The sequence below is a fragment of the Hypomesus transpacificus genome, unplaced genomic scaffold, assembly GCF_021917145.1.
Source record: "Hypomesus transpacificus isolate Combined female unplaced genomic scaffold, fHypTra1 scaffold_138, whole genome shotgun sequence".
Taxonomy (NCBI): Eukaryota; Metazoa; Chordata; class Actinopteri; order Osmeriformes; family Osmeridae; genus Hypomesus; species Hypomesus transpacificus.
In genome coordinates, this window is record NW_025813712.1 from 100,740 (window position 1) to 244,918 (window position 144,179).

Below are 144,179 nucleotides of genomic sequence, written 5' to 3' on the forward strand. Positions count from 1 at the left end.
AATATTGATTTAATGTGAAATTGTACCAAATGTAATATTTGCAGACGTTTATCGTTAATTTACATTGTCTATATTAAATTCAGTCATAGTCAAGTTTCCATCAATATTGTATTTATTGAATGTGTATAGCCAATTTACCAACTCTGTACTGGTACTGTAGCTAGCTAGTGCTAATGGCTAGAGCTATTTCTAGTCCCTCGTCAGAAATGTGGATATACAAAAAAAACGTGTACTTTAATAGGTAGATACATACCAAGCTCAAAACATTCCAGCTTAAAAATCCAATGGTTATGTCGGGAATCGTCATTTTTGGTAGAGCTAGCCTTGACTGTGTTAACGTATAGAGCTAGGCTAGTCTACCGGCGTGATCGACAGCCCAGTCACTTTCAATAGAGAAATGTCAAGTTTGACGCTGCACAATACAATTATGAAAAACTACACGTTGTTAGTTTGAAATAGTGGTTTAGATATATCAATGTAGGAGGCTACTTTTCTTAGTTGCTGTGGCAAATCTTTAACAAATGAACGTAAGAAACGGTCGTAACTGTAATGGGGTGGAACGTTGGAAAGTTTGACTGCAGACTTGATTACACAGAGAACATTCATCAGCATAAAAAATCACAACTGAAAGTTATAACTTTGTGTTTGTTTGTATGTTTTTTGTTTCAGATGCCCCAACTCAGCAAATGGGGACAGGAATCTCAGAATTTGCATTTGCCCAGGCCACACCAAAATGACTGCGCTATGCCCCAAACAGTGGGGCTGGACGCCAAACAGAGCAGGAGTGAAAGTTTTTTTTTTTTCTTTTACAAATAAATATTTTTACTAACAAAAATTGTCTTTTTTCATTAATATATCACATAAACCTAATGTGTAGGATAGCCTTTATAACATTTATCCTGGCTGTTAGCAGGACAGTTTCTCCAATTATACGCTTTCTGTGATATATCGATTGAAATACCATTGAAGTCATGTTGATCTATAGTTAGGTTATGATTACAACGTTGTTTCAATAGTAATACTGGTGGAAATACCATTGATACCGCGTTGATTCTGCGTTGTGATTTCAACGTTGTTTCAATATTAAATAAGGGTGCAAAATGATGTTGAATCAACATCAGAGTCTGACGTTGATTCAACGAAATTTGTGTTGACAGCGGAATGTTGATTCAACGTTGATCGCTTCTCGGCCTTTTGGCTCAGATCTAGTGAGTACCTGTCCTTGATTGGACAGGAATTGACCCACCCCTGTCGATACCGGATCGCCTGATAGGGATCCGGTGACGGGGGCGGGTCGGAGCGATCGCCTGCCTGGGGGCTTCGGCTCCAACGCCAGGCGGGGACTTGTCCCCATTTTCAGAGCGTTGGGAGCTTCGGCTCCCAACGTTGCTGGCAACCCAGAGACGGGCCAGGCCGTCGGAGGGCTAGACGGTCGGACGGACAGAGTGCCGGAAGACCCGAGGAATTGGAATCCTCTCGAGGATCGGAAACCCTCGCCAAAGGGCATCCTGGGAGCAGTGGCGAAGGGATGGTGCCTTCCCAGGAGCCGGGCATCCTGGGAGTAGTGGCGAAGGGATGGTGCCTTCCCAGGGGCCGTCGCGACGCAAGTCGCTTGACTCCACCGGCGAGGGCGACTAGGAGGAGAGCGCGACGGGGACGGCGAAAGCCGTGCACCCCCGCCGCACTTGGACTCCCGCTTGTAACCCCCTAGGGGGTAATTGAAATGTTCTTTCGTCCTGTACCCCCTTGTGGGGATTTTGTATGTCGTAACCTGTCTTGTTGGATGTGTCTTTTTAAGAAATGTCTTTTAAGAAATGTTTTAGACTTGAACAATGCTTCTTTTTCTTTTTTTTGAAGAAAAAAAAAAAAAAAAAAATTACTAAATCTCCTTGGTCAAGCTAGAAACCTTGGACAAGTAAGTTAACTAACGCTATATAATTTTGTTGCTTTACTGGATATGGTTACCTAGCTTGCTACCCTTAGAATGTGGCTGTAACATTAGCTCTGCAGCTAACAGCTGAGTTACTGTTGCTAATGTAAAGGTAGATGGCATCAAGTGTGTGTGTGTGTGAATACAAACGCTGTAACGCGAGTGTTGTACCCTTCTTTGTTATTTGGATAACCGTTTTGCTGTTGGTGTTATGGCTCGCGATATCCGCCTTTCTCCTCATTGAAATGACCGAGTGTGCATTTCTGCAAACCAGGGTGATCAGATGAGAATGGCTAAATTCGAGGCATCTTATAGCAACTGGGGCTACGAGTCATTGCGATACATCCGTTGTAAACATTAGCGCATGTTGCCGCCCCTCTCCTCTTCATTAGCATTAGCACAGAAACAGCGCGTTTCGAGGAAAGCTCATTGAGGGACTGCTCGTAGTGGCTGTAACTATGCACCAAGGCTGAATTTCGGGAAAGATACTTCAGATACAGTATTAGGGAACCACTAAGGCCTATATAAAAGCATCCAAAAACAGCATTTCATGTCTCCTTTAACATATTAATGCATTACATTATAAATCTCACTAGGTAAAAGCAGGTAAAATTGCTCTGTTGTCTAACTGTAGCTAATTTTTGCAGGTGTTGATTCCGGACGAACTGGTGGAGGACGAGGAGGAAGAAGAGGAGGAGGACGAGGGACGATGAAGTGGAGGAATAGGAGGAGGATGAGGGGGAAGAATAGGGGGAGAGGGAGGGGGAAGAATGGGAGAGGGAGGGGGAGGAGGAGGGGGAGAACGAGGGGTTGACAATCAAAATATAAGAATTAATTCAGGCCTTAAAAATACATTTTAATAAAGTGTTTATTTATACTTTAAATCGTGTTTTTTCTTCCATAACCATATACATAATAAGTTACAATATACAATATATAGCAGCAGCCTGTTACTGTAGATTTATTAGATTTATTTTACTGTAGATTTATTTTAAATAAAGAGGTTAAATTACATTGTTGAGTTTAAGTGTACACATTCAGTAGGGGACCCTACAAAAAAAACCGTAATGGGGACATTCCCTTGCGACGTCCTGATAACATTCGGGCACGTTGAGGGGACGTCCCGGGGACGTCATTTTGTTAGCTGGGTGTGTTGTCGATGCCTCAAGAGAAAAGTGGAAGTACCCAGAGCTTGCCGTCAAGCAGTAGCTCTGGTCGTACGATGTGTATGACGTCAATTACATTTTCAAAGGCTTTTTAGAACGGAAAGGCGACTTTAAAAAAATCTAAAACCCAGCTGTGTGTATTTCTTTGGCCTCCCCTTTCAAATTCAGAATTCAAATTACTAGACAAAAAATCATATCCTGAGAAAAGTGGATTTTGAGGGGTATAGCCCCATAGACCTCCATTCATTCTGCACTCGACCGTTAGCGCCCTCATATGGAACTTGAGTGGAACTGCAACCAGTTCAGAACCTGGAAGTTTCCCGAGAGTGGGAGTTCTCCATTTGTTAGACAATAGGTGCGTTCGACATGGACTGCGGCTGCATGAAACGACCGGCGAGAGTGGCCGCTTGCAGTCGGGGAGGACTTGAAAACGGCTCTGTGAAGTCGGACATTTCAGCTTCTCGTGGTTTGCTGCGTTGACGTCAGTCACGGCCGATTAAGTGCTGTTTGCTTACTTTACTCTATTTATAATTAAACATAGTCTTTCCGTTAGTGAAGAGGCACAGTAAAACCCTTTCTTCCATACATTTGTTATTCAAATTCAAATGTTTGGTCCGGATTTGAGCATTGGCGAAATTGAAGGTGTCCTAATATTACAAAACACGCGTCTGAAGCAGATTGACTAGACTAGCGAAGTGAATAGAGAATGGGATGCAGGGCTCTCAAGTGTCACGCATTGAGAGTGACAGTCACTCATTTCGGTCTTTAGTCACGCCCTCCCGCCACACATTGTATTTCTCACCCCGGAAAAAAATATTTATAATATATTTAATATGCCGCGCAGCACCCAACCAAAATTCCTCTGGCCGCCCCACTCTCACTATGGAACCGGCAGTCAAGCGCGTCTTCCCTGGAGTTCTTAGTCGAGCCTGCCACTTATCAGCCAATCAAAACAAAGAAAGGGTCTATACAATAGCCAATCAGAAAATAGCACCATTGTATCTGGGTAAGATTTAATGCAACAACCAATGGAAAAAAAGCATATCCTGTCATTTTTCCCGACTTCATGAGTCGCCGCAGCCGGCTGCAGGCGGCTGACTTGAAACAGTGAATTCTGGGTAGACTTTTTGTCCGACTTGAGACGGCGCCGAGGACACGTCACTGTGACGTCGCCATCAAAGTCCCGTGAGATCGATTCAAGAACTGCCAACTTTGTAACCGAGCGCATTTTCTCAAGAGCAACTGCACGGGTTCAAATGACGACACAGCTATTTCATGATTGGCCAGACTCACACACACAACTTTGACGCGTGTTTTGTAATATTCGGACACCTTCAGTTTAAAAAAAGTTTAATTGAATCAAAAATGTGTTGAAGAAAGGGTTGTAGTCCGCCTCTTCACTTCCGGAAAGACTAAGTTAAATTATAAATAAAGTAAAGTAAGCAAACGCTTACTTTACTTGATTTACGCTTGATCGGCCGATTTACGCTTGATCGGCCATGACTGACATCAACGCAGCAAACCACGAGAAGCTGGAATGTCCGACTTCACAGAGCCGTTTTCAACTCCTCCCCGCCTGCTAGCGGCTACTCTCGCCGGTCGTTTCATGCAGCCGCAGTCCATGTCGAATGCACCTATTCTCTGGTTCATCCATATGCCAATCACGTGGTCATGAGTTAGGCAGGAAGTGGTTTCCATTTATTTCAAACGTGAAGTTAAAACGATTAGATGCCTTTGACCAAAGCTGTAATTGTTCCAGGGAATGGGTCTGGAGATGTGGAACGGTGCAATTGGTATGGTTGGGCCAAAAAACAAATCAATAAGGTATGCTATACACCATATGACGAGTTGACTTGCATTTTGTGAGGGTTTGTTACTAGCCTGCAACTATTAATTTCGTTGATGTTTAGATTCCAGAGATGACTTGTCTGCTGGAAAACATGCCTGATCCAGGTTTGTAGGTTTTTAAACCCTTGTGTTATTTTCGGGTCATTGTGACCCACGTCGTATTGCGACAACTTTACCGCATACCAAAACAAAATTAAGCATTTTCTTTTGACCGCTGGGCTGTCTCAGATCCCCCACATTTCTAAAAGAAAATTATTAAAAGAAAATTATTTTTATTTGTTTTTGTATTGGGTAGAATTGGGTAAACACAACGATGGTTCGTTATGAACCTTTGGGTCATGTGACCTGAAGGCAACACACGGTTTAAAGGCTATCTGTGACAGTCAACGTGGCGGTTGCTAAAAGAGCCAACCGAATTATGTTCTTCATACAGTGACAGCTCGAGAGAGCATATGGTTGCCATACATGGAGTACGAGCTGCAATGTGATGAGGAGACAGTAATCATTGGTCACAGCTCAGGAGCAGCCGCAGCTATGAGGTAAGTGATAATCATCATATTGCTACTGTAGCCTATTACAGAAGCTTACAGAAGCATTACAGTGGGGTCAGGGACAGATTGAAGGAGTCGAAGAACAGGTTTAGCGAGGTGGTGAGGAAGGCTAAAAGACTGTACTCAGAGACACTAAAACACAAATTCTCTGCTAACGATTCTGCTTCTGTCTGGAGATGGCTCAGCCAGATTACCAACTTCAATCCCCGAGCCCCCCACTCCACTAACGACTCTCGTCTGGCCAACAACCTGAACGAGTTCTACTGTCGTTTTGAAAGACAATTGGACTGCCCTGAACTATCCCTCCCTCCCTCCCTCACTCCCCATGACCCAGTGACAACACTCCATTCAGGAGGGTGAAGTTGACAGACTTTTCAAGAGGCAGAACCCACGCAAAGCAGCTGGACCGGACGCTGTCTCCCCTGCCACCCTCAAGAACTGTGCTGACCAGCTGTCTCCGGTGTTCACCTACATTTTAACACCTCCCTGGAGTTATGCCATGTGCCAGCCTGTCTCAAGTCCTCCACCATCATCCCTGTGCCCAAAAGGCCAAGGCCAACAGGACATGACTACAGACCCGTCGCCATGACTTCTGTGGTAATGAAGTCTTTCGAGCGCCTGGTGCTGGCACACCTTCACAATCCATCACAGACCCTCTACTGGACCCCTGCAGTTTGCCTACAGAGCCAACAGGTCTGTGGACGATGCAGTTAACATGGCCCTCCACTTTACAGCACCTGGACTCCCCAGCATCCTACACCAGGATTCTGTTTGTGGACTTCAGCTCTGCATTCAAAACCATCATCCCTGCCCTGCTTGAGGACAAGCTCTCCCAGCTGAATGTGCCTGATTCCACCAGCAGGTGGATCACAGACTTCCTGTCTGACAGGAAGCAGTGTGTTAAGCTGGGTACACAAGTCTCTGACTCCCGTTCTATCAGCACTGGATCTCCTCAGGGCGGCATCCTTTCTCCTCTGCTCTTCTCCCTGTACACCAACAGCTGCACCTCCAGTCATCCGTCCGTCAAACTCCTCAAGTTTGCGGACGACACCACCCTCATTGGGCTCATCTCTGGTGGAGACGGGTCTGATTATAGGTGGGAAGCTGACAACCTGGTGACCTGGTGCAGCCAGAACAACCTATAGCTCAATGCTCTTAAGACAGTGGAGATGGTTGTGGACTTTAGAAAGAATACAGCCCCACTCACCCCCATCACCCTGTGTGACTCCCCAGTCAACACTGTGGAGTTCTTCCACTTCCTGGGCACTATCCTCTCCCAGGACCTCAAGTGGGAACTGAGCATCAGCTCCCTCACCAAGAATGCACAACAGAGGATGTACTTCCTATGGCAGCTGAAGAAATTCAACCTGCCAAAGACGATGATGGTGCACTTTTACAGCCATCATTGAGTCCATCCTCGCCTCCTCCATCACCATCTGGTACGCTGCTGCCAGTACCAAGGACAAGAGCAGGCTGCAGCGTATCATCTGCACTGCTGAGAAGGTGATTGGCTGCAATCTGCCTACCTTCGAGGACCTGAAAACCTCGAGGACCCCGAGGCGAGCGAAGGAAGATTGTGGCTGACTCCTCCCACCCTGGACACTCCGTTTTAGTCACTCCCCTCCGGCAGAGGGCTGCAGTCCATCGGGACCAATACCACACGCCACAAAAACAGTTTCCTCCCATCCACTGTTGGCCTCTTCAACAGGGCCAAGGGTTCACACACTGACATCAATGACTTTAATGTCTTAAACACACTGCATTCCACAATTGTATCTCTTGTACCATTTGTTTTTTTGAAATATTTGTATTTTTATATTGTAACTTATATTTTATATTAATTCTAAATCCACGTAGTATTGTTAGTTTATGTACCCTTAGTATAGTTAGTCCTCATATTAAATTTAAGATTACTATATGTTTAATGTATGCACCTTCCTGCCAAAGCAAATTCCTTGTCTGTGCAAACTTTCATGGTGATTAAAACCCATTCCGATTCTGCTCACAATATTTAGCCAGTTGTATTCCAGGCATTAGTTAGGACCTAGCAAATAGCATTATGTATGGAACATCTCTGTAACTTTGCTGTACAGGTATGCTGAAACTCACAAAGTGTTTGCCATTATCCTGGTGGGAGCATACACCTCTGATCTGGGAGATGCAAATGAGAGAGAAAGTGGTAAGTCTCCAGATGTTAATCATGAACTAAACCCTTCTCAATGTACCAGTCAAAATTATATGATTCACCTCCATCCAAAGTAGTTAACTTTCTGGTCAGAATTGTTCCTCATCCCTCATACAATATTTTCTGCACAGGATATTTCAACCGACCCTGGGAATGGGAAAAAATTAAGGGGAATGCTCGCCATATAGTTCAGTTTGGCTCAACAGATGACCCCTTCTTGCCTTGGGACGAGCAGGAGGCTGTTGCAAAAGGCTTGAAGGCTGACCTTCGCAAATACACGGTGAAAGGCCACTTCCAGAACACACAGTTTCCAGAGCTGATCAACGTAGTGCACAAACTGAGAGCCGGTACATAGAAGACAGCTGGAGGTATCACCTGCAATAAAGGATGACTGATCTTGTGAAACTGCTGAAAGTCAAGAATGACATTAAACACACCACCATTTATACACTGCATTCTTTGGTGTGGACACTTTTAGTATGACATTCTTTTTCATAGTGATACATTTGTGAAGACATACAATATTGACATTAATTTTTTACATTTTTCAAGAACACATTTAATTGTTAGCTGAGCAAACCAAGGCTAATCAATGTCAAGTGCAGTCATACAAACCTTGGTACATGACCAGCATTTTGCTTATAAGCAATATCACAATCAGTGCTAGTGGTCGTTGTGTCTGTACAGTAGCAACTGCCAACAGGTGGCAGCAATTCCAAAGAGAATGTCAAAGCTGGAGAATTCTGGAGGCTGCTAAAGTGAATCTCTCTCCATCACAGCTTTAAGCATGACCATATTTGCCATAAGACAGGTTTTCCAAACTGACTGCTGTGCACACCCTTTATTAGTATAAGTGAAAATATTCCTTTATTATTATAAGTGAAAAAGAATGACAGCAAACCTCAAAGGTCACCAGGCTATTTTCCTACAAAATAGAATCCATTGAATGGGCAGTTAACTTCTAGTTTGACCAAATTCATTAATATCTTTCAGTGCCCATCACATATTCAAAAATCTGAACAGAACATTTCAACGTATTATTTAATATGCCAGATAAATAAGGATATATTTGGATTTTGAGGGATTATTATATATAAATTTTTTAAGATAAGTGGAAATACTGCTGCAATCATCTGTTCTTTGGATGTGTAACCAAGCATCCTATAAACATTTAATAATGTTCGTAGCTGTAACAATATGCAGATTTACTTTCTCCACAGAGAAAAACAATACAAAAGAAATGACATGTCGCTTCTCAAAAGTTGAGCCATTCTGTCATGTAGATACAGTTGGAGGGTGAGATCTCTCCTCCTTCGTGACAGTCATCAAACACCTGTGGAAGATTGAGACAGCCATTACAATGAGCATTGACTTTGTACAAACATGAAATATTAATAATATAAAATAATACATTTTCATCAATGTTTCCATTGAAAATGTATTCTTTTACCAAAACCAAGCAGACGGTCTTGGGTCTTGTACTTACATTTTTCTTTTTCTTTTTTCTGCCCAGACATAACTAGTTTGAGAACAACTTAGTCAAGGGATACAGGGGATTATACATGTACTTTGGTTTCCTCAGCCTCATATAGGGATTATGCTTGTGTGCATTTCACAAGCAAGGATCCCTTAATTATTTAGATATACCATATCTTAACATACCATTGAAACTAACATACTTCATTTGTAAACCCCTCAAAAAAAGTTCTGAACCGTTATTTCAGTCGATTATTCCTCCCCTTCAATAATACCAATTGGTATTGTATTTTATATAATTGGAAAGTCTGATTAGTCACCTTTACAACGAGGTACAACTTGTAAGGATCGTGCTTTTGTGGAATGAGTAACACAGCTGACCGAATGGGTAGCGGCCCAAAAATATGTGCCAAAATCCTCTGCAATATTCTTCTGTTGGTATTCACTCTTGTTTTGAGTTGCTTGGTGGACTGGATAATTGCACTCTCCCACAGTAATAAGGAAAAAACAATACATGTTGGCCATTTTTACACTTTCAGGGACCTCAGTAGCGTGTGGAAGATCCATATGCAGCCACAACAGCTTGGAACCTCCTCTTCATGCTGGTCACCAGCCTGGTTACAGACTGCTGTGGGAGGGCATCCCATTCCTCAACCAGGATTTGTCACAAGTCAGCCAACATGTTTGCGTTGGTCACTCTGCCACATACAGCACACCCAAGCTGATCCCACTTGAAGCTCAAAACCAGAGTGAAGACCAACAGAAGAATATTGCAAAGGATTTTGGCAAATGTTTTATTTATTTTTTGGGCCGTTACCCACACGGTTAGCAGTGTTGCTCATTCCACCAATGCACAATCCTTACAAGTTGTACCTCGTTGTAAAGGTGACTAATCAGGCTTTCCAATTCTATAAAATACAATACCAATTGGTATCATCGCAGGGGAGGAATAATCGACCGAAATAACGTTTCCAAACGTTTTTTGAGGAGTTTATATTAGGCTATTGTATTGTATACTATTTTGTATATTTAGGAGGTTTATTTTAGCTTATCATATATGTCATGTTCTGAGTACTTATATGTTATGTTATGCCAGGTTGCTTTACGTTGTCTTAACCCAAGAATTTCAGTGCCCAGTCGGACCTTGTGTTGTTCTGTGCATCTGACAAAAGACTTGAACTTGATCTAGCCATCTCAGCCAAGGGACTTCCAAAAACAAGACGGTACTATTCAAATGAGCCAGCTGTCTGGTGAAGCCCAGAGGCAGGAAGGGGAGTGGGCTCACCGGACAGAGGCCACAGGGAGCCTTGACCAGGCCCGTGGGCTGGATGATGGGGTTGACTCCTCGGTACAGCTTCACCTGGCCGTCCACACTGCCCACCGTGCCCTCCTTGGCCGCTATGATGGTCATCTCAACCTTCCCGTCGTAAATCAGCGTGTTCAGGATGGTTTCAATGTCTTCCATCGACAGGTCAACCTGTGGTGAGCAGTACATTGTTGACGCATGAGTATGGAACTCTTAATTTCAAGCATTTCATGTGGTTGCAGGTCTTCATGTACGTTGGAACCGGAAGCACTTAAGTATGAAATAAAGGAATGTAAAGTGAAAGAAATAAGTGTCTAAAGTCCATTGCCTGAATTTGTCTCACCTTGCTAATCCCCAGTTCACAAATATACTTCCAAACTTCATGAGAGGTAGCAAAAGAGCTGTTCCTTTGCACCATGGGGCTTTGTTTGCTATCCCTTGCTGCGTCAGCCTAGGTAAGAAAGGCCAACATGACTGGAGTACAGAGTATACAAATTAAGAGTGGCTAAAATCCAATTCAACTATCCAGTTGTAATCACAGTTGCATTAGTAAATAGTATCCTTTTGTACCTGTAATGTTTTCATACAGAAAACTTGTATGCTTATTATAATCATTAAAATTTCAAGTGTTTGCCATTCCAGAGCTGTGTTCCAGTCAGCATACCTTGCTCTGGAGGAACTTGAAACACTGCTGATTGAGAACCTCAACAAATTCAGACTCAAAGTCTTGGTCACTGTACCAGGCTCCCCCAGTCACGGAGCGGTCAGGCTGCAGGTTGTACAACATGTAAACCTTCTTCTTTGAGGCCTGAATGACAAAACCAATTTGGACAGTGAAAAAGTGCACACTGGGATCTGATCAATGAAATCAACATTTAGGTGAGAGATTTAGATTTAGTAACAGGTTTGTTGTGCCCAAAAAACTTGAGCTGCGATTGTTACCCATTACCCTATATAATATGCTGTTTATTTAGCTGATGCATCGATATATTCTCCTTATTAACATTACATCATGAACATGAAAAGTACTTTGAAGAATTACTTATTATTATTTTGGAGGCAGGTGAACGCAGTGTTTGCAGTGTTTCCCCTATTCCCCCCCCCCCCCCGGCCAAAACAAAGTGCTAACCCTATATTTCAGAGCAGCTTAATGTAATAGTCTAATAGCTAATGTAATATTGCACATATTTCCGTCCTATTTCCCCTAAAGAAATAAAATGTGCATACTTAAAGACACATTACAGTATGTTCTAAATGGCATAAATGCTGCCAATTAATAATTGACTAACAACTTATTGTAAATGCAGTGGCCTAGCCTACAGATTAAGGTAGGCCACTCGGAAGTAGGGGTGGAACGGTACACTGAAGTCACGGTTCGGTACGAGGTCGGTACAATGGGGGGAATAGCAAAACAAAAAACCTGCTTCATTTGATCTTGATAGGCTAAGCATTCTGTAGCAAATAATAACAATATACCCACTATTTATACATTAAAACTAGGCTACTTAAGCATAATAATGCACCTAAAATACAAACGTGAGCAAGGGCAGCAATCGCTATCGAATCAACAGACGTGCAATTTCACTAGCAGGGGAAGAATACAAACAACGAAAATCACCAGTTAACTTAATTTAAATTTGCAAGAACTATAGACTAATACAATAACAGGCTTAAATGAACTGACAACATAAATTATCCGACTTTCAGTTCTCAAGGATGCACACGCGCAATCTCAACTGCGGGCCGCCACGGTAAAATCAACATAGGGGAAACACTGTACTGTACATGCAAGTCTTAGCTAAATGTATGATGCGCTTGTCGATCAGTCCTCCTACACCACGACACGATAGGCTACTAGCTGAGCAACAGCGCAAACACAGGCAGGGATACAGTAGCAGCAACGCCGGCCCTGGTCCCTTACATATACAACAAAACACGGACGTTGATGAAGCGCGAGTTGTCAGCTTCACCCTCCGTTTCACTAACGACTGATGGTTGGACTTCTCGTGCTACCGAAAGCTACCTCACGGTGACTGCTCGTTTTATTGACTGAGTGGGAAATGAAAGCGTCAGTTCTACAGACACGGCCCCTGTATGAGCAGCACACAAGCACTCACCTAGCTGAGAAGCTACAGAAGGTCGTGGCAGAGTAGAAACTAGAGAGGCCTGGAAATTTGGAATTTATTGGGTGTGTACAACATCAGCACACGTTAGCAATAACTCATAGATACTACGCTCTGGATAAAAGCGTCTGCTAGACTAAATGCACGTTCTAGTAAGACAGCAATATCAGCGAGCCCTCAGCAATGGTAGCGCAGCTAAAAGTCTAGGAAAGTTTAGGCTATTTTTCGCTATACTTTACTACGAACATTCATATTTAGCACTAGCGTTGCATAGGCTACGTCTTTAGTGTTGCTGCTGCTGCTAGCTATCTCTGACTCGCTCAGGCACAGCTCGGCTACACAGGTAGCGGCGCCAATCAGTTTCAGAGCTAAGGCGGGGCTACAGATTGTCCCTAAAGAACACGAATATCTTACAGTAGTTCCGCATTACATTACTTAATTTGCACGCGAGTTTTATTAATTTTTATACCGTGTATTCTCCGTGCAATTTCACGTACCGAACCATGACGCCCGTACGGTTCGGTACGAATACATGTACCGTTCCACCCCTACTCGGAAGCATGTACACTGTCTGCTTCATTTGATCTTGATAGGCTAAGCATTCTGTAGCAAACAATAACAATATACCCACTATTTATTCATTAAAACTAGGCTACTTAAGCATAATAATGCACCTAAAATACAAACGTGAGCAAGGGCAGCAATCACTATCGAATCAACAGACGTGCAATTTCGCTAGCAGGGGAAGAATACAAACAACGAAAATCACCAGTTAATTTAATTTGAATTTGCAAGAACTATAGACTAATACAATAACAGGCTTTAATGAACTGACAACATAAGTTAAATGACTTTCAGTTCTCAAGGACGAACACGCGCAATCTCAACTGCGCTGTGAAGCGCGTCTGTACTATTCTCCGACATGCGCTCTAACAATCACGGCTGATAGACGGCCTAACATTTTGAACAGCTCTAATTCTGATACCTTGGCGGCAGAAATGTAACCGTGGCGGGCCGCCACGGTAAAATCAACATAGGGGAAACACTGGAACGACTTCACTGTTAGGCGACAGCAAAGTATTCACCCATGTCAGATGTTTGGCATGAATGGTTTTGAAACAACTTAAATCAACTTCAAATACTTTAGTACTAATACAAAAACATTTTTTTATCCCTTTATTGATCCCAAAGGAAATTCCAAGAAGATTTTGAAGACATTAGGAGTTCTCACTCACAGCCACAGACTTGACAGCCTTGATGAGCTTCTTGCTCTCTAGATTCTTGAGGATTTTGTTTATCTCTGTTAGAGGAAGGTTGCTTTTGTATCTAATATCTCTGCTCCATATCCCTGTGTGAAGACAATGCATGAACAACAATGAAAAAAAGGGCCACTCATTAAATAGACAACAATGAAAACCAATGAATGGCATCATTATTAGTGTGTGGTTGGATGTGTGTGTGGAGGGGGGGGGGGGGGGGGGGGGGGGGCAGAGGCAGACATTTCAAAACCACATAGATTTTGTTGGAAATAGTAAGAATACCTTTGTTCCCCGCATCCTCTATAACCTGATACACCAGCTTCTCTTGATTGTCAGAGCCTTTCATTTTGCTTGAATGGTAAATAGGAAGTGAGTATCAAGCCTGTCAGTTATCATAACATGTGTAATGAAAGCATAATGACAAAGCAGACGAACCTGGCTGTTTGGGTATTTTTCATCCGGTACAGAAGTCCAGAGCTGTTTCGTAGCAAGTCCAGCTGACCCTGAATAGATTCATATTTGGTTAATTCAGCCTCATGGTTCAATGAATAAATATCTGACCAAACCATTAATCTAAACCTGCTGGTGTCCTCAATTCCAGCCCCTCAAATAACCTGACTGACAGAATGCTCATCTTTCCATCCACGTTGGACCAGGGCTCTACAGTGCGAGTATTTCACTTGCATTTGTGCCTAAAAATAGGTATGTGCAAACTAGAAAAAAATGTAAGAGCAAAATGCGCAAGTGACAGGCTGTTGTCAATACACGGAACAACAGCGCGATGAAGTGAAGCATACCATTGATTTCACATGAAAAGCAAGTGACGGAGTCGTGACTGCACGATGTGAACATAGCATAATGACGCGTGAGCGACGATTGGCAACCAATGGGCCAGAGCCATATAAAAAAAGAGAGCTGCGACACTCTTTGATCTCGCCAACACGTGATCACTTGGTTCAAGTAGCTCGCAAAAAAAACACTGCTGGCAACCTGTTTGAATGGTTTTCAACAGGACAGACAGCAGCAGCATCTCGATTTTCTGACATTTTCGGTATATTAACACATGATATCAATTGGTTACTGGTGTGTTGTATTATGTATATGTCTGATACTTTATTAACATTTATGTTTTACATTAACTTATAACAGCAATATTGTGAAGCAGAGCTAGAAATGGCTATGCTAGCTACCATACTGTAGCTCACACCAGCTCAATTTAAGACAAGAAAGGAGTTTGGTAAATATGACAGAATATACAAGGCAACCAATTGCATTCAATGAAACATTTTATTATGCTATATGTTCACTGAGAGGGTCAAGTTTGTTTTTAGTGAGTGGACCTGAAATTCCTGCCGAGCGTCGACAGCTTGCTGGACGATAGGGGACCCCTTAATCTGCAATTCATTGTTGCTAGCTCTAATCTATGGAGGACTAAAAGTGCCACAATTAATTAAATAAATACACCATTAAATAAATAAATACACCATTAAATAATTACTTAAATGTGTCATTATGTAATTAAATGTTTCATTAATTAATTAAAATAGGAATTAAATACATATGTGTTCTTAAATGTGTCATTAATTAATTGAAATACCAATTCATTTAATGTGAAATACATATATCATTATTTCACTTTTTAAGTATTTCATGGTACATTTCCCAATGCTAGATTTCCCAATGCTACATTTCAGCTACATTTCACAATGAGTTGTGTTGCAGTGCTTCATTAATTGTGTTATCTGTCAAACTCACCCATCAAAGTCAGTGGGTGGGGCTAGCGCAAATTTAGTCTGATGCTCTTGGTCAGCAGGTCCTGCTTCCACATCGTCAGCTAAGTCTAAAATGTCTCTCACCAACTCCCTAGAAAGTTCATGAAGATCCTCAATCGTCTCTATCCAGGAACTCTACTACAGACCAACGCAATGGATCAGACTAGATTCGCGCGCCCCACCCACTGACTTTGACGGGCGAGTTTGACAGATAACACAATTAATAAAGCACTGCAACACAACTCGTTCTGAAATGTAGCATGAAATGTAGCATTGGGAAATGTACCATGAAATACTAAAATAATTATATGTGTATTTTACATTAAATGAATTGGTATTTTAATTAATTCATGACACATTTAAGAACACATATGTATTTAATTCCTGTTTTAATTAATTAATGACACATTTAATTAATTAATGACACAAGTAATTATTTAATGGTGTATTTATTTATTTAATGGTGTATTTATTTAATTCATTGTGGCACTTTTAGTCCTCCATACTAATCAGATGTGCATTTAGAATCTAACAAGCTACATCTTAAGCAGCTTACACACTGCCCCAACAAACTCCAACAAATCCCAACATTCTAAAGTTCATTCAGTTACTTCTATATTCTATAGTTTCTATATTCTATAGTTATTCAATTACTGCTCAGACAGTAACAGACTTTTTTCAGCTAGCTAATTACTTTTTCTGTGTGTTGTAGTGTCATTTTAAGATCAACGTCATTTTGCGTTATTTATTGTGTGATAAAAAATTGACAAAAAATAAAATTACAACTATTGAAGTTATAATTATTGAAATTAACAGATTATTTTAGACACAGAGTAATCATTCTGTGATAGCCTACCCTATGACCCAATTTTCACGTCGCACGAAACGTTGACGTTACCGGACGGTTGAAGGAGAAAGCGAGCTAGTGCATGGCAGTTTCTAGTTTCAAGTTAAAATCAACAATGCATCGGTTTTTGCTACCTAAAAGTCCACGTTTGGAAGAACGATTAAGAAACAAGAGTGACGTAGAAGAAGAAGAAATGGCAGGGGTACTGGTGTGGATTTTTAAAGAGAGAGGAACGTTGTGGTCAAGGAGGTCAACCCTCCACCACTACGAGGGTGCTAACATGGTGCTAGCAGCATCACTGACATTAGCATGGACGCTCAGGATGGTCCGAGAAGACCAAAACTCCAGAAATATCCACCTCGCATGTTTGGAGTCCAACAAAGGAGTTTTTATAAAAGCTAATTGTAACAGTTTGCGTTGTAACAGTTAGCTGTGTCATTAATTATCATTTGAATGTTGTCTGATTTGCTGCATGCATTGATTGCAGTGTTGCTGAATACTAGTTTCTGTTGATAAGCAACGAAGAGGCCCTTTTTTGCTTTAACATTTTGCCTTATTCCTTTTTTGGAACAGCCTCTAAAAAAATCTGAGACTCTTTAGCCTAGGACAAGCAGTCTGTCTCTGTGCTATGTATAGGCCTACATAAGGTTCAATGTGATTATTGATGAATGTAAACTGGAATAATATACCCTTTTAACGCATTTCAGACTCTTTGTTTTAGTTAATTCTATCTGCTATTCCATGATTCATTTAACTCTGTCTGACATGGTAGGCTAGTGGTCACCTGCGGACTCTAACATGCTGTATGCATTTTGTCAGTGACCGTCGCAGACAGTGCGCGTCCGTTGGAAGTAGCCTAGATAATGACAATAATAATACAATCGGTTTGTCAAGCGCTTTCATGGACCCTAAAGACGCTTCAGAGAGCAAACATTAAAACAGATGATGCATATGGTGGGGAGGTGATGTAGTAGAGAACCATGTGACATAGGCTATCACCCTCGATCATTTCATAGCACCCTCGCTAAAACGCAGAGCTCCCCAGAAATACATGTCTCACGCTGCTACTGCAATACACTGATACTAGTAGCTACTATCAGGGAGCAATGACCATAGTCTAGGCTACTCTACCGTGTTAGCAACTAGTTAAGTCTAGATAGGTGATCTCTCCCTTGTACGTCGCTTTGGATAAAAGCGATGACTACATGTAAATAGGTTATCTTGTTAACAGATTAACATAGTAGAACTAGTTAGCTAGCTAGTCGCGACATTTCTCGGCACTTTTGCTGTCTCGGTTGGAGTAGCCTATGCCTGACTCCTAACGTCGTACAGATGAGTTCTCTCATCCCATCACTCCAGGAGTACATTCTCACGTTCTTGGGTCCAGAAACCAGCCATTGTTGAGCCTAGTTGTCAAGGTAACGAGCTGTCAGAATGTTGGGAGTTCGTTGGAAATCCCTCTACGTTGGTCAGACATTCAGCAACTTCACCCGATCCGACTGAACATGTTGAACTCTCCCGACAGTACCCGACAATGACCAACAAACACCAACTGCTGGCCCACCCTGACCCGACTGTTGGTGTTTGTTGGCGTTTGTTGTTGAATGTTGCCGTTTGTCGGGGCAGTGTTTAAGCTGCTTTAAATACACTAAGTAAACACTGTGGCTGGTGGATTTCAAAATCTACCGGCCACTCAATGTTTTTACCAGCCACTTTCTTGTTTTTAACCGAGAACGTGTAACTGCATGTGAAAATTATTACTACAAGATCTACAATACTTAGGCAGTTTATTTAATCTCAAGTGTCAGTGAAACACTGACACTTTCTCTTTCTCTCTTACGGTGCGTTCACTGCAGACTTTTTTTACTGCTCAGCACCGCCGGCCTTCCCACAGTGCACCACGCTCGGGGGCGTGTCAGACAGATTCATTCAGAGCTGTAGTTCTCTTAAATCACTGTTGTAGTTCGTATGTCATTTCAAATGTGCAGACAAAATACAACTTTTACACACATTAAGCAAAAATCCAACACACATTCTAGATCTGACATGATCTTATCTACAGCACACAATAGGTTATCTTTTTCCACACTTTTTTTAGGCCGAGTGAAAGATTAAATGCCACCCGCACTTTATGGAACGGCTCTTGTTCCGGCTGGAAAAAAAGATGCATCAGACATAAACGTTGACATGTGTAACCTTTTATTATATTACTCAAAATCTCTGCAAATCAATCGCTAGATTATGACTTGCCACTACACATTCACTGTATGGATAGCGAGTGGCTGCCAGCCAGCATTTCAGCGTTGAATGTCAATCGTGTGCCGGGTGAGCTAGCTAGACTATGCAGCTAGCACAGAAGAAAGTTACGTAATGTGAAGAAACTGAATTAAAGTACAAAATACAACACACCAGGGACGCCGACAACCTCAGCAACCCTGCACCAGGCATCCTTTTTTTTTGTTTATGTCTCTGTAATCGAACATAGACGTATCATACAATACTGGGTATGAATGACACACATACGATGAGTTGCTCTTCCATCTTGAAATTGTCAAACCTAGAAATGTTTACCATGACCAACAGTTGCTACGTTACAAGAAACAAGAAACCAACCCGATTGGCCATCGCTGGCGTTGTCACGCTCCTCATTTACATTAAGTTGAGAAAAATCCAACTTTCGCCGTCCCGCTCGCCTTCCCACAATACCCTACGCGAGCGTCGACGCCCCGCTCACCTTCCCACAATGCCCCACGCGGGCGTCAACGCCTGGTTACATTGAAAATGAATTGGAAGCCGACGCCCCGCTCTGCCCGCCCCGCTGCAGTCTGAACGCACCGTTATACATACACAAACCACAAACTGATATACATTTCTTTCAATGATTAGGGCCGATTAAACAAAAAACTAACATTCCTCCACCCATCCTCCCCACTCCCAGTACAAATTACTCCTGCTCATCAGAATCAGATTCTGAAGTTTTAGATGTGCTTTCCTGAGCGTTCTTCTTCCAAGACAGGGCGAACAGCACCCACGAAGCGGAGGGGTGTAGCTACGCTCTGAAGGGGCTTATTTTCCCGATAATGACAACGTTGTTCTATACATTATCCCGCTTATTACACGGCTACTTGCCAAAAAAATAACTTAACACAGTGTGTCTTTTTACAATTTATATGTTACCATTCGTAGTGTTGATCAGCAGAGAAATAGTTCGCCAAAGACGTTGAACTTTATTTGAACATTCTTTAGGCTTCAAATCAGCTGACGTCGCTAAGCAACGGAGTACGCTCGTGTTGAAAAGTTACCGGACTACTTGCGGAGTGCTACGACAGACGTGAATCCGAGGCAAAAAGGCCACTTCTCTTGACAGTGGTCAGTTATACATAGCAACGTTCTGTTATCGAAAAATAATTGACCGCAGAATGTTGGGAAGCCCCATTCAAGTGAATGGGGCATTCTACAGCATTAAGAACAGCCATGTAATAATTTACTTTACCCGCCACGGTGGCCCGTAGGTGAAGCGAGTTTACCCGCCACAACACAAAATCACCCGCATTTGGCTGGTGCTAATTTCCATCCCTGGACCAGACGTCCTCTTTTACCTAGACATGTCCTCTTTTCGAGACCTAAAAAATGCGTCCAGCAGGGATTCCAAAATTGCTGATTCGTGATTTTGCCTTGTCGGAAATTTGTGTTTTCTGGGTCTTTCACAAACTATTACGCCATTCATGTTTAGTGTAATGAAGCAAGTTGCTGGTAAATTGAATAAATTACTACATTACTTTTAAAACTATTTTCAAAACAGCTAACTTGATTCGTAACACTGAACATGAATGGGGTTGAACGTTGCAAAATACAATGTTTGGGACTATGGGTCGCAAATGACACACTTCTGCCTTTTTCGATTACAATGGAAGTCTATGGAAGTGTCGCAACTCTCTTTTTATATGGCCCTGGGTCTACCTAGCTTTGACTACCAAGCCTTTTAATCCGTGGCGTGCCTACATAGTATATATGAAAGTCGCTAGTTGTCAGCATTAACTGTTAAGGCAGTGGCGTTAGACATAAAACTGTACAGGGGCACAGGCCCCTATTCATATCCATTCTTCCAAGCGTGTTGCGCACAATGCACCATTAAGCTATAAAAACTCCCCTTGCTTAACCCACTATATAACAGTTCAGGGCCGCAAGTTTGACATCAGCTTTGGCAGGGACATCTATAGTTAATGCAAGGTTTGTGTTTTCGGTTAAACTGCTTTGATTTTACAAGCGTTGATTGGGATATTGCGTTCATTTCTTTCGGGATTATCAACCTTAATTAATGCACTGAGTAATAAAGTAAATTGTTAAACTCAAACTTTAGATTTTACCGGGGCACAGCAGATTTATAGTGGGCACGTGCCCCTGTAAAAAGGGTCTAACGACGCCCCTGTGTTAAGTTATGTTTAATAAACGAATACAATAAATAAATAAAAACACTGTGCACCTCAATTCATTGTGTGCTTCTACATTTTTTCATTTAGGAGCACATGTACTCCTTGGTGAAAACATTTGCGTAGATCCCTGTGGACACTGAGATGTTGTCCTGTTGAACTGGTCACCCAGCTAACAAGGGACGTCCTGGGGACGTTCGGTGACGTTCCTATTTGGTTCCCTATAGGTTATACCGTGACGTTATCCTTAGGACGTCCCTTAGTAAGTAAGTAAGTAAGACTTTATTTATATAGCACATTTCATACAAGAATTGTAGCTCAAGGTGCTTTACATAAAATCAATAAAAACAATAATACAAGTGATAAAAATTATAATTAAAATAGCAACAATAATATAACTAATAAAAGTAGTAAAACCCTTCCGAGATAAAATTACTTAAATGCTTTGGTAAAAAGGTAGGTTTTAAGCTGTCTTTAAAAAATGTCTAGCGTGTTTGCTTCCCTAATATTTATGGGTAATTTGTTCCATAGTTTTGGGGCATAATTAGCAAAGGCGGAATCACCAATCTTCTTATGACTGCTTCTGGTGACCTCTAATAGGCCTGCATTTGATGATCGCAGTGTTCTAGCTGGTGTGTAGTTTATAAGGGAGTTAGCAATGTAGCTAGGTCCTTTTCCGTGTAGAGCTTTGTATATGAGGAAAAGGACCTTAAAGTCAATTCTGAAGGTAACAGGGAGCCAGTGTAAAGTAGCTAGGACAGGACTAATGTGTTCTCTCCTTTTAGTTTTGGTTAATAATCTAGCTGCAGAATGCAGCTGCAGAACTAAGATCTCGCAGGATAAGGATAGAGACTTTATTTGCATCAGAGTTTAATCTGAGGTCGCTAATTATTTTGGTGAGAGCAGTTTCAGTACTGTGATATTTCCTGAAACCTGACTGCGAGACTTCCAGAATGTTATTTTCTTTGAGAAAATAATTTAATTGGACTAAAACTATCTTTTCCAGTACTTTACTAATAAATGGAAGGTTTGATATTGGTCTGTAATTTGCAAGTAGACTGTTATCCAATTTGGGTTTCTTTAATAGGGGCTTTACAACAGCTGTTTTGAATGCATCTGGGAAGACGCCAGTTCTAAGGGATGTGTTTATAATCTCTAGCACCGGACCTGAGACACTATCAAACACTCGCTTAAAGAATGTTGTGGGTATAGGATCAATATCTGAGGTTGTGGAGTTAGATTCGCTGACAATTTTGGAAAGTTCACTGAGTGTGATACAGGTAAATGTGCTCATGGTTATGTTGCAGAATCTACTGATGTCAGTTTCGACCCCACTATTAATTATACTAGCTCTGATCAGAGTTATTTTGTTCTTGAAGAACAAAGCAAGCTCTTCACATTTAACTGCTGAGGATGGGGGTGGGACAGGGACAGTGTTTAACAGCTGGTCAATGGTGGAGAAAAGAACTCTGGAATTTCTGGCATTTTCTGTTATAATGTTGGAGAAATATTCTCTCCTTGCTAGACGGGTGGTCTTGTTATAGGTGGTTAGTGTATCTTTGTAGATATTGTAGTGGATAGTGATCTTTGTTTTCCTCCATTTTCTCTCTGCTGCACGGCATTTTCTTTTCGTTTCACTAACATTTTTATTTCTCAGCCATGGGGAGGTTCTGCTTGTGCACTTCTTTTTGGTTTTTAGTGGTGCAACAGAGTCTAACACAGTTAATAGTGCATCATTGAGGTTCTCTACCATTTCATTCAGAGAGCAATCATGATTAGTTGGCTCATATAGAGCGAATTGTTTAGAAAATTTCATCATAGCTGAATCGTCTAAATTTCTTCTTTGGACTAAGAATTATTTTGTGTTTTTTGTTAGGATGATTTCCACATTAAAAAGTATATAATGATGGTCTGAGAGGGGTAGATCAGTTATCGAAATATTATTGATATTTAGTCCAGTTGTTATCACTAGATCTAGTGTGTTTCCGTGCTGGTGTGTTGGGTCTGTTATGTGTTGAGTTAGATCGAAGCTGTCGAGGAGATTTAAGAGCTCAATAGTTCTTGGGTCTGCTTTTTTATTTACTTGGATATTTAAGTCTCCGTTTAAACCTACTTTGTCATATCTAGTGACACATACTGATAATAGTTCAGAGAATTCTTGTATGAATATTGGCGAGTGCTTGGGTGGCTGATATATAATAACAAAAAGTATTGATTCGGTTTTGAGCTCTATAGCAAGATATTAATATGATGTGAATTCACCTAGCTCACTAATTTTGAACAACAGTTTAGAGGAGAAAATTGCTGCGACTCCTCCACCTTTTTTTGTTTTCCTAGAAACTTGGTGAAAGCTGTATTCGGGCGGACACGCTTCTATCAGAGTTGCTGTTGCCGTGTCATTGTTTAGCCAGGTTTCTGTTAGACAGATGCAGTCTAAGTTGTTTTCTTTGATCAGATCATTAACTAGAAATGTTTTATTATTTAGTGATCTAACATTGAGAAGGGCCAGTTTCATCTGTGGGGTATTAACAGATAAAACGGGTTGATAAATCTGTTGGAAGAATATGGATAATTCTGTGACTTCTAACACCAGTTTCAGGTTTGTAACCATGCATTTGACCATGCCATTTTCTGTTTGTGATGATGACCGGTATGTCTAATGAAATAGCATGGTGGCTGTCCTAGCGTAGCTTTTCTTTGGGAAAGTCTATGTCACTGAGCTGTTCCATCACAAGGGAATTGATCCGGGGGGTGCAGATCTGTGCAAGGCCCATGTCCTTGCAGGAGGCTGTTTGAATGTTCTGTTCTGTTCCATGGGAGGTTGTTTGGGATGAGTCAGTCAACTTAGACATAACAGGGATAGGGGGAGCAACTTGATTTGTGGTCAGGAGCACGTGACTGATGTTTGCTGTTAGTAGTCGAGATCCTCTACGGTTTGGGTGGAGTCCGTCAGCTTGAAAACGGTCTGCACAGTTCCAGAACACATTGAAATTATCGATAAATCTCAGTTTGTGTGCCAGACAGACAGATGCCAACCATGTGTTGAAAGATAGTAGTCGACTGAAGGCTTCTTTTCCTCTGCGAAAGCATGCAATCGGTCCACTGATGAATACATCTTGATATCTGTTGAGTGTGTTCAGTAGCTGGGTGAAATGTTTTTTAAGTATCTCAGTGCCAGTTTTCTTGTGTAGAATATCAAACGAGCCAGTGTGGATGATAATCTTATGGTTGTTTGGTTTATTGTTGAGGATTGTTTGTACCTCTGACGACAGTTCCTCGACAGATGTGTTGCTAAGACAAATATTTTCTGTCTTTGCCAGTTTAACATGTGCTGTCATGGCATCTCCAATCAAGATGGTGGCCATATGTGGTATTGTGTTTGCATTTCTAACGTTTGCCTTATCAGTAGCTGCGGAGCCAGTTCTTAGCTTATTTGGGTTAGAAATGATAGGACCTTTTGCTAGACCAAGGTCAGCCATTGTGTCAGTGCTAGCAGTAGATTCTAAAGTGCTAGCAGCGTTAGCTCCTCTAAGTGCTGATGGGTTGTGGGTAGTCTTAGCATACCTTGGAAGTTGATAATCCTGTGGTATTGTTGTCTGATTAGGCCTGATGGGGGGTCGAACAGCGCCCCGAATGGTCCGAGAGGGGCTTGGAGTGAAATGGGGGACTCCCGGTCGCAGCAGACGATGATGTGATGGATTTGCATGTGTGTAGTAGCTACCATCATGGTGTGTCGGTGATCTGGGCCCTTCATGTTTGTAAGCTGCGTGGCTAGCACTCCTGTGCCTCTTCGCCTTGGATTCCACACACAAGGAAGTTCCCAGTGTTTCGAATCTGTTTCTGAGTGGGACAGGAGGAGAGGTGATGTGGGAAGAGTTTCTGCCTTGCTTTTTATCCTTGGTGACAGTCCCATCTCCGATGAAAGTAGAAGCGGCGCTGGGCCTCTTTGGTTTAGCGCCGAGAGCAGGCCATGACTCATCCGGTCCACCGGCTGGTGGAAAGAAAGCTGGTTCCAAGGGTGGCTCATTAGCCGGTAGCTTAGCCTCCTGGCTAGGTAGCAAGGAATCTATAAAGTCTTCGGTCTCTCTGATATCTATGAGGGTTCTGACTCTTAACTCCAGTTCGACTATCCTCTGAGTAAGTTGTTTGCAGTCGTTGCAAGCCATAGTTCTACAGGGAACAAGCTTTAGCTTTGCTTGCCTGTGGTCAGTCTGGGAGAGTAGCCCAAAATACTTCTGCTCTCCTTGGGCTTCAGTCCCTCAGGTTGTTCCTTTTAGTGGTTGTAGTCAATCCACTTTGCTCCAATCAGAAGTATTTGATTTTGAGTAATATAATAAAAAACTATCCAAATGATTGAAACTTCAGAGCATTTCTCCGTGAATGACTAAACAATAGGATAGAAGCCAAGCAGGGAAGCAAGCAGGGAAGGTCAGGGGGAGGAGAGGGAAAGAAAATGCGACTGCCTTCGTTGAGAGACAAATGTGTCTCTTGTTATTAGGACGTTATTAAAGTTCCTAAAAGGTCACAATTTAGACATTTCTTTTTTTACTTTCAGGGGACGTTCCAGGAACGTCCCTGGTTGGTTATGATACAACATTATGTTACAACATTTCGGGGAACATTCGGGATGTTCCAGGAACGTCCCAGGAACGTCCCTGGTTGGTTATGATACGATGTTATGTAAAAAAAACATCTGGGACATTCGGGACGTTCCAGGAACGGCCCAGGAACGTCCCTGGTTGGTTATGATATGACATTATGTTTAAAACATTCTGGGGGTTCCAGAACGTCATTCGTTGGTGATAACGTCACCATCTAAATTCCGAACGGATATTGTCGTTTGTGTGTCATTCTGTGATGTGAATTGCTCGAGCTATAGCCTACTGTCACTCTGGAAACTGTACAGTATTAAATCAATTGTTTATGTATGGTACTAGGGCTGACCGAATGTCCATAGAGAATAATTAGGAACAGCAGTCCATTTAATTTCTGTGATGCAGCAGGAAGTTGCAGAGAAATGGTAGTCTACGTTCACTAAAATATACTGAGCACGTCGAATGGAGTAGCTAATGTTAACCGCGGAAAAATAGTCTTATTGCTGAAAACAGTGGCAGCGATAGCCATGGCGAGGGAGCAACTTCCAATGAAGAAATTGTTGATGAAAAGGGTTAGCCCTGTTCAGTTATTTGGAAGTTGTTTGGCTTTTTGAAATCCGACAAAGAACAGAGCAATGTTTGGTGCAAATTGGTGTAGCAAACAAACAGGTGGTTACCAAGTCTGGTAATACGACAAACTGCAAATGTGGACTTCTTGTTGACCTCGACCTACAGTCTCGGTTAACAAACGTTTTAACAAATCTCTGCTTACAAAGGTGTTGGTAGATCTGTCGAAAGTCCATATTCGTTTTTTTATATAATATAACAATATTGTCAACATCTCTAAGGCAACCGCTTGATAGGTCCGTAAAAATCTGGAGAGGTCCGCAAACGGTTTTGCGGATTTCTTATAACGTCTCTGGACGTATAAGAATAGCGTTTTGGTCCAATTATAATACTAATATATATGAAACCTTTTTTTACCACCTGAAGCAAAATCACTCGTTGGAACATGCAGAAAGTGTGAGTTTGCGCCAAGGTATTGATAAGTAGGCTATTGATAAAAAGCAAGGTCAAGTTACTTGACCCCAGGTACGTGCTCCCTGGCTGCAAACATTTCTCTCACACTGCTCTGCCTAAACCTTGTGCCGAGTGTAGGGAAAAAGTTGAGGAGGAGACTTATTTAGCTACTACAGATCTGTGGTCTATCGTTTAATTATAGTTATCTATATCGATAATTATTTTACCCATATCGCCCAGCCCTATATGGTACCAATAACTTGCATTTGAGCAAAGTAATACATTAGTGTCATAAATAATTTGGGGATGTACTGAAACAAAACATCTAAGCTGGATCCAGCCTATCCAAGCACCAGCTGTGTCTCTAGAAATGTTCCATTCTAGCCTATTACAGCACATCTCTCGCGGACGTCACCGCTCGTGACGTGAACCCTGTTGTTGAGTGAAGAAGTCGTTGAGACACAGCAAAACTTTTTGATCCCGCATCCTTCATTTATAGCTATAATACCGTTTGATAATCAATTTGTGTAAATATATCTTCAACTTAAGTTTTAGTGTTCATAGTTTAGTTCTTTGTTTTTGTGTTTTTAATAATTTTTTTGTGTAGTTGGCTAGTTTAGAGTAATTTAGCGCACTCCTGTGAAGGTGGGCCACACGAAGGACAGAATTTGAGGTAAATATGTTTTAATACAAACTTCAGCTCTACTATCTATGTATTTGTATGTTTATCCAACGTGAAATAGCCATATCGAAAATGTATGTATATTAATTTCTAGCCAATTTGAGTTGGCACTAGTTTTTTAAGTCGGCTAAATTGAGACGTCGTACAGTATCATCTTAATTTGTACAGTAGTTAACAATGTTCTCAATAGCACTAACTAGCTAGCTTTAACTCGGATGCCTACACACTACTGGTGTCGTCTCTTTAAGGATACAGAAAATACAAAACAGCTGAAGCTACTTTTGGACAGGTGAAGGCTACAGCTCTAGCTAGTCAAGTAGCGTTAGCTCTACTTTAGAGTAGCAAGCTACTTTTGGACAGTTAGACTAGAGCTACAATAAACCAAGACGTTTTGCAAGAAAAGCAGCATAATGATATGGTACGTCGGACAAATGTTCACGATGAGTAGATGAAGGAAAGTTGATTAGCACTAGCTAGATGGTTGTAAATATCTGGATACTGAAGGTCAGGGAAGCTTTCAGTTTCACTTGTTACGGTGCTAAAAATAACTCCAGGAGCATATGGATAAAATACATTTCCACTTAATGTTCTTTGCATTTGATCTGCTGTCTAACTGTAGCTAATTCATGTTGCAGGTGTTGATTTCAGACGAACTGGTGGAGGACGAGGAAGAGGAGTAGGGAGGGAATGACAATTAAAATATAAGAAAATTAATTCAGGCTTTTAGAATGGTTTTGAATAAAGTGTTTGTTTATACTGTAAATCGTGTTTTTTCTTCTACAAGCATACACATAATAGGTTAAAGAAGTTAAATTACCTTGTTGAGTTTAAGTGAACACATTCAGTTTAGTTTTGCACTATAGGCTAATATGCATTTTATACTTTGTATACAAAAATATCTATTAAATGCATAAATGTGACTATAAATTAAGGTTGAGAAATTGATTCTGCATTTGGTATGCGAAAGTTATCAGGACTAGGGAGGACAATAGAACGCGTCATTTTTGGCCAAGGCTAACCAACTGTCAAATACTGTGGAACGCCGGTAGAAGACGCATTGAATCGAATGCTAAGTTAGCCTGAATGTAGCTAAGAACGCCACTGAGAAATCTGGCACCGGAATTTTAAGGTCCACGTCCTTTTCTTAGCTCTATAACTAGCGACTACTATCGAGATATTAAAATCAAACATGCCAGTTAACATGTAGACACTTACCCCTTAATGCTATCAAATGTTGGTTGCAATACATATTGAGAAAGTGTATGAAAATAATGTTTCATACACTTTCTACCTTGCTTAATGCTACCTTTCATAGAAGGTCGGCACCACCGGGAGACATATCTTAAATGAAACAGTAGGTTGTTTTCTTCAAAATAAGGTATATTTAGTCAATTTTAAAACATATACATTTTGAGAAAAATCAAGTTGAAGACATGTTGCTGAAAATCCCATAGGAATGCATTGAAATCTGAACGTTCTATTGAGAAAAAGTTTGTTTTTTCCCTTGTAACTTTTTCCCGCATGTCGGCACCCCCCTGATACTTCCTGGATAGCAAGGTTACGTATAAAGACGTCATCAGTCAAATTTTAAAGAAAATCGAAAGACATACATTTTGGGTTTTGGCTCCCTGAATGAGATTGTGTGCAACCTGTGACGTCAGACATAGTGTGCCTCTGCAACTCCCGCGCTCAGTACATGTCAGGCTGCTTCCAATGCTCTCACCGATTGATTGTCATTATCCATTTACTTGCTAGCTGTTATATATATACCCGTATGTGGATGCAAGTATCAATCATGGTTACTGGTTTTAAAATATATATATTTTAGACACTTTACATGAATCTTTTCAGGGTGCAGAATAAAAAACAAACATTGATGATATAAAACCCACTCTCTTGGTGACTTAAAAAAAAAGTTTCTATCGAAATGATTCATGGTAATGATGTGCAAATGTTGTTGTCACGTAGCACCAATTGGAACCAATCATTACCTTTTTTGTCTGTCAGGAAGTGCAAATCTATTTTTAAAAAAGTGTGAATATTCTTTCTTTCTTTGCAGCAATCCATTTTGCAAGAAAAGAAATTCTATGGCAGATAAAAAGAAAAGAACTACTGAAATTGCATTCACAGGTGAGGGGGAGCAACACATGGCCACTTGCAAAAGTTTAGGTATCATTTTAGATCCAAATAGTCTTAGGGTTTGTGGAAAATTACCATTAGAAACATTAACAAATGGGATCATGATCGAGATTATTACGCGTAGTCACAAATTAGCATTTAAAATGCCGGCGCACCTTGTAACGTTTAATATAGTTACAAATAACTTTAAACTCCACGACTGTGACTTCGATGATAACATATGGAAGAGAGTACATACTGTTGTAAGTAAACTGATAAAACGATTTAATAATTTAGTCAGAGTTAGTGATAAAGACTCATGTCTAGGTGAGGTGTTTGAGCTACCGCCTCCATATGGGCGTGAAGTAGAAACTCCATCCTGCGCGTCTCATGATGCCGGTGAGACAACTCAAAATGACATTTTTGATGTTAGAGAAGCTAATGATTTAGTGATTGGTTTACATGAACAAGTTAGCATAGTTAACAAAACTAAAATAGAGTACCAAAAAGTAGAAGTAGATATAGATAAATTAACTAAGGAACGTAAAGATATGGGGCTTAAAATATACCAGGCTGAGAAAGAAATAAAATCGCTTAGAGCTAAATTAATCAAATTGACGGAAAGTCTGGTCAACGTACGTAACATAAATAGAAAAATTAAGAGGAAAGACGATCAAATAGATCACCTTAAAGCTCAATGTAAAGGGAATTTGCAAGTAGAGCATGAGTTCGAGCAGGTAAATGCAGAGCTCAAAACAGAGAGAGAGAGACTAGAGCAGAACATTAACAACTTGCAATTCCAAATGCAAGGTCTTAGGGTAAAAGATAAAAGCAAAAACCTCAAGAGGAAAGATGTAGCTTTACCGGACAAAATGACCGATTTAAATGACCAAATACTGTACTGGCAAGATCGGAGTGTTAAAGCTGAAGATCAGACCAGAAGCGCGTTAGTCTCAACGTTAGATGGTCGTGTATATAATGATAAAATTAGGCAGACCGTAATGGAGCTGACTTCGGTATTAGGGGTAAGTATGAATAAAGCACCGGAGGTAATAGATTGCGTTTTAAAAAACATGTCAGGATTAGAAACAGAGCGTTTACCTAGCGTGTCAACGTGTAAAAATGTCACACTAGAGGCCAGACATGTATCCTTGCAGCAGATTAAAAGTAGGTTGATAGAGGAAGACAACCTCACCCTTACAACAGATGGTACAAGTAAACTGGGCCACAAATTCGGAACCGCTGGGGTTTGTTTTTCTGATGGGACTAGGCTACATATAGGTCTTAGAGAGCAAGCATCCAGCTCTGCCCAATGCACTTTCGACACAATTGTTGAAATGGTGCATGATGTAATCAACACGGTGCATGTAGAGGACGATAGGGGTGGGCTCTCAGACAGGATCTTTACAAAAATTACTAATTTGGTAGGAGATAGAGCAAGTACTGAGAAGAAATTTAATGAAATACTCTCTCAGTACCGTATGCAAATATTGCCAGAAATAGTCGATGGTTATACTCAGTTACCTGACTCAGAAGAGTCTAAACTTGCTGTAGTCAATGAATTGTTTTGTGGGATGCATGTCATTGATGGACTGGCACATCAAACAGGTGTTACTTTAGATATGTGGGAGACACTAGTTTTTAAGGGAGATAAGGTAGGTTGCATAAAGTTAGATTCAACCCTTAAATCAGGTGGGGAGAGCGGTACCGTGAGGCTCATCCGTTCTGTTTGTAAGACCGTGCAGGAGCGCGGCTGTGAGAAGAGTGGCAAACCCGTCCAGTTCAAAACCTTCTCGTTTAATAAGTACGGTTCTGATCGTGTTCCATTGGTTCCATTCAAAGGTAACCGTATTAATGTAACGTTCCATAATGCAGCAGGAGTTTACTATCTTTACCCTGACTTGTTGGAATTTACACGGTTATCTCAAAATGAGAACAGGTTAGTTCAGGCTGTCCATGCTGACCTTAATATTAGTCAGTTTATAGCAGGTTGTAGGGCATTAGGGCTCATCTCCAAACAGGTTACAGAACCATTCTGGAGAGTTCTTTCCAAGAAAGAACATGTATTAGCAATGAATGATAGGTATAGAACGCTTGTTATAAAGCTTAGAGAGTGGCAGGCAGACAGCAGGCAGTTTATGAAGGGTGAGGACACTCTGAGGATGTAGACATCCACAGAGGACCCATCTTAGATAAGTTGTTGGAGTCAACGTCAGAAGAGTTTGATGCTATGACTCAACAAGTTCTAGAACTTAGTTAGAGAGGTTCAAGCAGTGCGCAGGAAACAACAGCTCACTCTTGAACTTGGTAAGTATGGTGGACTATGGACAAGCGAGTTAGAGGTTAATGAACAGGTAAGTAATTTAGGGAGAGATTCAATACTAGCAGTAGTTGCACAGTTAAAGTTCCGTCGTTTTGTGTTGGGGCAGAAAAATGATAGTGGGATTTTAAATATATCAAAATATGGCAAGAGGCTCCCTGTAGATCAGCTCATCAGTAATCTGAAGAGTGTTGTTGTTAATGCCATCGAGCCTGTAGACACTAGTTTAGATGAAGGGTGTGGAGCTGCACCGGCTGATCTTGTTGCTGATAGGAAGGTAGAGTTTTTGAGGGATGCTGCTGAACAGCACCTTAAGGCACAAGATATGGGGCGGAGGAGGGGAGGGTTGAGTATAGTCAGACTTCCAAGTATTGAAATGCCACAGCAGTTACTTGGTAAGAGAGTTAAACATTTGTATGTAGAGCGTTGGTTAGATAGGTGGTTTAATGGGACAGTTATAGATTGTAAAAGAACAAAAGATGACATTTTTTTCAAAATAAAATACGATGGCTATAGAAAAATGTACTGGTTGCCCTTATGGACCGAATACCAGGAAAATAAACTAGTATTAATACCGGTTAGTGCAGAGGATCTTGTAGGGAAAAGAATAGCGCACATGTTTATTAACAGTGAGGACGATAGTGTATGTTGGTGGCCAGGCAGAGTAGTTAGTTTTAATGGGAAAGATGGGTTCTTAATAGATTATGAAGAGGAGGAAGATGATAGAGTAGCCAGCTCAGTGGTAGAATACCCATTACTCACAGATTATTACGAGAATGAGGTTAGGATTTATAAATAGGTTTGTAGTCTTGCGATGGGTATGTAATATTCAGGCTGTATTGGGTAAGTAGTCATTTGTTTGGTTTTAGCATTGGGTTGTCTGATCAAGTGGGCTTGTGCGTCACTGACAGACTTAGCTTTGTAGTGCAGTGTTTCCCACAGATTAGAAATCTAATTGTGGCGGGGAGCGGTGGGGGCTGTCAGACTGGGGGGGGGGGGGGAAATTATTCCTTCGTTAATAATTCGTTACAGTTAATTTGTTAATAATTTGTTACATTAAATATTAATCCAAAATGATTCACACCTTCACAAATTAACAACAACTAACATATCATTTCTGCATTATGCATGTAGCAACGCTAGTGCTAAACAACTATTTAACTGGTCGGCTCCATGACGCCGAGTAAGTAGCTAGCTCTTGAGACTTCTCACCAAAAGAAAAAAAGGGGAAACTTCGAGTACTGTAAGTCGCTCTGGATAAGAGCGTCTGCTAAATGACTAAATGTAAATGTGAGTAAGGTACCTAGCGAAAAGTAGCCTCAACTTTCCTCGACTTTTAGCTACGGCACTAATGCTGAAGGCTCGCTGATATTGCTGTCGGTCTTACTAGAACGGCATATGTATGCATTGTTGCTAACGTGTGCTGACGTTGTGACTGTGTGCATATGTGGGAAAGACGCATGAGTGACAGAGAGACGGAGGGAGAGCAGGGGAAAGGAAATGCAGCTGAACGAATACGCTGCGTGTTTTAACCTAAATAGCGATAAAAAAAAATGTTTTACGAAACGCAATGTGTGGCGGCCGGTGTTGATTCTGTGGCGCACCGCCACAAATTAGTCTATGTGTGGGAAACACTGTAGTGTGTCATTTAGCTATCGGTATGTAATATTCAGGCTTTGTGGTAGCTTGAGGATATTAATGATGGACCATTTGGTGATATGAGACAGGGGGCCCCAGTAGGGGGTGACTCCCTGTTAAGCCAAATGGTCTGCCATAATATCTGATAGCTGCATTGGGTAAGTAGTAGTAGTATTTGTTTGGTTTTAGCATTGGGTTGTCTGATCAAGTGGGCCTGTGCGGCACTGACAGACTTAGCTTTGCAATATTAAAACGGACTACGTCTATAAAAATAGATACAGGTAGGATTAAAAGTAGTACAGTTTGGTGATATGAGACAGGGGGCCCTGTAATGGGGTGACTCCCTGTTAAGCCAAACTGTCTACATAAAAATAGATACAGGTAGGATTAAAAGTAGTACTGTTTGGTGATATGAGACAGGGGGCCCTGTAATGGGGTGACTCCCTGTTAAGCCAAACTGTCTACATAAAAATAGATACAGGTAGGATTAAAAGTAGTACAGTTTGGTGATATGAGACAGGGGGCCCTGTAATGGGGTGACTCCCTGTTAAGCCAAACTGTCTACATAAAAATAGATACAGGTAGGATTAAAAGTAGTACAGTTTGGTGATATGAGACAGGGGGCCCTGTAATGGGGTGACTCCCTGTTAAGCCAAACTGTCATAGCTAATATAGAAGTAATAGATAAAAGTTGCTCCCCTGAACCTTCACCATGGATGCAGAGGTGCCCAATTGTCCTCTGAGAGCTATCAACCTAGGGCTGGGCGGTATGACGGTATATACCATGCAACGGTAGAAATGTGTCTACCGGAAGAGATTTGGCTATACCGTTTCAACCGCGGTATACTTTATCCTATATTTTTGTATTACACGTGGCAATTAAATGTCTGGTTGTTGTATTGTATAGAAGCCATCATATAAATCGCATTGTTGCGATATTTAGAATTGTAGTTTAACTTCTATTTGATTAGCTATTTTCGTTTGACCTGAAGCACATTTGCGTTGGTCTGACGGAATTTTCGATGTGGAGTGTATTTTGTCTTAGCGGACCACATTCATGCCGATGCTAATTACTTCTATACTTGATGTCCCATTCTGCAGGTAACCAATTCGATTTGTTGTTCAAGTTGTATGTCCCGCGCTGTAAAATTCTTGTTGTAAAATTACACTGGTGGCGTTGCTTGCATTCTTGATCTAGGATGACTAGTGAAGGCTAACTACTTACTGAGAGTGAGGTCATGCCGGGAAATATCAAACTGAAACGTATCGACCGAGTTTTAACGAGGTACGCCGAAACCAAAGTTATATGGATAGTAAAAGTCAGACTGATCGCTTTCGCTCATTTTGAAATTTTCGTCGGAGGTCATTACAGATCCGTATTGAGCTGTGAATAGGTCACCACGCGGATGGCATGACTGCGCATCAGCCAATAGGAACGCTCGTACTCGTAACTCGTTTTTTGAGTCTTTTGTTTTTAACTCAAGTGTTGTCTCATGTGAGGCAGTTGTTTTTGTTTGTAATAAATAAATAATAGAGTGTGATGATGTACGGTATGGTTATTTTGTACAATTTCTTAATTGAATTTACAGAACAATTACTATACCGTGATATATACCATAACCGTGATATAAAATTACTCATACCGTGATAGAAGATTTCGGCCATATCGCCCACCCCTATATCAACCTGTAGGTTTCCAAACTAGATACCTACAAGATGGTAGCTCTAGAGGCCAATTGGGCATCCCTGCATTACAACAGTCACCATTCACACACACACCCCAACCCCCCCCCCCCCACCCCCCCCCCCCCCCCACCCCAAAAAAAAAAAAAAAAGTTTACTGTGTGTTTTGTGTTGTTAAATAGTTCATCAAATATATCAAGTCCCTTAACAGTTGCATGTAATTCCCCCCACAGGTCCAAATGTCACAGGAAAATCACATCCTTGTATCCTTGAGTCTCATTCAACCAAGTGAAGATCTTAATTGTTTATCTCTATTTAAGGCTATTTTGCTCATGTTTGGTTTAATTGCGAATTAGGCCATTTTGTCACTGCCTTTCAAGGCTGCAATTCGCTTTTCTATCAGTAGGTGTCGCAAGGTGTAATTGTTTGTTATGATTAGCCTCCAACATCTGCCTGTTATATAATAGGGTTTCCCGCTTCTTCTTTTTCAAACAATGCAAGGCAAACATCTGCCTGTTTATTTGCCGCCTGTTTCTGTGTTGTTTTTATTCAAAATATTGCCATAAAGGCCTCTCATTGGTTGGCCTTTTAGAATGAAATCTGTTCCCGCCTTTTTCTTTTTTATAAGGGAAACATCTGCCTGTTTATTTGCCGCCTGTTTCTGCATTGTTTTTATTCAAAATATTGCCAAACAAACTCTCATTGGTTGTTTTTTTCTAAATAAAATTATCATGAAATGCCCCTTATAGTAATTGGTTGTCCAAGATGTTAATCATTAATTTGATCCAATCGCGACAATATTTGCATACAGTAAAACCATTCACACCTCGTTTACTGGACCATTCTGACTTCATTTTACAATGACTTCAACTTCAACTACTTCAATGTACAGGCCGCATGTCCCTCGACCCTTAAGGGTATGCTGGCAGGATCGTGTCACCTCATTTGGCGCAGGTATGTTTTTTTTTTACTTCTATCTCTACATTGTACATGGGTATTTTGTCTTGGTAAAAACAATAAGACAAAATACCCATGTACAATGTAGAGATATTCTATCCTTTTTTTTCTGCCTTAAACGAAATCCAGGAGTCTGCAGCACATATGCTAACTAACTATTCATTTTAATGTAGCCTATTCCTAAATACATTTCATGCATTGAAAATATGTTTTTAATTATTCATCACATTAAAGCATATATTATAGCAGCACAACCTGAAAACGATAGTACTGTTAAACAATCTATTCTCTTTTGTTCAAGGTCGCACTGTTGCCATCTGGGGGGACAGCATAATGCGCGGGGTGGAGGTGGCAATCCCGGAGGCTTTGGCGTGGGTACACCCGGGAACCACACTCCAGAGGTCAGCTCACCAACAGCTGCACCACCTCACCACCGTTAGTGGCCCGCTGCAAATATTTATAAATATCGGAACTAACAACGTAGCGCAGGGGGATTCTCCTTATGATATCCTCAGGGGAATGCGGGAACTGATGGACAAAGTTAGGGAGCGGTACCGGTATGAAGTAAGCTTTGCCGTGTGCTCCATTCTCCCCCGGCCGGTGGATGATGCTACCACCAAACACATAGTTAGGGAAACAAATCTTCTCCTGGAGCATCTGTGTGAAAACGAGGGTGTCATTTATCTTAGGACAAATAGATTATTTCTGAGGCACTCGCGTCCTGTTTTGGAATTTTACAGCCCTGACCGGCTTCATTTGAGTAATGAGGGCAAGCGTAGGGTTTTTGATTATTTAAAAAACTTTTTGTTTCATTATGCTAGATAGGGTAGTTAGGGAAGGATTTAGCAGTTTTGATTATTATATTATTTTATTTATACTTTGATTTCAGAGTGACCTCAATATTTTCTTTTTTTCTTTTTCCTTACATTTTCTTTTAGGCCTTAGTATGATGTCCAGTGATCATGTTCCTTGTTGTTGACCAAAGATTAATTGGCACTAAGGCTCTTGAAGTTCGTGTGCATTCCATCACTAGAATATGAGAGCTTGTGCCAAAATACTGTACCATTTTTACATGTAGGTAAATCAGTCCGTTTGTTGTCTCGACGTTTGTTAAGTTATCATGTTGATTGGTTGACGGTCAAAATTAATAGGCTTACCTCGTTCTTGTGCATCCCGTCACTTGAACAAGAGGGCTTGTGTGTATGTGCATTCTCGGTTTAAACACATTACTAATCGTTTTCTATTTTTTCACAGGCAATGACTACATTTTGGACCATAAGTTTCATATCCCTATAAATAAAGTATATTATTTATAATACAATTAGTGTATACTTTTTGTCCATCATAAACAAACAAACGTGTTCAAATCAAGGTATTTGAAAATAATGGGCAATGTCACAACAAGCACACACAAACACCCTGTTCAACGTTAAATACACCCCCAAGTGGCCAAAAATTAACATTACTGCAAGTAACGCTAAACGTGACAAACATTTGCATATTTGTGGTACTGGACACCGCATTAGCTCGCAATGTACAAAGAATTTAAGTCATATTTCCCGCCCTGGCTAGAAGCAGAGCTCTGTGACGTAGAACAATGGCGTTCTTAAAGGGAGCTTGACAGCTTCTCGGTGCCACAAAACTCAAGTTCTAAAACTGGTTGTTCCAATCCTTGATTGTGATTGGCTATATCGCATTCCATGCCGTTGTAAAATCCAGCATAACCTCACAGGTTGTCCTCATTACAATCTTTAACATTCCATATTACTGCGCATCGAATATTTCAAATTGAAAAAGACAGCAAAGATGTCCATCTGGCTGTTGTGTGGCAACGATTTATGTAGGAACTATACTTTGTAGTATCGGAAGAATGACGGTTTATGATTAAACTATTTTGTTTCTAATTGTTTTTATTGATGACACGATATCAAATATTTGTAGTAACAGTTTTAGAAAAGCAATAAGCCCCGCGAGTCCGTGGTTTACGCTGATTTTAGAACAGGTAAGGAGGTTTTCAGCTTTTTTTGGTCTGTCCTCACTGTCAGGACGTCGCAAGGGAATGTCCTCATGACGTCGCAGACAAACGTCCCCTGAACGTCCCCTAAATGTTATGAGGACGTTACATGGACGTCCCGGGGACGTTTGTCTGCGACGTCCCCGGGACTTTCAGGGGACCCTACAAAAAAACGTCATGGGGACGTTCCCTTGCGACGTCCTTATAACATTCGGGGACGTTCAGGGGACGTCCTGGGGACGTCATTTTGTTAGTTGGGCGGATATCATTAAATCTATATGCCACGTTTTTAGGGTCCAAATGTTAGCCTAAATTGAAGCTCTTACCAACTAGTCGTCAAATATACACTTTAATTTAACCTCGTATCAGTGAATCAGTTAACCGGATTGATGACTACTGCAACTGTTACGTACCAGTGACAAAAGTCTGTTGATTGCCATGGCCCTGAGCTGTGCTTCCAAGTTCGGCATGTCATTCTGTATGACCTGGTCAGTTATCCCGTGAGGGAACTGTTGGCAGAGTTCTTTTATCCTGTGTAACAAGATGGATGTATGAAGACGACAATCAATCAATACAAAGCGTATTCTACATATCTACACAGCTACAATAATAGGTCTTAAGGAGTCGATTTTAGCTAACTGGCTAATTAACCAACCAAGCCATAGCAGGGTGAAGAAACGCCAAGCCAACCTGTTTTCGATGTCCGCAACATCTGTAGATTCTTGTTTTACTTTGACATCCGTCATTGTCGAGTCAATTTAAATCCACCTTCTACAAACCTCAAATATCATGTATACACAGAAGTCGTTGCATGCTCAAGTTGAACTATACATGTAAAACCGTCAACATTCGAACGTGCTATACTGCATTACTGGGTCCTCTGTCTCGTAGCGTGGTCTCATCTGAGTGTTTGGCAGTCCCGACATTGCCTGATAAAAAAATACAATAGAATTCTCGACAAGTGTACGCTTTATAATGATTTAAAACTGGAATATGTACCTAGTCTTTTATTAAACTAAATACATATAGAATAGTCATTCACAGATACTGTGTAAAGTTGATAAAGTCGGGGTAAATTAGAAAAAGATACACGTCTCTGATAAACCCATTCCAGTAAGTAAAATACAACTAGATATTCACTCAATTATTTAAGTTTAAAAACAATAATAAGCAATAAATAAGGACAATGATTTTATTTTGTTGAGAATATTGCTATTGGTTGTTAGCGTTGCTAAGGTGTATGATGTAGACCAATGGTGTTGGTGAATGCACAGTGCAGCGTCGCTAGATACATTGCCAACATCAGTAGGCTACAACATAATGACCCTAAACATTCTCTTTTCATAGACGTGGCAGCAAGGTGAGAGCTTACATCGAAACTATTTCATAATAATAATGTTTATTACTTAAATTATGCTGATTGTATTCCTACGAATTGTTCAATTAAAGACTTGCCCTCCCCAAATGCTTACCAGACGTAGCCAACAGGTTTAATTGTTTTTTTTTATGGTTAGCTACTGCTTGTAAGTTTTCTTTTTATAAATGTTAATAGGGGAAAAGTAATCCGTAATCTAATGAATTAACAGTTCAAATTGGTATTTGTAGTATTTGTGATCAAATTTCCATGGGTGTCGTTTCTTTTTAAACATAAAAATGCAAATATCAAACAAACCATAAAGATTGCCCAGTTGAGCATTGTGTAGGCCTATTTTGGGCATAAGCTACTAAGCTAATCACTTAAATGTCATAATTTTAGACGTTTAAATTTCTTGTCTAGCATCCAGAAACATGACTGCTGGTTCCATCGTGGTGCCTCACATCATACCCATTCGCATTCCTCAACCTGGGAAAGCAAAGCACGAGATCGATACCACAACTGTTGTTGAGATCAAATCAGGTTAGAAATTTGTCATGCTTTTTAAAAATTTTCTTCTTCTTAAAAATGTATAAATAAAACACACTTATAGTTTTTAACTTTCACACGTTTCACGTGTACATTTTAACCGAGTTATAGAATTTTAAGTATTGAAACAAGCCATATTGTCTATAGCATTAAATATTGTGTATAGGGTTAACTTGCCATGGATAATTTAAGTAAGCTACATTAACAGCAATGTTGATTAGTGTGCCCCATCAGTGTGTCCTAAAAAAATAACCCTAATAAAAAATAAAAAAATTGGGTCCAGACACACTGGATGTCACCATCTACTACACTCTGGATGGAAGTAAACCTGAGGTTGTCAAGAGACCTGGATTTGGGGAGAGCAGCACTCTAAAGTACAGTAAACCAATATGCTTACCTGACGGCAAAGTGTCTGTCAAAGCAGTGGCTGTCACCAGGTGGGAATGCTTCAGAATGATTATTGCAAATATTCCATAATATATAAGTAATAACTGAAGTTGTCTAAAAGTTGTCTAAAATTTATAACAAAACATGGCAGATTATGTAGGCCTACTTAGTGTCCCCTGCTCTTTTTCGCTTTTCCTATCCGTCTTTCTATCTGTGTCTGTCTTTCTTGGGCTGTTTCTCTCTCTCCACCCATGTCTTCATTCACTCACTTCCCCACCAGCTAACCAGTAACCCCAGTTTCTGTAAATGGGTTTGACTCTCAATCCGAAGTATACTGTGCACAAGGGACAATTTTCAGAACTGAAATGATCTGATGGTCAATTGTCTCTAGAGATGGCAGGGAGAGTGTGGTTGTTACCAAGCTCTTCCTGGTGGAATATGTGCCTCCAAGCGATGCACTATCCACGGACGACAAAGAGGAACATGTCTTGAAGGACCATGAACTAGGGATCAAACAGGTATATTTGCCTAACACTTCTGTTGAAAGTTCCCCTTTTAATCTATCATAATCACAAGGGCGTATCATAATTATACATTGGAGAGGTCCAAATGAATACCCTTCCCCTTAATTTTTTGGGGTTGTTAAGTGCATTGCCTACAGGTCTATAATTATATATGAAAATGTGCACATTAGAACATAGTTTCGAGGACTACATTTACCATTTCAATTTACATCTAAAGCAAGGGTGTAATTTCTCAGAGACAGTGACTGCCCTTTTGCTTACACATTTAGCTCGGAATGAAGTTACTTACTGTCTGGAAAAAAATGCGTATGCTTGGCTGCTGGTCCAGTTTTCTCCGCTTTTTAGGTAACCTCAAATCCTCCACTACTCTACCTCCTCACTGACAAGTTACCTAACGTTACTTTTTTTGCTCTTAACTGACTGATGAAAAAGTGTTAAGTAACCATGACAACGCAGAACAACGCAAGGTGGATTCAAACAATATCACACAAGTGTACAATTAGGAGGGGGGATTCACACTTATGTTTTTCTTAACAAACAGAAATAAATCGAAAATAAATAACACATAACAACAGACCGATCCATTGACAGGGTTCACAAAAGGAGAACATATATTTAACATATTTTCTGCTGTATATTGGGGGGAACAGATTGGTATTTTCTCAATATTGTGGGGACACGACCCCTCCAAAGAATGCGTTATGGTTACGCCCTTGCATAATCATAATTATACCTCTTGTAGATATCGTTTGAGGTGAAACATTCAAACCAAGAAAGTGGAGTCTATGCTTTTGTTACTTGTCCAATGTGTGGGTTCTCAAAGGAAACTAATGGCAGCATCGCTTGGACTACAAGGGCGGAACATGCTTCAGGAGAGTCTTCACTGAGGCCACAGGGTGTGTGGATGACATTATGGCATCATATCATAACTGTAATACAACTAACTCAGAAACAGAATCCGATGCATTGAAAAGATGAAATTACTATGTAACTATAAAGTGTGTACAATAGGACCTAAATAAATGAAGAGCCATACAGGATGTACAAAAAAATCACTGTATGAAGTAACTCAGACTACATATTGGACTTTGAATTTGAATTTGGACAAATTTGCCACTTAAACCACAAGTCACAAAACCCAAAATGTGTTGTTGACAGTTTCGAAATGTCATTTGACTGTTACTGTCTAAATCTATACTAAAAGTGTTTTTTATTTTGTTTTTAGGACCGAGGATGAAGGAAGGTAACAGTAAAAGAGCCCCCAAAGCTCCTTGCTTCCTCAGTAGTCGTCTGGGCCTCACATCTGAGCCTGAGCCTACGTCACCTCACACATTGGTATGCCTTATTTTACCCTGTTGTACACTAAATTCTTGAATTCCTATCCCCGCCAGTCTGGCCACTGTTAAATCAAAGGGTAATAGAGGTAAGGAGTGGAGAGGAAAATTATGTTAGAGACAGCAGAGGAGCAAACAGCGGTGCTGGTACAAGTGTTAGTAGGGGTGAAGTCCTCACTGGTTAAATGAGAGCTAGTGCAGTGATTCAGCCATAAGACTGACAAACAGCTAATGTTTCTCTGTCTTTGAACACCGAGACTCCACCCTGATAGATCCAGAGGAGAGTAGGTCTACATGAGATGCTGTTATCTTCTTGATTTTGGGAACCAAAAAATATCAGATTTTTGTAGAGACCAGAATGATTTAAAAAACAATCCCACTATTTATGTTATTTTAAATGGATGTCCAGTTTATTTAGATTAATCATTGATCATTCTTTATAGAATGCAAGCTTGGAAGAAAGCATCTTCAATAACCTGACCAACACACAAATATCCAGGATTCAAAGAGAGACAGATTTCTTCAGGTACGCATTCTAAAAAAGAGATTGATTTGAATCATGGTCAGGTTAGGTGTCATATGGTCAATTTGTTTAGTTAGGACTTGAGATATAGAGATATTTTTGGAGAAAGGAATGAAATGTCTTGAAGACGGACCATCATTGATCTCTCTGGTCTCCTGTCTGTGCAGGTGCACCAAGTGCTTGAGCCTTCGTCCGTCAGACCCGTTTGCCCGCTTCTGTTTGCAGTGTGGTACTGCTGTACCACTGGTGCCGGGGAAGAGGCTGTCGCCCACAGAGGGTGGACAGGTACGCTGCTCACATCGTGGACTATTACCATTTACACCAGTGGCGTAACTATAGGGAGTGCAAGGAGTGCAGCTGCACTAGGGCCCGTGGCGAAAGGGGGCCCGTCCTCGATCTCACCGTAAAAGTGAGACAACCTAACCGGGCAACTTAAGGCAATCTGACCGGGCCCCTTGCACCGCTGTGATACCGCAAATTGATGTTTACATATGATCCAGTCTTATCAATTCGCAAACATTTCTCAATTATGGTGTCAGTTATTCAGAATTATGAGCTATCACCTGCCCAATAAACATTTAAAAACAGTCAGTGTTAACAACAGCAAATAATTAATTTTTCCTCATTTGCCTTTTGCTGAATTAAACAAATGTCGTTTTTATTAAGTAATATTGCCCTCGAAAAATAGCAAGGATGTCTGGGTAATATTGTTGTCAAAGATTCCCGCCCACCCACACACGATTGTTCCCATCCAGTTGTTGGAATACCACAGACAGTTGTTGTTGGGATACTACAGTTGTGTTGCATTAGCGTTTTTAAGCGAATTAGGCTACCCCATGCCATGCCCTTTAACATAAAAGTGGCTCCAGAAAGCGGCAGGAACGAAAAGAGCAAGATGTAAGGGTGGCAAAGCTGTCAAAACTATCCTCATTTGGATTGTGGCGAAGCGTGTTGAAGAGGACGCTACGTCTGACCCCCAGCCCGGCAACAGCAATGAGTGTGAAACTCAGCCACCAGGGTAGGCTAATAATTACATAACGTTTACTGTCTGGTGTATGCAGTTGACATGGCTATTAAACGTCATAAAAATGCACATATAGGCCTAGGCTACCAGGCAGCGGCCAGGTTAGATATAGTAAACTATGTTCAGGATGTAGTCGGAAAATAGCTAAAGCTAGATAGACTAAATGTAAACTAGCATATCTAACGAACATAAAATCAAATATTCACCATCGAAGTGACAGTTTGTTTTTTAATAGTACCCAGATAGCACACATGACAGATCGAAACGTCATTCATAACGTCGGATAAGCGTTGGTAAATGATCAGATTTTCTTCTCATCTCTGTGCTCTATTTCAAACGTCGCAGATATGTCGGCTCATGACTGACTGTTCCATTATGCTCATTCCGTGTTGTAGCAAGCATTATCTAGAGCAGGGGTCACCAACACAGTGCCCGCGGGCACCAGTGCGCCCGCAAGGACCATTTGAGGCGCCCGCAGGCCTGTTCTAAAAATAGCACAACTCTCCAGTGAGCTGCGTCTAAAAAAAATCACACTTGCATTTATATGTAGGCTATATGAATATGACAAGATCTTTAAAATAAAAAATAAAAAAATATTTGTACAATTCATGGAAGTTTTGATAATTCAGTCGATTTCTGACCTATTCTAGTTCAAAGATGAGTGCGCATGACAAAGGAAGATTCAGTGTTCGCGGGGCTGAGCGTTTAGCGGGAACAGCGATGATGGGGAGCTGAATCCATGAGCTGAATGCACATTCTTACCCCAAAATCATGGCAGAAAAAAGGAAGAGAACCTATAATTTTCACAGTAAATGGGAGGAAGAATTCTTTTTTACAAGTGTGAAAGAACGCGGTTTACAACGCGGTGAAGGAGTTTTTCGTACAGAAAAAGGTGCCACTGGAAAAGCTAGTAGCGGTGACTACAGACGGGGCTCCTGCTATGATCGGCCGACATGCAGGTTTCATCGCGCACTGTAAAGGTGACCCAGACTTCCCAAAACTTCTGCATTACCACTGCATCATTCACCAGCAGGCGTTATGTGCAAAAGTGATCGGCTTTGAGCACGTGATGACTCCCGTTGTGAAAATCATCAACAGCATCCGCTCCAAAGCGAAACAGCACAGGATCTTCAAGGTGCTATTGCAGGAGATGTCAGCAGAATATGGCGACCTGCTGCTACACACAGAAATCCGATGGCTGAGCAGAGGACGAGTTTTGCTTTGTTTTTTGTCACTTTTGGGTGAAATCAAGGAGTTCATGCAGTCCAAAGGGGAAGATGTCTCGCTGCTAGAGGGCACAGAGTGGACACTTGACCTCGCATTTCTAACGGACATTACTGGGAAACTAAACCACTTGAACTGCGAGCTGCAAGGCAAAGGTAAGACTGTTGTTGACATGATAAGTGCTTTAAATGCATTTAAAGCCAAGATGAACATTTTCTCTGTGCATTTACAGAGAAGAAAAATGCTGCACTTTCCCTCTGTGCAGTCGGTGCTGAAAGACAATGCTTCTGCATCTCAGGCATTGGACAAAAATGCAGAAAAGTACTGTCAAGTCATAAACAGACTTGGACAAGAGTTTGAGGATAGGTTTTGTGACCTTGATCAGCTTGAGCCATGTGTTTCATTCATCTCCAATCCTTTCATGAACAAGGACATAACTGACATTGCTGAGCAACTAAGTGCAACGTTCAACTTGGATGCTGGACAGGTGGAGATTGAAATTGTAACATTGCAGAATGACCTGCACCTCAAAGCTCACCAAGCTGCACCAAACTTTTGGAGCCTTGTTGACACAGAAAAGTACAGTGGTGTAAGCACAGCAGCTATGAAGGTTGCCAGCCTGTTTGGTTCAACCTATCTCTGTGAATCAGCATTTTCTGACATGAACTTCATCAAGAACAAACACAGAACCCGCCTCACTGATGCACATCTGCACGACTCACTCAGAGTTGCAGTGTCAAGTTACACACCAGACTACAGCACACTGGTGAACACCATGCAATGCCAGTCTTCCCACTAACAAAGTGTCAGTTGCAAAGCTGAATCAAAAATAGGATACATTGTGTTCAATGTAATAGTGTTCATGAAATGTAACAGATATCATTTTGTAAAAATGCAGCACACTTGGTCATTAGTTCAAAATGTGATTAGATTTATTTGAAAATATGTAAGTTGATTTTTCTTAAACATTACATAATTGATTGATTTTTTCTTAAACATTACATAATTGATTACTTTTTCATACAAGGTGCAATACATAGTTAATGATTTATTAAAAGAGTTTGTCACTGGCTAGTGAACATTTGAGATTTTTCCTATGAAATGTTGTGAATTTAAAATAGGAAAAATTGTGTTCCATTCAAAAGAGTATTCATGAAATGTAAAAGATTATTTTGTAAAAATGCAGCAGACTTGGTCATTAGTCAAAATGTGATTCGATTTATTTGAAAATATGTAAATTGATTTTTCTTAAACATTACATAATTGATTTATTTTTCAAACAAGGTGCTACATAGTTAAGATTTGTCAAAAGGGTTTGTCACTGGCAAGATTTTTCCTATGAAATGTTATAGTGATCCTGTAAGCAAATGTAATCAATTGCTGAGTCATTGCTTTAAGTCATTGTTGATAATTATTGTGAGAAATCATTAACATGATCAGTGTCTTCACATAGATGAATATCATTAATAACAATACATAACTAAAGGCAAACTGAGCACATTTTTTATTTCAGAAGAGTGTATCAAACTGGGTGCCCTTCGTATGACTCAGTACCCATGAAGTAGCCCTCAGGTTCAAAAAGGTTGGTGACCCCTGATCTAGAGCCAGAGACTCGCGAGTCAGAGCCGTTCACTTTTGAAAACAGTCATCTATCTTCACATAGAAGGAGCAGTCGTTACCCTTAATTGTACATCATGAGTAGCCTAAATTTCCTTGCGCATCGCTAAACTGAAAACTCAATAATTTCGCCTGACGATAGGTCGGTAAGGGGCCCGTTGGTGAGATCTGCACTCGGGCCCGCCAAGTCCTTGTTACGCCGCTGATTTACACTGTTTATGAATACACGTTTCCACACATGTTGTCCATTTCCATAGTTTGGCTCCAAACTATTAGTTTAGTTCAAATGGGTTACGTTACTGTAGCTAAGGAGCCCAGGCTTGCCACTGTCAAATGGTATGTTGCTCGCCAATGCTTAGAGGCAAGGAGTGCTTTCCCTAGATACATCCACTCTGCCAAAGTCAAACCTATTTCCATGCCTATAAATGGTGAAGTCTATGCTAGTGTCGTGACTGAACTAATAATGTGTTGTTCACCCTTGACACACACTGTTCCAAAACCTCACGCCACAAGAACAGTTTCTTTCATCTGCAGCTGGCCTAATCAACAAGGCACAGAACTCCCAACCCGGGCCGGCCCAAGCCTGTATGGGGCCTTAAGCAGAAGTGATTTGGGGGCCCCTCTGACTGCCTTTTAATAAAATAAATAAATAAATAACACTAAACTGTAATTTAATGTGCTCTTGGGGGCCCTCTGGTAGCCACGGGGGCCCTAAGCAGCCGCTTAGTTCGCTAATGCCTTGGGCCGGCCCTGCTCCCAACTGTCACTAACACTGTTATAAAGTCCATCTGTCACTTTATTGCACATTGCACAATTCACCAATCACTTTGCACTCTTCTTCTTTATATCTTAAAAAATACATGATATAGTATTGGTTATGGATGGGGATCGATACCCGGTTCTTCAAGGACACGGTTCCAAATTTCTCAAAACCCGAAGATCAATAAGTTCCAAGCTTATCGATACCGCTATCGAGACTAGGTAGGCTAATATAATGTAACTTGTCTCGAGGGATAAGTCATGTCATTTAAATCAAATCACTGGTGCACAAACATACATTGATTGTCTAATAAAATTACTAAATTCAATTGAATGGCCTGCCAAACTCCTTTAAACTAAAAGAAGAAGAATTTAATTGGCTCACGCCCTACTTCGCTTTATTTCTAATTGTGTTGCTAGCTACGATGGCTGAACGTACTAAGCGGTCAAAGGCTTGGCTGCATTTTATTAAAGCCAAAGTTAAGGACGAAGCGTATGGAACGCCGAGTCAGTCAAAATTAAATAAATAAATAAATAGGTAAATAAATAGATAAATACATACATAAATAAATATGGCTATGAAATAAATTCTGAAATTAAAAAAAGATGGCAATAAATATATAAATATAGCATTATATACTTATATAGCTAAATCCATTTACCTATTTATAAATAAATAAATGTATTTATTTCAAAATAACTTTTTTGTGAAGACAACATATATTTATTTCATGGGACTTTTATTTTCTAATGCCACATATTTAAATTTTTTTGACTTTTCCACACCACATTTATTTCCACATATATTTCCACACCACATTTATTTCCACACCACATTTATTTATTTGCTGTATTTATTTCCGATCTCACATGCAAACGAGAGGGGCGTGGTTATCTTCAGACCCCCTTTGAGGGTTTAGGTTGGTTGAGGGGCAGTTCTATGGGCCTATGTGAAACCCTCTGTGACATGCTTGCGTGTAAAAAGGGCTATACAAATACATTTGATTTGATTTGATTTATCTTCAGACCAAGGCAGCTGCACACAAGATCGAAGGCAGATATAGGGACACCTAGATTCGGTAGATGATGGAAGACATTAGTCGTGTCAGAGATCGCATGCTGGCCTTATAGATCAAATTGATCCGCATGGCTTGTCAGGATGTTATATTTTGGCTCACATTGTAGATTTTGTAGAGGTACTTGGGCGCAAGGCCATAGCCATGGAGTCAACATTGGGGGGGGCAATTTTTTTTTTAATGATAATTTCGGACTGTGTGCGTGGTTGCCTGTCGTAGCGTAGCGCATTTATATTTTTATAACAATTTATTGGCGGGGACATTTTGACCAGATTTGAATATTGGGGGGGATGTGTCCCCCCAATATATATTATGATTATGGCCTTCCTTGGGCGGATAAGTGATAAGTCTTAAATGGTTTGAGATTTATCGAGCACCGTGTTTGTGTGCAAGACGGCAAGTGTCGAAAGCTACAACAACAATCTTCCTTTAGGGTTTAGTGTATTTTGATCGTAACCTATTGTCTGGGTTCACTGTGACGATTTAAGTAGGCTCATTTGTAAGATGTAGTTTCATAAGGGGCTGTGGTATCGTGGGACATTTGGCTATTGCCTCAAAACGACCCCAAATAGGCCCACGATAACCAGCTGTTTTTGATGAACCCAGGCCATACAAAATGTTGCATAATGTCAATAAATGTGTGACTACAAGCTCCTTTCATCCATGTGCCTGAATAGCTACAACGGACCAACAATCATGTGTTTTGCTCTAGTCGATCGAAACCCACTTCATGCCAGCTTGCAACAGTTTTATTTTCTTAGCCTACAAGAGCAAATATGAGATGCAACTAGAAATTCTCCAATAACGTTGAATTAATTTGTGAATTTGTGACAAATCTGGTGATAGAGGATAACGGCAGCTGCTGCTGTTGGGTGAACGCACAGCTCGCATGCTTACGGGAACCAGGTAGTCTGAAAAACCAGGGCGATAACACCGCGGGCGTCCAGCACCTGTGCTAAGGGGATAGCTGTAGAGCTACCTGTTTGGGGGGAGACAGTGGCATTGCACCGCCGAAAAGCATACAATGTAGACAAGCTTTGCCCACAATGTCTGTGTTGTCTCTGCCTTTTTATCATTGGTTCCCAATGGGAGTGATGGCGGTGACCTACTAGCCTACGTGTGGGGACTTGGTTTTGATAGCTGCAACGTAGCGCTGAAGTTAGCTTTGTAAACGTTGCTTTAGCTCGTGTGACGTGTAACTCGTCTGCAAAGTTAACAATCACTGCCACCACAACATCTTCCTAGGTGGTATTTAAGACTTCAATATCTATGTTCTGTGTAGAGCACTTATCCGCCCAAGTACCTCTACAAAATCTACAATGTGTGCCAAAATAATACATCCTGACAAGCCATGCTGATCAATTTGATCTATAAGGCCAGCATGCGATCTCTGACATGACTAATGTCTTCCATCATCTACGGAATCTAGGTGTCCCTATATCTGCCTTCAATCTTGTGTGCAGCTGCGTTGGTCTGAAGATAACCACACCCCTCTCGTTTGCATGTGAGATCGCAAATAAATACAGCACAGAAATAAATGTGGTGTGGAAATATATGTGGAAATAAATGTGGTGTGTAAAAGTTTCAAAAAATAAATAAATGTGGCATTTGGAAATAAAAGTCCCATTAAATAAATAAATGTTGTCTTTACAAAAACGTCATTTTGAAATAAATAAATGTATTTATTGATTGATGTCGATAAATGGATTCAGCTATATAATTATATAATGCTATATTTATATATTTATTGCCATTTCTTTTTTTTTAAATTTATTTCATAGCCATATTTATTTATGTATGTATTTATCTATTTATTTACCTATTTATTTATTTAATTTTGACTAACTCGGCGTTCCATTGAAGCGATGTGTAATATATGTTTGAAGATCATTTCTTGTTGGGGGGGGGGGAATACTACTGCAATGAATAAGCACCTCAACGTTGTGCATCAGTTAACGTAAAATGCATTCGTCTTCGAGAAGCAACGGTGCCAACTCCAGCTGCCGTTGCAGGACAATCCTCCTCCTCCACCCAAGGTATGCATGGTGAGCGCAGTCAGCGCACCCCAACTTTGTAGCAAGTATCCATCGTTGACAATAATAAGCCTCAATAATAAGAGCCAGGGCTCTGCAACTATTTCACTCGCATATGCCCCTAAAATTTTATGCGTGCGCGAACCAGATTTTTTTTTTGAGCACAGTCAGTGTGTGAGTAAAGACTGGCCCCCCCCCGCCCCGCTGCTGATCATTCAAAACATAGTCACCGGGAGCACCGGGAGTCTCTGTGGGCTGCTTAAGCATCTTGTTAAACAAAAACAGAGACAGAACGAAATAGGAATGAGATAAGGAAGGTTTGGGTTTGGTTAGCTGGTCATTTAGGTGCCTTTTGTTGAAACGTGTTGAACTTTTCATAAAGTCTTGAACAATGACGGCTTGTCAATGTCACTTTTTGTCAAACCAATCACAGTCATTATACTACTCATCCAGGTTGTGGATAGTACATCTGTAGTGGACAATTGTAGATTTAGCCAGAGCCAGGATCAATTGTACCAATATGTGCTCCTTTTATCCAGCCTCCTCCTGAGAGCAACACGTTCCCCTTGTTCTATTTGACATCTGTTTCACTTCAGTTATTCTTATAAATGTTGTTCAGTAATCTTGTTTATAAAAAGTGTGGCGTGGGTTGTGTGGGTGCTGCTATATTTAACATTTGCCAAATTCATTCATTTAGATGGTGGTTAGCTCAAGCTCACCGAAATAAAGTATCAATAGTGGTATCGATAAAGACTCGGATTGTTAAAGGGGCAATTGACTGGGTTTTTTGGGTATTTCACACTGTTCCTTAAGGTCTCCGAATAGGGTATGTAACATTGGTTGGGTTGAAAATGGCCCGGGTGCTGTTCTATGCCCTCTGACAGATCCTCTGAAATGTTCCCGGGAAAAAACACTAGCTTTTCTCCTTTTATGGTATGCTCATTAATATTTAGATAAGCTGTGCGCTGATTGGTTGGTTATCAACGAGTGAAGCTGGGAGCAAAAACGCAACACGGCCAACAGCAGCACTCGCTAAAACACCGAAGTTGGAGACTTGAAATAAAAACGCGCAAATAAATCTATTGTGTCTACACAACATTGTTTTCAACAGATTGACTATATATCATTTGAAATTATAACATTACTTGTTTCCACTGTTGTTGAAGCAAACTGGATTGACTTAGGTGGGTAGAACGTTGGCTACAGCTTAGCAACCAAACCATATCGTGATTCTACTCGGCTTCAGTTAGCTAGCTAGGCTAGCTGTAGATATCTTGCTGTAAAATAACATGACAAAGATCTGGACAAACATGCATCGTGAATTGTAGATTTTCATTACACAGGTTATTTATTTGAATGAAACACAGTCAGGAACATGAATCAACGTTAGCCCCATTGCCAATAAACTAGGCTAAATGATCACACATTCTACCTATGCTCTTGCGTTAGCAAGCTAAACTTGTTTACATGCCTACAGTCTAGGTGTTACTAGTAACAGTTACTAGCAATGCTAACGTATCCTGTATCTAGAACCTGCCTTTCTCCAGTTCTATCAAATAGATTATCTAGACAGGCGTTAGCAATAAGCCAGACTGCTGTTCATTTTCTGGCTATTTTTCGGAAGCTTCCCTTCTAATGCCGACTACAGCTAGTCTAGCGAGAGTCATTTGATGTGTGTAGAAACGTATTTAGCATTCTACCTGGTATGCTATATACAGGAAACGTTAGCATTGCTAATAACTGTTAGCACAACATCATACTGTCCTTATAGCTTGCGGTTGCAATGAGCATACGGTCGGAACAGCACCTCTTTCCAGGTTCAGCTTCCTAGCAAATCCTGCTTGAAATTGTCCAAGGTTGTCAAAACTGTCTTGGGTGAAATGTTCAGAGCAAATGAATGATTGAGTGTCGAACTTCGCCGGGACCTTCTCATAGACAACAGCAGCCATGCCTGTTGAATGTTTGGCTCCTTGGGAAGACTGTGAGTGTTAGCCTTCCCTGTACAGCCTGGAACACAGCATTTACGACCGTGGTCCATTTTCAATATCCTTGTTATAATTCAAAACGTTCTTCTTTGTAATTCCTTATAAGTAGCCTACACAGAGCAGCGCGCAGCTAAACTAGTATCGGAGACAGACGCTACCTCGGGCTGGTCTGGATGTAAATTCTGGGGCGGGACAAAGATACAGACCAGAGCCAATAAGAGGGCGATCACCGGTCCTACGTAGGACCGGTAGCTTTGTTGAAAAGCTAGCGTTTTACAGCCACATTTTTTCTTTTTGAGATTTGAATAGGAAAGAGGTGTCAATGGACTTTGATATTCACAGTATGTTCAGTTTACCCACCGAATTGTCACCGAATGACAAGGTAAAATCGGTTTTGCAGTCAATTGCCCCTTTAAGCAGTCTCGAAAATGGTATCGATATCGATAAAAATTAACGATCCCCATCCCTAGTATTGGTTAGAAATTATTTAGATACTGTTGTACATTTTCTACATTTTATATTTACAATTCTTATATGTTTACCGTATGCACCTTCCTGCCATAGTAAATTCCTTGTTTGTGCAAACTTACTTGGCAAATAAAGCTGATTCTGATTCATGTTTTTTTTAGTTGGGTTTGTGCATTCACTGTAAAACCATAGTGCCCATGAACACTGTGTTATGTGTGGTATGTGAAGCCCCTATTGGCCCACAACTGCAGCCTCAAGCAAGCCTACGACTGCAGGTAAGCACAAAGGAAGCTGGCGAAAACACACTCTTACACACACAGCAACATTACATTTACATTTAGTAGACCCTTTTATCCAGAGCAACGTACAAGGACATTCCCCCCGAGACAAGTAGGGTCAAGTGCCTTGCCCAAACAACGGCATTTTGCACAGCCGGGAATCAAAACGGCAACCTTCTGATTAATAGCCCGATTCCCTAACCACTCAGCCATCTGACACCCACTGCCACAACATGCCACACATACACAGCAACATGCCACACAACATACTCAGAATTTTGTGAACCTTTCTGAAAACCTTTTTGAGTCACTCTGCCGTGCAAAGGCTAACCGCTGTAACTTTTTTCAAAAATGACTTATCATTTAAATTGAACTTCTCAATGTCTGTTTTATTTTGTGACAAAGTTTCAGAGTTCAATCTTGCTTTGTTTTCGAGAAAAGGGGTATAAAGAATCGCAGAAACTACAAAATCACACTCAGAACCGAGGCAACCTGCAGTAAGAGTAGTTACGGCGCTCTGTACCTGTTTCCCCATACATCAGATGCTATTCAAACCAAAGCAAACCGCAGTATCTGTATCTGTTTGCCCTTACATTGGATTGCACTTACTGTGTTCTACAAATAATTATACTGGTCCATATTTCGAGCTCGCTTTTGTTTGCTGTGTTTTTAATGAATAAATATTACTTCATTAATATATGTTCAATCAGTGCACTACCACTAATCTACCTACAACACATCTGGCTGGATAGTCAGAGAACTTTGAAGTAATTTTTCTCAGTTTCACTGTTTGCGTAGTTACTGCAGTTAGCTTTTGCAGGGCAGCACTGTGTAAACAAATGTTATTGAGAGAGCCATCAGGGTTTTTTACTTTCTCAATATTGAACTTAATGAATCTGTCCATCACTGTAATATTATGGTGTGGATTGTCTTGTGGAGCATCTAAATAGGACCTTTTGTGCTATATTATTGAAAAGGTTACAAATGTTATTCTATCCATGTTCAATTTAGGTGTAAAACTGTATAAAAAGTGAACAACAGCCACTTGAGCACATTTCACAACACTCTTATCTAGATTGATATATGAGTCGTACAATATGTGATAATGCACATGATAATGTCTTGTTGTTGTGGTTTAGGACAAGCTGATTTGTCAGTCTTGTGGAACTGGAAACCCAGCACATATCTCCTTCTGTGTCATCTGTGAGACCAGGCTACCACAGCCCGCTACTGTAAGATTATAGAAGATAGAGAGAGACGATGGAGAGAGACTCCATCTCTGTTAGCCTCATTCTGTATACTGAAAATGTAGTTTTAGTTTTTTCATATGACTACTTGTGTCAAACTTTCTTCTGGATATTGCTTGTTTCCCACAGTATTTGTTTCTTATGCATTTAGCCAATAAACACACAAGAACGTATCACAATTAGCTTGAATGCTTTGTATTTCCTTACTAGGCTGTTCTGAGTGGTCAGAGTGCTCCACCTCTTCCCTCAGGAGAAAACAAGATGGTGTCTTGTTGTAAGTGCAGTCGGGTCAACCACTATGACGCACGTTTCTGCGATTGGTGCGGCGCCAAGGTAAGAGAGGTCTTGCTTTAATCATGTACACTGCACCACTGATGAATAGCAATCTGGAGTTTAAAAAAGCTGGAATTGCAACGAAAGTTTAGGTAGTGGCTACAAAAAAAACAGATAACCGCACACACTAACATTCCTTCTATTTTTGACATACCTTACATACACTTTTAAAAATAATTCCCATAGCATGCTCGGTCAAAGATGATTTGAAATCTATTCCTCCGCCCATGAATTCCAAACCCACCATCCTTTTTATCTATCCATCACCCCATCAGACAATGCAACCTACGTACATCCATCTCTGGCAATTACTATCTATACTATAACTTGTTTCCGTCGCTCCTTATGTTTTATCCAGATCTACTCTTTGTTTGAACCTATCTCTTCCCAGCCCGGCCATGGAGCCAGCTGTCTGATTTGCTCCCGATGCGGGGCCAGCAGCCACCCCTATGCCAGCTTCTGTGGCTTTTGCGGGGTGTTTATGGAGGGACCTTCCAGGGGTGAATCCCACGCCAACATGGCCTATTCCACCGGGGGCGCTGTCAAGCAAGAACAGGTATGAGGCTGTAGAGCCGGAGGAAATCCACGCTGAACGTGTTTGTTTCCAACTGTAAAGACGGTCTCTTCTGCTCCCTCTTCCGACTTTCTCCGTCACTGTCATGCAACGTCTACAGCCGTCCACCCACCGCTCAGACGCTACCACATGGCAGCCCGTGCCTCCCTCTGGATCTCCCGTATTGGCCCCGGCGCCAGGCCGCGTGGAGCAGCACACCCAGACGACAGGCCTCTTCTACCCGTCCAGCACGGAGCTCCACAGGAAGGGCCAGCAGGCGTCGCTAGAGTTCAGCAGACAGGACCAGATGAGGGACAGAAGGCCGCTGCTCACTGCTATAAGTCCAGGGAGAGGTACAGAGCCGTGGGCACAAACAAGTTCCCTGGTTCCTCTGCTCTCTACTCTTCTCGCAGTATCAGAGGAGAACAATGAGATAAAGAGAGAAAACTTAACGCCTCTTCTGGTCTTTATTTGCATGTGAACTTAATGAGTGGCAGATGTTGATAAGCTTTTTAAATATTGAAATCATAAATTTGGGATAGTCTCATCTTGGATTTGGTGGGATTTGGATGAATCTGAGTAAATGTGCTTCGCTGTGTTTGAGGATTACCAGTCTAATCTCTGAACCTCTTTTTCCCTTTCTCTCTTGGTCTCTCTCGGTCGCAGGCTACTGGAGGAAACAGTTGGACCATGTGTGTGCACATCTGCGAAGCTACACCCAGAACAACACAGAGTTCAGAGCTCTCGTTGGGGAACCTCGAATGGGCCGGGTAAGATCAGGGCACCATGAGGCCTCCACTACTGAAGGGGTCCCTTTCAGATGTCAGTGTATATACTCAAATAATGGGACTGCAGGGTTATGTATAGACTATGTATACTGATTATAAGATGGAAATGTTGACCTATTACATTAGTGTATAACCACAGTCTTGTTAAACTGTAATCTTGTCTGCAGTCAGCTTACCAAAGTAGGTTGTAAAGCGATATTATTATTACCTCACCTGGTTGTACACTTACAAGTACCTCTGTACCTCACAAGGAACATTTGGGAAGGAACTGTCAGTATAAGAATTTGAATAGTTTGTTTACTTTCCTATAGATGGTTTCAGCTGTGATAGAGGAAGACAATTATGAAGTCAGTCTGAGGATAAACTTTGTCTCAGCTGAACATGAAAAAAACAAGGTTGGTTGTTATGTTTCTCCACTCTTTTACACTAGATGTCCTTACATTTTATATTGCATTCATTTAGCATATGATTTTATCCAAAGTAAAGTACAAATAGTGCATATAGATAAGTCAGATAAGATAAGTACAGTAGAAGATCAAGGATCAGAAGTGCATCATTCTACAGTGATCAGAGTCAAGTTACTGGCCACATAGTAAAGTAACCACGTCTCGGCCATCATGCACGGTTCAACAAAAAATATTATAATTCATCAATAACATCTCAATGACTTGATTACAGTCATGGCCAAAAGTATTGGCAGGTGACATACATTTTGTGTATGTGCAAGTTTTCTGCTTCAGTTGTTGTAGCGTTGATTGTCATTGTTACTCAATTATTGTGTGAGTGATCACATGCATTTAAATAATAATAAATAAAGAAAAAGAAATACAGCTACATCAGACATAAAAAAGAACTTCATCAGAAAAAGCTAATTTCACAGTTATTGGGCCCTGGCATAAAATGACCAGCTAACATAATTTCACAAAATCACATGATCAGCACATAGGAAGAGTCAGGTAAAATAACTCAATCATTCTAACTGGATTTTAAGAGCAGATTGATTGCTATACACAGCCTATTTAAATGTGAAATGTTTCAGATTTTTCTCCAGTATGACATTGAAATTTACAAAAATAATCTACAAATACTGAACCAGCAAACTTTGCAAAAGACTAAATTGGTCACTGCCAATACTTTGGCAATTGCTGTACAGTGCAACAATTACATCTCAATTACAGCAGCTAGCTAATGAATGTATGGTGAATGAAAGAAAATACTACAGTGCAATAATAAGGTAAAATCAAAATAAATTATTTAACAGATGATGTAGGGAGAGGATTAGAACATGTAATTGTGTTCTCGTCACATTTGAGTCCACATTTTCCATCCTCTTCTCACAATGCATGTGGTCAGTTATGCCAGGGGGGCGGGCCTGAGAAGAGCATCGCCCTATCAGAAAGTCAGAACCTCAGCAGTGTGACAGAGGGCAGGACTGTGTTGTCCTCCTGCCAGACCAGCCTGGGTAAGCACAGTGACTCTCTCACACGCCACTCCGTGATCCTACACACAATCAAATGGATTTTGGCACACATTTAACACATTTGACAATACATTTCTCAACTGTGGTATTTACATAGGTTCATTTTTAACCAAATGCATGTGTTTATTGTTGTATTTATGGTAGGTAATGAGAAGTCTGGAGCCAATGGAAAGACATCAAAAAAAATATATAAAAGCTTGTCCTCAGATGTCATAAAGCAGGCACCGGTATGTGACCCTGTCTGTGAAGGGCTCTTCCAAAACAAATGTATTTGTGTCTGACTTGTTTATGAGTGAATGCGGATTCAAGTGCTTCTATCTTGGAGCTAGTCCAGATGTTTAATAATTGAAACAAATAAATTACAGACAAATAGTCATAATTCCTTATTTCTAATGGATTTGTGTACAAATATATTTGGTGGCTTGCAAATTCTTATGTCATGTCCATAACTGGGGTTCCATTACCAATTCATGTGATTCCTGTGCAAATGGTTGATATTTATTTTTCTCAGCCAACCAAAGACAGCCAGCTTCTAAAGGAAGTGGGCCATGAAGGGAAAGGGCAGATCTCTGTAGTCCAACAACTGCTTGACGAGGTAAAGTATCACTGATTCAACATCTTGATACCTTTTCAAGACGCCATTTTTATTCCGCAAACAAACCTTCCTCAACATCACATTTGCCAACTTTGAGAAGCAGCCAGGTGCCTTGTTAACATGGTAATGTCATGCCAGGGGGCGGATCCAGTGTGCCAGGGGGCCGATGAGCGTCCTGCCCTGGTTGTTGCTGTGGTGAACGGGCACACTGACGTCATCCCAGTCCTGGTGCAAAGGGGTGCTGACATCAACCAGCAGTCTGGACCGTAAGGGCTTCGGTCCAGAGACCATCCATTCTTAGTCATTCTAGAGCGCTCTCAGCTCAAACGAGAGGGCTCTACAAAAACCAACCAGGATAAAGAGAAAATCTCCTTCTCTCTCATAGGTCAAACAACACAGCTCTCCATGAAGCGGCTTCCATGGGGATCAAAGGGTTGCTGTGTGCTGAGACACTACTGGGGTAAGAGATACTTGACCATACAGTCAACTACAGAATTATTGGCACCCTTCAATTGAAGTTAATTTATTTTGAGAAATTTATAGTGAAACCTTGTGTGCCAATTGTAGCACGTATTCCTTCTAAAAGACAATAGGTCATTTTCTGCTGTTTCTACCATAAAGACAGGCCATGGTGTTTTTAGACTTTTTGCATAAACAGTAACAACTTGACTATCATGAAGGAGTCATCCATCACTTCCTCGTATGTTTCTATCGTATTATTGCTATAATATCTACATCAGTACACTGAGAACAGCCGTCTCTTCATCTGGGGTTTAGGTGCAACGCCAGCATCATGAAGAAGAACAACAGAGGTCTGAATGCATACGACCTTGCCGTCATCACCGAGTGCAGCCCCTTAGTGTCTCTCCTAGCTGCTAGGATGGGCCAGGGGATGCTGGACAGGCTGGTCAGACCTAGAACTAACCTAGGACTAGACAGGTTCTGATGAGATCACTACTCATGGTTGCTTGTCGTTGTTAAATGCAGTTTCCAGCAATATTTCCAGCAATTTTCTTGAAATTATTTAGTTTGTTAGACATCACTGTTTTTTAGTTAATTTGTGTTTTTAGCAACGTGAATGAATATATTTGTTGTTTCCACCCTAACTCTCAGCTGAGGGCCAAAGATGAGACAATGAGAGGAGTCGGTGTGAATGTGACTATCTTTATGCAAAAAGTGAGCTGCAGAAGTGTGCATAAGTGTGAGTTGTATTACAAAACCATATTAAAGCATGTCCTTTAGATACAAAATCAAATTCTTAGTTTAGCAACCTAGAGCCAGGGGGCTTACATATGTGTAAACAACATACCAATATACAGTTCCAGTCAAAAGTTAGGACACATTTTCCCAAATGTGTCCAAACTTGACTGGTACTGTACATGTATTTCACTGAACACAACAAGGGCAACAACTTTACCATGACAATATACAACAAAGACACACAACCAAATACAAACATACATTCCGGAAACTGATATGGTTGAAGAGAACATCAGCTGGCTCTCGTATTAAACGTCCCAATTACTTATGTCTTTTTCCGTTAAAGACCTTGGAATCCCTTCAAGTCACGCCCAGATGCTGGCAACCTCTCAATTCCTGGGTCAACGACGTAAACGCAGGAAGAAAGCGTGGCGACATTCCTTACTGTCCACCGGGTAGTACTTGTCATAGAAGTCCAAGATGTATTCCTCCGTCTTGAAGCCAAACTTCTGGTAGAGCAGCATGGCCGAGTTACTGGCTGACACGTGCAGCGTGACATCCTTTCCCATGCAGGTCTGCACAACATACACCAAGTACACGAGATACAGAACGACATCTCAATCCCACAATATCCCCCCAATAACGTCAGCAAATACCTCCCACAGACTAACATTTTTTATATTCTATTTATTCATGTTCACAACAAGATGTGTTTTTGATATACAGTGTGTATGTGTAACGGTAATGTTGATAGAGAGTGGAGCTCCAAACCTGGATTAGATGGTAGATCATGAAGGTGGCAATCCCAGCCCTCCTCCACTCGGGGTGCACCAGCAGGAAGGAAATGTACGCCTCGTTATACTTCACGTCTGGCACCATGAAGCCAAAACCGATCACCACCTTCTTGTACAGCACCACCACACTGAAGTCTGGGTACTGGAGACACTCGGAGAGATCCACTCCTGACAGAACCACAGTAGGATAGAAGTCTTTTATAGAGCCCACACCCTGTTCCAGTTGTGTTTACCCTTCTCACTTAACAAAACAGTCATAAAAACAAACTGGCTCAACTGTGGATGAGGTGACATGCATCAAAGAACACAAGTGGTATTGTCTTAGAAGTATACAAACTCAATGGTAGTGGTGAAACATTAGAAAGAGACACATATCCTTAGCAAAGTTCTAAACTGTTGTATTTAAGTGGTTAAAAGAGTCCCAAGAGTTAACCATCTCAAGTTGAGGGGTGACTATCAGAGGAGTCCACAGGCCCAGAAGGAGTGACACCGGTGAGGGTGTGGCTAGTGTCGGGAACTCAGCCTGCTCTACTGCTGCTCTACCTGGCCAGAAGCTGTCGTGGCACATGGAGTTGACGGAGGGGATGTGGTTGGGCCGGACGTAGCAGTAGTCGATGGGGGCCTCGGGCTCCGGGGCCCAGCCAGGCTCCGTCCTGTGGGGGTGGGCCCGGATCTCAGCCAGGAGCCGCAGCTTCAGCGGCTTGTTCTCGTAGTCTCTCCTGGAGGCGGCAGAACGCAAGCAGGTTTGTTCTTATGGTCTAGCTGTGGTTGTGTGTTGAATAATCATGTTGAAGTGGGTTAGCAGCCATGACTCATGACAGAGGGAACATATGTGTCTGTGAACGTAAGCTAGAGAAGTAACACTGAAAATAAATAAATCTCATGAGACTCATCTTTTTAGTTTTGCTTGCTTTTTCGTTGGACAGTATTATCGGCACAGCATTACATTTACATTCAGTCATTTAGCAGACGCTCTTATCCAGAGCGACTTACAGTAAGTACAGGGACATTCCCCAGAGACAAGTAGGGTGAAGTGCCTTGCCCAAGGACACAACGTCATTTGGCACGGCCGGGAATCGAACTGGCGACTTTCAGATTACTAGCCCGATTCCCTAACCGCTCAGCCACCTGACATTATTGTACCTTATGTAGGGTTTGAGGATTCGGGAGGTGTAAGGGCTTTTGATGCCCTGGTCCACGCCAGCGTCAGACCCCATGAGCCTGTGCCAGAACGACACCGAGGGCAGGTGATAGCCCCTCCTACTGGACATGGTCGTCTAAAGAGATCAAACACACAGCTCAAAATATAGAAAAGTTTTTCTTTTAATGACTTTTACAAAGTATCCATAGTTTACATATTTCGTAAACGATGTGCTGTTCATAAAATGCTTGTAAAGTCATGAAAGGCATGCATTCACTGATCCCAAATGCCATCTAAACTGGCCTCCAGCAGAGCAGCACCTGGAAGCGGTCGAGGACTCGGAGGTCGTGGCTGGTGGTCCGGAACCTCCCCCCTCCAGAGGCAGAGTGTCGCCCGCACCCCTGGGCCCCATACAGCCCCCCCACCAGGCTGAGCGTGGCACTGAGCGCCTGATCCACATCCAGCAGGGGGAGCCCTCTCTGGCGCTTGGCCTGGCGCACCAGCAGCTTCCTGTGGAGCCTCTTGGCCTGAGGGGTGACGGCGAGGGCCAGAGGACACGCCTCCAGGCGCCGCAGAAGGATCCGCTCCTCATACAGGCTGAGGGGAACGTAGCAGGGGCCGGCGCTAGCCTCCGCACAGGGCCCCTCCCCTTTCTCCTGCAGGCCCCTCCTCCTGTCTCCGGCCCCCCCCGGCCGCCCTCTGCCGTCGTCCCGGCCGCCCGGGGGCTCGCAGTCGTCGTCGATGTCGTCTCGGACGCCACGGATCTCCTCGTCCTCACTCTCCGCCTCTTGCTTGATGTGAGCAGCGGAGGGGCGGAGCTTCTTGCGCACCGCCAGGGCGGCGCTGGGGGGGGGGAGGTACTCCATACCGGGGTCAATGACCCCCTCTCCGTCCAACTCCTCATCATCTGTGGCCCAGAGAGACACAGGGGGTTGACACGCTTCCAAAACAGTTCTCTACATCACATGAAGATTCTTAGAAATACAATCCTTGTGTAGTATCTGCTTTTGGTAGTGTTGCACATAAACAATAATGTCCTTTGTAGGATTAAAATTCAGCATTCTCACAATTCTGTGAGTTCCTCCGCTGTTTTTTGGCCTTAAACTAGTCCTGCATACTTTCACCGATTCCTACAATTTTGGTATCAAAACGTTCAGCTCCTTCAGGAGATGTTGGCTATGACTTTTGGTATTTCTCACTTTTATACTTTTTAAAGAAGTAGGGTTTTTGTGCAAATTAGGGAGTCAGATGGCTGAGCGGTGAGGGAGTCGGGCTAGTAATCAGAAGGTTGCCGGATCGATTCCCCGCCGCGCCACGTGATGTTGTGTCCTTGGGCAAGGCACTTCACCCTACTTGCCTCGGGGGGAATGGCCCTGTACTTACTGTAAGTCGCTTTGGATGAGAGCATCTGCCAAATTACTAAATGTAAATGTAAATTATTCTCCCATTAAAAGTAATGGTAAATCCTTTCAAATCATTAAAAAGATTCATCCCCTTTCAAACTTAACTACTTCAGCATATTTTCAGGTAGAGACACCATTCAACCTTTAAAATGTTCACAAGACATTCAGCTATTCCCAAATGATTCAGCTTTTTCAAATATTCAGCCAATTTGGAATCGTGACAGTTCAAGTGAATGAAAAATTTAGCTCCTTGATTTTTATGATTGAGCAGCTAGGAGAGTGGCACACTTTGCTGGCTGCTCTTTTTCTGATATTCAACTAAATTGTCAAACAAATTCCTCTGCAATCATATAGTTTAACTTACAGAAACAAGTTATACCTTAAAATGTAGGAAAACGTGTCCTCTTTCAGCCAAATGTAACTGCTAAAGACCTCACATTTACAGATTTTCAGCCATGAGCCTTGAAGCGAGAGCAGCCTTTCAAATTCTCTCAATAACTTCAATGGAGAGGTGGGTAAAATTCGTCAGAGAAGGCCGACAGGAAGACGATTTTTAAACTGCCGGTAAAGTCGTATTTCTGACTGCACAGACATATAAAGGACATGTCTGGTTTCGGGAGAGTCTTGGGTCTCGGAAAATATCCTAATTTGATTGAGGTGTGGATTCCAGCTAAATTTGTTATTCTCTCTGCCCAGCTTGTTAGCGATCACAGCTGCGCCATCACCGTGGCAACCAAACAGACACGCACCATGAAAGCAGAATTGGGTAACGTTTTGGAAACTGCCAAAAGAGTTGCACTAGTATTTCTGACCGCACAGATACATAAAGGATACCAATGGTTTCGTCAGAGTCTTGGGTCTCGGAAAATATACTTTTTGGATTGGACGTACAGTTTTGCGTCTAGGTTAACTTGTTTGAGGTGTGGATTCTAGCTAAATTTCTCATATTCGCGCTAACGCGATGGCTCTCCATAACTAAAAACGGTTAGACTTTTTTTCCACAATCGACCAAATTGGCCAAACAAGGTATGTACAATGAGCTTAAAGTGTACATAATCTAGCTAGATCGTTTTTATTTTAGCAAGTTTTACAGAAATCTGTAAAAAATCGAGGCTCGACTGTCATAGCTGACCGTCACAAACAGCCAAACCAGGGCTGGTGTTTGCTGCAGCTGGCGTTAATCCTACGAACAAACGCTTCGTAACTGGAAAGTGTTTACTTTTAATTGACGATATTGAACACAGATGTTAAGTAACTTGTCTTTACTCAAAATATCTACTCCGTTTTCAATTTGAAGTAGTAGATCTAGCTTATGTAGGAAATCTTCCATTGCATCCTCTCTCTAGCGTCACGCCTTCGGTTATTATTCAAGCCTACGGTGTTAATACATACCACTTTGACACACTTGCAAGAAATGATCCGCTGGTTAGATTTAGCATGATCTTGTTATTTACTATTAAAAAAAACTCACCAGGGACAACGACAACATCGGCAACCCTGCACTATGAATTATCATTTTGATGTCATCTTAACCCTTTCCTAGACATGTACATTTCATTTGTACAGAGGGTCTGGGATCTCTCCATTGACAAACGAAAACTTCCTTGAAGGCGGGTCCTCTGTTGAAGTTTAAAACTATTGGATCTGCCCAGAGCCACTCTGATTTGCCATAACCAATTGCAAGCATTCGCCTTAGCCAACTCCTTCACCACTACTGTAACGGAGCTAGCTGCCGTAGCTGGAAAATCTAACTTTTCCCGAACCCCTTGGGGAGTAGGGCCACCACATCATGGCCACCAACAAAACTCAGCAAGGAATGTTCTTGCTCCGGCTTTAACCTATGGATATTCGGCAGCGTTGCCTCAACCGCAAAACAGTTTCGCTCGCATCTTTCTCCGCCGCCATTACTGAACTACTCAAACTAGTGCAATCGTTCTCAGCCACTCCCTTTGTTCGCTGATTGGACCTACAAAAAATGTGTTTCTGGAAACTGACTTCAGAGCCGAGCTCCCAGACCTAGTACAGAAGCAAAATCCAAATTGAGCGGAAGTACGTAGGAGGGCAGAGCCAGGCTAATAGATACGCGTTACTCCTACGCAGAAGGCGAACGTTGTACTCGGTGTGCCTGAACAGATGTTATTGACGTTACAGTATGGTCTATTTGTTTACATCCCTGTCATCGTTAGCTACAGTAATTAAAGGATTGCACTTGTTTAACCCATTCAATTAATCGTATTGTTGCTTTTTTCCGCGATGATTTTTTTCTCGGCGGTGATGGCCGAGGTGAAGGCCCAGCTGTAGTACTCACGGTTTGCCACTGATTTGAATGGTCCGGCAGGAAAGGGCTTTAAGTGATAATACTTGTATCTGAAGTAGTACACTAACTAAACTGGTAAATAAATTATAGAGATGGAGCAGCATATTTCTTTCACCTTCCACGTTCATCTTGACATTAGCTATAGCTATAGAGCGCAAGCTAACCCCAGTCTCATGGCAACTGAACATCATCGTATCAGAAAAGCTCCGAGGACCCCGTCCACACTACTACGCGAACCCGGCGTTTTCAAATGTCTCCGGCTAGGGGAGCATATTCGAAAAGCTCCGTTTTTAGTGTCCGAATACGCCGTATTAGTGTGGACGGGAGGTGCAAACGCAGACATGTATGCGTTTCTAAATATACCTGGCTAGTGTGGACGTTGCCTCTGTCTCTCAACCGCTCTCACCACTCTGCAAGAGATTAGGACTTCATGAAGGCCTAAAATGTTTTGTTTTGCTCCCGCCCACTTGAAATCAAAGCGTGATTGGTCAATTTGCCCGTCACTCTTCACACCAAAACACATAGCTTGGCCTTCTCCAGGATTTGTGAAGTCCTAACCAATGAATGAGCCAGCTAACTGGGCCTTAATATAGACAGACGATTCTGATTGGATAACATGTTTTCAGGACATGAACTTGACAGTAACCTTAACTATGAACATAGATGAGAGAACATGTATTGTATTAAATTAAATGAGATGTAATTGTTTTAAATTATTTATTGAATACTTTATTATAAGTATTAAATATATTATTATTTATAATTTGTTTAGGCCTTCTCAGAAGGCGTAGAAGGCCCTGAAGGTTCCCCACTGATTCAAATATGGGAAAATAAATTCCCATGGTTCCCGCCTTTATAACTTTGCCGTCCAATCACCGATTTTATTTCTGAAAACTGCCAGATACTCATGACAACTTAAGCTCAAAGCACATATCATTGGTTAAGGGGTTAGTGGGAGGGGGAAATAAATGTATCGTCTGCACGGCAGCCATTGTTTTCCGAGGCGGAGCCAGAGCGGAGACCATGGCTGTGTCTACTACCGCGCACTTTATGAAGAATTTGTTTGTGGGAGTGACGCAAGTTTTTTCAGGAAAGAATGACGTGTCCGGCTTGGCCGTTTGTGACAGGCAGCTATGACCGTAGTAGCACTGTTTAGCTTCGATTTGAGCAGATTTATAAAAAACTTGGGAAAACAACATTAACTAGCTAGATTATGTACACTGTGAGCTAAATGTACATGCCTTGTTTGGCCAATTTGGTCGATTGTGGAAGAAACTCGAAAGTTTTTTAGTTATCGAGAGGAGTATCCAGCCATAGCGCTAGCTACTTTTGGGACAGGATAATTCCGGTTTCCCCTGTCTCCACTAGTCACTAGAATGGTAATAATTTTTAATCAAAATATGGTATTTCTAATCTGTCTTCTGTTCTACATTGCCCACAGACTTGTGGATATTCCACCTACTCAAAGTATTTCTCCATCTTGTAATTGAAGTGGTAAAAAATTCAGTTGTCTGATGAGGTGTGGTGGATGGAGAAGTTTTTGTAAAAAATGGCTGCCTGAAACCACTTTGATAAAATATGATTTGCCTTAAGTAATCATATATTTATTGACATGATAAAAATCCCCTAGTTCTCCTCTTCAAGATGGTATAAACAGTTAAGGTGTATGATTTAATATGAAAATCCATAAAATATGAATATTAATATGAATATCATATTTCAACAGCATAATGGAATGTTCGGAATTTTGGCTCAGGCAGTAAAGGGTTAAATTAAGTGTCTGAACAGGACTGGGTGTGCAGGCACGCATGATTAGTTTCTCCTCCGTCTTGAACCTGATACCTAGATTCTAGGTTAGAAATGTTGCCAGTCTGTTGCCAATGACCAACGGTTGCTACGTTTTTCCAGCAAGTTCAAGTAATTCCAGTGTTGTCCTTTTACCTTCAAATTCATTCAACCCAGACTTCAGCAACTGGTTTTCTGCTAAATTTTCACATTTTCCTGCAGCTCATCTTTCTGAATTGTTCCCCTTTTTGTTTTGCATTTTTCAGTTTTCTGCTTGCTCCAGGTCCTTTCAAAAATACCTTTCACAGCAGTACCTTCCAACTGCCAGTACTTTTGCATTTTTCTTCTATTTTCTGTACTTTTCTGCCTTCATCTCGCTGCAGGTCCTTTCTAACATACATTTCAGGCCTTTTGAAACATGAGCAAATGACTTTCCACAAAATTTTCTAATTCTTCTGAATTATTTATCTTTCTGCATTTTTCTTCTCTTTTCTGTAGTTTTATGCCTTCGTCCAGCTCCAGCCTAGCCTGACGTCATACTCATAATTCTAGTCAGAATATGATTCTGAAAACTCAGTTGGGCTGTGACTATGGGGCGTGTGTCAACCGAGCTCGTAAAACAAATGCCTCTTCGCTCAATTGGATAGACCTACAACCAATCAGAGCAACGTAATATGTTGTTTGTTGAAAACGAATTCAACCCAAGCGCTCTTTGGTGACGTTGTTGATTACGTTACTGTTGATCATCTGTCCATCATCGTATAAAGCCCACCCTGACAATTTAATTGGTCCGAACAGCTCCTATTTTTTTGTGGGCGGGGATAAGTTGGGCTGGCAGCCAGTCTAGCTCCAGCCCCTTTCAAAAATACCTTTCGGGCGCTTTGAAGCTTCAGCTTATAACTTTCTACAAAATGTTCACTATTTTCAGCTCTTTTTAGCATGGTCAGCTATCCCCATTCCGGTTTTCAGCATTCTCACTGCTGTTTCGCAGGAACAGCTTTTTCTATTTTATTGTTTATTTTCCCATCCCTAAGGATCAGTCAATATTTAGACTACATAGACAACGTAGGTGTCAAACGTTTCGTCTTGCTAGCAATTGAGTTGCTTGTATTGGGATTTACGTTCCGTTGCACAGTTTAGGAGGTTACAACGTTTTTGTGGCGAAAAGTGCCTTTAGTCGACGAAGGGTACCCAGTGCTAGCTACGTCACCACGTCAACACACGTTAGCAACGACGCATGGATACAACGTGATAGAGACGTTCTAGCTTGCAAGTTATATTTCCACTTCCGTGTCTTCCGGTCTAGTTTTAAACAGTGGCTCTTTTATTCGCTAGCTCCGAGTCCTCGTGCACGCTTGCAACTAGCTGTACACGTCATACTTTCCGACAACCAGTCGCGAGCATAGATTTATATGGTTACAAGCGTGTGAGCTAAGGCATTGCAGTGGCAGAATCTATGGGCAGAAAGTCCGATAAGTTTGCATCATGTCTCTGATTCTTAACGGAAATGTATTCTGTCACTGTATAGTATTCCTTCCACTTGTTTTTTAGAAATAGTCTATAGGGCTAAATATAGGGCTATTCTAGATGGAACTCATCACATATGTTGCTTTTTTTCTTTGTGATATGAGTATGATTTCCAAAATATATAAATTATGAAATAAACTGTTAACATGAACATCCCCGTTGTTGTTCTCGCCAGGCAAAGAAAGCTTAGTTATTTTGGTAACCGAAATCTTCCATAATGCAGACTTACCATAGCTTACTGTCAACTTTATATTCAAACGAAATGCCACGGTATTCACACTGCCTTCAATCTATCATCTGTGTAGAAATGTGGCCAGTGTTTTATATGTTCATCCTACAAAACCAAACGCCTATTAATGGATATAACGTGATCTAACAAGACTCGGTAATAATGTAATAAATAAAAGCTTGAGAACTGTGTCTAAAATATACTTTATTGAACATTTGCCTTTTAAAGGGGCTTATTCACAGAACCATATAGGCTACAAGACGTTTCCATCAGATGTAAGTGGGGGTGAAACATAATCACTGAGGACCTTCATTGTCCCACAAAAGCAGTCTGGCTTGATGACACGATCAAAAAACAATAATGTGTGTGTTTAACAAAAGCTTTTGAAGGCAAGACTAATATTATTTAAATTTAAAAATTGTGGTTAACAGTTAAAGTATTATTCTTCATATTTGCTCCAGATAGACATGTCTACAATCTATGCTCGCTCTTAACATAATATATTTGCCATCATGTTATGAACGTTTTTACGAAAAACTCAGCAAGCAACTAGCTGTACACGTCATACTTTGCGACAACCAGTCGTGAGTTTGTGAGCTGGAGCTAAGGCATTGCAGAAAACTGTCAGAATTTGGTACAAGTCCGATCAAGAAGCTACATGTGAATCAATACTATACGTTGTTCATGTTTTTAGTTTGACTGCATAAGTATTGTGTTGGATTAAAGAGACTGTCAACTTGAATCTGGCTCTGTCGTTGTTCTATCGGCAAAGCAAGCTAAATTAAGCCTAAACCTATGTTACTATTATAATGATGATGAGTGTTGCTTACTATTACTAGCTTATTGTTAATGCCATCGTTGTGATGTTAACTGACATAACGTTCTAACAATATAACGACCATGACAATAGTGTGGTTATAAGACATTATTTAAATCATCTTCGTCTTTGCTCCAGAACATGTCAACAATCTATAATGACGATATTTTAACTAATTATATTATGCTATAATTACGTTTCTTATATACTAGTGTAATAATTGGACTAATACGCTGTTCCCATTGGTCCAGAAGACGTTCTAAAAAGTTAATAGGTGCGTTGGACATGACCCGACTTCATGCGGCCCTGCAGCCGGCTGCAGGCGGCTGACTTGAAACAGTGAATTCTGGTTAGACTTTTTGTCCGACTTGAGACGTCGTGTGTGACGTCGCCATCAAAGTAACGTGAGATCGATTCGAGGACGGCCGGCTGTGTAGCCGAGCGCATTTTCTCAAGAGCAACTGCACGGGTTCAAGTGACGACACAGCTATTTCATGATTGGCCCGACTCACACACGACAACTTTGACGCGTGTTTTGTAATATTCGGACACCTTCAGTTTCGCCAATGCTCAAATCAGGACCAAACTGTTGAATTGAATTAAACATTTATGGAAGAAAGGGTTTTACTCCGCCTCTTCACTAACGGAAATACTACTTTAATTATAAATAGAGTAAAGTAAGCAAACAGCGCTTAATCGTCCGTGACTGACGTCAACGCAGCAAACCATGAGAAGCTGAAACGTCTGACTTCACAGAGCCCCGACTACAAGCGGCCACTCTCGCTGGTCGTTTCATGCAGCCGTAGTCCATGTCGAACGCATCTAATAAATCCGTTTATTGACCTCCCGAATGTTCGCAGAGGTCAATAAACGTTTTTAACCAACCAGAGAGTTGTTCTGTTCAGTTGTTGATATGTTTTCTTGGAGATGTAGTGACGTCACCAGTGCAAGTGCAGCTGATTGCTCTGACAACATGGCGTTTGCTCCAGATTTGACGTGTTTGATTGGGATCTTCCCAAGTTTTGTTGTAGTATATAAGAAACCAAATGTTTACTCTTCGACAGGTCAGCAAACGCTTTGTCGCCTCGATTTGTTAAAAAAAATTGTTAAGAAATCTTGGTTTACAAAGGCGTTTGCAGACCTGTCGAGGAGTAAACATTTGCTGTTTGTCATGCCATGAGCATAATAGCGCTCATTACAAAATAGTTAAATCTGCTTTAAAATAACGGATATAAACTACAAACAACCGTCATGTATATGTACAACCATTTGTAAAACGTGCTACAATAAAGGCAGGCAATTGTAGATTATCAAGTCCTTTCTCCTTGTTCTCATTCAGCTCAGGTAAATCAGTGATTTTCTGATGTTCCCTTTTGTGCTTGTCCCCTGTTCGTATCCGCAAACACGTTTCCAGGCAACTTTTTTTGACGTAAGCAAATAAATGGGGTGCTAGTTTACCCATTTCGGATTGGTTTCAAACTGCAAAAAGCAGGATTTGTTTTGCTAGCAGTATGAGCCAGGTTCGCGAATCGAACGAAAATGATTGGGGGAGATAGTTTTAGAAATGTTGACTGGAGTATAATACAAACGATCGGACGAGTCGTGTAGAAAATCGGAAATGCAATACCACCTACATCCACCGGGGCCGTTGCCTCAAGCCGAGGGGTGAGGGTCTGGGTGTTCTCAATGAATTATGCAATATGAGTAGGCTTAATGCTTGAAACTGTCACTAGAAGGGAAAACGGACCCACCTGCATCCGACGCAAGCAAGCACACCCTACAATTTCCCCAGAAATTGTACCCTCTCTAGTTAAATATTCAATGTATGTTTGTTCTCATCGAATGGCTGCAGACACTACGGTGGCCTTGAAGTGCAACACACAACGGCAAATAGCAAAACACAGCGGCAAATAGCAAAACACAGCGGCAAAAAGCAAAACACAACGGCGAATAGGAAAACACAACGCCGAATAGGAAAACACAACGGCGAATAGGAAAACGCAACGGCGAATAGGAAAACGCAACGGCGAATAGGAAAACGCAACGGCGAATAGGAAAACGCAACGGCGAATAGGAAAACGCAACGGCAAATAGGAAAACGCAACGGCAAATAGGAAAACACAACAACATTAACTTCTGACGGAAAAGGTAGGGCCTAGGTAGCAGAAGATGGACCCTCCTGATTGGACAGACGGACTGTGTCTTTTAACAGGAAGGAGAACGCCTATTTTGAAAACATGAATCCCTCGAAAATATGTTCGCTATTTTTAAGAATGATTTTGATGCAAGGCATAGGCTACATACGAAGTGATAGTTGATATGTTGTCAACTAATCACTTTAAGCACTTTAAGTGAAGTTTGTCAAATTAGTTCTAGTTATCAGTGTTCGTTGGCATACAAAGTTAGTCTTCTCTTATTAGCGTAGTTAGTGATTAGAGCTAGCAACAATTAATTGCAGATCAAGGGTTCCTATCGTCCAGCTAGCTCTCAACACTCGGCAGAAATTTCAGGTCCACACACTAAGTTGCTGGTGTGATTGCTATTTAGATTAGATTCAACTAGCATCAAGTAGGATACTACAAATATAAATGTTCAAGTTCAAGTCTTTTATTGTCAGGTGCACAGAACAACACAGGGTCCGACTGGGCACGGAAAGTCTTAGGACAAGAAGCAAAGCAACCTGGCATAACATCAGTACACACAATTTACCACGTTAACAACGTGTTATGTTCTAAGTGGGCTGATGAATAAAAAAACGTGTTTAACAAGTCCCATTTACTTCAACAGTCGAAAGTTAAATGTTCAGTAGAACAATAGTCCTCAATCATTAGGCTACAGTACGCAGCTAGCATAGCCATTTCTAGCTCTGCTTCACAATGGCTGCCTATTGTTATAGATTAATCATGTAGTTAATACATGAATGTTAATAAAGTATGAGACATATACATGATGCAACACACCAGTAACCAATTGATATTATGTGTTAGTATACCGAAAATGTCAGTAAATCGAGATGGTGCTGCTGTCTGTCCTGTCGAAAACCATTCAAACGTGTTTTTCACCGCTTTTTCCTGTCAAAGGACAGACAGTCTGTCTGTCCAATCAGCAGGGTCTGTCTTCTGCTAGATTGGCCCTACCTTTTCCGTCAGAAGTTAATGTCGTAGTGTTTTCCTATTTGCCGTAGCGTTTTCCTATTTGCCGTTGTTTTCCTATTCGCCGTTGTGTTTTCCTATTTGCTGTTGTGTTTTGCTATTTGCCTGTGTTTTGCTATTTGCCGTTGTGTTTTGCTATTTGCCGTTGTGTTTTGCTGTTTGCCATTGGCCGTTGTGTGTTGCACTTCAGGGCCACCGTAAGACACTGAAACCATTGGACTACAGAATGACGTCTCTGGAACTGCTCTTGACTGACAAGAACTGAGCATCACTTCTTTCTGGATTCTTTGTTCTCATAGGAGTGCCCCTGTAACCAAGTTAAACTAGTTAAACTCACTCCTCAGTATCAATACCGCCCACTGGCACCATCGAAGAGCGAGCATTTAGGTGGCGTGGGTTAAAGCAGTGTTTGTAACGGTGGTGGTCGTGTTGTGGAGGACTCGAGTTGTAACTGCAGATTGGGAAAGAAGGGACTCTGACGAGCAATGCGACTCCCAATGGTACACCATAATGAGACTGCGGTGTGACTGGCTCACCATGAAACAGCGCCTGTGGCGGCATGACGTCCGGGATGAGGTCAGCCTCCGACAACAGGCTGGGCGTGGCAGAGTGGGACGCTGGCGTGCCAGGGGCGGAGAAGTCCGGCGAGGGCGAGGGCGAGGGGCTGGTGAGGGGCGTGCGGTCGGAGGAGCTGAGCGAGGAGAAGTCAATGACCTCGCCCTTCTCCAGCACCAGGTCGGGCCTGCGTGCACCCCCTCGCCCCCCCCCAATCTTGACGGGTGTGGAGGAGGCGCTGCGCTCCGTGTAGCCGCCCCCCGCCGCCTCCTTCTGGGCCCTGCGGATGTCCTTGGCCTCCTGGGTGCGGCAGCGCTTCTCCTTCAGCTGCATGGCGTTTTCCACCGGGTTCCTCACACCACGCTTCCTGAGGCCCTCCACCGTGATGATGGGCTCCACCGACGGCTTACAGGCTGCAGAGCACAGCAAGCACACAGACACATGGAGACACAAAGAGACACAGCAACATAAAGACACAGGTGACATTGTAACAATTGTGCAACTAAATAAAAACAATTGTAACTGTAAAGCAAAACCCTCTGTATTCAAGTGCTGCATTATTTACTTAGTATAACGCCACTTCTAGGATTGCTGTTCTAGGAACAGGGTGCAGCTAAATAAAATGGGTCTCCAGGCCCATATATCTGGGTTGCAAGGCTGATCCAACATGAATTCATCCTTTTTTTTATGAATTGTTCTATTTAACTGAGTCAGTTTTGTAACTGGATGAAGTGGTGTGGACACACACATTCATGAAACATGGTTTCATGAATTCCAGACCCTGGTAAGGGGAAGCACCAAACACAGTTACCAACCTCTGGCCTTCACAGAGGACTTGTCTCCCTCAGGGCGGAGAGTGGGAGGGCGGTTCTGCACCAGCTTCCACCAGCCGGGCTCTCCAAACTCCTGGGCCCCTGAGCGGAAGAACGTGGGGCTCCCCACTGACAGACAGCCTGCCACGGTGCTCCACCAGGTGGAGGTCTTCTTCCTGTTAGAAGAGCATCAGGTCAGCTTTAGGGTGTTGTGTGTAGCTTTCCAGAGGTACTCAAAAAGATAGAACCGATACACGAGGTCACGTCTAAAACACAAGCCTTCCTCTGCAGGATAAGTTTCACATTTCAGGTAAAATTTGTCCTGAAAACGGTACGTTCAACAAATTCGCTGTACAGGTCATCAACGGACAGTCTCTCACCTAGTTCCCAGTAGGAATGCCCAGTGTCTTCCAATAAACGCACAGATATCCTCCTTCCATCTGAAGTAGCCTTGCCGCCCAGTGCCCTCTAGTGACAGGTTATACATGGCCAGCATCACCACCTGAAAAGTGAAAAGAAGATAGTATAACTCAGTCCAACTCCTGATGTTTAAATGGAAAGGGCAAGTAACAAAGGAGAATTTAATTTTTTATGTGTAAAGATTTGTCCAAATATTTTGGATTCCAAGTCTATATGAAGAACCTTGTGCCCTGCAAATATAAGCAATATGCATCATTTCTTAACTGTCAAACGCCCACAGAACCCCCTTGCCTGTGGAATGTTTAGCCTCTTTTGTAAGTACCTGTTGCCAGGTGAGTCTCATTCTCTCAAACGTCTCCTTGCCGTCCTCTGAACAAGCGTAGCAGGTGAACTTGAAAAAGTTGTCTCCTTTAAGGTAGCTAGGCTGCTCATTGTGTAGCTGCGCTAGATTCCGGGATTGGAGAGAAATACCAAAAACTGCTCAGAGACCGAGCGCAATCATTGTCGTTCTTTATGAGAGCAGCGAGGTGAAACAGAAGACAGCATTTCAGTAAACGCTGCAGTATCAAGCATACTGTGATCCCACAACCCACTAACTAAAAGGCTAAACCAGCTGCAATCCCGTGCAACAATTATAATAAAGCATACATGGTTCAAAGCAAACGCCTATATTCACAAGAAACATCTATTAAAGTGCTGAATTCTATCTGGTTAAATATGGTGGGTGCCCCAAAGGGGAAGGCCTTTTCCTGTCCAGCTTGTGCAGCTAACCCTCTCACCAGTGGGGATCCACTTGTGGCACTTGTCACAGTAAAAGGCCATGTCTTCGCATGCCCAGCCGCTCTCCCCCTCTTCCCCGACGTCGCTGTTGAGCGAGTCGCCGCTGTGGTCGTGCGATAAGTCCACCGAGGCCTGGTCCTCTGATTCCACGATCAGCAGCGTCTCGCCCTCCACCTCGCCCTCCTCCAGACCCTCAGACGCCGAGGTGCACACCGCCTCGTCGTCCACCTTTCCCCTCTGTTCTCCGCCACAATCCATGGTCACCGAAGGAGAGTGGACGCAGCTGGATTGATCAGAACCTGGGAGAGGCCAATGTGGCATCAACGACCAATGCATTCAGATCAGTAAGATTAATGGGATCTTTGTCGTCCCACAAAGTAAAACATTTACTTACACCCATGCTGCAGCCGGACACGACAAACATTTAGAGTACAAATGTGAGTGAAACATACAGCGGAGTTTCTACAAGCACACATACTGTACACAGACATGAAAAACATCAGTAATTGGCAAAAAATCTGCACGAGCAGAGATCCTCCAGTCTGTCCTGGCCACATCCTTTTCTTATCTGCCCTTATTTAAAAGTGTTACGGACACAGCATGGGCGTCGCCGCAATGTAACTTGGGGGGGGGTCACGTCCCACTCACTTAAAAAAAAAGTTGTTTGGACCCCCCCACATTTGTGATCAAAATATTAGTGCATGACTGGTCTACTAGTCCAGCGATCTTAACATTGCATCACAATCAAATCCGTTCCACTTTATCAGTAGGGAGAACACCCATAGCAATAGAATTCCACTCTGCGTTTTCAAGACAAACAGCATCACGCACGCAGATTCAACTCCCATACTCTTTGATCGACGCATCGCGCTTGCAGCTAGCACTTCAGACATCGACTGTTCAACAGACAAGATGAACATAAGGAAGTTTTTTCGAGGAAGAGGAAAGTAAGTCAGAGTTGCCCAAGTTTTCCCTTCAGTGGCCAACGCACCCTTATGAGGCATTCTCTGACTATAATAGCATTAGTTAAGTCACAAAGATCCTTCTGCAAACATTATAATTATAGCTAGCTAGATGAGCAAGCTTTTTATCTAACGCTACATCTAGCACTAGGCAATACCATACTTTATTTACCCATTACAAGTGGAACAGCATTGATTTCTTAATCTGGGTCTGAATATGTTGTGCATTTGGCCGTGTTCAGACCTAGGCGTCTGTTTCTGGCAGACAGAGATGACAAGGATGTTTTTTCCAAGTAGCTAAAAAAGAAATTGCTGGTATTTTTTTTTTATTGCCATAACAACCGTGAGCTAATCTGGAGTTAACCTTAGCTAACATGCTAGTTTTTCCCCCCCAAAAAAAACATCTGAATTGTCTTCCAATTTAAACAAAGTTGCTCAACTTGTAATTTTGGCAACTCGCTACATGTTAGTCTGTAACATGAAGGCAAAACTGATTCAACCATTAAAACCATATATTCTCTGAAAGCTTATACCCTCAGGATGTTATCTAATGAGACAAGAGACACGTCCTCTCTCCATATTAGTATGCTGCCCATGCATAATAAATTAAACTAGAGAGGGTACAATTTCTGGGGAAATTGTAGGGTGTGCTTGCTTGCGTCGGTTGCAGGTGGGTCCGTTTTCCCATGTAGTGATACTTTCAAGCATTTAGCCTACTCATATTGCATAATTCATTAATAACACCCTTTGAAACAATAAACCCCTTTGAAACAAGCTACTGTAACAACGTTGTCACTGGCAGTATTTCAGATGGAATTGCGATTCAAATAGTACCGTCTGCTGACTGAAAATAAGCCCCCCAAAACGTAAATAAGTTCGATATTAATTTAGGGGCACATGGCTAATTCAAAAGAAGTTTGCTAGAGGCAAGCTAGCTGCTGTTGCTATCCACACTTCACTGATTGTTTGAAAGCGCCGGAAATTAGAAAGTTTCTTTTGCAAGGGATAATTACGGTGGCCGACATGTGCAAACACGCTACCAATAGACAAAGTACAAGCAAATTGACAATACACAAGCAAATTTAGAAAACATGTATTTGACCACACATGCGCAGCATTCAGCAAACGCGCTGCAAATATAGAAACGCGCTGCAAATACACACAACACAACCAAATACATAAACACGCTGCAAATATAGAAACACGCTGCAAAAAGGAAAACACGCAAACCCCGAAAACAAATGCAAACAGAAAACTGCATCCAGATAACTCAATGGAAGTGCTCCAGGCCAGTGGGAGCGCTAAGTAGAAGAGCGTGATTTTAGAACCAGAGAGGGCAGATGAGAATTTGTTTTGAATAGGACCAAAATCAAATTAAAGAGGCGACATAAAAAGATTAGTATTCATTTTTACATGTGCCCCTCCTCTTTGACAGTTTTTCAAAAGACTTACTTCGATGTTGGTCCAAACCAGACCCCCACCCCTTGGCTTGAAGCAACGGCCCCGGTGGATGTAGGTGGTATTGCATTTACGGTTAGGTTCCCGTGTCTTCCGGTCGTTTTTATTCTATTAAGTCCAGTCAACATTTACAAAACTATCTCCCCCAATAATTTTTGTTCGATTCTCGAACCTGGCTCATACTACTAGCTTTTTCATAGAATACATTTTCCTGATTTTTGCAAAGTTTGAAACCAATCCGAAACAGGTGAACTAGCAACCCATTTATTTGCCTACGTCAATAAAAGTTGCCTGCAAATGTGCTCGCGGATACTAACAGGGCACGAGCACAAAAGTTCACATTGGCCGATAGCCGATTACATTGAGCTGAATGAGCCATAGACTTACATTGAATGAGCACAGGGAGAAATGGCTTATTGTAGCAAGTTTAGCAAATCATTGTCACACATACATAAAATGTGGTTAACATAGTTTATTCCTGTTATTTTAAAACAGATTAGATTTTTCGTAAAAACTTTCATGACATGATGACAAATATATTATGTTAAGCGCGAGCATAGATTGTTGACATGTCTATCTGGAGCAAAGACGAAGATTAATACTTTAACTGTTAACCACAATAGGAAATGATATATTTTTTAATAATATTAGTCTTGCCTTCAGAAGCTTTTGTTAAACACATCCATTATTCTTTTTTTGATCGTGTCATCAAGCCAGACTGCTTTTTTGGGACAATGAAGGTCCTCAGTGACTATGTTTCACCCCCACTTACATCTGATGGAAATGTCTTGTAGCCTATATGGTTCTATGAATATGTCCCTTTCAAAGGCAAATGTTCAATAAAGTATATTTTAGACACGCTTCTCGAGCTTTTATTTATAACATGATTAACACGTCTTGTTAGATCATGTTATATCCATTAATAGACGTTTGGTTTTCTAGGTTGAACATATAAAACACAGGTCACATTTTGACACTGATGTGCAAATTGAAGGCAGTGTGAATTTCGTGGCATTTAATTTGAATATAAAGTTGACAGTAAGCTATGGTAAGTCTGCATTATGGAAGATTTCGGTTTCCAAAATAACTATTAAGCTTTCTTTGCCTGGCGAGAACAACGACGGAGCTGTTCATGTTAACAGTTTATTTCATCTAATACAATGCGTTGGAAATCATACTCATATCACGAAGAAAGTGGAAGTGGAAAGATGGCCGCGTCCAGTCTCGTGCTCTCGCTTGCCTCACTGCGCCACTGAGCACTTTTCATAGAAATGAATGGGGACGCCATCTTGGAAGACTAAAGTAGCTTACTCTAGTTATATTAACTCTATGGTCCAAACTTTTCATATGCTCTCTCTTTCTCTCTCGCTCCATGGGGCCGAAAATCAAGATGTTCCACTTGGCTCTCCCCCTAGAGGCCTGGAAAACTTCCGTTGTGAAAACTGGATGCAGCATTTTTGGTTTGCATGCTTTCATTTTTGCAACGCGTTTATGTACTGCAGCGTTTTTGGTTTGCGTGCTTTCGTTTTTGCAACGCGTATTTGCAGGGGGTTTATGTATTTGGTTGTGTTGTGTGTATTTGCAGCGTGTTTGCTGAATGCTGCACATGTGTTGTCAAATTAATGAAGATGTTTTCTTAATTTTGTCTATGCATGTGTTTTCTTAGTTTGCAGCTCGTTTGCACATGTCGGCCACCGTAGATAATGTATAGAACGCCGGTCATTATCGGGAAAATAAGCCCCGACAGGGCGAACAGCACCTCGACGCGAAGCGAAGGGGTTTTGTTTCGCCCTGAAGGGGATAATTGTCCCAATAATGACCGGCATTCTATACATTATCCCGCTTATTACACGGCTACTTGCCAACAAAAATAACTTAACACAGTGTGACTTTTTACAATGTATTTGTTACCATTCGTATTGTTGATCAGCAGAGAAATAGTTCGCCAAAGACGTTGAACTTCATAGACGTTGAACATTCTTTAGGCTTCAAATCAGCTAACGTCGCCAAGCAACAGAGTACGCTGGGGTTGAAAAGTTACCGGACTACTTGCGAAGTGCTACGAAAGACGTGAATCCGAGGCAAAAAGGCCACTTGCCTTGACAGCGGTCAAATATGCATAGCAACGGTCAAATATGAGAAAATTGTTCACCGCCGAACGCAGGGGCGGCCTTACGCATCTGGGGGCCCGTTTCAATGACTAATATGGGGCCCTACCCACATAAAACAAACATAATAGAGCAGAAAAAGCAGGACTCCTGTTGGTTTGCATCAATGGTATATTATTGTATTACAAGTAATTCCATCTTAATGAACAGGACAGCTCAACATTGAAATAATCCAACCTTATTTGATTAAAACGATATATAATTATACAGCGTTTTACGTTGGAATAGGCCTCGCCCTTTCACGCACGGCAACTTCACTGCTCAATTGATTAGCGCAGTGTATTTTCAGTTGTCTGGGCTGATTTAAAAAAAAAAACAGCTCAAACATGCCCTCAATCTGAATTATATAGCTAAACAAAAGCAAAGAGAAAAAAAAGTCTGATGTGACACTAAACCGAACTTATCCAATAGCTCTGCAACGAGCTCACGGCGCGCACCGCTGCTGTCGCTGGTAGGGTTAGGCTAACGCTACTAGTACTAGATCTACAGATGCTGGACCAAAGAAAGAGGTCCCTTTTGGTAGACTGAATAAAGCTTTTATTTTGTTGTCCGATACCTTTACTTTTTCAGCACCACTGGCATATGTGCATTTCATTTATTTTCCTGCTCAAAACAAACATTTTAACCTTAGTCGCGGGGGCGGTAAACGTCACCATGGTAACCGTGAGTTCGACCAATCAGATATCAGTCAGTGTTGTTTTGTTTAGGATTGTGGGTGGTGTAGTATTTCAACAGAAGATCGCAAATAACAAGGTTGATTTCATACGGACTTGGCTTTGGAGCAGAAACTTTCGTTTCACAACTTCGCAGACAATCAATATCTTGCTGAGAAAATGAATGGGATTTCTGGCTCTCTGTTGGGGGCCCCATTGAAGGGCGGGGCCCGTTTCAATTGAAACGGGTGAAACATAGGTAAGGCCGCCTCTGGCCGAACGTTGGGAAGCCCCATTCAAGTGAATGGAGCATTCTACAGCATCAAGAACAGCCGTGTAATAAGACATAATAAAGTTTAGCCATAGCATTGAAGACAGTACTGTAACCTACTACTACATACTGCCAGTGGGCGAGCCGAGTCTGTGACTCAGAGGCTAACGTCAAAACAAGACTCTGTCTCACTCAAATTCCAAGTTTTACACAAATAACAAAAATATGCTGACCCGCTGGCTGTCTTCACAATCTCCATATCTTTAAAACACTGCTCTCCATTTGGATGTAGAATTTACCCTGGTACGAAATTAAGAAAATACTCAGACGCAGATCGACAACACTGTTGTCGACGAGTGTCAACACTCGTTGACAACACTGTTGTTGCTGCCGCATTCGTCAATGGAGGCTGACGGGGCTCTCATGTAGCAAACAAATACACGTTTTTACAGCAACCTACATTAAAATCTCACCACCTGGCTGTCTTCATATCGTCATAAAATTTCCTTCTTTCTGTTTTTTTCGTGTAAAATTGAACTATAAAATTAGCTACGAAAATACTACTATGACGCTTTCTAGCATGGCTGCCACCTAAAAGACCAGGCGGTCTCACGGGCGACCCGCACTCGCTCAAATTACAAAGACTTTGACGACCTAAATCAAACATCCGAGATTGCAGTTCCACTCGAAATTGCTTTATCAACATTTTTGGGGTGGTATTTTTCACTTGTAATCCAAGCTCCAATTTGCGTGCTAGAACGTCTCTATCACGTTGTGTCCATGCGTCGTTGCTAACATGCGTTGACGTGGTGACATAGCTAGCACAGATTACCCTTCGTCGACTAAAGGCACTTTGTTTCCACAAAAACGTTGTAAACTCCTAAACTGTGCAACGGAACGTAAATCCCAATACAAGCAACTCAATCGCTAGCAAGACGAAACTTTTGACACATAGGTTGTCTATGTAGTCCAAATATTGACCGAGTTTTTGGGGGGCGAAAATAAACAATAAATAATAATAATAATATATATGTGAGATAACAATGGTTGCGCCCTTGCCGAAGGCAAAGCACACCCAATAATAATAATGAAAAATAATAATAATTCGGTACTAGTATTGGTAAATGGAGTATATGGCTGATACTTTTTTGGGCTGTGCCATTTAGGGAAACTGATTCAACCACCTAAGCCATGTATTTTCTGAAAACTTACATCCTTACCCTGCGTTCACACTGCAGTGATGCGATCGACATCATGTTTTCCATTCATTGTCTATGGAGCCAGGCGAATCGCTTGTGTGGTGCATTGTGGGTAGCGATGCGAGCGAGTTCAGATTTTCTCAACTTTATGCAAATGAGGAGCGATTTTCGCTAGCGATGGCCAATCGCAGTGTTTTCTTGTTTCTCGTAACGTAGCAACCATGGTAAACATTTCTAGCTTTCAGTTTTTAAGATGGAGGAGAAGCTAATCTACTGTGTGGCTGCATATCCAGTCCTGTACGATACGTCACTGGCGCAGGTTTGTCGACGTTGTCGATGCTCCTGGTGGGTTTTTTGTACTTTCAAATTCAGTCTCTCGTCACATTACGTAACTTTGTTCTAGCTAGTTACAGTAGTATCCCGGCTAGAACTCCCTGGTCGTATCGACAAATTAGCAGAGACTGAGTAATATAATAAAATGTTTTTACACATGTCAACGTGTATGTTTATTGAACAGTTTTGTATTTTGTAGGCTATATAAGTTGTGTTTTGATCAATGTTGCGACTATGTAAACCCAAGTTTGCACACTTGGCCAATGACAACTACAACAGTGACTTTAGACAACTTCATTCTACATAATCAGTTTGGAACGCCCCCCAGCGTGGTGAACTGTGGCAAGGCGAGCGATGGCCAGCGATTCGCGTCGCTGCAGTGTGAACGCAGAGTAAGGATGAGATCTGTGAAAAAGACTACAGGTTTGAACACACATTTGAAAATTTCTGAACTGTCCATTCATGCTTTAGGGAGATGCTATTTTTTTATGTAACATACATAATTATTAGGCTACTAAACCTGTACCAATTGTGAATTTGATATGCTGATATTATTCAATGCATCTCCATGTCTCCTGATATAGCCTATGTGGTTGAGATTGAGAGTGAGTCAGAGGCAGCATGCAGGGGTAGTGCAGACAGCTCTGTTGCTGAGGTGAGTGCTGAAAGGTGACCGGTAGTTGAAGATGTCCCTTTGCTTATTGGGAAGTTTAGTTTTCAAAATATTTGAATGTCCAGCCCCTCAGTATATGTATAATAACTATGGTAAATAGTTGTTGTAAATGCATCAGAATGCGGGGAAAAAAAACTCTGGGGGACAAACCCCCAGACCCCCCCGGCAAAATGTGTCCCCCCCCACTCTCAAAATGCTGCTGACGCCCATGGGACACAGGGACACATTTATGGTTACATCTTTTAAACAGCAACTCAGAGTTTGTGGTTACTATCATGTTTTTGGTCTGAATGCTTGAGACTTATTTTAGTCAAATGACAGATCTGCCTTTTCAATTAACTGCGGGAGGTAGAGAAACTAGCGCTGGAGTTCGGCACTTACAGTAGAGGAAGCGGTAATTGTCTACTTGTTGTTAGGCGTGTGGCTGATCGGGGCGCTGGAGAGCTGCCGCCCTTCGGTCACGCTCCGCCTCAAGCTCCTTGGTTAAAGTTCTTTGTTCTTCAAGTACTCTCAGATTCTCTTTTTTTCTTTCCATACGTTCAAGATCTCGGAGTACACCCTCGTGAAGTCTCTGTGGAAAACAATACAGAGGCAGTGCTAGTTAGTTGATTTTAGTGTAAGATTGTATATCAATACAGGAATGTATACTTTATGATACAGAAGTCAAGCTATGAATATAAATGCCATAGCTGTAAGTTATACTCGCATGATAACCAGTAACGTGTTACTAAACCTTGTGAGAAGCACATTTCTTCTGGCTAAATGGAAACAGGCTGTACCGTTGTAGGAGACTGGGCACCTATTGTAGCTAGTTTCTGTTTTAATAGAGCTAGCGTTAATTAACAGCGCTCTCAACCTGATCACGAAGAAATATAATACTGCAAGGTATGTTAGTTACTAGCAATTTCACTAGCTGGTGCAGAACTAAAACGACGAGGTAGAAAACTAAACAGATACATTTGGGGAATATCTTTAATATAGCTAGCTCTAGCTATTGTTTGTGCTACATTTTTTTAAGTAGGTTAGCCAGTGTTAGCTAACATCAAGGGCAGCTGACTATGCTACTTGTTTACCTCTCGATCCCAGGTTTGCTTTAAATGTACTCCCGCCACGGTACTCAGTGTAAGCACAAAAGACACGCCAAGTACAAGTTTTGAGGTTTTAGACATAACTGGAAGCTAAGGGGGATATGGTCACTTCTACCATAACAGTCCCCCTCAGGTCGACGTTTTCAACGGTAGCTTTAGCTAGCAAGACAGTGTGTGCCCCACTGTCCTCCACAGGCTGTGCAGTAGATCATGAATGATTCAGTTCGTACAATTGATGGTAGAGTGCATCGAGCACTAGGACGTCATTATCAATCATCGTCATCATTACTACTAATTAATGAATCAAAACATCATTCTGCTCTTTAGATTTTAACTAATTCGATGTCAAATGTCATGTTTGGTTCGGTACACATTGCACTTTTTCTCTCAATCTCAGTTTATGGTCCCATGACTGAAATAGCTCTTTTGATACCTTATACCCTGCACCTCTAAGTTTGACAGCCTAATGATGAACAAAACAGGCAAGCAATACGTGGATGCAACTGTGCCGTTCATTTTGACCTGTGTTTGGCAATTTCCCTTCATATCTCTACAGTAGGCTAGATGAGGCACTGAATGAATACATTTAAGTGACACGATGATGTTTAGCCTGGATAGCAAAGCTTGCACCATACGGTCTTTGTCGATATCGTTAAATATCAAGTCAATATCAACCAGGTGAATCGCAAGTTTGCATAGCGCACACAAAGTTCACCAACTGTATTTGTGTAAAACTGCTAAGAAAAAAGTTCTGAAAAATCATCACCAGTGTCCTGGCTAAGATAAGGTAATCTCAAAAGCTTCCCCTTTCTGCACATTTATGTAACATTCCATTGCATAATAATGAATATAAACGCACACCGAGGGTATAATGGCCTCCTTATCTTATTAACAGTTAAAAATAAGTAGGATAACCTTTGTAACTGCTAATTCTAGTTGAATCCAGAAAATAGAAGTTGCAGGAACAGTTTAGTTTGCAATCGTTCTCCTCAAATAAAAGTGTGCCTCCGTGTGAACATGACTGTATTGTATCCCCCAGTCTAAACCCTCCCCTCACCGTCTTGAACTAAAACCAAAGTGGACTTTTCAGCACAGTACACAATGTTCCAAATCACACTGCAGCAACAATAACTCTTAATTATCCAGACTGACTACACTTTTTCATCTGGCAAACACTGAAATGTGTTAAGAAGTTTTTTTTTTTGCTAACAGAGCACCTAATATTTTCACCACTGTGAGTACATTTTGAACCTTAGTGCAATAGCCATGGTTTCACAAAGTGCAACATTGACCATTCTAAACAGAGACAAAAAACTAGCTTCTATCGTTAATGACAAAATTGGACCCTTTCAACTTCGGACTTTGAAATTTGACTTGTCTTGACAAGCCTTTGGCATGTTGGGGTCACACAATAATTAAAAGCTTGCTCACCTTTACCTTAATTAGTTCAGTTTCTGGCTGATGGCATATGGATTGTGTATCAGAGTGTGACTTGTGAGTACGCATGCATGTCTTTTTTTGGATACACATCTGTGAAAGCTAAGGCAAACAGTGAGACTTCAGAAATATTTCATACCAACCCCAACTGTGCCTCCCTACACCCAAGACTTCCATCTGCTGAACTAAGACCACAATTAGACCGATGTCACATTTCCCATGAACAACAACATTTAGTTTGACATTTTTTACAAAATCCCATGTAAAAATTCTAACCTAATATTTGAGACTTTGGCAGAAGTTTCCATTTATTTATCAGAAGTTGTGTGTTTATTGTCCCATATTGTGCTTGTCAAATCTGTCTTTTTTGTCAAATTTTCAGGTTAAGTGGATAGGAAGAATATTTGACATTTCACAGTTTCTTTATACAACAAAAAGATTTCAGCATTCTTTTTTAGGAAAGAGTCCACTCCCAGCCAGCACACACCTTTTCAAGCAAATGTGCTGAGCAAACAGTTCCTTGGGTGCAGCCTAAATGTTACTTCAAATACGGTTTTCCATTCCAATACACATTCAAGCATTTCAGCACACATCCTGCATGCATACATTTTTACACACAAAATGTTCTCTAGCATTCCTTTTCTCTCAAATTCTGATTCCGTTTACCATTTATCTCAAATATGCTTATTTCCCCACAAGACTTGAAATTTGAAATGCATAGGTTGACAAGCAATGGTCAACTGGTGTGGGGGGGGGGAACTAGAAAAAGAGAAAGAGAGGATAGCCGGGAAGGGGGAGTTTCCACAACTTCGTTTGTTTTTTCACCTCTCTGAACAACCCATCTCCTCCAGTAGGGGACTGGCACGTCAACATACTGGGTGTAAGGCCAGGGAGCAAAGTAAGCTGTGTCAACGCACTAAGCACAAAGGTATGTCTGTGTGGCTGGATGCAATAGTAAGCAAGCATACTTCAAGCATCTAGCTATTTAACACAACATTGTATTTGGAATATTTTTTTTTTATGTAGAACTTCCAGTTGAAGCATTAGATGATCAGATAAATCGTAACTATGTTGAATCTTTGTGGGTTTGATTGAGTTACATTTACATTATATTTAGTCATTTAGCAGACGCTCTTATCCAGAGCGACTTACAGTAAGTACAGGGACATTCCCCCCGAGGCAAGTAGGGTGAAGTGCCTTGTCCAAGGACACAACGTCATTTGACACGGTCGGGAATCGAACCGACAGTCCACAAATGATCTCAAAATAACTTTTTCTTGAGTGGGTGGGAACATCAGTTAATTTAGTACAGTAGTCTGCTATTTGTTTAACAAATAGAGGTAATGTACTCTGAGGTGGTATTTTTGCTGATAGACTTGGTACTTCACGTGCCTAGGAAGACCACTACATCAGTTTTGCCAATGTGAAATTCAAGTGACTTTTACAGTAGGAGTACTGTCACAACAAGCCTTTAGGTGTAATATTTAACTCTATGATATAACACATGTACACATGACTATGTTTGAGTACATTTCCCTGCCTCTGACAGGGTACCGAAAAGCTAACAAAGTCAGACTTGCCACTATTTATCTGCTTTCTCCCATGCTATGTTACCTGTGTTCTCTTTCAGCATCCAACTATCACAGAGGGAAACCTTTACTATATCTTGTATACAGTATAACAACACTTGATATGGCAACATGATATGATGTGGTGATACGAATGTTCTGACACTTTACAGCAAGTTGAGCTTCTTGTATTCATGTTACTAAGTACTTGATTGGTTGACTCAAATAAAATCTACTGATGAAAAGCCAACTACCATTGAATGGAAGCCTAGTTTGACAAATCACAGCTGTTATCAATAATGTAATCTTTAGGGGAACTTAAAAATAAAAAGGATGATGCAATCCCCTTTCAGTGGTGAGATTGTGACCCGTAGGTTATGTAATCCAGGTAACTGTAACTTGAACCTTTGCAACACTATAATTCTTCCACTAACTACATCCTGGATACTCATGGAAGCTTTGTGCGTTGGTTCATTCCCATGAAACTATAGGTGTTGTGATACGTGATACTTTTTGCTGGAAATATAAGACATCTCTTCATTTATTTCTGTCCAATTTGGACTTGCAAGGTAAGGTTGCACCCTATCGAAGTAGGCCAAAATTTTCCAATATACATTTTTGGGGGGACAAAGTATCTGATTCATGTTCCAAAGACTGTCCTGTATTGTGAGATGCTCCAATGCACAATTATTTAGAAGTCCTAAGGTTTCTCTATGTGCTTTTAATTGAAGGTGAGACATCAAGTCTTGTTGAGAGTTCATAATGTGAATACATTAAATGAAAAGTGTCCTTTTGTCTCAAAGTATAATGCATGAAGTGTTAGCAAGTGCGGGTGCTCAATTGTAGGTTCACAGCTGACACAAAGCTGCAAATCCAAACCATCTCTTAGTCATCCACTAACCTATCTTTGGCCATTAACTTCTTTCATTCAAAAAAAAGATCTTCTTCCATTCTTTAAAAAAAGACCCACACATTATACCTTCAAAAATATGTGTCCTTTGGATTAAAACAAGACTACTCCCATAAACACAAATGTATAACCTCACTTCCACAGAAAAATGCAGGGCCCTTAGGAAAATTCAGTTGGTCCACTGTGAGATGAAACAGTAGACAAGCGAGCCCAGAGTCTCCAAACAGCTGTTTGTATTCAGTGAGCTTCTAGAGACAGGAAGTTAAGATAGAGACAGGAACTCAAGAACTTCTGGGCAGAGTTGTCTTCATGTTTCTTAGATCAGCTCAATCTGGGCATCCTGGTTATAAAAGAGTATTTAACTCTTTTAAATCCAAAAGAGTATTTAAATCCAATTTTAGTGTTGTTTTATTTCAGTCATTTAGTTATTTCAATATGACTCCTTAATATTTTAAAAAACTGTACTGAAATGACAGTATTATCGGTGACCACAGCCAATATCAACTTTAGTTTATTGTTTTAGTTAGTTTGCCGAACTGATACTGAGATATATGATATGCTGTGTTTGCAAGCCTTTCTGCATGCATGTGGTAGTGCATGCTTATTTCAGTGTGTGTGAGTACTACGAAACAAATTGAGGAGTATGTGTGCAATGTGGGTGTGCCTACGTGCATTTAAATGTGTGAAAGTAACACGTGGATCACAGAGCCATTGAAGCAGAAATGTAAAACTACAAACCCCAGGAGGAGTAAGACGTTCCTTGGTCTTGCCTCTTCGTTTATGTTCAGCCTTAGAGTGACGTGATTGGTTTAAATTATTGTGATTGACCATTTCTGCACCCAATGAAATCTCGTTTGAAATTGCTTGAAATACGTTTTTGGGCAGTAGGCAGGCATTTTACCAGCTCAGAGAAAGTGCCACGACTCCACACTCATAGGCTACTCTGAAAGAGAGAACTCAAGTCGTTGGGGTAATAAAGTTACATTTCTACATCATTTGTAACGTGGCAAAACATTTGTAAGTATTTTTCAATTCAATTTGGTGTAAGGAACTGCTGTGACGTCCCAATGCCAATTTTATAGGAGGTGCAAAAGGACAATTAAGTGTAGTTTGAAAATGAATACATTTTCTCACTTCAGGAAAAAATGCCCCCTCGAAGTGGAACATTTTTTCACAGTTACAGTGTTGCTGGATATTTTTTATTGAACAATTCAGTGTGAGCTTGAAATTGGATTCACTAACCTGTGACCAACAGTTTTTCTTTATTTTGCAACGGGTTTCTGTGGAAACAATAATAAGCCGTTTTGGGCAACTTACGACCTGCGATTGTTGATCTTGAATCATGGCAAAGTGTGTTTTATAATTGTTTGTCGATTGAAAGATTTTTGTAAAGTAAAAAGTTACGTTTTATAATTGATTGTGTATTAACCATGGGTGTAGTTTCACCCCTCGTGTATTACTGAAGAAACGAAAGATGCAGACTTGCAGAGGGCAGTCAGGACTGATCAATCAACATCCTCTAATAAAATAAGCGACTGTAATGAATCTTCGTCTGGGAGAGGAGGAGGTGGTGGAGCATATGGAAAATTGCATCACGACATTAGGAATCCTTTTCGACTTGTCTGACTCGAGAACCCAGTAAAATATTTACAGTGAAATTACACATTTATGTTCCTGAACTGTTACCAGCGAGAATAGGATGTTGAGTGTGACGTTAACATTTTGATAACCAAATACTGTTCGAATAGGTGGTTAAATTGTTCAGTTGTTGACGATTAATTAATGTATTTATGTTATTATTTAGTGTGTTAAATAAGTTATTTTGAAGCAAATAAGTCGTAAAGTTTTCTGAAACGTAAGGCAAGTGCTGTACTTTGTTACATAAGTTCCAGCACAAGGGGTTAATTGTCTGTAAAGACACGTAGCCCCCTTCAACTCCATGACTCTTTTGAGACTCCTATGTCAGCATAGTCAATGTTTGTAGGTGGCCTACATTTTACAGTGTCAGTCATACAATTCCGATTAGGGTTAATTTGATATATATATAAAAATAATATATACAAATATATAATATATATATATAATATATACAAATAATTTATGCAATAATTATTTATTATTCCTAGGTTTTACAATTAATTATGTCATTAAGTCTTCTTCCAGAACTGAGATGAATTCATATTTTAATAACGCTGCTTACAACATAAGTGTACCATTATAATATAAAGAGAGGGGGTGTGTCTTTGTTTGATGCAGTAGTAGTCAGCACTTTTGTCACATAAAGCCTTGAGTGTTTGGGCAAAACACTTACCTTTACTGCACAATCTACTTAGATAATCAGTTATTGGAATGTTATGGAAAAGTGTTGTATCCATATGATTAAGCAGTCAAACCAATCTGCACAGTTTATGTTAATTAGTTATCACTATGTAAAAGACGCATAGCATAGCTTGTGTCATCACTATATCCTATGGACTGGGTATTTTTTTTAAATTATCTTACGGAATCAATGTGGGCAGCCCCTTTTTAAATAATCTTTATAAGAAATTTACCTTTTGTAGACTGATGACAGAATGTTGTCTTTGAATGTGTGGCGGAGGGAAGCCAAGTGAGGGGGTGTGTGTGTCATTCTTATATTGTCACATGATAGATTGTAGGACCCCAGGAAGAATAGCTTTCAGCTTATGCTGGAGCTAATGGGGATCCAAACAAACAAACAAATCAAAGGTGTTGCATTACATGCATTCTCCTGTGGTCTAGAGGTTGAGACTAAACTCATCGTTGTTTTGTTCAAGTCCAGACAAATTTCTACGTAGCACATATTAAAACAAGCAGTTTTAGCCACAGTGCTGTACGATCAGCCAAGGCAAAACAAGGTATCAAAATAACAAACATTTATCACTGTCCAGTGACATTTCAGGCTGTCAGAAGTGAGCCCTACAGTGACCACCTTTAAAAAAAAATTATATATATATATATATATATAAATGTGTGTATACTTAGTGTTAAACATTTCTGTTGTGTGCTTACAGCATGGAGCTAATATACAAAATATGTACTAAGGCTCATGCCTTCTAAATAGGCATTGGTAGGGAAGTACAGGGTTTGACACAAATTTTTTGTGTTACTATTTGTAATGGAAACAGAAACAGATCCGTTAAAAATGTATTTAAGTAGTTTCATCAGATGTCTACATTTGTATTTATTTAGCTGACCTTTTATCCAAAGCAACATGCATATCGTGCATATAGAAAGTACAGTAGATCACGGATCAGAAGTAGACAGTTCTACAGTATGTTGGTATTCAGAATCAAGGAACAGTCTGTATTTAATAGTTGCAAATATCTTCAAATTCTAAAATTGTAATTGTACAACACTAGTAACTGACTAAGGAATAAAACAACTTAATGCCAACAAGTCAAATATAGGTGACTGTATTACTGTGTTGCGGTCTGGAGCAGTTGCAATGCACTCACCAGGGTCCCATTCGCAATTTCTTTAATATCTGGTCACTGTCACTATTTCATGTACTAATAATGAAAAGAATAATGGGCAACAGAATCGTTTTGTTCATTGCAGAAAGTCATGTTTCATGGCATTCTCTGTTTCATGAGTAATGGTGACCCGTAATTATTCTGGCCTGTCTGTGTATGTTTCTGTCTGGCCCAGGCTTAGCGGAGGGACACGATTAAACAGATATGGACGTCTACGACCCCCAGACTCTCGGCTTCATGGTCTTTGGTGGATTCATGGTGGTGTCGGCCATTGGGATTGCACTGGTCTCCACCCTCTCCATGAAGGAGACTTCTTATGAGGAGGCACTGGCCAAGCAACGGCGTGAGCTTAGCAAGACCCAACCCCAGCGCTCCGAAAAAAAGAAAAAAGAGAAGGCGTCCGAGAAGAAAGGCAAGGCCAGGAAGAAGGACGATCGGCCCAACGGTAAACTTCCTGACTCGGAATCAGTTGCTGAGCCCGTGGAGCCGATCAGTGAGCCTGAACCCGAACCCGAACCTGCACCAGAGCCCTCCGCAGCCCCCGAGCCCGAACCTGCTGTTCCTGAGCCTGCTGTTGTTGCTGCCGCTCCCACCCCTGTAGACTTGGAGGCCCCTCCTGCCCCATCCCCGAAGGAGAAGAAGAAGAAGAAGGTTGCCAAAGTGGAGCCCGCTCCTGTACTGGAGACTGTCAAGGAAGTGCTTGTCATGGCTGTGCCGCCTGTAGCAGAGGTTGCCCCTGTGATTGCCGCTGCTCCTGTTCCGGTCACCAGTGAGTCACCAGCTGTTAACAAGGCTGAAGAGACCAAGGCAGCAGCCCCCTCTAAGAAGAAGAAGTCCAAGGCGAAGGCAGAGCCAGGTTGGTAATGTTGCTGAAAAGGTTTTCTTTTTTTATGCCATAAAGTAAGACTGGCCTGGTTTAGAAAAAGCCTTTCCTACCTAACCCTTATTAATATAGAGTATGTTTGGAAAACGTTTAATCAGTAAAGTAGCTTGATGGCTCAGCTCACTGGAAGGATATCTATTTGATATACCGACTGTTGTCACCAGGAAGTCAAACGAATGACGTGGATGAGATCATGTTCTTCTCTTCTCTCTTGGTAGTGTCTGCTGTGGTGGACCCTGTGGATGCGCCCCTGCTTCTACCCTTCAAGACCCTGCTGTCCACAGTCAGCAGCATGACGTTCAGCGAAGGAGAAACCCAGAAGCTCATTGAGATCCTCAGTGACAAGCCTGGTCTGGCTCAGGATACCTGGCAACTGGTATGCTATTCTTCTTAACACACATACCTTCATTGTGTGCGCAGTTAATAGACCTACTTTCAAAAGTCAGACCAACAATACAATCAAATACAATACACTACAACACAATAGCTGAGCTTATACATATGTAGGTGTCACACACGATTCAGAGAGGAGGGGAAAGAAAAAACTGTCCTGTGGAAACCGTGGTTACGGTTAATCTGACCTAGACATGATGGTGCATGATAAATATCTTTGTCCGGGTTGAACACTCGCTATGTGTCGACATTTCCCGCCAGTTCACTTCCAGACTGCCAAAGGTTGTGAATTAATGAAGCCTATTAACACAATAATGATAGAACACTCAGAGAACTTTCAAAATTTTGAGGAACATTTTACGAATATTGAGACCTAGACTGCGTTGTTGTTGGCACAATTATGTCTTGTTCATGTAACATTTTTGACATAAAGCATTTTTGAGTATGAAGATGTGTCATGACATAAATGTATTTTCTCCCTGTTCCATAAAGATATATTGATATCATATATATATATATATATCAACAATGTATGTAATGTTTTGATCTTGTCATAGGCTTCTCAGAAGGGTGATCCCCTGGCTGTCCTGAAGAAGCATCTGGAAGAGAAGGAGAAGCAGCTGACAGCTGAGCAACATGATACTACCACTGCCAAGAACCTTGTGAAGGAGCTGACCAAGGTAAACATCAGACTGACCCTCTGCAAAGTGACGAGACAGCAGAGCCTTTTTACTGAGAGCTAATATGTCGCTGACGGGTTGAAAGCCTGTTAGTCCAAAACTCTTTTAAGGAAGTAAAATATATAAACTAATATATTCTTCCCCTTCATTAATACCAATTGGTATTGTATTTTATATCGTTGGAAAGCCTGATTAGTCACCTTTACAACGAGGTACAACTTGTAAGGATTGTGCATTCGTGGAATGAGCAACACAGCTAACCGTGTGGGTAGCGGCCCAAAAATATGTGCCAAAATCCTCTGCAATATTCTTCTGTTGGTATTCACTCTCGTTTTGAGCTTCAAGTGGGATCAGCTTGGGCATACTGTATGTGCCAGAGTGACCAACGCAAACATGTTGGCTAACTTGCGACAAATCCTGCTTGAGGAATTGGATACCATCCCACAGCAGTGTCTGACCAGGCTGGTGACCAGCATGAGGAGGAGGTGCCAAGCTGTTGTGGCTGCATATGGATCTTCGGGGGATTTTCGGGGGATTTTGGCCCAAAGAAATTGGGTCGCTTCCCACACGTTTAGCTGTGTTGCTCATTCCATGAATGCACGATCCTAACAACTTGTACCATGTTTTAAAGGTGACTAATCAGGCTATTTAAAATACAATACCAATTGGTATTATTAACGACCAAAATAACGCCTCTGAACTTTTTTGAGGGGTTTGTATTTTCAAATCTCTCTCTCTATATATATAAAGACACAATACCAACTTTGATGATGCGGTGTTCAATTATTCAAATAATTGGTATTTAAATAAATGGTCAGATACTTACATGCCTGTGCTGTGTGCAGTACTTGCAAGATGCATGCGGGGGGGAGCTGAGATGTTTTGTTGACAGTTGAAGTATCCAATTTAAAAGATTTTGTCATAAACACTCTTTTTAATACTTTTGATTGGGAAAATGTTTTGCCAATGCCATCAGACAGACATAAAAGGTGACCAATAGCATTGATTAATGAAAATACAATTATGAAGGTTTCCAGCCTGCAGTGGAGTGTTTTGCATTTTTTCTCAAGTTGAAGAAAAAATGCCAGCAAGTATTAAACTTTATTTAGACAAGAGGTCCTCATCCAAGCAAAGTATTTGTTAAAACAAAAGTTAGTTAGAATCATGGTATGTAATGTCAGGACATTCTTGTCAACACAGGAGCTCAACGCAGAAAAGTCCAAGATGGCATTGTTGGAGACCCGTCTGAGCTCCGAGCTGAAAGCCAGCTGCCAAGAGGTGAAGGCCCTGCAGACCCGCATGCAGGCCTCCTACCAGGATCACGTGGCCGAGACTCAGCAACTCAACCTCAAGGTCAGAGGTCATGACGGATGATGGATCTGGAAATTGACAAGATGCCTAAGATATTTTTTTTATGTGTATTGTCTTACATAAGCAATAATATTATTTGATATTCAATGTTTTATATAAATATTCAAATATTATTAAAGGCTGGATCGGTAAGTTTTGAGATCCTAGCAATTTTCAAACCAAAATATCCCACCACCAAAATAGCCACTCCCCCAAAACACATGAAGGTGCTGCCTGACTACTGCTCCGATGTAGGTAGGTAGACAGACAAGTATCCTGTCCAATCATTGTATTCAGTCCGAATGCCGTCCAATCATTAAGTTGGGTCCTAACTAAATAGTTGTACATGTTTATTACTTTCCTGCGACGCCCACAGATATCTGATTTATTTAAATTTGGCTGATTTATTTAGATTTATTGGTTGCTATCAGGATGTGAAGTTTATTTCAGCAAATATGATGAAATGTGTGTCTCAACAACATTACCTACCCTGCCTTTAAATTAGATTATTTTCTAAACATTCAACCCCATGGGCATGAGACATACTGCTGGTACAAAGCACAGCCAGTACAGATGTTTTGCTTGGCCCTTTTTCTCCACACAGATCCAGAGCCTGCAGGAGCAGCTTGACAATGGTCCCAACGCACAGCTGGCTCGTCTGCAGCAGGAGAACTCAATTCTGAGGGACGCCCTCAACAAAGCCACCAGCCAGGCTGAGAGCAGGTAGGGCGTTTCTACCAGCAGTCAGCATTTTGTGCGCAAACTCTCCTACTTTAGTTTAGTTAAAAACTTTAGATGAGGCTTAAGTGTTAAAAGCTTTTTTTGTGTTTTAGGGCAGGTCTTCATAATATGACAGGCATCACATGCTCAAGTCTAGTTCCCACAACATGCTCTTAGGTGGTTTAGGGTGGGCAAGAGTGGGATTGTCTTCTTCTTGGAAAAAACTAAAGTTTAACACATGTTGTGACGAGAGACATTGTCTCTCTTTATCTTTCTCTCCCTCTATCTTTTCTCTTTATTTCTCCCTCCATCTATTTTTTGTCTGTCTGGCTTCTAGGCAGAACGCGGAGCTGGCCAAGTTGAGGCAGGACTGTGTGCGTTTGGGCAGGGAGCTGGGAGAGAGGACCGAGGCGCTGCAAGTGGATGAGGAGCGCAGGAAAGCCCTGGAGGCAAAGGTGGCGGCCGCAGACGAGCAACTTTCCCAGATCCAGGTGAGCGCATTCCTACCCAGAGATTCCACTACGCACGCTGGGTAGGCTGCTTGCAGCGCGTCCAGGCTCAGGCCACAGTGGTCTCATGCAGTAATCTCTGCATCGTTCAATGACAGACCTATTATGTCTTAATTTATCTTCTCAACCAAAAAAACTCCATTACAAATCAATTAATACTGTCATTAGTTTTTATTATTCAATTACGTGTTTGAAAAACCACTTACAATCTGTTAAAATGGAGTATATAGAATTGAGGGTATACTGGACTGAAATAACATTTTTGGTAAATATGATTTAAATATTATAGTACTACATGCATTTGTAAGGGGCAGTACCACATTAATATAGACAATGTCCTCGCTAAGCAAAAGCCTACAGGATTGGATAGTGGAGATGAGCCAACCATTTGTGGCTCCTGACCTCTCTATTGATCCTCCAACCACAGCCCAGATCCATAGACGTAATCAGGACCTTCCTTGTAGCAGCCCTTTGCCCAATTCCACATCCTAGACTTCCAACCTTGTGCATAGCTATACTGTTGTATAGTAGATTACATAAGTATTATCCATATGGATGTTTCTTTAAAGCTGATTAGATAGCAAGGTGTGTTCTTTCCACCTGTCTGTATCTTAATTTGCGTAATGAACCTGAAGTATGCTAAGGGACTGTCACCTTTCCACTCTCCTTACATTTCTTTCTTTAAACTCTTTAACGCAGGTCATCCCACGAGGAGACTTGCCCTGCCAATAATCGATTATAATGATCGTAGGATCATACCATGATCCACATGCCTTATAACACGTGTCTCATTGGCTGCTGCAGGCCATCCATGCGGAGGAGGAGCAGGCGCTGCGTAAGAAGCTGGAGGGGGCGAGCCAGGAGCTGAGAGTGGCCCAGGAGACCAGCAGCACCATGCAGACCCAGATGGAACAGGCCCATCAAGAAGCCCTGACTATGGCTGGTCAGTAGGGCACGACACTTCTCACACACAACACCCCCCATTCCAAGACTGCTTCACTTACATTCTTCCGGAAGGGCGTTCTGCCTTCATGGGCAATTTACAGATTCTTGATTTGTTGGTTATGCACAAGACCAAGGATATTGTTAAGTTATATAGAAAGGGGAAGAATGTGCTTGCAGATATTTTTATTGGGGTCTATTGATAATGATGACGATTATGGAGTGATGAAGATGATGAGGATAATGATCCTCTACAGAGCTGCAGGAGCGTGTCACAGCTACCGAGACAGAGCTGAAGGAGCGCTGTGAGGAGCTGGAGGCCCTTAAGGCCCAGAAGGAGCAGGCCGAGAAGGAGAAGGAGGAGGACGTCCTCCTACAGGATGAGCCAGTAGAGTGCCAAGCTGAGGAGCAGGTGATTGAGACTGTTACAGAAGCTGCCATCCCCTCCGAACCACAGGTAAGCTAAATTCCTTAGATACTGTAGCAGGTATTCAACCCTACAACCCCCTTCAATTTTTTTTTCATTGGTTGAACTCAATTCCCCTAAAATCCATGTTATTGCGTCCGATTAACACACAACTTCTGTATCTTTGCCATTAAATCTCAGCATATTGTTATTTCTTCTCAGGATGATGTTCCAGATGAGATAGAGATGCTAAAGAACAGGTACTTTCATTTATATTCAAAATAAGTCAAATTTAATCAGTTTATCGATTTCTTCAATGTTTGAACCAGCCTTCCTCCTTAGCAAATGATTTGTTCTTCTATTTTTAGTCTGAAGGAAAAGGAAAGCCAGGTAACCACTCTGGAAGAAGAGCTGAAGCAGTTAAGAGACGAACTGGAGCTTGTAAAAACAGCACAGACCATCCAAGAACCACAACAGAATGGGTATGTTGGCAGACTGGGGCCTGCAACAGTACAGCCTGCTTTGAGTCTATACTATACTGTAAATACATTCTGCTTAATGTATTTGTGCTTTTAGTCTTTCCATAAAGACCTTGCAAACCTTAAATATATTTGTTTGTTTGTTTTCTGGCTCAGGGTGAAAGAAGAGGAAGACCAGATTGTGCAGATAGATAGTTCTGTAAGTTTCTGATAAATAATGTCTATACTCTGTTACTCAGTGTGTGTCCTCTAGTGGTCTGGGGTGGTTCATATTTTTTAATCTTGAACCATTCCGTGTCTGCTATCATTACTGCCTGCCTCTCAAGGCATGGCCATGTCTTTTTTTCATATTTGTTTCTTTTTTTTAGGCTGCAAACATGGTTGAAATTGATCTTTTACAGAACAGGTATGCTCAGGATGCTTGATAAACAAATGACTTTGAATTTGATTTTGTTTTGTATATGGGAAGCACATGTACACACAGATTTTTGCCCCAGTCGGAGAGCTTTATTGCACATGTGTATCTTAATGGATTCAGTCCTTACTTTCATTTAAATGATGTGGATATCTAGTTTTTAATAGACTTCAGATAAAATGAACATTAACAGCTTTAATAAGAACACATTCAAGTGTCATGTAATTAAGTTCAGGATTAAATTTGTCTACATTATTTTACAAAATAGGACATTGGAAGTGGTGCAATTGAAAACCACAGCAGATTCTTTTCTTTTCTTTTATAGTTTGCAAGAAAAAGTGAGCACGATAACATCCCTCGAGGAACAACTACAGACAGTGAGAGCAGAGCTTGAGGCAAAGAGCACTAAAATTGTAAGTTGTCTGTTAACTTTATTTATCCATGTCCTGATCTTAGATGGTTACCTGGGCATTCACCAATATCTTCCTAAGTTATTTCTTAAATTTGTTCTTAAGAAAGTTCCTAAGAAAAATCTACGTGTGATTCATGAAGCGTTCTTAAACAGCAGAATTGTTCGCAGGTGTGTTCTTAGAATGATGAATCCCAATATTTCGTAAATTGAAAGCTTGTGCCCCGTTGCTCCTATTTAGCATAGGTAAACGCCCCGTTAATTCCCATAAAAGGGCATGAGATGGCAGGGCCGTGTGCACACTCAGAGAAATGTCAAAACGACATGGTCAAGATGATGGAGGGCTCGACAAAAGACGGAAAAACGTAATAATAATTGTGAAGTGGAGGTACAGCTGCAAGAAGTTAGCGACAAACGACACATCATATTTAATAGCGTCAGCTGTGGATACAAAGCAGTAAATAAAACCGATGCATGGAATGCTATTACTCATGCAGTGAAGGCTGTATCTGGAGAAGTGCGCAAAACTGATGAAGTGAAAAAATAAATGGTTTAACTTGAATCTGAATTCTTAAGCAAAAAAACATAGCCTAGAAATCCGTTGACTGTTACAAATATCCATGAGCTGTTCTTGGTAGCCTAAAGCGTTCCAACAGGTAGCCTACTTGTCACTCTCTGCAAATATATCGGTATGGTCAAGGGTGATGTGTTCCCTCCTCAGGGAATGCTCCGCAACATTTTGCAGCAGCAATAAATACGCCATTGTGTGGTGTAGTCCTAGTGTGTGGAAAAAGCCTACTTTGGGCCTATAAATACAGTCATAAGTCACGTATTTGATGGCAAAGTTCCCTGTTAACATAATTGATTTGAATTGAAGGCAAAGCAAGGCTAGTTTACAGTTTTTTGAATGACCCATCTCAGAGTAGCTTTATAGAAAAAAAAAAGAAGACAGAAACATAATTGCTGCAGTAAAGGCTTCATTTGCAACAGGACAAGAAATATGCAATATAGCTTCCATTTACAGTATTACCCTAACTCTGGCCCTTCTCTGAGCGCCACCACGCATTCTAACTCCTCTCCCTTGTCCCACTCCTCTCCCTTGGTCTGGTACTTGTCTCCCTCTCCCTTGTCCTGGTACTTGTCTCCCTTGTCCTGGTACTTGTCTCCCTCTCCCTTGTCCTGGTACTTGTCTCCCTTGTCCTGGTACTTGTCTCCCTCTCCCTTGTCCTGGTACTTGTCTTCCTCTCCCTTGTGCAGGCATTACTGTATTCTTACTTTCTTGTGTTGCTCTATATTTTTCTTTTTCCACACCAGATCAGCCCAAAGAGGTCCTCTTTACGGTCTATACCATATGGTCATGCAATTGAAAGAACCTCAACACCTGAGTGTGTCCTAGTTGGGAATCAGCTGTGATGTACAGTATTTTTATAACTTCAGCTGTTTCTCAGTAGCAATGGAATAAAATACCGGGGATATATTTGTGTTTCAATTCACAATATAAACAGCTGTTCCCCTTTGACTTTAGCCAATAATTTAGGTTTTGAACATGATGTTATCTGTTTTGCTGACAGTGTGAAAGCATTGGTAAATTGGGCAGTAAAAATCGATTGTTTTGGTCTTGGTTGAGCTTGTGTGTAAAAGAAGTTAAAGTATTTAAAATGTGTATTTACTCTATGCATTTTGTGTCAAAGCAACAAGAAATGTGTTAATTGTATAGCCTACACAGACGGATGTTGTGCTCACTGTGTTAAGAATTTAGGAAACTTGTAAAAGGTATTGAAAAAAATGTCATAGCGATTGTAAAATACTGTATTTATACAGGCCTAGCACAATTCATACACAATGGAAATTCCAAGTGCTTTACAAATGAGCAGAAGTGTAAGTGTAGTGTGTATTTATTAAAACAAACAAAAAAAAAAGTAAAATTATGAAAATTATTAGTTGGAAAATTATAAAGGAGAGAAATATTCTATTTTAAATTAGAACGGACGAAAAAGGTATAACTACTTATTTTGCGCGAACATGTCAGCTCTCAATGGTGCGTAAGAGTGCTCTTGGGTGTGCGTAAATTCTGTTCTTACCTAAGAACAAATCCCAAAGAAGAAAACATTGGTGAATGCCAGAATCTTCGTGAAAACTGCTTAAGTGGGGTTTGAGAACACATTTGTACGTAAGAACATTTGGTGAATGAGGCCCAATGTTACTAATCAGACCAGGGTCATAAACAGAAATAACTAGTATCATCACAAACAAACCACTGGAACAGTGCCAAAAAAGTAAAATACTGTACTAACCCAAACACTGCTCCTAGATAGTTCCTAATGAACTATAATTATTTATTTATCAGCCTGAGAGGGATGTGGACACAGACCAGCTCCAGATCTGTCTGAAAGACAGAGAGAGCCAGGTGGCAGCATTGGAAGATGAACTCAAACAACTGAGGGACAACATAGAACTGGGAAAGAGCACCCAGGCTGTAAGTACAAATGTACTTATAAATGTAATGGCTTCAAATGCAGCCCATGCATTAAATAGTATCTTAAAAGACTCCTAAAGTTCTCTATGTAGAGTAGAGTTCCATATATCAAATTTAGGACTAAAAACAATTATCTAATTAAGTCTTAAGACTCGAGCAAGAGGCTTTCAATTTCAGTAAGATGTTGCTGCCTGCTATAGGAAATGGCTCTGTTTGTAAGTGTGGTGACTAACTGTCTTTAATGTCTCTTCAATCCAGGGGTCTGGGAGTGAAACTGAAGCAGAACAACCATTTGAAAGGTACGTGTCTGCCCCCAATGCTATAGACGGGCCCATAGCCATTCCAATTTGGTTCAACTCCAAAATGTCCTTTTGAGTGCAAAGAAGGTGATTGACTGATGGGTATGATGTGCCTTTAGTCTAGAGAAGGATTCACAGATGTTGTCAATGGAGGAGGAGCTCCAGCAGCTGAAAGAGGAAATGGAGCAAGTCAAGAACAAAAGCAACGTAAGTTGATGCATTGTGGGCGGATTCGCTCTTTTATGTCGTTTTTAAGTCAATCAGGGATGATAAGGGCAGTTTAGGCCAGTTCCCCCTTGGGACTTAACAAAGGGTTCATCTTGATAGTCATGCGCAGCCTGACTTGTGTTGGTTATTGAATAAAGTCTGCAAAACAGAGGTATCATTCGGAGTCCCTCTTTCGTAGATATGACCTGTATTGAAGGATACAGAGATAACGGGAAGATGTTGTACAATCCCATTAAGGTTTGAAACTATACAAGAGCCTCAGGCAGTTCTTGGAATTTTAGTCGAGAGTTGAAATGTATATTACTAATAATATGTTCACGTCTTCATATAAGGCGTGATTTTAATATTGAATTTAAAGTTGAGACAAGATAACACTTTATTAATACCCAGGCGGTGGGAAATTTGCCGGCGTTCAGCATTATATCCTCAGGGTCCAACTAATCCGAACTAATTTTCTGCTTTTAGGACCTCCGTGAGAAGAACTGGGCAGCCATGGAGGCCTTGTCTGCAGCTGAGAAGATGAATGTGGAGAGACTGGCCGAGGCTAAGGGGGCACTGGTCAGTAGCAGCACACCATCCTGATTGACCTCATAGAAAGCCACAATTTACTCACAGCTAAACCATTTCAATTGTTCAAAAATCTTCAAGTGCATTTTTGAAGAGTACAGTAGTGGTGGTAGTTTTTGCGTCCGACTGTCTTTTATGGCCCTAGTGGTAGATACAATATTCAAATATTGTATACTATATACAATATTTACAAATATTAGTCTTGTTCATCTAGAAAAATGACTAACGTGTGCTGGTGTTTTTGTTTGTAGAGCCAAGCTGAAGATGCACTGACATCCTTTCAGACAGAATCCATTAAGACTCTTCAGACCCTCTTCCCCGACATCCCCTTAGAAACTGAGCAGGTGAAAAGGACAAATAGTTAACCAGATGTGTTCATTTTTAACTACTTCATATGTAAACATAAGGGTTATGAGAGTTTTAACTCATTCATTATATGGCATGATGGAGTTTGACCTAATAAATGTATGTTTCTGCTCACCAGAACAACTGGCTGGACTTATTTATCCAGCAAGCACAGGAGAGTAAACATCTACAGCATCAGGAAGCTCAGCAGGAGAGCATTCAAACAACAGACTCTGGGGTAAGGACTGCAGGTCCTTTATGGTCTGTTTACTTTATGACTGTGATGAATGTTTGAGCTTGTATCTAAAAACATTGAACAAAGTCACCAACATGGCTTCTGTCATCACTTCAGGAACTCTTATCAAAGCTTCAAGAGGCAGAGGAATCACAGAAAACACTACAGGTGGAATGTGAGCAGTACAGAACAGTCCTAGCTGAAACTGTAAGGAAACATACTACTTCTAGAGTATTTACTCTAGCTTTACTCCCAACTTTATTTAATTTGATTTGTCAGGGGATTTCTGTGTTATCAGTAATCAGTCATTTCAAACAGGACAGGATATATTGAGGTGGGGCACATGCATGAGAATGCTGGAAGGACGAGACTAGAGATGGCTTTGCTGAGGAAAGTCATGAATAATTGTCAAATAGGGAATGTCACACTGCAGCATGAAACACAGTCTGACTGCATTTCTCTCTCTCCCCCTCTTGTGGTCTCTCTCCTTTTTTTTCCATCTCCCTCCAGGAGGGCATGCTGAAGGACCTTCAGAAGAGTGTGGAGGAAGAGGAACTAGTCTGGAAGGCCAAGATAGCAGAGGCTGAGGAGCAACGGCAAGCGGTACGTGTTTTTTTCTGAAGTTTGTTCTGTGTCTTACCTCTCATAAACACAATATATTTTAACAAGATCCATTGTTCTTTTTTCCTCCAGGCTCTAGATCAGGTGAAGGTGTTGGAAGAAGCCCACGAGGCCATGACAACAGACGGTGAAAACACCGACCAGGTAGAGGCTCACCTATTTTTGCCATAGACAAACAGTGCCTAAACCTTCGTCCATGCCTTAGAATTAGTGGAGGGCCGTTAACCCAGTGGCGAACCGTGAGTACTACAGCTGGGCCTTCACCTCGGCCATCACCGCCGAGAAAAAAAATTATCACGGAAAAAAGCAACAATACGATTAATTGAATGGGTTAAACAAGTGCAATCCTTTACTTAGCTAACGATGACACGGATGTAAACAAATAGACCATAACGTCAATAACATCTGTTCAGGCACACCGAGTAGGCCTACAACGCTCGCCTTCTGCGTAGGAGTAACGCGTATCTATTAAGTGATAATACTCGTATCTGAAGTAGTACACTAACTAAACTGGTAAATAAATTATAGAGATGGAGCAGCATATTTCTTTCACCTTCCACGTTCATCTTGACATTAGCTATAGCTATAGAGCGCAAGCTAACCCCAGTGTCATGGCAACTGAACGTCATCGTATCTGAAAAGCTCCGAGGACCCCGTCCACACTACTACTTGAACCCGGCATTTTCAAATGTCTCCGGCTAGGGAAGCGTATTCGAAAAGCTCAGTTTTCAGTGTCCGAATACGCCGTATTAGTGTGGACGGGAGGTGCAAACGCATACATATGTATGCGTTTCTAAATGTACCCGGGCTACTGTGGATGGTGCCTCTGTCTCTCAACCATAGACATGTATATATGTCTATGCTCTCAACTGCTCTCACCACTCTGCAAGAGATTCGGACTTCATGAAGGCCTACGATCTTTAGTTTTGTTCCCGCCCATTTGAAATCAAAGCGTGATTGGTCGATTTGCCCGTCACTCTTCACACCAAAACACATAGCTTGGCCTAACCAATGAATGAGCCAGCTAATAGAGACAGACGATTCTGATTGTATAACGTTTTCAGGACATGAACTTGACAGTAAGCTTAAATATAGAACATAGATGAGAGAAAATGTATTCAATGTATTAAATTAAATGAGATATATATATATATATATTTAATTATTTATTGAATACTTTAATATTAGTATTAAATATATTATTATTTATAATTTTTTTAGGCCTTCTCTGAAGGCGTAGAAGGCCCTGAAGGTTCCCCACTGAGAATAGGTTAACGGTTAACCTATTCTCAAAGTTGGGTTGGAAGCTGGGTCTATACTACGCAAGCTATGATGACTTTCACCTTGATATTTTTGCGCGGATGTATACCTAGCCAAATTGCACTGTATGGGCCGAGAAAGAGTCTTCGAAACTGTGTGTATGTCTTGTGTATGAAATTATCACATCAAACGTGACGTGCTAACATCAATGGATGCAGCTATGAAGCCGCCAGGTTTGCTTCAGGGAAAATTTATTTTTAAGAAGCTTCCCAAAGGAAACCTCGACCTCGAAGACTAAGGTTGTTTGCAAATTGTGCTATGCGGAATCAGTTTACTGTAGGAGTTCTTCCAGTCTCAAATACCACCTAAACGCAAAGCATCCCTTAGCTAATGCGGAAGGTGCCGGGCCAAGCACTGATGTAGCGCAGGGGAAGAGTCGTCGTCAAACTACGATGTTTGAGTGCAACCGAGGCAAGCCCGTCAGCTCTATCAGCCAAGCTAACTAATCTAATAAGTAAGGGATAATGTATAGAACACCGGTCATTATCGGGAAAATAAGTTGTTTAGCTCTGAAGGGGCTTATTTTTCCGATAATGACAACGGCGTTCTATACATTATCCCACTTATTACACGGCTACTTGCCAACAAAATTACTTAACACAGTGTGTCTTTTTACAATTTATTTTTTACCATTAGTAGTGTTCAGCAGAGGAATAGTTCGCCAAAGACGTTGAACTTCATAGACTGAACATTCTTTAGGCTTCAAATCAGCTGACGTCGCTAAGCAACGGAGTACGCTGGGGTTGAAAAGTTACCGGACTACTTGCGGAGTGCTACGAAAGACGTGAATCCGAGGCAAAAAGGCCACTTTCCTTGACAGCGGTCTGTTATTCATAGCAACGGTCTGTTATCAGAAAATTACAGACCGCAGAACGTTTGGAAGCCCCATTCAAGTGAATGGAGCTTTCTACAGCATTAAGAACAGCCGTGTAATAAACAGTTAATAAACACAAGTAGGCTACATCTTATTGAACATAATTTATTTTCATCACCATTTATCATAGTAGAACCGCTTTCTCAAGCAGTTTGTGATGCATTTTGGAAACAGGAGATCCCCTGGTCTAAATGCGCCACCTGGCTTGAGAAACCCGTTCTCAAAGACTTACTTTTAGTCATTATATGGGTAGCACACATATTCTGAATGCCTTCGGCGGAATTCAAATGAGCCATTTTTATCTATATTAATTCCAAGATTACAGGGAGACTAATCTAGATCAAAAATGTTTCTATGCCCACCACTACTTAGAATACATGCATGTTGCAATACAGCAGTATAGTTTGTGAGTGAATAAAACTCCCTCACAATTTAAGTTGTGTTCCACCTGAACTTGTCTTATGGACATTATCATCCAGTTAGTTATATCTGAAGTTAAGTACACCCTTTTAATGTTATTTCCACAAAAAAAATCTTTTATTGAGGTAAAATGTTAGCCTGACGTTGTCATACTCATAATTCTAGTCAGAATATGAGTCTGAAAACTCTCCGTTGGGCTGTGACTACGCGTGTTTCAACCAAACTCGTAAAACAAATGCCTCTTCGCTTAATTGGATAGACCTACAACCAATCAGAGCAACGTAATATGTTGTTTGTTGAAAACGAATTCAACCCAAGCGCTCTTTCGTGACGTTGTTGATTACGTTACTGTTGATCATCTGTCCATCATCGTATAAAGCCCGCCTTGGAAATTTCATTGGTCCGTCCCGATTCTGGTTTTCTGTAGTTGTCCCCAATACGAGACCCTCCAGACCCAACTTCCTGACCCAATTTTTTTGTGGGCGGGGAGAAGTTGGGCTGGCAGCCAGGCTAGTATAATGTTGTAAGGGGTTAAATATTGGCCAAACAACCAAAGAATTCCCCTATGGTTTAAAGGAAGATGGGAAACTGAACAGTGTATTAGCATGAACCAAATAATGCCAATACCAATAGAATTCCAGGTATTTGACTTTATGGGTTAAAGCAGAGCAAGAATGGTCAAAGTACGGTTAAATTTAATACGCATTTAATAACTTTGCAAATGAATGAAATCAATTACAAGGCAAACATGTTACAATATGAAAGCTTTAAATCTTACCTACTCTACCATGATCATTGTAAATCAGAGAGAAAGCCAGAGGTGAGCAGGAGTAGGACAGTAGGACAAGGGAGAACTGAGGAGAAGGTCTCGGGAGATGAAGAATCCACAGAACAATTAATTACAATTCCCTTTATACTAGGGCTGCAACAAACGATTATTTTGATAATCGACTAATCTAACGATTATTAGATCGATTAGTCGACTAATCATCAATTTTTTCATTGATTAATCAGAATGCTTTGAACGATTATTCAGCTTTTACAATTTGTTAAAACATTGAGTTATACTTATTCTAACTAATAAATCAAACCCAAAAATCACTTCAGCTTTTGTAAAAAAAATTTTTTATTGCACTTTGAGCCAACTGAACAGGCTATTACATCTCTTTTTGTCCAATTGTGTCCAACCTAAATCTAAAATGCTCTCTAAGCATTTTTTCAATCATGTTGCTTTAAAGTATTTAAAAGATAAATAAACTAAAACAAGTCCGTTGTATTACAGACAAAAAAAGGAAGAATGTAAACATATCTCTTGTAAGACAACAGGGTTCTGTTCAATGAAAAACAGTGAGTAACAGTATAATTTCTGAACTGGCTTTTTGTTTGTCTCATTACAATGATCGTATACACTGAACTGTCTAACTGCTGTCTGTGGACATGTTGCTACGGTGTTAGTATCCGTGAAATACTGCGTAATTTGTTATTATCAACTGGTGTAGCTGACTAGCCATCCAGCTTGAGCACACTCACCTCTTGCCGTTTCCATCTCCTCTTGTGCGGGGATGCTTTCATTTTAAATGTTAATGCATGCACGTTGTGCTACCATGGAAAACAAGTTCCGCCTTTCACACATTACATATTACAGTATTTTTTGTTGAATCTTTGGTGAAGACTTAATCAGGCCCGTTTGCACCCTAAAATCAGAGCCTGTTTAAGGAGAGCCTGCCCACTCCCTATTAAGCCCCATTGTACTGTATTTTGTTGCAGTTCCACCAGAGTTCCACTGGGAGTGATCGCGGTCGAGTGCAAAATGAATGGGAGTCTATGGAGCTAAACGGCTACATTTGTCTCTTTCGCCTGATTGTCATTGATAAATCTCAGATTTGATTATAGTTTTTGCATGTGCAACATGGATTACAGGTCAAAAGTTGAATGAACGAGTACTTATGTCCTTTTGATTTCTTACAGGGTAAGTCGTTGTTGCCCATAACACGCTAGCATTCTGCTAACGAATGTTGATTGGTTAGTGAAGGACTGACTACGACCAGAGATCCCGCTTGATGGCATCCGAAGCAGAACCAGAATGTCAGAGCATTAGCAACATTAGCAACAACATTAGCAAGCCAAAACTCTTTCTAGCATGTGTATTGACAGGGAGAGCCTAACCTGTCAGCTGTGTTGTCGATGCCTCGAGAGTAAAGTGGAAGTAACCAGAGCTTGCCTTCAAGCAGTAGCTCTGGTCGTACGATGTGTATGACGTCAATGCCATTTTCAAAGGTTTTTTAGAACAGAAAGGCGACTTTAAAAAAAATCTAACACCCAGTGGTGTGTATTTTTTTTGCCTCCCCTTTCGATTTCAGAATTCAAATTACTAGACAAAAAATCATATCCTGAGAAAAGTGGATTTTGAGGGGTATAGCTCCATAGACCTCCATTCATTCTGCACTCGACCGTTAGCGCCCTCATATGGAACTTGAGTGGAACTGCAACCAGTTCAGAACCCGGAAGTTTCCCGAGAGTGGGAGTTCTCTCTTTATTATACATTCTCTGCTAAAATGTTTACCGCTGTTTTCTTCTATTGGATTGTATACGGGAGGGCTGCATTAGTCTAGCGCTACAGCGCCGCACTGGTCAAATCACGTTATTGCAGGCACTTAAAATAGGTCCTATGAGATCAAACGATTTGTCGACAACAGAAATATTTGTAGACAATCTTTTATCGTCGACGTAGTCGATAACCTCAACTAATCGTTGCAGCCCTACTTTATACACAAGTCCAACCAATCAGACCACATCTTGAATGGGGTTGAGATTCATCAAGTTGAGACCGTCCAGAAACTTCATACTTTAGCATATGAGAGGTGGGGGCAGGTTTGACACCCAGCTTTACAATGTTAACAGATTAAATAGATTAATTGCTAAGCAATTAAAATATGTTTTCATATGATTAATTGTGATATATATATATTATTTATTTATTTTCCCCATGAAAATATTGAATGAAGTTGGTTGAATGAAGTTATAGTTCTATAGTGCCAACTAGTTTTGCGTCACCCATTAGTTTTACCTGTTCAAAAATTATATTTCCTTGTATAGATGTGGAAAACATTGTTGAAAAATGTGTATCCTATTCTCTACAGCTGAAGGAACAGGTGATGCTTCTAGAAGCCCAGCTGGAGAAACAGTTGGAATCTATTAGCTTCAGCCAGACCTACGCTGAGGAGGTGGCCCAGGTAAAACAGTCTGGATTGTGATGAGGAATCTGTTTTCATTTTGATAAACTATCAACTACTTTACAGAAGAAAAAAAATATTGCGATTCAGCCAATACAATTTTTACTTCCTCCTTATACGACCCCAATTCCCCAAAACTTGGGACGATGTGCAAAACGTAAATATGAACAGAATGCAATGATTTCCAAATATCAGAAACTCATATGACATTCACAGTAGATCATTGAAAACCATTGCATGTTTAAACTTAGTGAATGTACCATTTTATGGAAAAAATATTGTACTTTGGAATTTGATGGCCGCAACACGTCTCTAAAAGTTAGGATGGGGTCAATAAAAGGCTGGAAAAAGTAAGTGTTACAAAAAATAAACAGCCGGAGGAACATTTGCAACTAACTAGGTTAATTGCAAACGGGTCAGTAACATGATTGGGTATGTAAAAAGTATCTTGGAAAGGCAGAGTCTCTCAGAAGATGGGCTGAGGTTCACCAATTTGCAAAAACCTGTATCTACTTATTGTGGAACCATTTCAGAATAATGTTCCTCAACGTAAAATTGCGAAGACTTTGAATATCTCATCATCTACAGTACATAATATAATACAATTATTCTGAGAATCTGGAGAAATCTCTGTAAGGGACAAGGGGGAAAATACATTCTGCATGCCTGTGATCTTCAGGCACTCACTGCATAAAAACCAGAAATGATTCTGTAATGGAAATTGTTGCATGGGCTCAGAAACACCTCCAGAACTCATTGTCTGTGAACATAGTTTGCCGTGCCATCCACAAATGCATTTAAAATGGACTAAGGCAAAGTGGGAAAACTGTTCTGTGGTCAGACAAATTGAAATGTGAAATTCTTTTTTGAAACCTTGGACGCTGCGTCCTCTGGACTAAAGAGGAGAGGGACCAACCGGCCTGTTATCAGCGCTCAGTTCAAAGGCCTGCATTTCTGATGGTATGGGGGTGCATTAGTGCCTATAGAATGATCAGCTTGCACATCTGGAAAGGCAACATCAATGCTGAAAGGTATATACAGGTTTTGGAGCAACATTTGCTTGCATCCAGGCAACATTTTAGGGAAGTACTTTCATATTTTAGGAAAACAATGTTAAACCACATCCTGCATCTGTTACAACTGGATGGCTTTGTAATAGAAGAGTCCGGGTGCTGAACTGGCCTAACCAGTTCTTTCACCAGTTAATTATATTTGGTGGATCATGAAACGAATAATATGACAAAGAAAACCCAGGACCGTTGAATCCTGTATCAGACACAAAAGGGACAACATTCCTCTCCCACAACTCCAGAAACTGGTCTCCTCAGTTCCCAGACAGATACAGACTGTTGTTAAAAGAAGAGTGGATGCTACACAGTGGTGAACATGGCCTTGTCCCAACTTTTTTGAGACATGTTGCTGCCATCAAATTTTAAATTACCTTATTCTTTCCTTAAAATGGTACATTTCATCAGTTTAAACATTATACATGTTTTATATGTTCTATTGTGAACAACATAATGGGTTCATGAGATTTGTAAATCATTGTAGTCTGACCGACTTCCCAACTTTTTTGGAATTGGGGTTGTATATAAAATATAGTATATGTATTTCTGAAAGCTTCATGCCAGACTGCTTCTGCCGCTGTCTAGCATAGTATTGCTGTACATTGACTAGGAATCTTCTTTGTTCTCGCAGCTGAAGGGTTTGTTATCAGAGACACAGAGCCAGCTGGAGGTGGCTAAGTCAAAAGCACAGAACCAGGCAATGGAACTGTCTCTGGTACGTTTAACCTCTGTTCTCGTGGATGTTGTTTTTATCAAGCTCTCTGGGCTGTGTGGTCTACTGTTTTACAATAGCCATGTTTGAATACCCTGATAAAGCTATCTCTCATTCGGGGCACTTGTGTGATGGAGCTAGAGCTCTATAACTGAATCTTTTTAAAGAACAGAGGTCCATAAGGGCAATTTTCATTATCTGAGACATTCCCATCAAAAAGACAAACAGACTGCGACTGTGTCACAGACCCACTTCCACGACATGTAACTGCATCTGTAACAAATGCACCAACTGTCTTAATGACATTGCCATGATATGCTGTCAACTTAATGACAGCATCAGCTATGCAATCATTAGGTGCCTATCTGCTTTTGCTTCCCACTCAAAGTACCAAAGTGTCCTGTTAACCGCAGATCTCTCATCAGATGACTCCATCCCCAGTACTAACCTGAACCACTGAAGGATGTTGAAAACATCTGAGCCATTATCAGCGGTCCAGGGCCACATGTACTGTACTCCACTTCATAGATCCACGCTTCCTGTTCCAGGTCAGGGGGCAGCTGAGCGAGGCGGTGGAGCGTGCGCAAAGCAAGGAGATGCCCTCCGAGACCCCCTCTCAGGTCAGGGTGCCAGGCCAGCTGGGTTCACCCTGTACTGGCCTCAGAGAACTATCAGACCATGGAGCTTTCCAACTAAGCTAACAGCATCGCCACACTACTAAAAACGTTGCTGTTTGTACCAGTTAAACTACCATAAACCAAGCTCTAAGTTTGGTACTTTATCTTGTACCACTAACACTATGTATTGATGACTGATCTAGAACATCCATGGAATTTAATTGTGGTCGTTAGTCTTCTTTGTGAATTTTTTCGGGGTTGAACATTGTCACATACTGAAGACATGTCCCATTTCACCCCTGATGGAACAGTTGGATTGAAAAAGGAACAGTGTTTGGAAGGTTCTATTATCCAGTCTGTTAGTTCTCAAAGGCTGCAGCTTATAATATGAGGAGCTAACCATTGCTTATATTCTGCATGAAGCAAGCAAGGCAACTAAACAACTAAAACTATCACCATAAAGACTTCTGTATTGAACATATTTGTGTGGATAAATGCAGACATGCCATCACCAAATAACAGTTTAACACTGCATACTTTGTAGGACCCAGAGCTCAGTGGTAAGGGAGCATGGTGGTCTTTACGTTGTCCAAAAGCTTTTTTAAGAGCACCACTAATCACCTAGCTTTCCCCAAACAATGACATGACCAATTGTGAGTACCTCCAATTTCTTTTCAGCTCCTGTGGGCTACTACAACAATGATCTAGTATTTCCTTTGAAAAGCTGTGAAACTTTAAATGTCAGCTTTGAATGAGCAAAGGAAATCATGCTATTTCCAGGTCCTTTTCCTGAAAAGGAAGAGAAAAAAAACATTTCATAATTAGAAAGTGCATTTATAAACTATTGAATTTATTGATGTTTTTGCATTCGAGAAGCTATATGAGATGTATAGGTAATGCAGCAGGGAGCTGGTTTGTAGGGTGGGATGTTTTAGAACTGGGCACAGCTTTGGTGTTGTCACTAGTCTAACACTATGTGTCATTGTCTGTTTGCGTCCCACAGGTCCAAATCCAACTCGAACAGTCCACAAATATGCTGCAAACAGAGGAGGAGATGAGACAGCAGCTGGCCAGTGACTATGAAGAGGTAACAGAACGAACAGTCAGACAGGCCTAATCTAGTCAATCCCAGTGTTTTACTAATGAAGTGTGGTTTGTATGTAAAATTGCTTGACCTGGTATGCTTATCTTATTGATACAAATTACAGACTGCACCTTTTAAGACTTGTCACTGTCAACTTAAAGAAATTAAGGATGTAACCTTTATACTGCATGAAAATAACTGTGTGGAAATATTTCCTAATAATGTCTTTTGAAAACTGATCTTGGGTGCAAAATAGATATGAAAAATGTTGTATAGTAATCATTAGGGGTGGTCCCCGGTCGGTACATGTATTCGTACCGAACCGTACGGTACGGGCGTCACGGTTTGGTGCATGAAATTACACGGAGAATACACGGTATAAAATAAATAAAACTTCCGTGCAAATTAATTAATGTAATGCGGAACTACTGTTAGATACCCGTGTTCTTTAGAGACATTTAATCTGAAGCTCCGATTGGCGCCGGCGTGAGTCAGAGATAGGTTAGCTAGCAGCACTAAGGACGAGTATGGCGAGTGGTGGCGACCCACGGAGACCCGCCGGCCTTTTTAAGATTGCAAGTTTGGGAAAACTTCGGTTTCAGCGAAGCTCTCAATATGATGTAAAAAAAGGCAATTGGCAGTTGCCTCCATCTCTTCAGCTACCGCCAACATTTCGACCACTGTAGCGTGCAATATTTCATTCATAAGAGGTGCTGCCATCTTGGATTAGTCAAAAGCAGTCGAAGCATTCAAGTTGAACCACCAATCAGAGACTTTAACCCGGCCCCTGACTTGGTGACTTGGGACAACGGATTTATTTTGCTGCAGCAAGTTACACCGTGGATAAATGTAAGGATGAATAAATAAACGTGAACACATTAAAACATAAAAATATGTATATGTACACACAAATACATGTAACATTTATATATTTAGTGTCTCGTTTAATTAGTAATTTATATATTTTGTATGTCAATTAGGTATTACATTATATAATTAGTCATTTATTTAAGCTTTGTGTTATAGTATTTATTTATTCAATTTTGGTCCCTATAATCCTCCATAGGTAGGCACTGCCTACCTGCCAAAATTCAAACATATTTTTTTTTATTTAATCATTTTATTTAATAAACTTGTATTTGTATTTTTAATGTTTATTCTTGTGATTTATATATGCAATTTGTGTGTTATCCAATTTTTTTGACGTTATGATGACGAATGTAGCAGTTACGCATAATCAAATACAAAAATAAATGTAGAATAAGCAGTGCTTTTACTGTCCGTTCACTGCGGATGACAAGCGAAAAACTCACTTGCGCACTTCGATCCTGTATTCTTCAACATGTACAGTACCAGTCAAAAGTTTGGACACATTTTCCCATTCAAGTGCCTAGCCTCTTACTGAGATCACCGCACGTCACTGGTTGTGGGGTATGTGAGTGTAAATACATCTAACATGCTAATGCATATAACGCATCTGGCGTGTGCTAAATGACAAAAAATATCCGACGCCATCACCCAGGTGTGTCAATCACTGGAACGAGACAAAAAAAAGGGCTTAACCAGCCATTAGATACAATTAGGGCCCAAACAATTACTGACGCAATCGGAATTTACATGTCATCTTCAATGCGACGTATTCACTTGTAGAGGAACCTGGTTTGTTTTGCTTTTCCCTCCGTTCTACCGAACTTGTACCGAACCCTGATGTATGAACCGAACCGTGTCTTCAGTGTACCGTTCCACCCCTAATAATCATGCATGAAGACTTGATTTTAGACAACTCTGTACCGCCATTTTTAGGATTGGCTTGTGAACCCAAGCGCACGACCCAAGGCGTAGAGGTTCAGGGCGGGGTTTATTGAAACAAGAGACAAACTGGAGGAACAACGAAGGGCAGACGGGGCAGGGCAGACGGGGCAGGGCAGACGGGGCAGGGCAGACGGGGCAGGGCAGACGGGGCAGGGCAGACAGGGCAGGGCAGGCAGGGTATGGTAGATGGAGCTGGTGGATCTGCAAACAAAAAAGGCAAGTAAGGATCTAGTCAACAGCTGAATTAACCAACAGGACTGACTGCGTAAACAGAGCAGACGATCTGGCGGTGAGTGGAAGGAACACCAGGATTGAAGTACTGTTGGGTTGATGAAGGGATGGATGGCAGGAGTGTAGGTTTGACGGGTAAGATTGAAAAGATGGTCTTGAATACCGGAGCCTGGAATCAGGAAGTGGAAGGCGTAACAGCCTTCCACTTAACAGCCTAGACTTGTCTCCTTGCTGAAAGAATAAACCGTCGATCTACTTTGACTCGAGCGACTATCATTGCTTAATATTAAAATGATTTTAATATTAAAATGATTTTAATATTAAGCAATGACATATAGGTTTGCTAGAATGATGAAAACAATTTTTACTCTTTCCTACAGACTCAGAAGTGTGTTGCTGCGCTGCAGACCCAGATGGACCAAATGAAGGCAGCAGAGGAGTGTTCCTCTGCAGAACTAAAGGTCATTGTCTATGTTCAGTTTCACAAAATCCTTAACACTCTGTTTATGCATCGGTTAGCAGTAACTTCAGTAATTTCCTCAGCACTTATTTCCCTGTATCAACTATTATCATGTCAAAACAGTGTATGTTAAATAATATTGTCAACCAGTTATTGCCAAACTTCACATTAGGGGAAGAATCAAAGATGAACATAAAATGAACACCAATTTGAATGGGACTCTAAACAGAAACATTTTCTTCAACCTTATTGTTCCTGTCCGCTGTGTTCTATTTCTACAGGAGAGATTAGAGAAGGAGAAAAGGTTGACCAAAGACTTGGGCCAAGCAGCCACCAAGCTGCAGCAACTTCTCAAGGCCACCCAGGAGCAGCTCGCCAAAGAGAAGGACACCGTCAAAACCCTTCAGGACCAGCTTCTGGGACAGGTAGCCTGAGTTTATTCAGTCAATACCAAAGTTACAATTGGTTACTAACTGTAAACGTGTTCAGAAGTATCTGTTAGCTTATTTCCTGCTGTTTGTTTCCAGAATGAAGAGCCAAAGGAAGGGACGTCCGTCTGAGAAGACTGAACGGACATGACACAACTTGCCAACATGCCTTAAAACTTTATACTCATTGTTTTATTGTCTTCTACTCTGTATCGTAGTTTATTTAGTTGAACTGTATCAATTGTGTTAAGGTACAGGGAGTATAGCAGTTTTGTGTATGCATTTTTATTATGCTGAAACCAACAATCAATTGAGGATCTGTCTGGCTATGTCAGAAAGCTCTTGTGTTTTTACCTTTACATTCCTAAGAACACTTAAATTGTCCAGTGTTATTCAAAAGGGAAAATGCTTGCATGTTACACGTGCAGCGACTGGTGCAATCACTTTGTTCTCTTGTCTGACCTTTTGTATGAAAAGTAAGGTTATTCATGGTACAGAGGCAATTCAACATTCATGCATTTTACTATTTGTAGTGGATTGCTACCAAGTGTGAGAATTCGTAACTAAATAAACTATGTAGACAAGTATTGGTTGTGTTCATTCAATATAATGTTCTGGTATCCCAAGAGAAACATGTTTTGGTCCTGTCAAAATGTTCTGTTTACATACTTAGGAAAGGAATGCTAAACTGCAACCGTTTTTTTTTCGAAAACAGGTTGAATGGGTATGTCCTCAGATGGCTACCTAAACACATTGAGAATGTTACTTTCATTTTCCTTGAAAGACTGCATCAAGTATCTAATCTGTAAAGGATCGCAAGCCTACTACTGATCCAACCCCATTATGTTACAGATGAAATACACCAGGTTTTAGGTAAATTAATGTGTGTTTGAGAAAACGTTAAAGAACATAAGTTTGGACAAAAGTTGGTTATATTAGTATGAGTAATGCTTATCAAGCTCTGTGAGATTTTAAAGCAAGAACACAACAATCCTTCTTTAGGATTAAGAAGTTGTCAGTCAGTATCTTGGTTTATGCAATTTACCTAAATATCACTGCTATACACTTCAAATGGTTCTTTGTACCTTCTTGGCTTAACCATACTTTTCGACTGAACAACGAGGCACACTAAACATGCAGTACAGGTATTTCATTTAATTCATTATTCAAAATGTGTGTTGTTGTGCTGTTTGTTTATGAATGTACCCACATAGATTAAACTGAATACAAATGTTGTGTTTGATTTGAAGGTTGTATCCAAGGTAGCATTAAGCTTGAAATGACAAAACTGGCCATTCAGGTTTGGATTGTTTCTGGAAAGTTCTTTTCTCTGCAACAGCTGATAGAACAGGAGTTTCTAAACACCAATAAAGAAACATCAAATTAGCAATATATCTACTCTAATACGAATGACTGTGAATGTCCATTAATGCAAAGTGAAAAGAAGAAATTAACAATATAATGACGACCACCACAGGTATGACATATTCAAGTAAATTCGTAAAAGAAAATCTGAAATGATATATTGCAAGTATGCATTTGTTCATTTAAGCTGTCTTGATAGCTTGATAGCAGATTGAAAACTGTATTGAAATAATGTAATGGATGTTGACATGCTCCTGTATAATCCGAATGAATCAGTCTTATGATGCCCTTGAATTTGAGATGATAGTGTTGAGACAGTTTTCTTGAAAAACTGATAAGTTTATATTGTATATCCTCCTGTGTTGAGTATCAGAGTGGCTTTAAAATGAATAAATACATGAATGTGGGAAGTCAGGACAATTTCAGATTTTTTCAACAAAAAAAACTTTACTGAAATATTTGGATGATTTTATTGTCCTAATGAATGAAGATGTTGTTTTCGATACGGAGAGGAAATTCCCTCCATCGCTCAGAGCTGAGGATTGTGCTTCTGGGGAAAATAAATGGGGGGAAGAGTTTAGCAGGAAACACCACCCAGGTGAAAAAAAACTATACTTTAGAGCAGTGTTTCCCAAACTTTTTTTCTGGGGACCCATATTTTAAAAGTCACAAGCCTTCGTGACCCAAGCCAAAAGACATTATTCGTAAATCACAAAATTAAGGTGGATTTGATCATTATTGAACAATAATGAGGATATTCTATTGTAATTTTATTGTTATTTCAGAACTTGTAGAGGCCTGTTCCATAAAGCGAGTTTACCAAATAAGCCAGACTAATGTCAGTCGGACTGATTTCTAGTACATTCGGTTCCATAAAGTTAGCTCAACGTAGTTCGAACTCGGTTACTATGGCAATTTAGGCTGCGAAACTAGTCTGGTCAGGGTCAGACCAACTGTCGGGCTTAGCGTGACTTGGTGCTTAACCAGACGTTCCTGTAACACTGACCCAACGGGAAAACGATGTTTTAACACGTATATTTACATTTTCTTATTCTCATCAGTTCAATATGTTCAACATTGATAGAAATCAACTTAATTAGCCTACAACATTAGCCTAGCTCTACTAGTCTAGCTAATGACTGACTGTTCATTCGTGAAGGCGCCAAAAGTGGATGGTACAAATGGAAAAGGTAGTCTACAGCAGTGGTTCTCAATCCTGGTCCTCGGGACCCCCTGCCCTGCATGTTTTAGACGTTTCCCTCCTCAAACACACCTGATTCAAATTAATGGGTCGTTATCAGGCCCATTTATTTGAATCAGGTGTGTTGGAGCAGGGAAATATCTAAAACATGCAGGACAGGGGGTCCCGAGGACCAGGATTGAGAACCACTGGTCTACAGTACATTAAACCGAAAATAAAACTGTTTCTAACAACATTATGTTTTCTCCGTGTTTATATAATTCAATTTAAATAGTTATATGTGCTTACTTTTTTGTTTTTGTTCAGGTAATGCTAGTGAGGCATTGAGGAGTTCAATGATCAACCCAACATTCTAGGTTAAATGGTCAACCCATCTTGCTGGGTTGGTTTAACCCAACGTGTGTTCTGTCCTTTATTTAACCAGCCACTGGGTTGGAAACAACCCAAACTGGGTCGTTTTAAACCCCAGCATTTAACCCATTTATGAGGTCAAATTAACCCAGCCTTCTAGTCAATATGAACCATATTTGAGTTGAATGATCAACCCAACATGCTGGGTTAAATGGTCAACCCATCTTGCTGGGTTAGTTTAACCCAACGTGTGTTCTGTCCTATATTTAACCAGCCGCTGGGTTGGAAACTACCCAACCTGGGTTGAAACTGATGATGTACCCCTACACCAGCCTGTACCACCCCACCGGGACGCAATCAGGACGCGCAATATGCACTTGTTTCGCCCATTATTGGCCATTGCCTTTAAATACAAAATCCCCAAATTCCGGGAGATTGTATAGCATTTGCGGGTGTCCGGGAGCCGCTATTTAAATGCGGGAGACGCCCGGAACTTCTGGGAGACTAGGGATGTCTGTGTTTGGATACAGCACTTTGGGAACAGCCAGCAATGACCTTTAGTGGCTTACCCTCCGTCTTCATTTGGCGAGCCGAGCCAGGAGTGCAAAATCCGTGTTTGTTGATTTCCCATCGAATTCTTCAAAGCCCGCCTAGTCGTACACACCATAGAAAAAAGGTAAGAGCTTTCTTAAGCTTGTGGACAGAACCCGTTGATTGCGAATACTGTTTTAGAAGGGCTGAGGAAAGGAGAAGGGGTAGTCCCGCTGTGGTGACGCACAGCGAACTCGATTTTCTGTGGTCCAAATTGTGCCGGGTGAATGTGGCCATGCGAGGGATTTCAGTTGTTGTTTTCATTCAGTTAGATGTTTCTAATGTTGTTGTTTCTTAGTTTATAAAATATTGTTGGTCACCCTGAGTGTGCATGTTGTGTAGTTTAATAGGAATAGAGAGTCGGCCACTTTAATATTTTATGCTGTACTCGCATGCAGTTGACAGTGGGCTGTGCCATAGCCAAGTTACCAACGGGCTGTTTGTGATTGTCACTATATGCGGTTTCAAGCCATCTTTGAAAAATACTGTAAGCGGTGTTACAGTAGATGTTATGATTGTGGGAGGCATTTTTTGGACGACATGCGGCCACCAAGCGTTACTGCCTTGGCATGACCTGCGCTGGGAGAGAAGGAAACAGCATGGATGGAAGTTGTGTAGGCTGATGTGTCTTTTATATAGGGTGAAATGGAATAAGAAATGCAATACAAAATGGCTGAAAGGGGTGTATTTATGTAAATGTACACATTGCCTCAATGTCTTTGTGTCAGTAAATCAAACATCATTTTGACTGATGGTTTTTCAAACCTAATTGGCTTCGAGATGACATCATTCTGAAGTAGTACCATGTGCAATTTCATGCAATTTGACATTGAAATGTCAACCGTTTCTTAACCTTTGTCCCAAAGCTGACCAAAGGTAATACTCTGCCATTTCTATTCATAAAACCAGTTGGTGTGTAGCAGAGAGGATAGAGACACTAACTTTATGCTCATGAGTTCAAATCCCCATTCAGCCTATTGTTGTTGGCCAAACATGAAGTCGATTTGCTCTCTTGTTGTCCAACTCTTGACCTTCTATATTGTACATTTTTATAATATTTTGCAATTTTTCGGAGGAACCCGCATCGCTGCTTGCAGCTATATTTATATACTATGTTTTTTTTTAAGTAAACTGAATTTGCCCACTTTTTAGGTCACTTAGTACACTTTAAAGTACACTTATGGTGTATTTCAAGGTTTACTTTTGAATACTGTAAAGTAGCCTGTGTAGTGCACTTTCAGTTCATCAAGTATACTTCCTAAAGTACTTCAAAGTATACTTTGGAATACTCTAAAGTAACTATAGTGCACTTTCAGTACATGAAGTATGTGTAGAACTTGAACAAGTGTTGGCTGAACTGTCCAATAGTATGAACCTGCAGAGCCGGAGACCCCGGAGAGCCGGAGGGTTGCAGTTTCAGGACCACAGTTTCAAAATGTGCATATTTCTTAAATGTCAAGATCCAGTGTAATTTGATAAAATTAAGTAAGCAAATGAAGAAAGATAAAAAAGTCTAAAGAAAAGGTGGAAAATATATCAATGTGATCAAATGAAGTAGGCCTAAGCAAATTAAGGAAGCTAAAATAGCCTAAAGAAAAGGAGGAAAATATATCAATGTGGACAGATGTGTGATGTCTGGAGTGGCCTTAAAGGTTTTCTGGGACTACAGAGAACCAATGTACACCCTGCAACATGAGCCTTAAGGATTGTGGCACCTTTGCAGATACTCTGAACTCGTTCTAGAGGGCTTAACTTCACCAAATAGCCAAAGTCAAGAAAGCATTATGTCCTGTTAACATCAGTAATAACAAGCTCCTGGAGATCTGCTACAAACAACTGTCTTCTGTGAACTGTTCAACTGGTCCTTGGGGGAGCTGGAACACACAGTTCCACCTCTTTGGAAGACCTCTGCCATCTGCCTTGTTCCAAAGAAGAGCAGACCCAGGCTTCCCAATTACTTCCAACATGTAGCTCTTACATCAGTGGTGATGAAGAGTTTTGAATGTCTGATACTTTTGTAACTACAAGAGACAATCCAGAACCTGGCAGATCAACTCCAGTTTGCCTACAGTTTCTACAAGTGTAGAAATATCGATGATGCTGCCCTTACTGCCCAATGAAGCACTTTGAGCTGCAATTCTTGTATGAAAAGTGCTATATAAATAAAGTCTTACTTACTTACTTACTGTCCTGCATCATGCACTCCCATCTGGAAAAACTAAAAGCACATGCTCGGCTTGTGTTTGTGGAATAGCTCTGGTGCCTTTAACATAATGTAATTGTAACATCTGTTGAGAATACAACTACTAAACATGAGTAAATCCTTGATTCATATTGCAGATAATTAAATTCCACACACACACACAGGGTTCTGTCAAAATACTTATGCAATGTACGTATTCTGTGATTCATTTCATTATTTTATTTTATGCTCTATTATACATAAATATCAAAGTTATCTGAGGAAATACAAGTTTAATTTTAATCTGTTATATTTAATTTTATTTAATGTCATCATCACAAAAAAAACATTTTCTTTGAGTAATGTGGGATGGTGGTGCTGCGGAGGATCCACCGCTTCTTTCTCTGCTGCTGGTGGTGAACCTCTATGGTGGATGGGCTGCATGAGGATGTTTCCTTTGGTGTGGATGGGCATGCTAGATGATGTTTTGTGTTGGACATGACTCAAAACATTGATCACATCAGAGGGGCCAGTTTTTAAAAAGTTTTAATCTGGATCAAACTGATCCAGATTTGGAAATCTCTTTTTCTGCTATCCACGATCACGTAATCCATTTGATTTTTATGCTGGTTTTTCAAAGCAATGTGGGATTGGATTACTCTGATCTGGATTCTAACTTTTCAGGATTACCAAATCTGGATTACCTGTGGTCTAAATGGGACGATCACAATTTAGCTATGTAAAGAACAACAGGTAGAATAGTGTGGGGTCACTCCAATATGCTTTATTTGAACAGAAAATAGGACTGAACGGAACAGCAAACAAACAATATAAACATCCCCCCTCCATTGTCCATGTCTTGGAAACAGGCAGTCCACTCATACATGGTTGTGGAAAAATCAACGGTTTGTGATGTTCTGAAAAGCGTTTCAACTGCATTGGCCAGCCTGATTAATGAATTTGTCAAATCATCATAACATTTTAGATTTACTTACTGTGACAGTATGGGTTATAGTAAATAATATGGGTTTCTGCAGCAGACGTTCTATGGCAGGGGTGACCAACCCTGGTCCTCGAGAGCCTCAGTCCTGCATGCTTCTCCAGCACACCTGATTCAAATGAATGGTCGTTACCCACCAAGCCTGAGAATGACCGTTCATTTGAATCAGGTGTGCTGGAGCAGGGAAACATCTAAAACATGCAGGACTGAGGCTCTCGAGGACCAGGGTTGGCCACCCCTGTTCTATGGTAATAGTCAGTAGTCAAGAGATATGTATGATGAACATCATGGATTAAGATACCTAAACTTGGGTACAATCCTAATTAAAGGTTTTGCAGTCCTAGACTCCTAGTTCTAGACTGCAAATCGCTTTCAAGCAAGATCCTTTGTTTTATGTCACCCCCAAAATCCCACAGAGATTTACCCTCATGGGCCTTCTTTGTTTTTTTCCGAAGGATGACCAGATCATCCATGCCAAGCAGAATTGTTTTCTTTTGGGGAATATGCCCAATATTATTGTAGCAATCGACTGCACCCATGTGCACATACAAGCACCTCATGAGAATGAGTAGGAGTTTGTAAACCGAAAGGGGACACACAGCATCAATGTTCAACTTGTGGGCAACGCTGAGCTCCTCATCACAAACTGTGTTGTGAAGTGGCCTGGGTCTGTCCATAATGCACGCATCCTGAGGGAGAGCGCTCTATATAGAGAGCTCCAAACCAACCGACCAAATGGTATCATATTAGGAGACAGTGCCTACCCTCTCCTACCATGGTTGATGACCCCTTTTCTGGCTAAACACACGCCTGAGCAGGCACGCTTCAACACTGCTCATTGCAAAACAAGATGCACCATTGAGCGCTTAATTGGAGTTCCGAAGAGGCGCTTTGCATGCCTTAACTACTTGAGAGTGGAACCACAGAAAGCATGCAACATAATACTTGCTTGCATTGTACTACACAACATCGCGACCATGTGCAAAGTCCCTCTCTGTGATGACGTCCCTGATGCACCTGAGCCCATTGGAGATACTGACCAACCTCATGTCAGAATGAGGGCCCGACTGGACGACCAATAAGAGATGCAATTGTTAGACACTATTTTTGATAAGTCCATGACTGATGATTGTGTCAGTGTGGTTAATGTTTAATAAACAAAGACAGAATATATTATTTGAGTTCAATATTGACAGCTGTTTGGGGGATTATTTTATAGTACGAAATATTTATAATTTATAATTTGCTGTACTGAAAGGATGCTAGCCTACATAGCCTACCTACTTTATGTACTTCCTGTTGAACAATTCAATTGAAATTGATAAATAAATATAAATACTGTAAAATGCATGATATAAATGTTGTATTATTTAACTAACCAATTTTAGTTATCTGTATCCTCCATGAATCCACCCTCCTGCTGGGATCAGTTTAATCCTGATTTTTGGGATCAAAATGATCCCAATCCTACCAAAAAGTTTTGAAAAACCCGAACTCCGGATCCGGATCAATAACAAGATTAGATTACATGATCCAATCCAATTTCTGAATCCTTTTTTACTTTTGAAATACCCATTTTCAAGATTTGATCCAATCCGATAACCGTAATCCGATTAGATTACTTTTGAAAAACCAGCCCCAGTGGATCAGATCATCTTTCATATTCCTGTAAATACTGCACATGCCTGTGTGCATGCTACATTTTGGAAGTGTCTGACACCACAAAGTTCTGGAAAAGTGAAGTTCTATTCTATTCTATTTGCTATGGCTTTTGCAGTCACTCAATCTCAACCACAAATGTGTAATGTTAGATAGGCAAGACACAAGGTTGACTCTCAGGGCAGATTCAAGATATACATTGTTTATTTTGAATAATTGTCAAACAATGACAATCACCCCTCCATATCACTCCATCCCCTCCATATCACTCCATCTAGCCCTCCATGCAACTTCATCCTTCAATGAGAGATAGAAGCAAGAAAAACAAATATAAAAAAAACGTTGTGGATATTTGACTTTTCCTGACCTTTCAATATTCAAACCCCATATTGTGATGTCGGTAACAGCACTACTTACTAGTTGAATGGTCTCCCTTCAGTGAGAAGGGATGACTTTATCATGAGAGACCTACAGTAGTTGGGCTTGCCAAAATCGCACTATGGTTTCAATAAAACAAAACAAATAGTCTAAAAGTTTGTATTTCATAAAATTATCAGAAGTGAACAGATAATTGTACCAGAATTGTTTTGAACGTTTATCTAACTTAAATATGTTGAACAATACTTGATAAGCTACGTGGCGCTACTGTTTCATTAAACAAATAAACTGAGTAACAATTTACAGTTCGTTTTTAAAACCTATGTGTGTAGAGCTAGCTAGCTAGTGCTATAACCAGAGCCTGTTTAAGGATCCAATCTTTATTATACATTCTCTGCTCTAACTACTGAATGTTAGCTCTAGCTAATCAAGTAGTTTGTTTGACGTTGAAAACCACTCAAGTGTCTTGAAATGATTTTGACAGCAAAGTTGAAGTTAGCTAGCTAACGCTGTCCAATTCAAGACACCAGAATTGTTTTATACATAACCATACGCGATTCACATTAGCTACTTACACTCTGATTCTAGTCCATCTTGTTCTGAGCCGTAATCCTACAATATTCGAGATGGGTATGGCTGCCGCCTGCAGCCCTCCCGTCTCATGCCCTCCCGTCTCATGCCCTCCCGTCTCATGCCCTCCCGTCTCATGCCCTCCCGTCTCATGCCCTCCCGTCTCATGCCCTCCCGTCTCATGCCCTCCCGTCTCATGCCCTCCCGTCTCATGCCCTCCCGTCTCATGCCCTCCCGTCTCATGCCCTCCCCAGGGGCGGACTTACCCATTAGGCAAGGTAGGCAACTGCCTCCAGATGCCAGGGGTGCCCTTGAAAGACTACATAAAATTACTGTATGAAAAATAATAACTATAATAATAATACAAATCGATTGAAAGTCATAACCTTCCACAAAAGTATCAACAAAGATAACAACAGAGCGTTTATTCTATTTGTGTCAACGCAAGCTTCCCCTCCCACCCGATACTACTGTGGACTATTCCGTCGATTGCAGCAACTGCTCAGCAAAGCACGTCATATCTGTTGGTTCATGTGAGACAGTAGGAGTGAAGTGAATGCAAAAAACAATTTGCTAAATGTAACGAAACTCCCCGAGCGGAGCACAAAAGAGAAAGACAAAAGAGGAGAGTAAACAACTAATTGCCAAACTGAAACTACAAACGGAAACGTACTTTTTCTCCACTGGTATCCAATGATGCAGCAGCTAGCACAAGTAGGGAGGACAATAGAACAAGTCATTTTTGGCCTAGGCTAACCAACTGTCAAATACTGTGGAACGCCGGTAGCAAACGCATTAAATCGAATGCTAAGTTAGCCTGAATGTAGCTAAGAACGCCACTGAGAATTCTGGCACCGGAATTTTAAGGTCCACGTCCTTTTCTTAGCTCTATAACTAGCGACTACTATCGAGATATTAAAAACAAACATGCCAGTTAACATGTAGACACTTACCCCTTAATGCTATCAAATGTTGGTTGCAATACATATTGAGGAAGTGTGTGAAAATAATGTTTATACTTTTTGCTGCTTTGGCTACCTTTCATAGAAGGTCGGCACCACCGGGAGACATATCTTAAATGAAAGAGTAGGTTGTTTTCTTCAAAATAAGGTATATTTAGTCAATTTTAAAACATATACATTTTGAGAAAAATCTAGTTGAAGACATGTTGCTGAAAATCCCATAGGAATGCATTGAAATCTGAACGTTCTATCGAGAAAAAGGTTGGTTTTTCCCTTGCAACTTTTTCCCACATGTCGGCACCACCCTGATACTTCCTGGAAAGCAAGGTTACGTAGAAAGACGTCATCAGTCAAATTTTAAAGAAAATCGAAAGACATACATTTTGTGTTTTGGCTCCCTGAATGAGTCTTTCAGAAACCTGTGAAAACGTCAGACGTTTTGAGCCTCTAGAACTCCCGCGCTTGACTCATGCTAGGCTGCTTCCAATGCTCACATCAATTGATTGACAGTATTAGTGTACTACTAGCCTTATTATATATACCCGTATGTAGATGTAAGTATCGGTCATGGTTACTGGTTTGAAAGATAAATATTTTTGACACTTTACATGCATCTTTTCAGTGTGCAGAACAAAAAACAAACATTGATGATATAAAAACCACTCTCTTGGTGATAAAAAAAAAAAGAAGTTTCTATCGAAATGATTCATGGTCGTGATATGCAAATGTTGTTGTCACGTAGCACCAATCGGAACCAATCATTACCCTTTTGTCTGTCAGGAAATGCAAATCTATTTAAAAAAAAAGCGCGAATATTCTTTTTTTCCAGCAATCAATTTTGCAAAACAGGAAATTCTATGGCAGATAAAAAGACAAGAACTACTGAAATTGCATTCACAGGTGAGGGGGAGCAACACATGGCCACTTGCAAAAGTTTAGGTATCATTTTAGATCCAAATAGTCTTAGGGTTTGTGGTAAATTACCATTAGAAACATTAACAAATGGGATCATGATCGACATTATCACGCTTTGTCACACATTAGTATTTCAAATGCCAGCGCACCTTGTAACGTTTAATATAATTAAAAATGACTTTAAACTCCACAAGCATTGAAAAGATGTAACTTTACCGGACAAAATGACCAATTTAAATGACCAAATACTGTAGGCCTACTGGCAGGGCCGCCCATAGAAATGGCTGGACCCCTGAAAAGGTCCAGTGAATGAGCCCCCCCTAATAGGTCTTTAGGCTACTTATATTAACGCATGTACGTGTGTGCTCTCTCTCTCTACATTAAACATATGTAAACAGAGAGATACTTACTCAGCGATGGGTGCTACATTATAGAAAAACATACATCTTTATACATAAAACTTAAACATAAAGTTTAATAAATATAACTGAGAGGCCTTAACAACTTGTGTGGTGCCGGGCCAGACACACACACATAAAAATAAGAATTTGACATACTGAGATCTGCTACACTCACACCACATTTTCTAGTATAAAATGCAATTTACCTGCCTTCATCTTTGCCTATTATACAGCTATCTTCCTTTTCTTTCTGGATGCAAAGTCTTTTATAATGTGTTTAAAGTCAATTTGTTTAGCCATTTCACACTCAATGGCAAGTATTGTGATTGAGCCTCTCCTGGCTCATTGTGGAGCGCAAGACTTTGAGTTTACTTAAGGACCTTTCTCCTCCTGCCACAGTGAATTGGTTAAGGTAAAGTGCAGAATATCCTCAGAGCAATGAGCAATGCAGAACATGCGCTTTCTCAGTGTCAGCTTTGCTCAAACTAGCTTCCTCTTGGCTAGCAACGTGACTACTGCTGCTCGTCTCTGCCATAGATATATCGATGGTCTCTGCAGCCTGGCTGGGAGCATCTTTCGAAGTTGACTAGAGAGCAAGCAACAACAACCATTATCTAGCGGCTAACTTGGTCTAGCGTTATGTTGTGTAGTCTGTCCTGTACCCTGACTCTGTTTAATAATCAACACTTGGTCCAACCCTGCGTTCGCACCACTCGTTGACTTCACCGGTTAAGTCAACAATACAATGTTTGTTTGCTTTTTTTAAGTAGACCCTAATCGTGAGTATTTCAGTTCAAAATAAAATTGGTTATAATTTCTTAAAATATTTTGGGACGAACATGATTATTGCTGGCATCGCGGCGTGGCCCCACCACGGCAGGGCCCCAGAAAGTTTTCCCATATATGGGCAGCCCTGCCTACTGAACATGTATTAGCGATGAATGATAGGTGTAGAACGCTTGTTATAAGCTTAGCGAGTGGCAGGCAGACAGCAGGCAGTTTATGAAGGGTCACTCTGTTTGAGGATGTAGACATCCACAGAGGACCCATCTTAGATAAGTTGTTGGAGTCAACGTCAGAGGAGTTTGATGCTATGACTCAACAAGTTCTAGAACTTGTATTTGCTAGTTTAGTGAAAGTTTGCTGTAGGTTGGTAGCGGACCACTTGGAACAAGGACGGTATGATGATGTGTCTGAAGATCAGTATCATGTCCTCAGATCAGTGCCCAAAACAAATGTTTCATGCGAGAGGGATTTTGTGATATTTGATTATTTGATTAGATCAAAGTTCAGGGCAAGTAAAATAGCATTAGAGGGTATGGTCATGTTTAAGAAGAATAGGTCCTGGGAATGGTTGTCAGGGTTAGATCCAGATAGAAGAGCTGAAGTTCTCGACTCAGCTCGGACATCTGTGAAAGGATTTATAAATAGGTTTGTAGTCTTGCAATGGGTATGTAATATTCAGACTGTATTGGGTAAGTAGTCATTTGTTTGGTTTTAGCATTGTGTTGTCTGATCAAGTGGGCCTGTGCGGCACTGACAGACTTAGCTTTGCAGTGTGTCATTTAGCTATTGGTATGTAATATTCAGGCTTTGTGGTAGCTTGAGGATATTCATGATGGACCATTTTGTGATATGAGACAGGGGGCCCCAGTAGGGGGTGACTCCCTGTTAAGCCAAATGGTCTGCCATAATATCTGATAGCTGCATTGGGTAAGTACTAGTAGTATTTGTTTGGTTTTAGCATTTGGTTGTCTGATCAAGTGGGCCTGTGCGGCACGGACAGACTTAGCTTTGCAATATTAAAACGGAGTATGTCTATAAAAGTAGATACAGGTAGGATTAAAAGTAAAACAGTTTGGTGATATGAGACAGGGGGCCCTGTAATGGGGTGATTCCCTGTTAAGCCAAACTGTCTAGCTAGTATAGAAGTAATAGATACAAGTTGCTCCCCTGAACCTTCACCATGGATGCAGAGGTGCCCAATTGTCCTCTGAGAGCTATCAACCTGTAGGTTTTTTTCACAGGCAATGACTACATTTTGGACCATAAGTTTCATATCCCTATAAATAAAGTATATTATTTATAATACAATTAGTGTATACTTTTTTTCCATCATAAACAAACAGACGTGTTCAAATCAAGGTATTTGAAAATAATGGGCAATGTCTCAACAAGCACACACAAAAACCCTGTTCAATGTTAAATACACCCCCAAGTGGCCCAATTTACATTACAGCAGTAATGCTAAACGTGCAGTGGCGTAACTATAGGGAGTGCAAGGAGTGCAGCTGCACTAGGGCCCGTGGCGAAAGGGGGCCCGTCCTCGATGTAAAAGTGAGACAACCTGACCGGGCCCCTTAAGGCAATCTGACCGGGCCCCTTGCACCGCTCTAAAACCGCAAGTTGTAGATCACATGTGATCCAGTCTTATGAATTCGCAAACATTTCTCAATTATGGTGTCAGTTATTCAGAATTTTGAGCTATCACCTGCCCAATAAACATTTTAAAAACAGTCAGTGTTAACAACAGCAAATAATTCATTTTTTCTCATTTGCCTTTTGCTGAATGACACAAATCTCGTTTTTATTAAGTAATATTGCCCTCGAAAAATAGCAAGGATGTCTGGGTAATATTGTTGTCAAAGATTCCCGCCCACCCACACACGATTGTTCCCATCCAGTTGTTGGAATACCACAGACAGTTGTTGTTGGGATACTACAGTTGTGTTGCATTAGCGTTTTGAAGCGAATTAGGCTACCCCATGCCATTCCCTTTAACATAAAAGTGGCTCCAGAAAGCGGCAGGAACGAAAAGAGCAAGATGTAAGGGTGGCAAAGCTGTCAAAACTATCCTCATTTGGATTTGTGTCGAAGCGTGTTGAAGAGGACACTACGTCTGACCCCCAGCCCGGCAACAGCAATGAGTGTGAAACTCAGCCACCAGGGTAGGCTAATAATTACATAACGTTTACTGTCTGGTGTATGCAGTTGACATGGCTATTAAACGTCATAAAAATTCACATATAGGCCGAGGCCATACCAGGCAGCAGCCAGGTTAGATATAGTAAACTATGTGCAGGATGTAGTCGGAAAATAGCTAAAGCTAGATAGACTAAATGTAAACTAGCATATCTAACGAACATAAAATCAAATATTCACCATCGAAGTGACTGTTTTTTTTTTTACTAGTACCCAGATAGCACACATGACAGATCGAAACGTCATTCATAACGTCGGATAAGCCTCGGTAAATGATCAGATTTTCTTTTCATCTCTGTGCTCTATTTAAACGTCGCAGATACGTCGGCTCATGACTGACTGTTCCATTATGCTCATTCCGTGTTGTAGCAAGCATAATCTAGAGCCAGAAACTCGCGAGTCAGAGACGTTCACTTTTTAAACCGTCATCTATCTTCACATAGAAGGAGCAGTCGTTACCCTTAATTGTACATCATAAGTAGCCTAAATTTCCTTGCGCATCGCTAAGGTCAACAGTCAATAATTTCGCTTGACGATAGGTCGGTAAGGGGCCCGTTGGTGAGATCTGCACTCGGGCCCGCCAAGTACTTGTTACGCCGCTGTAAACGTGACAAACATTTGCATATTCGTGGTCTCGATTTAACATAATTATTTATAGCGAAGTACTGGACACCCCATTAGCTCGCAATGTACAAAGAATGTAAGTCTGGATAAGAGCAGATAATCTGATAATAGCATCTGCTAAATGACAAATGCAAGTCATATTTCCCGCGCTGGCTAGAAGCAGAGCTCTGTGACGTAGAACAATGGCGTTCTTAAAGGGAAGCTTACAGCTTCTCGGTGCCACAAAACTCAAGGCTTAAAGCGGTGGAACGTTTCAAAAAATTACCTAAAATCACGCCTAAAAACTGGATTTGTGAGAAAACTAATAGAGGTAACTGAAATCTGACTTCGGATAAGTTAAGTTACGTTAGGTTACATACGGAATTGAAAGAAAAACGGAGCAAAACTGATAGGAAATTTTTGGTCTGTCCTCCCTAGCACAAGTGCTGCTCAGCGAAGTTTGGCTTGCAACAGCAGCTAGGCTAGCTTGCTCGTAGCACAATTTACCGGGGTCAGCTTCTCCACGCAGTGCTCAAGACTGAGACCAGATTTGGCAACGTTACTGACAATGATCACCTCCAGCAAACTTTTTTTGAATTAGCCATTTCCCCTAAATAATTGTCAAGCTTATTTACGTTTTTGGGGGCATATTTTCACAGTAGCGGTTGGAACCGAAACTGTACTGTCCTGTAGCTAGTGGTCCAGGACAGTGTAGCTAGTGGTCCAGGCCAGTGTAGCTAGTGGTCCAGGACATTGTAGCTAGTGGTCCAGGACAGTGTAGCTAGTGGTCCTGGACAGCGCCTCCGCTGGCACAGGACAGTAGCTAGTGGTCCAGGACAGTGGTCCAGGACAGCGCCTCCGCTGGCACAGGACAGTAGCTAGTGGTCCAGGACAGCGCCTCCACTGGCACAGGACAGTGGTACGTGACAGCGCCCCCACTGGTACATGACAGTTACTGTTCTGTTGATAGTGGTACGCAACTGTCTCGTAACAGTTGCATTGGTTGTCTTGCAGCATTTTTGTTGACTGTCGCATAACATTTTAGAATGGGAGAACAGGCTATAAACTTTTATTTTCAAAATATAAGTTAAACTGTCTCTAAACCATACTTGACGTGTCGCTACAAGCCTACCATACAAAGTAGTCAATTTTTACATTGTGTGTAATGTAAAGCAGACTGTTACGTATTGACTTAGTAAAAACGTATTTTACTCAGAGTAACTGAATTTAAACGTCTATTAATTGTATATTACACATAAATCTGTTTATGTAAATATAAAAAAGTAGGCTACAATTGTTTCAGTATCCACTTAACAAAACACACAGGATTCAGAAAGATCCGTCTTATATCTTAGGAACTGTTTTGTTTAAAACGTTAAAGCCTATGGCTATAATGTTAAAGAAGGCTATTTTAACTGTCTCGCAACACGCACATAGCGTATCCTGTTGTCTTGTGACAGTGTGTCTCTAAGTTAATTGGTTTAAACCAGAGCTGGTTTCAACCAGAGTTGGCCCTTACAGTTCTACAAGATTTTATTTAAGTCTTGGTGCAATCAATGGCGGGTAAGGCGACATTTTCTGATTCTGATTTCAGATTTTAACAATCAATTTGGTTTTGAAATAAGGTCAAAAGATAGGCAAATTAGATAGGCTATTTGACTGAATGATATCGTTTTAACACAAATGGTATATTTGTCCATAGAAGTGTGGCGATTTGTAAGAGCACAAATCCCCGCTGTCCTGTTACCGTTGTCTCTGCAGACTGCCACTTAGCGCGACACTCACATGCTATTAAGGCAATCTCATAAAATATATTTTTAGCACAAACTGTATATTAGTCTATTGTAGGCTATAGGCCTATGTATTTGGGTTTGGGTTAGAAGCGTCGATTACCGGTCGTATGTTTACATTGAAGAGTGAAAAATATTTGCACTCGACAAAATGTCAGGAGCCAGCTTTCTTGACTTTTCATAGATATGTGTTTTATCATCCAGTATTTTTCATTTTCAAAATCACACTGGGAAAAGCAGTAGGCAACATGAGTGTATGGCGGCTGACCTGAATGTCTTTGTTTTCCAGAAGCTGGGGACAGAGGGGTAGGAAATGTATTTACTGAGCATATGCCTGCATGAGGGAGTATGTGTTGGTTGTAGGTGTTGTGATTTTCTTATATTTATTCCACCTGCAGTTCACTCTATCCAGAGGTAAAGACTCTCCTCTGGCTACAGTGTGAAGACTGCAAAGGATGGCTGCACACAAATTGTGCTGGTGTCGCAGAGCAATCCATCAGAGATCCCTACTGGTGTGGTTGCAAGAGACCTTTGCCTTTAAACTTTGATGGGTATGTGGCTGGTTTGGTATACTTTCCTACTTTCACATTACAAATTAAATGGATGTCAATGACTTGTTATTCTATGTAGGACACTAAGAGTTCTGCAGCAGGATGGAGTGCAGGGTCTCATTGGTGACGATGAGCTCCAGGTAAATCTGGTTCACTAAACAATAGTAATCAACAATAATAATAATAAACACACATTATTGTATTGGCTTGGGTGTCTTATGGTCTGCAAAAATATGTCCTCACAGAAAATACATCAAGCACTGGTGTCTGATGAAATTAAGTCGAGCCGGATGTATCTTTGGAGAAATCCCGGAACCTCATTGAAACTGAAGCAGCTTTTAAGACCAAAGCGTTTCCTTTTCAATGAGGAAAATGTAAGTTTAATGCCTATGGTGATTAACAAAATATTCCACAAGTGCCTTGGATTAATTTATTAGTCATTGGATTCTGCTATGACCATTACATATCTTTGGACAAAAATATATACTGCATGCGTTTGCCAAAGTAGCCTATGTGGTCAAATAATGTACATATGTCAAGAAGACAATTAATGATCCGGACATTACATGATATAATCTTCACATATTAATATGAAAACTCATTGTGTGCTTTAGCAAGAAACATGCATTTTTATAATAGACTATTTTTCTCTTTTCTTAACATTTTGTATCCATCCCCAGAGTATCAAACTACTTGACAGAATAAAGGGTACTTTGGAGTTGGATGGTGACCTGGACACACTTGATTTTCTGTTTGATGTGATGATGCCTGAAGTAAGGAAATATCAAGTAAATTCATTTCACACCTTTTATGTAATGTATATGTCTAAATTGGCCCTGGTCAAAATAATTGTAATAATATATTCTGTTACCGTTGTTTTTGATGAGCATTTCAATTGTTGATGTCTTTTTTAAGGTCACCATCCACATCATCAGAAAGAACGACAGCGTTTGCCGGTACATGGCTGAGATGTGCCTTGCCTCAGGAACTGTGTTTGAGTGAATATATAGTGTACTACAGTGTTTTGTACATGTACAAAAAGTGTTTTGAATTGTATTATTTATGTTTTCAAATACATCTATTTTTATTGAAAATATTAATGGTATGTGTTGATTTTTATTTTATTGAGAGAAATGCTTGTAAACAAAGAAAACTAATGTAACCTGGCTGTGGTGACTGACAGGGAACTGCAATTTAACAGTGTATTGGAAAATGAAAATACTCAAACCTTGTTATTATAAACACATTCATATTTCATTTTGTCTTTAAAATAATAAAGAAAACATAATTCTTCATTATTTCCATATGTAGAACAATGTCAATAAAACACACCCCTTGACTGCAAAATGTAGGTAACCTGTAGCCTATGTTGACTTTAATTATTAAAATTAATGATATACACGCCGTCACTAGGAGGCGCTGATAACAATAATGCAATAATAACGTCTCCGGCGGTGGCTCATATGCATTCAGTTACTCTGAGTAAAATACGTTTTTACTAAGTCAATACGTAACAGTCTGCTTTACATTACACACACTGTAAAAATTGACTACTTTGTATGGTAAGCTTGTAGCGACACGTCAAGTATGGTTTAGAGACAGTTTAACTTATATTTTGAAAATAAAAGTTTATAGCCTGTTCTCCCATTCTAAAATGTTATGTGACAGTCAACAAAAATGCTGCAAGACAACCAATGCAACTGTTACGAGACAGTTGCGTACCACTATCAACAGAACAGTAACTGTCATGTACCAGTGGGGGCGCTGTCACGTACCACTGTCCTGTGCCAGCGGAGGCGCTGTCCTGGACCACTAGCTACTGTCCTGTGCCAGCGGAGGCGCTGTCCTGGACCACTAGCTACTGTCCTGTGCCAGCGGAGGCGCTGTCCAGGACCACTAGCTACACTGTCCTGGACCACTAGCTACAATGTCCTGGACCACTAGCTACACTGGCCTGGACCACTAGCTACACTGTCCTGGACCACTAGCTACAGGACAGTACAGTTTCGGTTCTACCCGCCTCTCTATTTTCAGTTAACAGATGGTACTGTACTGTCTGAATTGCGATTCCATCTGAAATACTGCCGGTGAAAATGTTGTTACAATAGCTTATTTCAATGGGGCTTCTTAATGAATTAATGCAATATGAGTAGGCTAAATGCTTGAAAATATCACTAGAAAGGAAAAAGGTGACAAAGTCATAGAGGTTAGGACCGTTATCACCGGATTCCCCAATATCTTCATTTGATCCAACTTTTCAACTTAGGCTGCTATAGCTTATCAATATTATATATATATTCATAATTATTATATGGATTGAAAAGAGTAAGAATAGGAGTTAAGGGGGCCCCATGCCTGTCTTCGCCTGGGGACCCCAAATCACTAAATCCGCCACGGGCCCTCCCGTCTCATGCCCTCCCGTCTAATGCCCTCCCGTCTCATGCCCAAGCTGTCCAACGGTAAATACAGAGGGTCAAAAATACCAAATCACAAATTATTGTACGGATGGAGTTAAAGGTAAATTTGTGAGCATGTTTGTTGCAATAAATTGAAAAACTTGCTGATTTGGATATTTTCCCTGATGTTAACCGAATCAGAATCAGAATCAGATTTATTTGCCATGAAAGTTTGCACAGACAAGGAATTTGCTTTGGCAGGAAGGTGCATACAGTAAACATATAGGAATCTTAAATTTAAATATGTGGTCTAACTATACTAAGGATACATAAACTAGCAATACTAAGTGGAATACAATTAAAATAAAATATACAATAAGTAAAATATAAGTTGCCAATGTACAATATAAAATACAATATAAAATACAAATATTACAGGAATTGAGTGTAGTGCAAAATGTAAATAGTTTTTAAAGACATTCAGTCAGTGTGAGCTTTGGCCTTGTTGAGGAGGCCAACAGCGGAAGGGAAGAAACTGTTTGTATGGCGTGAGGTTTTGGTCGGTGCATGTCGCGGCGGTAACCCTCGGACCCGGTGGTGGACTCCGGAGGTGAGGGATGCCGTCAAGCTGAAGAAGGAGGCCTATCGGACTTTATTGGCTGGTAGGACTCCAGAGGCAGCTGATGTGTACCGGCAGGCCAAGCGGAACGCGGCTTTGGCGGTCGCGGAGGCAAAAACCCGGGCATGGGAGGAGTTCGGCGAGGCCATGGAGAATGACTTCCGAACGGCTTCAAAAAGGTTCTGGCCCACCATCCGGCGGCTCAGGAGGGGGAAGCAGTGCTCTGTCAACACTGTATACGGTGGGGATGGTGCGCTGCTGACCTCGACGGGGGACGTCCTGGATCGGTGGAAGGAATACTTTGAAGACCTCCTTAATTCCACCAACACGCTTTCCGACGTGGAGGCAGAGTCTGGGGACATCGGGGGGGGCCCTTCTATCTCTGGGGCTGAGGTCGCCGAGGTGGTTGAAAAGCTCCGCGGTGGCAGGGCCCCTGGGGTGGATGAGGTCCGCCCGGAGTTCCTTAAGGCTCTGGATGTTGTAGGGCTGTCTTGGTTGACACGACTCTGCAACATCGCGTGGACATCGGGGACAGTGCCTCTGGACTGGCAGACCGGGGTGGTGGTTCCCCTCTTTAAAAAGGGGGACTGGAGGGTGTGCTCCAACTTTAGGGGGATCACACTCCTCAGCCTCCCTGGGAAAGTCTATTCAGGGGTCCTGGAGAGGAGGGTCCGTCGGATTGTCGAACCTCGGATTCAGGAGGAGCAATGTGGTTTTCGTCCTGGCCGTGGAACAGTGGACCAGCTTTATACCCTCCGCGGAGTCCTGGAGGGTACATGGGAGTTCGCCCAACCAGTCTACACATGTTTTGTGGATTTGGAAAAGGCGTTCGACCGTGTCCCTCGGGGGCTCATGTGGGGGGTGCTCCGAGAGTACGGGGTACCGGATTTCCTGATCGGGGCTGTCCGGTCCCTGTACGACCGGTGCCAGAGTTTAGTCCGCATTGCCGGTAGTAAGTCAAACTTGTTTCCGGTGAGGGTTGGACTCCGCCAGGGCTGCCCTATGTCACCGATTCTGTTCATTACCTATATGGACAGAATTTCTAGGCGCAGCCAGGGTGTTGAGGGGGTCCGGTTTGGTGACCTCAGGATCGGGTCGCTGCTTTTTGCGGAGGATGTGGTCCTGTTGGCTTCATCGGGCCGTGACCTTCAGCTCTCACTGGAGCGGTTCGCAACCGAATGTGAAGCGGCTGGGATGCGAATCAGCACCTCCAAATCTGAGGCCATGGTAATCGACCGGAAAAGGGTGGAGTGCCATCTCCGGGTCGGGGAGGAGATCCTGAACCAAGCGGAGGAGTTCAAGTATCTCGGGGTCTTGTTCACGAGTGAGGGAAGAATGGAGCGCGAGGTCGACAGGCGGATCGGTGCGGCGTCCGCAGTGATGCGGGCTCTGCATCGGTCCGTCGTGGTGAAGAATGAGCTGAGTCGAAAGGCGAAGCTCTCTATTTACCAGTCGATCTACGTTCCTACCCTCACCTATGGTCACGAACTATGGGTAGTGACCAAAAGAACGAGATCGCGAATACAAGCGGCCGAAATGAGCTTTCTCCGCAGGGTGTCCGGGCTCTCCCTTAGAGATAGGGTGAGAAGCTCGGTCATCCGGGAGGGGCTCAGAGTAGAACCGCTGCTCCTCCGCGTCGAGAGGAGCCAGCTGAGGTGGCTCGGGCATCTGATTAGGATGCCTCCTGGACGCCTCCCTGGTGAGGTGTTCCGGGCACGTCCCACTGGGAAGAGGCCCCGGGGAAGACCCAGGACACGCTGGAGGGACTATGTCTCTCGGCTGGCCTGGGAACGCCTCGCGGTCCCCCAGGAAGAGCTGGCGGAAGTGGCCGGGGGGAGGGAAGTCTGGGCCTCGCTGCTTAGGTCGCTGCCCCCGCGACCCGATCCCCGGACAAGCGGCAGATGACGGACGGACGGAGGTTTTGGTCCTGATGGACCGCAGCCTTCTGCCAGAGGGGAGTGACTGGAACAGGGAATGTCCAGGGTGGGAGGAGTCAGCCACAATCTTCTTCGCCCGTCTCAGGGTCCTCGAGGTGTGCAGGTCCTCGAGGGAGGCAGATTGCAGCCAATCACCTTCTCTGCAGTGCGGATGATACGCTGCAGCCTGCTCTTGTCCTTAGCAGTGGCAGCAGCGTACCAGGTGGTGATGGAGGAGGTGAGGATGGACTCAATGATGGCTGTGTAGAAGTGCACCATCATTGTCTTTGGCAGGTTGAATTTCTTCAGCTGCCACAGGAAGTACATCCTCTGTTGTGCTTTCTTGGTGAGGGAGCTAATGTTCAGTTCCCACTTGAGGTCCTGGGAGAGGATAGTGCCCAGGAAGCGGAAGGACTCCACAGTGTTGACTGGGGAGTCACACAGGGTGATGGGGGTGAGTGGGGCTGTGTTCTTCCTGAAGTCCACAACCATCTCCACTGTCTTGAGAGCATTGAGCTCTAGGTTGTTCTGGCTGCACCAGGTCACCAGGTTGTCTGCTTCCCACCTATAATCAGACTCGTCTCCACCAGAGATGAGCCCAATGAGGGTGGTGTCGAGTCTGATTATAGGTGGGAAGCAGACAACCTGGTGACCTGGTGCAGCCAGAACAACCTAGAGCTCAATGCTCTCAAGACAGTGGAGATGGTTGTGGACTTCAGGAAGAACACAGCCCCACTCACCACTAACGTATATTTAATGAAACCTGCGATGACTGCATCAGTGTTTTATGCTGAAATTTGTTAGCGAATATTAGCTAACGTTACTGTTGGGGGCTTTTTTGGCGCCAAAGGAAGGAGTAAACCAGGACAGGGGTCAGATGAGGAGAGGAAACAGCCCAAGTAGGGAATTAGGCTGGAGAGGAAGACTTGTTTATCCCCATGTAAGGAATTAGGCGAAAGAGGAGACTGGTTGTGTCCCATACTCAGTCATGGGGTAAAGAGCGAGCTGGGAGAGTCACTCTCCCCTCCCGTTAGAATGTTCTTTCCAGAGAGGAAGTCAGGTCAGGATGACCTGATAGGGTGGTGCGTTGCTCTTTAGAACCACGGGTTGCACAAGAATGGCCGAGGGAGGACATCTGTTTATCTTGAACAAACTGTGTGTTGTCTGATAATTGCCAAAGATATTTGTATGACGTAGGAAGACTGTATAAAAGTTATTGTCTATTGAATGCATGTCAGACTTCTCTGGCTAGAGAAGCTCTGCGTATGATTCCAAACTACCTGGCAAATAAAAAGACGAAAGCCTTTGTAATCAATCTCCTGACTCCAAGCCTGTAAATTCTTGCAACTCTAAGAACCACTTTCGAGACTCCAACATTACCTAGAGCAATTTATGGTTGCAGACTTTGATGGTTTCTTTTTGTGATTTTCCTTAAGGTACACATCAGTGTCTTAAAAAAAAAGAACACACCGCAGATGACAAAATGCACAGTGTGCTGTACCGACCATCATTGTCCCCCAACCGTCGTGGTTGTGCCTAACCTTGACCTCTGCTACGACTCCTGGCCTTAAACTAATCCTAACCTCAACCGTCGTTGTGACGCCTAAACTCAACCAGGCCTCCCAGGCTGCTAGAATGGATTTTTAGTTTGTAGTCTAGCTAAAAAAAAACAAGTACACCAAAGCAGAAAGGAGAAATAGCGGACCAGACAAGCTTTTTTTTTTTTTAAGTAGAAGCATGAGACAGGAGGGCATGAGACGGGAGGGCATGAGGCGGGAGGCTGTCCATGTTTATTCTATTCGCTACGTGGCGCTGTCAGATAAAACGAGGGTCCTAGAACTGCGGTCCTGAAACTGCAGCTCTCCGGCTCTCCGGGGCCTCCGGCTCTGCAGGTACCCCCTACTCGAACTGGCTAAAACATTAGTAGAACTGTTCTAATACATGCTTAGTTGGTTTGTTCGCATTGGATTTACATTTCCGCCAAAAGGTGGCGCTGGTGCGGACGAGATACAAAGAAAGAGAGCACAGCACAGATCGAGTGGTTCGAAAAAAGCTTTTTTTCCAGTTTGGCAGTTGAAAGGAATACTGTGCTCTGAATGTTGTTGTATGTAACCTGTTGGAGGTAATAAAGAGCTCAACTTGTGTCTTGGACTGATGTAACATATGCTTCCTAAAGAGCCTCAAAGTATGCTTTACAATACTTTCAAGTGCACTTTCAATTAATGTAAGTACTTCAAGAAGTAAACTTAAAACAAATAATTTTACTATGACTTACTAATATATAAAAAAAATTAGGAGCCCCTCAAACGCCTCAGATCTTGCGTCACTTGGCGAGAACGGGGGCCTTCACAAAGTTACACTACAGATTCTTAGCTGAAAGAAGCTATTTACTGCATAAGCCTTAAAGTTGAAAGAATCCAGCTGTTCTTAGGAAACGTAACATTCATTTAATTCATGGTTACAATGGTAAACCAGCACAACAATGACCATGTAACAAAACACTACATTCTGAGCAGACACATTTAAAAAACGAAATTCATGAAGTTAGATTTGTATTTCGAACAAATGGCAAACTTATCAGCAAATTTTAACACTATTTACTGCCTTGCATCATGGAAATTGTCCAGCCAATGAGCCACGCTATCTTCATTTTTTCACGTCGTTATTTCGTTCTTCAGTCAGTTTGACAGTATAACCTTCAAATGCATAATGCAACCCTTCTGTCTGCTTCTTTCTCAAGTAGCTTTTTCAATTTTTTCCCATTAATACTCCAATTGATAATTATTAGTATAAGATTATAGGGCTTCAGAATGTTTTGGCAGTAATTAAGGTTACAGCTTCAGTATATCTAAATTGAACTAGTTTCTAAGTATACTCCTTAACAGTATATCAAAAGTGAACTATTTTCTAAGTATACTCCTTAACAGTATATCAAAAGTGAACTATTTTCTAAGTATACTTCTTACAAAAGTGAACTATTTTAAAAGCATACTTAAAAGTATATCAAAAGTGAACTATTTTCTAAGAATACTCCTTAGAAGTATATTTAAAGTGAACTATTTTCTAAGTATACTTCTTAAAAGTATATCAAAAGTACGGTGGCCCTGAAGTGCAACACACAACGGCAAATAGCAAACACAACGGCAAATAGCAAAACACAACGGCAAATAGCAAAACACAACGGCAAATAGCAAAACACAGGCAAATAGCCAAACACAACGGCAAATAGTAAAACACAACGGCGAATAGGAAAGCACAACGGTGAATAGGAAAACACAACGGCGAATAGGAAAACGCAACGGCAAATACGAAAACGCAACGGCAAATAAGGAAACACAACGGCAAATAAGAAAACACAAAGACATTGGCTGTGTCTACTATCGCGCACTTGTACACTTCGAGCACTGACTTTCAGTGCTTCGGGCGCTTCACTCACAAAACCAGAATAATTTAGTGCACTGAAAGTACCAGGATGGCGCACTGCAAACGGTCAAAAAAAACAGTGTACAACGATGGACACTACTCGCCCTAAACGGGCGCCATCTTGGCTACGTAGCGGAAAAGGAGGAGCCCTTTCGGCAGCTTTTTCCACTTAAGTGGAGAAGCGCGTTCATTTTGGCAGGTTTTGCGGGTGTGGCGAGCAGATTTGCGTCCGTCACTTCCACCAAGTGTTTAACGTAGCAGTGTTCCATTTGAGACAGCACTTTTCAGCGACAGAGTGCACTGAATATGTAAGTGCACTGTTTTGCAGGGCACTGTATTGCAGTGTACTTCATAAAGTGCGTGGTAGTAGACACAGCCATTAACTTCTGACGGAAAAGGTAGGAACTATATAGCAGAAGATGGACCCTCCTGATTGGACAGACGGACTGTCTGTCTTTTAACAGGAAGGAGAACGCCTATTTTGAAAACATGAATCCCTCGAAAATACTTCAGCTATTTTTAAGAATGATTTTGATGCAAGGCATAGGCTACATACGAAGTGATAGTTGATATGTTGTCAACTAATCACAACATCAGGATGAGTATAAGCACTTGAAGTCACGTTTGTCAAATTAGTTCTAGTTATCGGTGTTCGTTGGCATACAAAGTTAATGTTTGATGATTTTCAGTCGGAGGACGGGCCAAGGAACGCACCACAATGAAAAAGAGTTGACTTCGTTTATTAATCGAGCGGCTCGGATCAGGTCACCACGACAGGCAAAGTGGTTGGCATGACTGACAAACATGTCTCTCAGATGAACATTATATGCATGAGCCGGACCACAAATATTGTAACCACCAAAACATATCCTTAAACGGTAGACATTCCACAATACCCGCGTATCAGTCCCCCCTCTTCTGTCTTTGGAAATGGTTTTACCATTTTCAACACATTAAATCACTGAACAAATGTCTGATAAGCCTGCACCCTTTTAATCAATCTGGAATCAACTTGAATTCCCATCACAATTACCAATGATGCATGAGTTATCAGTCACCTGTAACCTATACTCGCACAACCAAAACCCCACTCCACACTTGACAAAGAATGAGGAAAAGATCATGCGGCTAATCTACGCTACACTCCACACAGACACTCACTTGGTCAAAACCCCACTTATCATACGGGTAAAATCCCAAGTGTCATCTCTGTGTGACAATTCTAAGTTTACAACACTCTCATGCTAAATATACATAACACTCAATAACATTTTTTATATGATTCCTTATTACATTCCTAACGGGAGGAAGGCTCTGAACTTATGAATCTAAATTAACATCACACACAAACAAGTTTCAAGAAAGAGGATGTCTTCATCCGAGATTCAGCCGCGAACTCGAATTCCTCTAGGTATGGCCTCTCCTTCTCCATCTGTTCAACTCAGTTGACCCATAATTAAACATTGCATGGCATGCAACACTATTTTTCGTAATCAATATTGTCGATGGAGTCAATTGATGAGAATGAGTCTTCAGAAGAAGTATCAGAACGTCCTCTAATAGATTTGATGTTAACCGCTATATTTCCTGTGGTTATGACCGGTATGTTAGTGATGGAGTGCAGAGATCTCACCATAAGTGCTCGAAATATTGGAAAGCAGCAACCCATGATCACTACAACAATCATGATTACCAGAAACACTGGTGCCAAGATGCCTACAATCCTAGAGAATTGTCCTTGAACATGTTAGCTATGACGTCCAAGATCTGATTATCCTCCTAACATTCTGGCATCCCGATTGGTCCTAACAATATTCTCCTGTATGTCCAGGGGAGGTCCTAGCACGTTTGGCGCTCTAGGCGAGCTTTACTCGTGGCGCCCCCCCCCCCCCCCCCCCCAAAAAAAAGTTGAAAACGCTTTTGCACGAAAACGGAATTGCAACTTTCAAACGCTATTTTGCCCTGCAAGACTGCATTTCTTTCAAATAAACACAACAACAACAATGAATAAACATTAAATAAAGAACAAAATCCCTGAGAAAATGTCCCTAAGTCTGTGCTGAACTACGCTTCGGCCACGCCCCCCTGTTCAACGGTGCACACACGGGGTACGGTCACATTCACTCCCTGCAAATAATGTTTTTTTAGTCTTCTGTTCTGTTGATGCCTGGCAAACAACAATCTTAGAAGTGTACTCATATTAGGGGGTGTGATTTGCACTTCAGGGCCACCGTACATAATCACTCATTTTAAGCAATCAATCTCCCTGAACAAAATTAGACAAAACGGAATTCACCAAAATGTCATGACACATTGAAAATGACGCAAATTGCGTTACAGCTGAACTTGAACTGATGTTTCGACTGAATGGCAATAACAAGGAACGTCAGAAGTCACTGGCTAGCTAGCGTTAGCTAACTATCTAGCAAGATAACATACAATCCATTCGCTAAAGTTGACAATACGACACTTGGATTTTTACCAGTATTCCTCACTCGTTGACAAATTGCCGTGTTTGTCTTCCTTAATGCCTAATGCAACAACAATACAAATATCTTACTCGTTGCATAGCACACTCATTAGGCATTAAGGATATTAAGGAAGACAAACACGGCAATTATTGGGTGTGCTATGCAAGGAGTAAAATATTTGTAGTGTTGTTGCACTGGCTAATTGGCTTTAGCCTATATGTGCGCCCCTATTTTAATCGTGTTTTTTTTTGTATAACATAGAATAAATAGACATAAAATTGTTGATATAGGCTAGCCGCCTCTGTAAAATCCTTAAAGAACTAGGTTATGTGACAGGGAGTAGAAAAACGTTCAATGATAATGATACATCTTTTCTTCTTAACTCCACTAAAGTGCCCGGAGTAATTCACACTCATGAACTGTTTTCTTATCTGGAATTTA

The 144,179-nt window shown here is 41.3% G+C and overlaps 6 protein-coding genes across 11 annotated transcripts; 3 read left to right on the forward strand and 3 right to left on the reverse strand.

Annotated features, from left to right (window-relative positions):
* Positions 1-4,693: 4,693 nt before the first annotated feature.
* rbbp9 (retinoblastoma binding protein 9) lies at positions 4,694-9,976 on the forward strand. Of its 2 annotated transcripts, XM_047051101.1 has the most exons (6): positions 4,694-4,920; positions 5,007-5,049; positions 5,378-5,483; positions 7,589-7,674; positions 7,812-8,048; positions 9,696-9,976. In XM_047051101.1, exons 1-5 carry the CDS (start codon positions 4,825-4,827, stop codon positions 8,033-8,035), a joined length of 555 nt encoding a protein of 184 aa, XP_046907057.1. In that variant the 5' UTR covers positions 4,694-4,824; the 3' UTR covers positions 8,036-8,048; positions 9,696-9,976. The 2 variants fall into 2 exon arrangements, with proteins under 2 accessions (XP_046907057.1, XP_046907056.1); XM_047051100.1 differs by lacking the exon at positions 9,696-9,976 and having other exon boundaries at positions 7,812-8,124.
* On the reverse strand, positions 8,269-38,831 carry polr3f (polymerase (RNA) III (DNA directed) polypeptide F). 2 transcript variants are annotated; one of them, XM_047051099.1, is made up of 9 exons: positions 38,611-38,829; positions 38,334-38,451; positions 14,280-14,347; positions 14,127-14,194; positions 13,821-13,933; positions 11,127-11,270; positions 10,806-10,913; positions 10,442-10,633; positions 8,269-9,013 (listed from the first exon to the last, which is right to left on the reverse strand). In XM_047051099.1, the coding sequence occupies exons 1-9, from the start codon at positions 38,664-38,666 to the stop codon at positions 8,936-8,938; spliced, it is 945 nt and encodes a 314-aa protein (XP_046907055.1). In that variant the 5' UTR covers positions 38,667-38,829; the 3' UTR covers positions 8,269-8,935. The 2 variants fall into 2 exon arrangements, with proteins under 2 accessions (XP_046907055.1, XP_046907054.1); XM_047051098.1 differs by lacking the exon at positions 8,269-9,013 and having other exon boundaries at positions 10,071-10,633; positions 38,611-38,831.
* Positions 38,832-39,183: 352 nt separating this feature from the next.
* Positions 39,184-59,216, forward strand: dzank1 (double zinc ribbon and ankyrin repeat domains 1). The gene is made up of 21 exons (XM_047051094.1): positions 39,184-39,280; positions 39,698-39,817; positions 40,107-40,260; positions 40,602-40,728; positions 41,558-41,630; positions 41,960-42,069; positions 42,512-42,594; positions 42,759-42,876; positions 52,939-53,052; positions 54,195-54,287; positions 54,513-54,635; positions 54,994-55,191; positions 55,310-55,541; positions 55,855-55,958; positions 56,288-56,371; positions 57,330-57,438; positions 57,601-57,683; positions 57,968-58,051; positions 58,190-58,317; positions 58,437-58,511; positions 58,829-59,216. The coding sequence occupies exons 2-21, from the start codon at positions 39,709-39,711 to the stop codon at positions 58,995-58,997; spliced, it is 2,370 nt and encodes a 789-aa protein (XP_046907050.1). The 5' UTR covers positions 39,184-39,280; positions 39,698-39,708; the 3' UTR covers positions 58,998-59,216.
* kat14 (lysine acetyltransferase 14) lies at positions 59,197-75,241 on the reverse strand. The gene is made up of 10 exons (XM_047051093.1): positions 74,983-75,241; positions 74,526-74,647; positions 74,164-74,285; positions 73,787-73,959; positions 72,953-73,384; positions 61,507-62,093; positions 61,189-61,322; positions 60,589-60,764; positions 60,023-60,213; positions 59,197-59,826 (listed from the first exon to the last, which is right to left on the reverse strand). Exons 1-10 carry the CDS (start codon positions 75,239-75,241, stop codon positions 59,653-59,655), a joined length of 2,370 nt encoding a protein of 789 aa, XP_046907049.1. The 3' UTR covers positions 59,197-59,652.
* A 7,871-nt stretch (positions 75,242-83,112) lies between these two features.
* On the reverse strand, positions 83,113-83,996 carry LOC124488480 (protein PET117 homolog, mitochondrial). Its single transcript, XM_047051095.1, has 2 exons — positions 83,774-83,996; positions 83,113-83,271 (listed from the first exon to the last, which is right to left on the reverse strand). The coding sequence occupies exons 1-2, from the start codon at positions 83,867-83,869 to the stop codon at positions 83,113-83,115; spliced, it is 255 nt and encodes an 84-aa protein (XP_046907051.1). The 5' UTR covers positions 83,870-83,996.
* A 4,595-nt stretch (positions 83,997-88,591) lies between these two features.
* On the forward strand, positions 88,592-115,999 carry rrbp1b (ribosome binding protein 1b). Of its 4 annotated transcripts, none has more exons than XM_047051069.1 (30): positions 88,592-88,720; positions 91,373-92,053; positions 92,299-92,456; positions 93,031-93,153; positions 94,354-94,506; positions 95,108-95,226; positions 95,561-95,714; positions 96,537-96,675; positions 96,932-97,131; positions 97,303-97,340; positions 97,449-97,562; positions 97,716-97,758; positions 97,928-97,965; positions 98,300-98,387; positions 100,731-100,859; positions 101,118-101,158; positions 101,278-101,365; positions 101,852-101,944; positions 102,205-102,297; positions 102,438-102,536; positions 102,651-102,740; positions 103,044-103,136; positions 103,227-103,298; positions 108,909-109,001; positions 110,700-110,783; positions 111,329-111,400; positions 112,401-112,484; positions 114,905-114,985; positions 115,266-115,409; positions 115,512-115,999. In XM_047051069.1, the coding sequence occupies exons 2-30, from the start codon at positions 91,402-91,404 to the stop codon at positions 115,542-115,544; spliced, it is 3,408 nt and encodes a 1,135-aa protein (XP_046907025.1). In that variant the 5' UTR covers positions 88,592-88,720; positions 91,373-91,401; the 3' UTR covers positions 115,545-115,999. The 4 variants fall into 4 exon arrangements, with proteins under 4 accessions (XP_046907025.1, XP_046907027.1, XP_046907028.1 ...); XM_047051070.1 differs by having other exon boundaries at positions 88,607-88,673; XM_047051071.1 differs by lacking the exon at positions 111,329-111,400.
* Positions 116,000-144,179: the final 28,180 nt, after the last annotated feature.

What these genes read in the sequence shown, in the direction of transcription:
- rbbp9 (XM_047051101.1), top strand. Translation starts at nt 4,825, where the DNA reads ATGCCTTTGACCAAAGCTGTAATTGTTCCAGGGAATGGGTCTGGAGAT. An exon ending in CCAAAAAACAAATCAATAAG is followed by an intron (nt 4,921 to 5,006) that starts GTATGCTATACA and finishes GTTGATGTTTAG; the next exon opens with ATTCCAGAGATGACTTGTCT. An exon ending in GGAGCAGCCGCAGCTATGAG is followed by an intron (nt 5,484 to 7,588) that starts GTAAGTGATAAT and finishes TTTGCTGTACAG; the next exon opens with GTATGCTGAAACTCACAAAG.
- polr3f (XM_047051098.1), bottom strand. Translation starts at nt 38,666, where the DNA reads ATGACGGATGTCAAAGTAAAACAAGAATCTACAGATGTTGCGGACATC. An exon ending in TCAAGTTCCTCCAGAGCAAG is followed by an intron (nt 10,914 to 11,126) that starts GTATGCTGACTG and finishes TTTCTTACCTAG; the next exon opens with GCTGACGCAGCAAGGGATAG. An exon ending in GTGAACTGGGGATTAGCAAG is followed by an intron (nt 10,634 to 10,805) that starts GTGAGACAAATT and finishes TGCTCACCACAG; the next exon opens with GTTGACCTGTCGATGGAAGA.
- dzank1 (XM_047051094.1), top strand. Translation starts at nt 39,709, where the DNA reads ATGACTGCTGGTTCCATCGTGGTGCCTCACATCATACCCATTCGCATT. An exon ending in CTGAACATGAAAAAAACAAG is followed by an intron (nt 56,372 to 57,329) that starts GTTGGTTGTTAT and finishes GCATGTGGTCAG; the next exon opens with TTATGCCAGGGGGGCGGGCC. An exon ending in ATCAACCAGCAGTCTGGACC is followed by an intron (nt 58,318 to 58,436) that starts GTAAGGGCTTCG and finishes TCTCTCTCATAG; the next exon opens with GTCAAACAACACAGCTCTCC.
- kat14 (XM_047051093.1), bottom strand. Translation starts at nt 75,241, where the DNA reads ATGGATTGTGGCGGAGAACAGAGGGGAAAGGTGGACGACGAGGCGGTG. An exon ending in CCACAAGTGGATCCCCACTG is followed by an intron (nt 74,648 to 74,982) that starts GTGAGAGGGTTA and finishes CCCGGAATCTAG; the next exon opens with CGCAGCTACACAATGAGCAG. An exon ending in CCACGACAGCTTCTGGCCAG is followed by an intron (nt 60,214 to 60,588) that starts GTAGAGCAGCAG and finishes TGGTTCTGTCAG; the next exon opens with GAGTGGATCTCTCCGAGTGT.
- LOC124488480 (XM_047051095.1), bottom strand. Translation starts at nt 83,869, where the DNA reads ATGTCTAAAACCTCAAAACTTGTACTTGGCGTGTCTTTTGTGCTTACA. An exon ending in AGCAAACCTGGGATCGAGAG is followed by an intron (nt 83,272 to 83,773) that starts GTAAACAAGTAG and finishes TGTTTTCCACAG; the next exon opens with AGACTTCACGAGGGTGTACT.
- rrbp1b (XM_047051069.1), top strand. Translation starts at nt 91,402, where the DNA reads ATGGACGTCTACGACCCCCAGACTCTCGGCTTCATGGTCTTTGGTGGA. An exon ending in CTGAGGAGCAACGGCAAGCG is followed by an intron (nt 103,137 to 103,226) that starts GTACGTGTTTTT and finishes TTTTTCCTCCAG; the next exon opens with GCTCTAGATCAGGTGAAGGT. An exon ending in ACGCTGAGGAGGTGGCCCAG is followed by an intron (nt 109,002 to 110,699) that starts GTAAAACAGTCT and finishes TTGTTCTCGCAG; the next exon opens with CTGAAGGGTTTGTTATCAGA.